We start from the raw sequence: 143,657 nt of genomic DNA, 5'->3' as shown, positions 1-143,657 counted from the left end.
GATGATGACAATTTCCCTTTATTTTTCTTTTTTAAATTTATTTTGGAAACTTGGATGGTCCCCTTTGCAATACATGAAGAATTTAAGATATATATGTTATAATTTTTTTTTAAACACTCATTATTTTTAAGGATTCAGGATAAAGAAGAAAAGAAAGACTTATAATGACCCTTATTTTGGCAATGTGCCTGCTAATAAAATTTATTATTAATTTCAATAAAATTTTAAAGAAAGTAATCAAGTCCTACACTGGATATAGGGCAATGTTATAACCCTGCTCTCCAGGTTCTTATCATCTCTTTGTGGAGACCAAACGGCGGTACAGTGAACAGTTACACGGTCTATGATTAACTGCTCAAATGAGAGCGACACACATACAATAATTGACCCAGTGTCATGAAAGATCTAGGCTGTTACAGAGTTTGCTCCAGAACTTTATCCTGTAATCTATTTAGATGAAAAATAAAATTTACTAAGCTGTAAGTTTTTAAGATATACAATTGAAAAATTCATGCTAAAATGCAGACAGATTACCTTAATATATATATTCAACTTCTGAGCCCAAACCTACTCATTTCTACCCCAAGCTCTGAATAGAAACAAACATTATGAGACAAAAGTGAATTTTTACCCTAAGGCTAACATGGAAATGGAATCTGAAAAAAAGAAGTACATGTGTTTCTTTCACCCTGAGCTTTACTCAATAGCTTTCGGTGATTTGAACAGTTAGACTTGCATTTTAACTTCCTCTGGAAACAATAGAGCCATACTCCCACCCTGTTTTGCCTTAACACTCAGCTCCTATGGAGAAATCCTTTCCACTACTGAAAACAGTTCAACGGCAAGGTGAAAATCCAAGATTCTACCAATCCATGAAATTGAGCAGGTCGCAGTTAATAGATGTTACCTACTTAAAGGAATTAGATAAACTCTTACATGCCCTCGAGCTAATTAATAACTCAAGTTAATTAAATTATTAATTTACTTAAATGCAGAATTTACACTTAAACTTCTTTTCACACGGCAAACATAGATGGCTTAAAAAGCCACCAATCAGTAGAAACAATACAAAGTGCAGATATTTTAGTATATAAATCAGAATGGGAAAAAAAATCAGTATCTTGTGCATATTGCTCTGAAAACTCCAGTTCAGATTTCCCTTTCCAGTTGGCATTGGCTGAAATTCTGGATTCCACCAATTGTCTTCAAATTCTAAACAGTGAAAAAGTACTTCCTCAGAAGTAGTTAAAACACACACACACACACACAACTAAGTCACTTTTAAAAGCAATCAAAACGAACCACCAGTCAGCATTACTGGGGAACTAAGTAGCCAGGGTTTGAATGAGGCCTTGAAGACATAAATAGAAACTTCCACATACCACGCCTTGGCCGTACTTTCCAGCTGAAGACTCCCAAAATTACCTGGTTTCTAACAAGTGAATTACATTCATATTTTCCCCATAATGAAAGGATATAGATGGAAGTTTGCCTTCCCGATGTTGCTGCTCCCCCGGGAGGCATTCTCACAGGAAAATGAGGCCATTCCCTGGGTAAACGGAGACACCAGCTCAGAAAGGGATCAAAGTCATGAAAAAATCATTTTGCGAATTATTTAGGGACACACAGGTGCGTCATGCACATTTTATTGAGAGCCCCAAGGTCACTGCAGAAAGGAAAGTATTGATATATATGTTTGCCCTGTGCTCTGCCATCTTTTTTTCATTAAAATGGCTTCGCGTGCAGATCCGTAAAGAAAAAAGCAAGGCCGTACCGAAGGAAGGAACAGAGGTTGTCGATTGTACCTTCGATGGAATAGCTTCAGTCACTTAAAACTCCTTTTGTCTTTAATTTATTCACATGCCAAGACCGGATGGGATATTTTGGAACTGAATCTCTACCCAGAAGAAATCAATTCTCCTTTTTGAGAAGGGGGATTTTGTTAGATACTGTACCACCACACCCAAGTGGGATACAGAATTACAAAAATGCTATTTTTGGAAAGAAAAAGAGGCTGGGTTAGAGTTGAAAGACTCCCGGGATGGGGTGGCAAGGGCAGGATAAAAGCAAATTAATTACAGGATGTTTTCCATTCAGAGCAGGTTCATCTGACAATAAAAGTGGAAAAAGTTCTCTTGGTTATGGACTGTCTAGAGCTTTCAAACAACCAAAACACCATTATAGGGTCATATGCACCCTGAGAATTATCCTCTCAACTAAATATTTAACTCAATGAGGGGAAAATGTAAGTTCTGCCCATTAGGCCTACTAAGTTCTTAACCTTATGATAACAGAAGTTGCCTCTTTCAGTAATTCAGTAAGAAGATGACTTTTATTCCCATAAATGGGTCAAAGGTACATTCATTACCTGATAGTGTTCTATAAAGTCCGTGTTCTGGGCACAGCGGAATCTTTATACTGTTCTCACGGAGTGAGCAAACAGAGGAAACCTGTCAATCCATGAACTTTTACTGGCCATTAATGGATCAATAAGCTGAGGGTTTTTAAAAAATCACATGGCACTTAAAAGACTTCAAATAATTTCCCAAGAGATGGTCAACGGTGGTTTCCTGCCCCCCATCTGCAGGCCAGATGCGTCATTCCCTGATAAGGATGAGTCGGCCAGATAACTCAATATTCTACCCAAAACCTAAATATACATACAACTGTAAACCTACTTTGCCCCACCCTGTATTTAGGCGTAACCTAAACATAAGTCACCTTGGTCAATTACCTCAATGAATGGGAAAGGTCTACCACAATATTTAAATACGCTTCCTATAAAAGGATCCTATTTAACATAAAGCTATCGGTGGGAAAGCGCCCACGTTTTCATACGTATTTCAAATCTTTTATCTCATTCCCACATTTCCTTTAGGCACGGACACACCCACCTGGAGTGGAGCAGATGCCACCTTCCCTGATGGGAGCGAGGAGGGGGAAAGTCTTGCTTGAACTCGATCCTGTTTCCCGACCACAGGAGCCCTGAGGCCCAGCCCCACCCTCCTGACAAGTCACTGAGTCATAGACGAACACGTGACACAGCTGAAGCAATTGGGAGTCTTGGCTAGAAACTCAGAGGAAAGAAACGTTAACAATGTGGCCACAGGGCTGCCAGAGGCCGGTCCCTCACCCCATGGAAAAGCCTGAGGATAAAGGTGACATCCAGAGACTGCAGGTAAAGTGAGAGGGTCCAGATAGCACGGGAATCCTGGCTGGGGCTCCTGAGTCCCACCCACCAAACCTTCGTTTTACAACCTATGATTTGGGAAACCAAAAGCATCCCCCCTTTGAAGATGGAATGAACTACCTACCTTCTGTTCTCTACCTACCCCCTCCCCTCAAGGTTAGACCAGGTCTCACTGAGCCCACTAGCTTTCCTTGACACTCATCTCACTTAAATTGCTTTCACAATCCTGCACTTACTGGGAGGAGCTCTGTGCTTACTTTCTGAGTGAAGGAATTGATGAATGAAATCGGTACCGACGCACTTGGATAACCTGCTTCTAGTCCCATGAAATCCTATTAAGCAATGAGCCATGCTTTTTTAAATGTCACAATCCAAACATTTTTTATTACAGTGTTAATTTAATGAGTCTTTGTTTAAATGTTCTGCAGATTCTCTCCAGCCTCCAAGCAGAAGGCTTCAGGATATTAGCAACACTGGCTGATTCCTAATTTGATGCCTCCCATGAACAGCACTATCTCACTGCCCTTTTTACTAAACTTTGCTGGTCCCTGCCCCCCAGTCTCAGCCCAGTTTATGGGACATCCAGAAATCACCCTACCTAACCCTCTATGAATTAAAATCTGCACCTGGGTATTAAATACACTACAAGGCAGATCTTGGGAACAAAATTTTTATTTACACACTGTATCTAGAAGCAGATACATAAATTCTTATACAATTAATTTCCGAAAATGTGCAAGAAATTACTATAATTTGTGTACAAACCAAAACACGTATTAAAATCAATGGACTTTGGATAGTTCATTGTGTGGTGTTCTCAGTACAAATGGTCCACACCTGATTGGAAACATACAGAAAAGTGTAAACTACAGCAATCTGGATTGCAAGGATTAATTTCATGGCACTCCGACTACAAAATTCCTTTAACCCGACGTGTGTACTCATTATAAAATTCTGTAAGAATTTTTCATCACCTCTGGGTGGACTGTTTGGATCACGTTTCAGACACAGCGACTACACATCCGCCGGCTGTGTTGTGACTTGATTAATACAAAGGACGTTTATTAAAAAAAACCTTCTCTGCAGGATTAAAAAAGCATTTGAAGAAACCGAATTGGCGATGACTAGCGTACCCATATACTTAGTTTTAGGATTTTTAAGTTATGGAACTGGAGCTCGCTCCTTATTGGGTTTTGACAAAACTGTCTATTGCTGGTAGCGATGTCAATTTGAAATTCAGACTTCACATTCGATGAAAACCCACTAAGATGGACAACATGTTACTGGAATCGCAAAGCAAATCCCTGTCGTATAGTGTGAAATGTGCACTGACTGAGACGGGCATTTCTAAAAGCATTGTTAAGAAAGGTATTTAGGCTTCAGCACTGGCAGGGACATGGCATATAACCTCTATTTAAGGTGCTGGTAACTTGTATCCTGTTTCAGTAATACTGGCTCAGAGGTGATCGTGGATACTTGGCTGTATTTCCTGTGTGCCAATGACCTAGCCTTTGGCACATGGTTTGTCTTCAATAGCAAGATGGTTGCCCTGTGTAGCTGGTTTCCTTAAAAACTATTTTTAGCTCTGCGATCATTTCCTGTGATATAATACTTCTGCCGTCTAAATCTTCAGGTTATTGCACCAAGTAGAAAGAGGACATTTTTCTTTAGAAAGAGAGGGAGATATTTTTCAAGTACTTTCTACGCTTTCTTTTTATAAAAATGCATAATAGTGTTCTAGTAAGCCGGAAAATAGCTCTGGCCTCCATCATGGGTTTTTTGATGAAATACTGGATAAAAACAGCTCTGATTCATTTGTTACAGCAAAAGGACACAGCTTTTGGTGGTTTTTTTTTTGTTTTTTTTTATGCCTTGAGCTTCAGACTTTTAGAATCACGTTTAAAAATCGCTCCCTGCTTGTACCTGTCCTCATCATCTAAGCCGATGTTCGATATAATTCAGAAATTTATCCAAATTGTATCTAGGCCAAACTACAGGATGAAGGTTTCTCTCTCTCTTCTTCCCCCTTTCCGTTTCTAACCAGACTGCCTTAGGGTCCTATGAAGCCAATCTTTCATATTACATTGTCTCGCTTACTTCACATGGTTCTCTAGGCAAAAGCAGAAGACACTGCAATATTTCTCTGTTTGTAAATAATTTCTTGGCAAATACTTTTATTTTTATTGACACAGCATCAGACCCTAGGAATTTCAAACAGAATCAGAATGGGGCATTTTACTTTAAAGAATCTGGTATTATGGATACACAAAAGCACGTGCTAACAGCTGGCTTTCTAAATCAGAACAGTATCAAGGCGTGCCCTCCATAAAAACACAAAATAGAGCTTTAAAAAACATTCAGATGGAAATCAGAACAATCATAACTTGAAACTAAATGGCTAGATCTTTAAACACATTCCCGCGAGGAGACGGTAAGGAGCCGGCTAAGCCCACACGAGGGTATGGTTCCGGGCGGTCCACAGACCTCTGCGCACCGTGACCTCACGAGGGGACGTGGAAATGCTCCCAGCACACACGGAGAAGCCATCTCAACGTCTACTATTAATACACAGTGACTCTGTGACAAGACCTGCCATCTAATATAGACGCACAGGGACTTTTAACTCACCCTAGCTAGTCTTTAAATTGTTTAAAAATAAATAGTTTTGCAAAAAAATAGTTTAAATGTCTTGCATTAATTTGCTAAGTTTACAACTCTGTAATAGTTCTTAATCCAAATAGCTTATAGCGAACACTTAAATTATATTATTACAGTATACTCAATATTCCATCTTCTTAGGTGAAAACATCAGAAAATGACTCTTTGTAACAAGGTACAATCAACATTCCACCAAAATTAAGTACCTTTTCAAACCCTTTTTAAGTCAAAATGCCCGTAACAGGATGTTATGGCATTTATGCCTTTTCTTGTTAATTCTCAGTTCTGACCCTCAGAAACAAAGAGAGGAAAAAATGGGGACACGGGTATGTCTGGGTGACAAAGCCATTCAGTTTGACCTAAGACCTTTACTCTTGTTTTTAAATGGGGGTAAGAGCTGGAAACTGAGTGACAAAGGAAAATGTCATCAATCACATGTTTCATCTGAGATGGAAACATTTTCTGGATGAGGCACTCGATCCCAAAATACTAAAGAATCGTGCAGTGAGCAAACACTGCATTTCAAAATAACTACAAAGTACTGGGGATACCACACTCCTTCCCCCACCCCGCCCCGCCCCACCAAAAATCTAAAAGATAAAATAAGAGATGCCAATTCACCTAAGGCTTAAGAAGAAACAACAGAAAACCTGTTTTTAAATGGCAGTACACAGGGTATCCAAAAAAAATGTATACACGCTTTACCAGCTGGCAGCTCAGTTTTGAAAACGAAACGTATTTTAATAAACACTGCCTTTGTAATTACTCAGAGTGTGTGTGTACACATTTTTTAGGGCACCCTATATACGGCAGGCAGCAAGACTTCCATATCTGATACGGTTTTAATGCTTTTCTTACGTGGTGTTCCACAATTCCCACAACGTCTCGACTGAAGTCACTGGGTTTGTTGACTGTTTTCTCTTGGTGGGATGAATGAAGGGTCACACCTAGCACATCTTTATAGTGTCTACGTAGAAGGAAATATAAATCCGACTTTAAAACAATGTTTTCTTTCTACTGAAATCAATTTAAAACTTCATATGGACTTGAATGTTCCAACAAAATCCAGCCCATTTATGAAAATCCGATCTACATCAGGTTCACCCAAGAAAATGTTGACTAAGCCAAAGAAATCACAGGCAGAACATTCTAGCAAAGGCAGGCAGAGATAACACAGAGAGAGCTGCTATCACCGGAGACTATGACCATCTAAGCACTTCTTCAATATTCTTTATATTCCCAGTTCCACGGGTCTCTGTATGTGATGCCAATTTGTACCAGAGCTTAAGGACGGGAAAAGGCAACAATTTCTAAACGGGTGGTACGCATTTCTTTGCGATTTCTTCATGTAAGGCCATTTATTAAAACAGACAAACCACAAGATGAAAACGGAGGCAACAGAAAAAGTTAAATTTTCACAACCACAACCACAACAAAACAAAAAAAAAAACCCAGCACAGCCTTAAAAATAATTTAGAAATGAGTGTTGTAAAAGATAACGTCGCAGGTTCGAGTTCCAGTACCCAAGATTACGTCAATTCATAATTCTAAATGAATCTTTCTCAAGTATGAGATTAAAAAACAAAAACACAGAATCGCTTTCAGTGTAGGCGTAAACTCTTGTGTTTCACCACACGGGGGTGTGTGTTCTGCTCCACGCAATCTTTGAAAACGGGCCCTTTTAAAAGAGACATGACAATTTCCACTCTCTACGTGTCATTCGGCTTTACTCAGGGTGGAACACACATGAAATGTGCTTTTAATGCATAAAAATCACAGTGGATAGCAGCAAAGGACGGGGCCACGTGGTGGGGGGGGTGGGGGGGAAGGAGAATCTGATCATTCACATTGTGATTATTCTGCACGTCGATGAGAGAGAACTCACACTTCTAACACCGCAAGACTTCCCTTTTTATAGAAAGAACCAGAGTAAACCCAGGACGCCTCGCCGACGCTCCCCCAACCCAGAGACACACCGATGGCTCTCCTGCTGGAAAACTGCCACAGCAGGGCCGCAGGGAGCCCGACGGCCGCGGGCGGGCCGGCGTCTGTCCGTCTGCCCGCCTGCCCGCCTGTAAACTGGATCCCAACCTCTCTCCCTTCCTCCCGAAGCGCGGGGCGCGCGGGGCGCACGGGACGGGCGCGCGCAGGGCGCACGGGGCGCGCACGGGGCGCACGGGGCGCGCGCACGCGGGGGGCTCCCCACGCCCCCCCCCAACTTCAGTAGTGCTTCTCCTGCAAATAGTCCTTCATCTTGTTGGGCAGAGGCAGCTTCTGGATCAGGTCTATCCTGGTGTACTGGCGGATGACGAAGCGGCACAGGTACTGCAGCGAGCGCACCTGCATGAACCGCGACACCGGGTTGGTGAGCCGCACCGGGTAGGTGGCGGAGCCCGGCAGCCGCGAGCGCGAGTAGCAGAAGGCGCCGTTCTCCGAGTCGCGGATGGAGTGCTCGATGAGGTCCACGATGGACGTGTGGCCCTCCACGTCGGGCTGCTCGTAGAAGCTGAACCTGCCGTTGGAGTGCTCGATCCGCGTGTGCAGCGTCTTGCCGTGCGAGCGGAAGCTCAGGCTCAGCAGGTAGCGGTCGTCCGAGCTGTCGCGCACCAGGAACGAGCCGTCGGGCACGCTGGCCAGCTTGCCCTCCGCCTCCCAGCGCGTGATGGGGCCCCAGTACCACCCCTGCTTCGCCAGCTTCTTCAGCTCCTCCGTGAGGCTCGTCACCACCATGGGCCCGCTGCTCTGCACCGAGTCGTACACCCGGGCCACCCCGGGCGCCGAGCTGGGATCGAAGTTCAAGTGGCAGCGCACGCCCTCGGGCCCCGCCGCGCGCGCCGGGGCGCCCGCCAGCCCGCCCAAGTTCCTTTGGATCTGACTCGCCTGCAGGGGAGGTAGCAACGGTGAGAGCGGAGGGGGGGCCTCGTCGTCCTCGGGGTCCTGGTCCTGGTCCTGGTCGTCGTGGTCGTGGTGGTGGTGGTGGTGGTGGCGGCGGCCCGCCCCGGGGCTCTGCAGCAGGACCCCCGTGGTGCCCATCAGCAGGCCGTTCACCGCCGGGTCCACGAAGATCTCCGGGGCCACCCCGAGCTCCGGGTCCCCCTGACTCCCGTCCTCGGGGAAGGCGCCGCCGCCCGGGGGGGGCCCCGCGGACACCTCCATGGGAGAAGAGCCCTCGGGGCAGCAGGCGCGCGGCCCTTCCAGCGGGTACATCCCCTCCTCCAAAGGCACAGTGTACTGAATGTAGTCCTGAGGCAGGAGCCCGATGACCACGGGCACCACGGGCTCATCCAGGGGAAGGTGCAGGTCTCCGGGGCGCGACCCCGAGCTCCGCAGGGAGCCGGCCTGTTCCTGGCACCCGGCGTCCGCCTGGAGGTCGTGGAAGTCCTTGCGCACCCCGTTCAGGGCCGGGCTGGGGCTGGAGGAGTGGACCAAGGCCTTGACCCTCACCTCCATCTTGATGCAGGTCTCCTCGGAGTTGGTGGGCCGCAGGGGCCAGGGCGTGGGGCTGTAGTGGTGGGTGCGCAGGGAGGTGGAGCGCATGGGCCTCTGGGCCCTCACGTCCTTAAAGACCATGGGTGCCGAGGAGCAGAAGGCCTCGCCGTCCCCAGAGCCCCCCGGGGGGCCGCCCTTGCCCTTCTTCTGCTTGGCCGACAGCCGCCTTTTCAACGTGCCCATGAGGCTCTCGCTTTTGGATCGGTTTTTGGCCCCTCTGTCGTCCTCGCCGTTGATGTCGCAGCTGGCCACGTCCTTCCCATAGCAGCCGCCGAACAAGGAATCTTCCTTTCCAAACTCGCCGGCCAGCGAAGGCTGCTGGACCACCATGAAATCCGCTTCTTCTTTACTTTTGGTCAAGTTGAACGATTTCCGGAAGGTCTTGAGACTGATCTTCTTCATTATGACGGGCGACGGAATCCAAGGGGGTCACTTTCTCTCTGGTGTGTCGCCCTTGAACATCAGGACAGGCCGTGGGCAGCGCCGCGTCGGTGCATTTTCCCGGCTTCATTGACCCTTCGGGGCCATTTTCTAAAATAAATAAATAAATGCATTTTTTTAAAAAAAGGTTGCATTAAAGAAATTTTCACAAAACTTTTATTTTACTCAGTCTCAATCCTTTAGCTTTTGAACAAGGCGTCCGAGTATGTTCATAAGGTCAGGTCCATCAGAACGGTGGTTTTTTCCATTTCACCTAGCACAGTAGACCCGGGCCGACCATACAACCAGCATTTGATGAGTATTTCGTAACACTTACCGAGCAAACCCTAATCTACCTATGTCCTTTTGTTCCTTGCTTCTGGTCGTCTCCTGCACGTGACATGGTCAGAGTTCTTTCTGGTCTTTCCTAAATGCTCAGCCTCAGCACTAATTCCCGCAGGGCCCGGCCACCAGTCTGTGTCCAAGAACAGCACACACTTGGAGGTGGCAGAACTCGGCTGAACCAGGAGAAGAGCAAACCTAGTGGATTCCTCAACAACTTATACATATATTTAAAATTTAAATATCTGTACAAATGAAAAATAAAAATTTTTAAAAAGGCATCCCACAATCTGTGATAGACTATCTGGGAAGAGCCAGCAGTGTGGCTCTCTCCCGACGAGTCCACTCGCCTGCACCCCCGAGCCTCACCTTGGGCACGGCGTACAGCTGGGCACGGCTAGCGGACATCTATCTGGAAGATGGTCGCAGTACTTAGGTCCAGAATTAGCATGTCTTGCTCCTCTTTTTTTTTTTTTCCGCAATTTCCAATGGCAAATTTTTATTTCTGTATCCAGAAACATAATTTCTAAACTTTTCTGTACACTGTTCCATCATTGACATGATAGAATTTCAGTTCTGTAAAGACCTTCTGAGAGTCACTTCAGAGGAAAACATGTTGGCCTCCTAAGTTATGTTAACCGATCACAGAAATCATTTTGTTTAAACTACGCATGTTTTACTCCCTCTGTGGCCATGTCCTGCAGTTGGTGCAACCATCAAAGTACAATGTCACAAGAGCAATGCCTGAAGTAGAGCAAAATGCTAACTAAGAGCAAGATTCTGACTCCCCACCCACCAGTCTTCTATGGTGAGACTTCAGTTCTAATCTTGATGACATTTGTTAATTCCCTGTGCGTCTACTAAGCCCTACACACCCAGTACTGTGTGGTGAAATGCAGATAACAGAGGGTTTATGACCTCATGGTCCAGTAGAGGGAGATCGATCAATGGATAAGTTATACTACAAACCCATTAGTAATATAGAAGATAACATGTTAGGAGTTGAAATGAGAGGTGTCTTACAAATGTTTACTTTAGTTATAGATGGAATTTGCTTACTGTGTAGACAGAATCTACGTGAACTCATTTATAGAAAAAACCACTCAGATCGGACAACCTACCAGGGGATCAGCAATGTCACCTCTAAAAAGGAAGATGCAATTTCAAAAAGTCTGTCATGTCCTATGTTTTTGAGCAAGTGGTAAAAAATAAAATACATATAAACCTTGGAACACCAGTTATGTTTTAACATTACTGTATATTAGACTGACTAGCTATTCAAGTACCTCTATCTTCTTCCCAAGCATAAAGATGTAACATTTATTAACATATATTATTTGTTTGACAAAAATAAGGCCATTCATAAAAATTAAGTAATATAATGACAATGTACTTTAGCTGGCAAGTCACTCCTTTCAAATAGACAGTATAGGTTTTATATTCAAAATAAGAAGCTGTCTTTATATTAAAGAACATGAGCTTTACAAAAGCTGGGATTGTAACTCTGCTTTGGCCACTGATGTCTCCCAAGAGTACAGGACCTGACCAAGGGGGTAAGAGGAGCCCTGTAATTATGAGTTAACGAATTTCAAACGTGCACTTCTAATCAGGTATGGTAATGAGACACCCTGACCACTTTCCCCCCTCACTCCCTGCCTGAAGGGATAAGTTACCATTATTTAGGATAAAGTTAATTTAACATTATTTAGGATCAAGTTATAAAACTCCATAGTATGACTCCTCCACGGTCTGTCCAATTCTTGGCTTGATTTCTGCTCCATTTACACTGAAAGCTTCAGAGTCACCAGTCTCTCTCAATACAGAACTTTTAAGCTACTGGCCCTTTGACCTGAAATGTTTTTTCACTCTCCTCTTTGATGAATTTGTTCAAGCTTCAGCTCATCTCTTCCTGACTACGTGAAATCCCCCGATCGAAGGCTCTCAGAAGACCGCGTATCTCTCCTGCCTAGAATTTCCATCTGGTGTGTATGCTCAGACCTATTTGTATAATTACTTGACTAGTATTTATCATGCCAGCAGAGACTACGTCAATTATTTTTCTCAACACTTTATACCCAGCACCTAGCTCACACCTGGCCCAAAGAAGGTGCATGCTAAATAAATGTGTGTTAAAGGAACAGCGGAGTGAACTGAATGAGAACACTGCTCTACAATGACAGGCACCTTGGCACTGATGTGTTTGTTATGTGACTGCTCCCAAGTGACACACATTCACATGTAAATCACCCTCACTAAATCTGGGGTCTTGTGGTTCTGTTTCCCACTACTGCATCCAGTTCATAGAAAGCGAGAGGCTGATCACCCGAGTAAAAGTGGCTGGTAATTACCTACCTGACTGATTATTCCTTTTCAACGACCAACCCATATGCAACTCAATAAGACCATTAAATAAGCAAGACTCAGTTCCAGACATGAGGAACGGCAAGACGTTCTATTAGGCCATATGACCATATTTATCTCTTCCCTTCATTTTCCGGGCAAAGATTACGCGGGGATTTTTAAGAGTATCTGTTTTTCTGTTTGCACGTCTAAAAATATATGCCTTCTCTATAGGATCACCATCTGTCTCAGCATGCCTGGGTACACGTTCAGAATTAGTTTCACCGCTTTTCTGATGGTAAAAACTTACGTTTACACATATGCTTGAAAATGTGTACAACGTTGCACGGGAAAAGGTTCTAGACACGAATATTTTACACCTGTGGGCAGAAGATAACTTCTTTAAGTAACTTCACAATCTCTTTTTAAAAAATTGATTGGATGTAGTCATGCAGCCATTGTAACAACCTAATAAATTAAAAAACAGCATCAAACTACTTAACCTCCAGTGACCAGAACAGCATCTTCACTGCCCTTTTACAATCGAGGAGACTGGGTCTGAAAGATTAAAATTTGCCCAATGGAGTTAAATAAGTTGCCACTAGGAAATCGCGGATCCTGCTGCTGACGCCAAAACTCACCTTCCCCTACAACAGGCTGCCCTGCTGGTCATTCTACTGCTCAATTAGTGGCTCCCAAACTTTCTGGACTTGATACCCCTTTATCTTCTTAAAACTGAGGAAGACCACAAGCAGCTTTGTCTGTGTGGGTTACACCTACTGAAATTTACCCTCTTAGACATTAAAACTGAGAAGATTTAGAAATGAATTATCAGTTCATTTTAAAATGACATGTGCATTAATGTTAACATAAATAATATTTTCATGAAAAATAAATACAAATTCCAAACAATAAAAACTCAGCGAGCAGAGTGGCACTGTTTTTTTTTTTGCATTACTGTCTGACTGAAGACAGCCGACTCTCACGTCTGCGTCTGCATCCAATACGCTGTAGGTTCCAATAGTTTCCAATACGTTGTGCCAGTTAAAGTGTAAAAAGAGCTGGAAGAGGGAGGAGCGTTGCATAAAATAACCTTTTCACAACAACTGTGGATATCCTTCCGTGATACTACACCAAAAATCAACAAGTGATAGTTTCTTAAGTTAGCTGCGCTGAGAAATCTGAAGCCACGTCAAGAATTTCGCTCAGAGGATAATTCCTGTTCTATAGATACACAGAAAGATGCACCCTGCTCTCAGATAAAACAACTCGCTCCTGTCAAAATACTAACTCAAGAGTCAAGAAATCACCAACAATGAATTTGCAAGAAACCTGGCAAAATGATAGTGAAGCAAACTTTGACATGTAAACGATGAAAACAGTGAGAAAAACTCTAAGGGGCACCTGAGCGGGGATGAGCTGCCCAAGGCTTTAAAACACATGGTAACAGCTTAAAGCTGGAGGGAAAGAAACAGACCAAGACACATGAAAAGAGCATGTGACGACGGACCTGCTGCACCACTGAGGGAGGGTGGATTACTCAAAAACTGATGAGCAGGCTGGACCACCGTTTGGGAGCGGAGGGGGCAGCAAGGCTTTTTACTTTATTTCTTACATAAAAACAAATTCCAGGGGAATCAAAGATGCAGACATTAAAATAAAAGTTTGGGGGAAATAGTACAATAAAAATCTCGCGCTGCAGAAAGCCCTTCCATGCATTATTACATAAAACCTTCAATCCGTAAAGAAAAAGATCGACAAGTCTAATCAAGCAAAATTTATAAATTTCTAGATTGCCAAAAACTGTCATAAAGCGAAGAGACAGACTGGAGGAAAACTGCACCACACAGGACAAAAGATTTGTTTCTGTAGCAGGCTGTGCGCTTAGAAAGCAGGGAGAGCAAGGCACGCCATCCTGTCCGCACGCGGGCGGGATGTCCAAGTGGACAGGTCACACAGAAAGGGAGAGAAGCAAAGGAGGCGAGGCCACAGGCAAGAGGACGGCGCAAGCGGGCGGGGAAAGCTAAGTCAAGCGGCCGGTCGCCACCCAGGAGATTCTCGGTCGTTACCCACAAGGACGTCAGAGGAGTCCAGGCGGGCGAGGGGACTGTCCTGACTCCTGGGTGTGGCGGGGGTCCCATGACTGAGGGACGCGAACAGAGAGCAGAGTGCACCGCACGGGGCGAGTCGCCCCGCAGCAACCTCTAAGCTCACTGCATCTCAACTCTAAAAACTCACCGCAAAGGAAATTCAAAACAAAACGAGATAATATCTTTCACCTGCGAGCCTGAAACGCTGCACCGCTAACAATGCTGGCAAGGGTACGGGAAACTGGGCACCCATAACCAACTGCTGGAGCGTAAACGGTACAAGCTGCGGAGGGTTATTTGAAATACTTATTAAAACTTTAAATGCACATGTGCTTTAGCCAAGTGATTATGCTATTAGGAATCTGTCCTCTGGATACAGGCTAATGCCAAAACAAGGACCTATGGAAAACAATGCTCCTCCAGCACTGATTGTTTTTTTTTTAAAGGCTAATACTGCTTGATCACTTACCTAGTGCTGGCCTGTTGCTGGTAAAAATAGGCCATGTATTGACCCGATAGGTGCTGGGCCTTGGCTGAAGTCATCTGAATATGCTGTGTCCCATTTAATCCTCATGACGCTACAATTAAGTACTACGCACGCAGACGTGTAACGCAGCGGGAGCGTTCGGTTGAACCGGAAGGCCTGAGTTCACGTATATCCATCCCAGCTCCACCATTTAACAGCTGTGCGATCTTAGGAATAACAGTACTGATCACTCAAGTTAGTTGTGCAGTTTGAATGTGTTCATGTATGTGGTGCCCTTTAAAAAATGTCTCGTCCACATGAGGCTAATATACATATACACATATACATGCATAAAAATAGGCGCTTGCGGCAAACAGTAACAGTAACAATAGTAATGCTCCCATTGCACAGATGGGGAAGATGAGGCAGAGATTAAGGCTCTAGCCTAAAATCACACAACTGATTCTACAGAACGAGCCCACTTAATCACGACACAGACTTTTACTGCTTAATTCATTTTAGGAAAAATGTGGACTTAACCTAAATATCTTCCAAGAAACAGCAACAATAATACACATCAAAAAGCAGTGGACTTGTATAGTAAGTTTATAATCCACCAATACAATGAAATACTTTGCATATAAAGAAATAGGTCCAAGATACACTGTTAGAAAAAGGCAAGCTACAGAACAAAATGCAAGAATGACCCCATCTGTGTGCATACTCATATGCCTAAATAAGCACAGTAAATGTCCAGAAGAATATCCAAGGATCCGTGATTACCTCCAGAGAACAGGATCTGGGGGCCCAGGAGCCACGTATTTTCTACATCAGATGGTTCTGTAACCATTGGGCAGGTTTTATTTTTCTACAGAACCACCACCCCATCCATACTCACAGAAGAAAGGAGGCAGTGCAAGTAAAAGGATGTGTGTGTGTTTCAGCCACCTGCAGTCAGGAGAAGCAGGACTCCGATGCCCTCGGGGTCAAAGGTCCCTTCTCCCTAAAGCTCCCCAAACCGGCCTCGGTTCTTCCTATCTTCTAATCCATGACTCGGTCTTCCCTCCACGCCCCGCCTCCCCCCATGGGCTTCACACTCACAGTTCAGTCTCTGGCCTCCCTCACCACACTCAGACTCTCCGGTGGCTCTGCGCCTACGGGCGCCAGGCATGCACACCTTACCCAGCCAAACACCTGACTCACAAGCTTGGCACCGAGTCACCAAGTGGCACTCACCGTCCACTACGATTCTGTAAACTTCCGTGACATGAGCCCACCTCTGTGCCTCCCTCGCCTGCCTTATTTCATTACTCCAGGTCGCATGCTGGTCTCGGTACTGATAAAACGCCGCACTCCCTTGAAAAGTATAAGGAGATAGCTGCCGCCACAGCAAAACCACAGGATGAAAAATCACGTCCTAATACTTGCAGGCCCTGAGGCTCCAGTACAGAATGTGAAAGCCCGCAGGCATTTGCAGAGAACCACAGGAGGGGCTGGAAGAGGAACATTAGGGTGCTACCGTCGCTGAGAGATGCCCGACTCACACCAGGAGGGGGGAGGCTCCTGCCCCTGCTACGACTTGTTACTAACACCACCACACCCTCCCTCCCCATCAAAGGGTCGAAGTTACCACGTGCGTACTAAGGAATGCACATGGATCTTCTTGAACCCTCCCCAGGAACTCTCTTTGGAAGGTACTACCTTTCTCTCCATTTTAAAGAGCAAACTGCGCCTTAGGAACTTCACAGACACAGTGCTGACCACTGGAGCATGCTCAGAGACACCACTTGGACCGTGTGAACGTGACACGGGCCACGGGGGACAGAGCCCGGTGATCCAGAGCACGGCTCTGCAGCCACCCGACCTGAGCTCAGACCAGCCACCACTGCCTAAGGACCTGGGGCGTCCGTCCCTCCGTTTTCTCATCTGAACCTGGGCATAAGGAAAGTACACACCCAGGGGATCCACGTCTAGCATGATGGAACCAAGAGGCTGATAAACCCTCCCAGTAAGTGGAGCTCTGAAGACGGGCCACCAGCCCAAGGTAACCACGTCAGCACTTCAGAAACAAACAGCACCCACCAAGAAACTTACTCCTGAAAATCACTCAACTTTGGACTTCATTAAAATCCCAAATTAATGCCCAGCTGGCATGGCTCAGTGACTGAGTGTTGACCTAGGGTCCATGAGACCACGGTTCGACTCCTAGTCAGGGCACATGCCAGGGTTGTGGACTCGATCCCCAGCAGGGGGTGTGTAGGAGGCAGCCGATCAATGTTACTCTCTCAATGATGTTTCTATCTCTCTCTCTCCCTTCCTCTCTCTGAAATTAGTAAAAACATATTAAAAAAAAAAAAAAAAATTCCAAACTCCAGTGCTCCAAAATACATCACTGAGAGAAAGACCAGTCATAGACTGGGAGGAAATATCTGCATATCATACATCTGATAAAGGATTTGTACCCATAATATATGTGTGTGTATGTATATATATAAGACAACCCAATTTCTAAAATAGGCAAGCGACTGGAATAGAACTTTTACCAAAGAAGACATATATAAATGACTAATGACCACAGGAAAAGGTGCTTAATAGTGCTGCTCACTGGGAAACTGTAACTACAGGCCACAAGGAGATGCCCCTGCCCACCCAGGAGGAGGGCGAGGCCTAGCGTCTGCATGCATGTGGAAAACCGTAGCCCTCACACACTGCTGGTGGGGACGTACAGTTGGTTGGCTTTTAAATGATGTTTTTATTTATTTATTTTTTATTACTGTGGGAAAGATCATTTAAACGCATGGCTAAATATATAGAACAAAAAGATTTATGACCCAGCAGGTACATTCCAGGCCCCCAGAAGCCTCTCCGCATCAGTTCCCACAGCTCATCTTCTTTCTTTTCTGTGCAGCTGTACAGGACTTGTGCCCTGACTTTTTTTTTTTTTTTTTTTTGTGGTACCTTGAAGAACAGAAGTTTCTAATTTTATGTTAGTCGAATGTGCTAGTCTTGGTTTATTGTTTGCCCTTCTATTATCTTAAGAAATCCTCTGGCACTCGAAAGCATTAGATTCTCCTGCATTTCCTTTTGTTTTTTTCAGTCCTCACCTGAGGATATTTTTCCCCATTGCTTTTCAGAGAGAGTGGAAGGGGGGTGGGACAGAAAGAGAGAAACATCAATGTGGGAGAGACACATCGACTGGACGCCTCCTGCACGCTCCCTGGGCAGGGCGGGAATCGAGCCTGCAATCGAGGTACGTGCCCTTGGCCGGAATAGACCCTGGGACCCTTCAGCCCAAGGCCTGACGCTCTAACCACTGAGCCAGACTGGCTAGGGCTGTTATTTCCCAGGAAAGTACCCAAGTTGTACTTTTCAAATGCAAGTCCTTGATTAATCTAGTGCCCAGTTATGTGTAAGGCAGGGAATAATTTGCATTTTCCACAGAAGTAACCAACTGGCTCAACACATTCCCAGAAAAATACTGACCCCCATAAGAATCAAAGCTGTGCAAATTAAAATGGTAATGATTTTTCACAAGTCAAATCAGCAAAGATTTATCTAAATAATGATGCTCCTTACATGAAGATGTCTTCATATAGTTGTAAAGATATAATCTGGATATATGCAACTCTTAAAAATATTCACACACTGCCACCCAATAATGCTGTTTTTATAAATCTTAAAAAAATAATATGAAACCAAAGCATAATGTCCCCTGCACTCGTATATATAATAATTTAAAAAAAAAATTTAAATCTCAAATATCAGAAGCATTCTAAGTTCCAATAGTATGTGAACTGGAAACAAAATCCGCACATCTACACAATGGGACTGGAGCGAGCCACTAAAATTGGTATTTATACAGAGTTATAAATAACATGGGGAAAAGTTCATATTGTTCGTTTGTTAAGCACAGAAACACAGGAAACACAATCGTATGTAAAGTGTGGTCTCGATTATGTAGAAAGAATACAGAGGAAAATGGACCAGTAAGAACTACAGCAGAACCGACAGTTGGGCCGTTGAGAGAAGCCTTTGTAAACATTACTTCCATTACTTTATTTTCCAAATATTCTCTAACAAGCACGAGGAGTTTTTGTACGAATGAAGTATGTGGGCCTGTTTGTTCCTTTTTAAAGGGAATGGCTGAGCAAATCCATCAGATCGAAGCAAAACGCGAGGCCTTTTCTTGGCCTCCAGTTACACCGTGAGGGCCAAACAAAAATATAAGTCAGTAGAGGAGAGCACAGGATTATTTTTGTTTTACTAGAACCTAGGTCGTCGCCTCCTTCTTCCCATCCCACCCAAAATAACGTTTTCAAATCTAACATTTTGTTGGTGTATTTCAGTGGCCTGAAATATTCAGAGTCTAAAAGACAAGAGTAACAGCCCCAACTTTTCAGTGTCCCTTCCCCCTCCTTCCTCAGCTTGTTTCCACGATCAATCAGGATCGTTCCCCAGCACAGACCTAACCCCAACCCTAACCTTTCCCCCACTCTCACTCCGGAAAACTCTCAGCAAACCACAGCGATGGGTAAACCCCACTCCACCTGGGCCACGCCTGGGCCCTTCCAGGGGAATGTGGCTGCAGGAACCTACAACCACTCGGATGGGTCTCACTGCTCACGACCATGAACTTCAGGTGGAGCCTCCACGCCGCCTGGAAGTCAGACTATGTTCCCCTGGTCCGTTCACTCTCTCTGTTCTTGTGGACCATTTCCCAGCTTTCCTCCCACCTAGGACACCTGCTCCCCCATCTTCAATCCCAGCTGACGGCCCGGCTTCCTGTTTCGTCAAACTCTGACACCACTGCTACCACCTGGCGACACGGGTTTCCATCCCGTCACCGTGAACGTGCACACACCTTTCTAAAGGCACCCTCCACCTGCACAGGTGACCAACTTCGCCACCCAACCATTTCTCCACTCTACAGGGTCGCTCCTAAAAATGTCCTTTCTCACATGTATAAACAAACTTGTCTTGACCCCCATTCCCCACCAGCTGTGGGTGGAAAAGAGGTTCCACTTTTCAATCCCCTCTGCAGCAAAGCACCTTGGGAAATCATGCATACCTGAGGTCTACCATTCCCTGTCTCCCAATTTTCTCTTGAGCCACACCAGAGACCAACCACACTGCCACTACATGGACACTGCCCTTGTCAGGGTCACTAATGACGTCCACACGGCAAATCCAGCATCAAGTCTCAGTCCTTACCTCGGGTGCTCTACCAGCAGCATCTGACACAGCTCATCACCCCTCGGGCGGCCTCCAGTCTCTTAATTTTGGAGCTTCCAGCACTCAACCTCGGTCATTTCTTCCCCATCTACACTGCTGCCCTAAGCAACTTCACTCCTCATGCTTTAAACACTGATGTGTCATCCACTCCCGAGTTTCTATCTATTTACTCAGCCCACTGACTGTCACTCCCTTCTCGACAGGGCCACTTGGCTGTCTGAGAGATACCTGAGACTTATGCGTGCAGAACCAAGCTCTGGATCGATCCCTAGCCCTGTGCGGGAGGCAACCAATAGATGTGTCTCTCTCACATCGATGTTCCTCTCTCCCTGTCTCTCCCCCTCCCCCCCGAAAAAGCAATGGAAAAATATCCTCAGGTAAGGGTTTAAAAAAAAAAAAAAATTAATAAAAATATTTAAAACAAAACAAACAAACAAAAAACTACACAGACACTTAGCCATTAAACCTGCAGAGAACTCTTCCACTGGCATCTCTAAGCATCTTTTCCTATAACTGTGTTCAACGCACTCCTACTAAACTGAGTATGAAACAAGTGTTCATCAATTCAACCCTTTAAGATATTAATGGAAAAATAAAATATTAATGGAGCCAGCTTATAATAGCTAATGAAATAAACTCACTCCTCCTTAATTTTCTAATTTGGATCTGAACATGTTGGATTTAAAAAGCAGTACAGTTACGTAACAAGTCATCACTGTCTTTATATATGTGCATATTAAATTTTAATGTACCTATTTTCACACCTTTCTAGGCACTTGCCAATGGTTTAGCAAATTCCCTACACAACCTCACCATGCTGACCCCCTGAGAGAAAGATGACCTCACTGTTCAAACCACCGAGCAGGTGAAAACCCTCTTAGAATTTCGGACAAATACTGACGATTAAGCAGGGCCCAAAGATCTGTCTGCTGTTCTTGTTTTCACTCTGTGGCAGGGGTGCTGTACCAAACAGGACAACGATGAAGTTCTGTCGTTACTTTTCATTCTTCAAAATTTAAAGTTATTCCTTTATACACAAAATCTCTTAAATATGTTGAACTACTAAAGCAAAAACTTTTAAATCCTAAAGGCAACCTGCCCATAAAAATAACTGAAAAGTGCCCTGGCCCATGTGGCTCAGGTGGTTGGGAGTCGTCCTGTGCGCCGAAAGGTTGCCGGTTCAATTCCTGGTCAGATCACATGCGCAGGTCGTGGGCTCGACACCTGGTAGGGAGCATACAGGTGGCAGTTGATCGATGCTTCACTCTCACATCGATGTTTCTCCTCCCTCTCTCTCTCAAAAAAAAAAAAAAAAAAAGCAATAAAAAAATCTTTAAAAAAACAAAACTGAAAAGTGACACAGCTGTTTTGAATGCTCTCAGCCTTTAGACCTTAACACAAAAGCTCCAATTTAAAAAGCAATTTGTCACCTACTCAAATGATTCTGCATAGAATGTAAGAGTTTTTCGTTCAGCCTGCATTAGAGAATATGAGCTTTCAGTTAAAATCATCTTTTTTCATTTTCTGTAAGTACACTGAAATTGAGAAGAGCAGATTTGGGATACAAAAAGCAATCCACGTAAGATTTACTAAATGTATATGAAGAGCAAACGTGAACCTCACTCACTGATCTTTAGAGATAAAGGGGATCCTGGGGAGCGAGAACTATTCAAATTAATAATACGGCCCTATTAAGCAAATGATATAAAAATCTTACAAGAGGGAAAACATTATATCCATTGTAAAACAATAATTGTCAAATATAATCATTTATTATAAGTTGCCACACATGGAATCTCTTGACTTTAAAATGATCCAACCTAAAATAATTAACATTGCCCACTGCAGGTCAGCAGACATTTCGTGTTAAGTCACACAGAGCTCAGTGACAGAGATGTGTCTCCATGACAGCACTAGCCGAGACACACTGAAAACCCTTATTTAAAGAAAAGTTAGCCCTGGCCAGTTTTGCTCAGTGTTTAGAGCATCAGACCGAGGACTGAAGGGTCTCAGGTTCCACTCTGGCTGAGGGCACATACCTGGGTTGCAGGCCCAATCCCCAGCCCCCTCTGGGGTACATGTGGGAGGCAACCAACGGATGTGTCTCTCTCACATTGATGTCTCTCTCTCTCCACCTTCCACTCTTTGAAAACCAACGGGGAAAAAAATTAGATGTGAGTGTTCCCCAAGGTAAAAGGCTTTTATATCCACCAATGCAAGGAAAACACACCCAAACTATTAAAAGAACAAAAAACTTTGCACGACCTTATGAAATACATACGTCTTCATCTCCACTGTCCCACTTCCCCCCAAAACCACAAAGACAATGAGAAATGGAAAGCGGGCAACAAGTGTGAACTGGCTTAGAGACGCTGGAGGACGCTGAGATCGAAGCCTGCTGGAAGGGGGCAACAAACCCTGCTGAGAAGAGGACCACAAATCTGAAACAAGAGTCATATGCTATTTATTGTAAAAGGTGGGGAGAGAACAGTTAGAAAACAAAAACTCCTAAAGCCAAAATTAAAATTCAAAAGAAGGAAAACTGAGAAAATCACAAACACCCCCAAAAAGGATTTTTTAAAAAGCTGATTGTAAAAAATTGAGGGGGGAAAAAAAAAAAGCTAAAAACATTAAGATATCAATTCAGGAGGTCCAACATCCAACAGAGTTTCAGTCAGAGGAGAAAATTTTAAAAATCAAGGGGAAGAAGTTATAAACGAAATTTTAAACATTTTCCCAGAAAGTAAGAATACAAGTGTACAGAGCCTAAGGATCCATGGAACAAATGCTCAGTCCATACAAAAAGAAAAAATAACTATCAGGCAAGGCACATCACGGAATCATTTTAGAGTTCAGGAGATAACATAAAGGTACTATAAAGCATCCAGACAGAGAAAGAAATTACATGCAAATGATTGGGACATGGATGGCAACCGACCAAGAGGTAGCCCGGAAAGCTGGCGGAGCAAAGCCTTCAAAGTCCCAGAGTAATTGACTTTCAACGTTCCACCAGCGACTCCGGCGTGCTTCCACATCTCTCGGCACCCAGGGGGTCGTGACTGGCTCTGGACAAAGGACTGTGAGCAGGTGTGACATGTGTCACATCTGCACCAAGTATTTCAGTGCCGGCCCGTGACCTGTCAGCTCTCTCTGCATCTGCTGAGACAGCCCGAGCTGTGGGTGATGGGAAGGGAACACAGGTGAGAGCAGGCTGGGTTCCAGGGAAGATGCCAGACGAGCCCCTGGCACACGGCAGATGTGGTGAAAGAGAGAAACGCACCTTTATTGTTGCTGAGATTTCAGAGTTAGGCTGCCACCAACTCAAACAGCAACCTAGAAATCTATACCCAGCCGGACTATACATCCAAGATTGAGCGCATAAATATTTTCTAACGTCAAGGTGTGAAACACGCACACGACCGCCCCATCACCTATCTGGGAAGTCACCAGGAGGATGGGCTGTATCAAATCAAGGAAGCAAACGAAGAAACAGAAAGCAGGCAACCCCACTTGGCAAAGAGAAAACAATCTCTACACGGACGACACAGCTCCGGTTTACTCATGTGAGATAACGTCCCTGTCATCTACAGCTCTTCTCAATCAAACGAAGGTCGCCCTCCAAGAGCCAGCTCAACCGGCACATCCCCCATGAAGACACGAATCCAAACTCCCTTGCTCCCAGGAGGAAATAAAACATCTTGCATCAATGGCAAGAAGGGGCGCCTACACCAGACTCCACTACGAAATCTGTAACGTGGTTTGTGACGCCGGGCAGATTATGTAACCAGTCCTCATCATCTGGGTAAGAATGAAAGCAGTCAGTGATCAGGAGGTTCCTTCTAACTCTACAATGCAAATGTGCCAAACCATCAGAATCCTAATGCGATTCTACGTCTGACCCGTAATCTCAAGTCTGTGATACCTGGTAATAATGGTATTCTGTGCGTGTGCGTGTGCGTGTGTGTGTGCGCGCACGCACTTGAAAATCAATGTCTATTGTCAAAAGGATGGTATTTCCTTTAAAGCCAAAATTAAGCTTGAATAACAAACACCTTCATTATTAGAAACATCAAAACCAACTTCACAAAAGGAGAATCATACAAAGTAACAAGCCTCCGGGTAGGACTTCAGCATCGTACTTTAAAAGCGTGTTACTGCCACTTCAACCACCCAGCGTGTTTCTGGTGTGGCCAGATCAACGGCTGTCACTACAAGTTCGACCGTGACCAGCGCCAAACAGAGCGTGTGGTGAACACACCTTAGTGTCTACGTAGTTCTAAAGAATATCCTTAAACTCTTAAAACTGTTTTTGATGAAAAATCTTATAGGAACCATATATTCCTCTGCCTTCTGAAAAAAACTTTAAACACAAGTGTGTGTATTAAATATAATCTCATACTGGCAGTAAACTGCTGCAGACAGATGCCTCTTCAGACAACCACACTTACCTGCTGGGAAATGTCAGGATGGCATAGTGACAGCTTCAGGGACGAGTGATGCTCAGCTGACTGCTGGTCTCCGGGGCCGTCAGAGATCCGGTCCTGTCTTCTTTCTTCTCCCCTTTCTTTCTTCTCTACTCAACGGTCTGCTCCCAGGGACAAGGGGACAGCCACCGCTCCCCAAACATAGTCTCTGCGTGTGATGCCCTTTTAATAATTTTAAGAAACAACTTCAGTGTGATGGCTGTTAAGAGTGATAAAACAATGTTAAAACAGCACCACGCGCGCATGGGGCCTTGCAGAGGGACCCGTGCAGGACCTTTTTTGTTCTCAATCACGTCACCAACTGGCCACCACGACCCAGGGCCAAGGAACCCAATGGCGGTTCCCACTGTAAGCATCTGACACCCTCGCTCTTCTAGCAGCTGGCACCATTCGGACTTCTGTGGACTCCCACTCACTCCTCTTTTATTTCCATTTTTCCTGTCCCCTTGGCCTCTCACCCTTTTCCCACACAGGGCTTCCTTAACAAGAAAAACCAAGTCTTATACATACGTTGCGAATAAATGGGAATACGCCTTTTAACAGATCACAGAGTAATTTAGTCTAACTATTACTATTAGTACTTGTTATATGCACTGAACTCACACATATATGTGCATTACCTCATTTAATTCTCACACCAATGGTGAGAAAGGCACGGTTTTACAAAGAAAGCAAGCAAGACTTACAGTTTACTTTAAAAACCTACCCGTATAAAGAACTTATAAAACTCAACACCAAAAAAAAATCCAATTAAAAAATGGGCAAAGAACCTGAATAGACGTTTCTCTACAGAGGACATACAGACGCCAATAGACATATGAAAAGATGCTCAACGTCACTAATCATCAGAGAGACGCAAATGAAAACCACAATGAGATGCGACCTCACGCCTGTCAGAATGGCTGCCATCAACAAATCAACAAACAAAAAAAGTGCTGGGCAAGGATGTGGAAAAATGAGAACCTCTGTGGCACTGTTGGTGGGAATGCAGACGGGTGCTGACACTGTGGAAAGCAGTGTGCAGTTACCTCAAAAAATTAAAAATGGAGCTGCCTTATGACCCAGCAATTCCAATTCTGGGAACATAACTGAAGAAACCTGAAACACTGATTGAAAAGAACCTATGCGCCCCTATGTTCACTGCAGTGGTATTGACAACAGCCAAGATCTGGAAACACCCCAGGTGCCCATCAGCAGACGAGAGGATAAAAAGCTGTGGGACATTCACACCATGGAGTACTACGCAGCTGTAAAGAAGAAGGAAATCTTACCCTTTGGGACAGCATGGAGGGACCTGGAGAGTATTATGCTAAGCGAAACAAGCCAGGCAGGGAAAGGCAAGTATCATGTGATCTCATTTATATATGGAATCTAATGAACAAAATAAACTAGCAAACAAAACAGAAAGACTCATAGATAGAGAACAGACTGGCAGCTGCCAGAGGGGAGGGGAGATTGTGGAGCTGGGTGAAAAAGGTGAAGGGATTAAACCAAAAAAAACCCAAAACCCTCACAGACACAGATATCACTATAGTGATTACTAGAGGGAAAGTGGGGGTGGGAGATAGGAGAGAATCAAGGGGTGACAAATGGTGATGGAAGGACCTTGACTTTGGGTGCTGAACACATAATAGAATATACAGATGATGTTTTATAGAATTGTACACTTGACACCTATGTAATTTTATTAATCAATGTCACCCCAATAAACTCAGTAAAACAAGAAATATAAATAAATAAATACCCTATGAATTCTGCAGAACCAGACAGAAATCTTATAGCCCACGGTAGAACTTGGCTTTTACTTTAAACAAAACAACCTCACAATAACTGTCAAATGGATGGTTATCCCCACTTTAGCCCCATATGAGGGAGACTCAGAGAGGGGATATAAGATGTGTTCAAGGTCACCTGGCTGGTGTGGCTCAGTGGTTGAGCTTCGACCCATGAACCAAGAGGTCACCAGTTCGATGGCCGGTCAGGGCACATGCCTGGGTTTCTGGCTCGATCCCCAGTAGGGGGCGTGCAGGAGGCAGCCGATCCAGTCGATGTTTCTATGTCTCTATCCGGCTTCCTTTCTCTCTGTAAAAATCAGTAAAAACATATTTAGGGGAAAGGGAAAAAAAAGGCCACAAAGCTAGTAATGTGTGCTCTTTCCTAGAGATCTAACACCTCCACAGTGCCCTCTGGGTGCCATGCGAGAACTAAAACCTCAAATGACTTTACCTGGTACGACTATCCTTGAAACATCAACAATGCCAACAGCCACCTAAAAACAACTGCTCCAAGCAAGTAAAATTTGATGTTTGTGTGACTCATCAAAGAAGACCCCCAACTTTAAAGTAAAATGTGCCCTCAGTCCTAAAGCTTTCACTGCTAATAAGCATAAAAATTTAACCACAGAACATTAATGCCAAGTTCACTGTCGGTCCAACGTCGCGCATGTCCCGCTGCTGTTCCCAGTTTACCACCTGGACAACTCTTTTGACCAATCTAGTCACACACAAGTTCCCCCTTTCTGCGACATTCGCTGGTGTTACAGATCCCTCCCTTGTGAAAGGAATACCTTTCCAAGAGTACACAGGCTACACCGATACACCCCTTGCCAAACCTGGAGGAGGTGAGGGAGAGAGACAGAGGACTGGAGCAGGCAGCCTTCACTTCCCACCACAGATGCAACCGACAGGAAGGAGCAGAAGGTGATCTTAGCTCTGGGTCATCTGCCTGTCCCCGTCTACCCTGACAAAGTATTAAAACAGACGCATACACACCCACTGGTCATACCGGACTGTACATAAATAAGGACCATACTTCAACATAGTTGTGCACCAACCCATTTCACATGGCTGCATGTTTCTGAGAGAAAACAGTAACTGCCACAAAATCGGAGACACAACATTTCCTTTTCTTCAGAGTATATTACGACTTTTAAGTCAGATTGCGCAACAAACTTCCATGAGCAAAATAAAAGACATGCACTATTAGTAACGCAAGAGTTTCCTAACTGACCACAATGGAGGGAACAACCAGAGTTATCTGTGAGGGGTGAAGTTACATAACAAGGCAGTCTCAAGATACTTGCATGTTCCCTAAAAAGAGGGCCATTAAAAGGAACCCCGGGGACCGAGAAATGAGTAGGAATCCAGTCGTCGGTACAGCCAGCTTTTCCTCCCAGGTCATGGCACAGCCCAGAGTCAGCTGCAGCTCAGGTCAATGGGGCCAAACCCTTTCTCCGCCACTCCCAGCAAGCTGCTGCCCTGGGCGGGCGCAAGGTGACGCCTGGGGGTGTGTCCCTGGATCGTGGGGCAGTCAAGTTTAGGGACTACCAGCCTTCCCATTAAAAGAAGGGGAAAGGGCCTGACCGGCGTGGCTCAGTGGTTGAGCACCATCCCACGCACCAAGAGGTCACCAGTTGATTCCCAGACAGGGCACACGCCCAGTTTCGGGCTTGATCCCCAGTGGAGGGCGTGGAGGAGGCAGCCAATCGACGTTGATGTTTCTCATCGATGTTCCTCTCTCTCTCCCTTCATTTCTAAAAAATCAATTAAAACACATATTAAAAAGGGGGGGTCAGGGACAGTGTACTTCCACCAACTCAGAAGATGTTTAAGAATCATAATAATAAAGAGGAAAAGTGTTTCAAAGAGGTGCTGAAGGGAGCCCTAAAACGGACAAAGGTTCTGGTGAACAGCCTGGCTGGTCCTCACCGGACGGGAACAGGGGCCAGTGCTCGCCAAACCCGAGAATAAGCTCTTCTAGGAACCCTCATCAAGTCCCCCCATCAGAGAGCCAGCTGCCCCCAAGACAAGGGAAGAACAGCGGGGCCTGTGCTGGAACCTAAGGGCTGAGGCCACCCCCCCAACCCGGCCCCAGAGAGAGACTGCGGACCTTCCTTGGCACCTGGGCAGGTGGCACAGGTGAGGCAGCACTGAGAAGCCAGGGGTGTGGGGCAACGGGGTGCCGCGGCCTGCCTTTGGGGCTGTCCCTGTGAAACTGGTCAAGCATGCCACTCATGCTTTTAAACAACCCTGACTCTCCACAGCACTGAACGCGCCACCTAAAATTCACTTGCTCGAGTAAGTGAAGGGTGTTTCATGCCGTGGTACCTGCTGGGTTAAGGAAAAAGAGGGACGCAAGCCCCAGGGGCCTCACCTAGGAGGAGGTGGCAGTTTACTTTTGTGTGATTAAAATAGGTTTCGATTCCAGGGACCAGGTTCCGCCCGCAACGTGCCTGGGAACCGCTCGGCGTCCGTGGCGTGGCCGCCGCGACGCCCGCGCCTGGTCCGGGGACGGCGCTCGGGGACCCTCGGGCACCGGGCCCGACCCTGTGGGTCCCCCCGCGTGTTCCCCCCGCGCCTGACCCCAGAAGCGGGGCCGGGCCCACTTCCCCGACCCGCCGGCACGTGACGCCGCGCACGGTCCCGGCCCGCTCCGGCTCCGGCTCCGGCTCCGGCGGGGCCCGCGGGACATGTCAACAGCCCCGCCCACGGGGCGCCAGCGCCGGGCCCCCAAGTTGCCAACTCCTGGAGCGAGCTGGGGGCCGCCGGAGCCCGCCCCCCGCCCCGCAGCCCCCCGCGCGCCGCCCGCCGCCCCGGCCCCGAGCCCAGGGGTGCGGGGCCCGGGGGTGCGGAGCGCGCAGGCCCCGCGCCCCGCCCCAGGCCTCGCCGGGCCCGGCCTCTCCCCGGCCGCGGGCCCACAAAGGCGGAGGCCGGCCCGGCGCGCGGGGCCCGGAGGCCGAGGGTCGGGCGGCGGCGGAAGCAGGCCTCGGCCTCCCGGCTCGGGCGCCCGCCCCCGGCCCGCGGGAGGCGCAGGGCCTCGCGCCACGGACCCCGGCCCCGGCCCCCGGGCCCGCCAGCCGCCTCGGGGGAAGCGCCCCGGGCCGGGCACCGAGGCGGCGGCCGCCCGCCCCGACCCGCCCCGACCCGACCCGCAGACGCTCACCCGCGGGGCCGCTCCGCTTCCTCGCCCGGCGCCGGCGCCACTGCCTCGCGGCCGCCTCCCGCCTCCTCCAGCGGCCGCCCCGCGCCCACTACTCGGCCCCGGGCGCTGGGGGCGGGCGCGCGGGGGCGGGGGCGCGCGGGGGGCGGGGGCGCGCGGGGGGCGGGGGCGCGCGGGGGGCGGGGGCGCGCGGGGGGCGGGGGCGCGCGGGGGGCGGGGTGGTGAGCGGGGCGGGGTGGTGAGCGGGGCGGGGCGGGGGCGGGGCGCGCAGATGCGCGAAGGGGCGGGGCGCGCGGGGGCGCGCGGGGGCGGGCGGGGCGCACGGGGGCGCGCGGGGTCCGGGGCGCACGGGCCCGGGGGGCGGCGGGGCCACGGGGCGGCCTGGAGCTGCCGTGAGCTCAGAGCCGCGGGCGCCCCGCGCTCCCCGGAGGCGGCCCCTCGGGTCTCAGTCCCCTGCTGCGCGCCTCGGGGCGGGGGGGCCCGGGCCGTGGCGGTCGGGACCGTCCCCTCCGGCCTCCGGCGTGGGCCCGGCGCTGGCCCCGGGACCCAGGCGGGCCGCCCGGGGAGGGGAGACCCGGGCCCGCAGGGCCGCCCTGGGGGAGCCCTCCCCACACCCCCCGCGGTGTAATCGGGACTCGGGCTCGCTCGGAGAAAACTTGGTCCCTACTTGACGCCACCCACGTTCCCATTCAGCGCTTTTCGGCGGCGTTTCGAGCGGGGGGAGTCCGCTCGGGCTGCGCCGCGGAGCCCCACGCGCGCCACGGTGGCGCCCGAACCCGCCCGGTTTCTCGGGGTGGCCGGGGCGCTGCTGGGCGGCGTGTCCTCTGGGTCAGGCTGCGCGTTACGCGCGTTACACAGTCTCGCCTCTGGTTTGAACAACGGCTGTGAGGTCCCAGCCGCCGTCCCGCGTCCCGCAGGAAGCGGGCTCCTGGGGTGCAGCGTGAACAGCGAGGAACTTTGGGGCGCTGCCGGCCGCCGGAGCCCAGGCCGAGGCCCCCGCCCGCAGAGGCGAGCTCGGCGCTCCGTTCACGCAGTAGCGGCCACGGTCTGACCGGGCAGCTGCAACTTGGGAGACCCGCGGCTAAATAAGCCACTGAGCCCTCCCTCCTCGGCTGAACCCCAGGCCCTTCCCGGCTGCCCACCGCCAGCTCTTCCTGTTATCCGCAGCCCGGCTCCCTGGGGGCATCGTGCCTCTTCTCAGCCCACACCCAGCCCAGCTGGAAGGCATGCCCAGGACCGAGCCCCTTGCCAGGACCGCCACCCTTGAGCAAGAGATGCAGACACGGGGGCTCACCGGCGAGGGGGGGACCAGATTCGACCCAGCGGGGTACATGGGCCAGGTGCTTCTTGGGGCCAGCCCCCATCAGCCTTCGAGTAAGTCCCCGTTGTGCTCACTTTCTGTTGTTGGCAGCCACAAATGCTGTCCGATAGATGGACTTGGGGGAAAAGATGGGGATGGCAAAAGGTCCTGTGGAAGGTGTCCTAACGGGCAGTGGAGCATGGTTCCTCTTCTCCAGCCTAGTCACAGCTTCCAGAGCCAGAAGGCTCCTTCTCCAACGCCCTCCCATCCTCACTTTATAGCGGAGGAAACAGACTCGGGTGTCACAGGACTTGCCCAAGGTGACCAGGTTAAAGTAGCCGAGTCATGACTTGAACTGCCATCACCCAGCCTCACCTCCGGTTTGGTTTCTAGTAGCAGACGTCTCCCCTTGTTCCAGAGGAGGGAGAGAGGAGCCCAGACTTGAGAAGATGGGGGGTGCGCACAGGATGGGAGCCAGTGGGCAGCCTGCCAGCCTTGTCCTGGCATTTCAAGGGCACCCTGGCTAAATGCACCCAGTGGGCCCCTGGGGGACGCTGCCCAAGTAAGCGCAGTCCCACACTCTGGACTCCGCTGTGGCCCTCCGGATGCCCCCCTGCCCGACAGGAGCATCCTCACCTAGTCAGACTTCCCTGTTTGGTGCTCGTACTGGGTTGAGGAATGTACCCCAGGATTCATATCTTCCCCAGAACCTCCAAATGTGACCTCACTGGGAATTGGGGTTCTGACATGTAGTTCAGTTAGTAGAGGGCATTCTAGAGTGGGGGGGGGCGCCTGAGACGGGCTTGCAGCAGGAAGACAATGCTAAGACACACGGAAAACGCAACGAAGGCAGACCTTGTGATTCATCCACAAGCCACGGACTGCGACCAGCACCAGGAGCTCGGGAGAGGCCAGGAAGGATCCTGTCCGAGAGCCTGGAGAGCGAGGGTGGCCCGGCCGACGCCTGGGCCTGGTACTGCTACCTCCAGACCCCTGAGAGAATAGGTTCCTATTATGTTAAGCACCCCGTTTGTGGTACTTTGTGGTGGCAGCCAGGGAACTGATACACTACTCCTAGGCCTGCCCCCAGCCCTCCCCACCCCGTACTCTATAATGAAGTCTCCCAGTCAAAGCTGCTCCTGCAGTTTCCCAATTGCTAGTGTCACCTGAGGTCCCAGTTTGTCCAGGACAGAACCAGGTTATAATAAAGTCTCTGCTCACCCAGCCTTCCACCTGAAGCGTAAAACAGTGACTCAGTTACCTGGCATTCGAAGCTCCCGCCGTGCTCTGCTTCCTTGTATGACACCTTGCCAGGCCAGCTGGGGAACTCCGCCTCCAGCTCACGCTTTCCTCCCTGCCTAGAATGTCCTTCCATCTCACCCCACCCTCCACGTTGCTTCTACAAATTGAAAATCTTGCCCGTCACCTGTCCAGGTTCAGATCCGCCCCATGGGAAGGGAGGGCCTAGTGAGAAACCCCGCCTGGGTCTATCTGTAGGGCACACTTCATGCTTTGCCCAGAATGGCAACAAGAGTTCTCCCTCCTTTGAATGCAGGCGTTTTGTTCATTCATCTTTCTATTATGCGTAGCAGAGCCGTAAAGGAAGGCTTTTCACACAATAGGGACTCAAGGGGTGTTTGGTGAATAAATACGAATATTCCACTCCTCTCTCCATCTATTGGAGACCAGCCTGGAGATCGATGGGCTTTCAAAACACTTTCAGAGATTCGCTTTAAGGGGTGGCTGGTTTGTCCTTCAGCCAGAGCATAATTATTAAGGGATAATGTCTGTGCTCTTTCCATCAGCGGCTAGGTTCTCCTGGCCGGGAACGTGCTGACGCCAAAGGCATGATGCCTCCGTCCCAGAACAGAGGGCCCCGAGGACTCTTAAGACCTGCAGGTATGCGGGTACCCATGTGTTGACTCAGAAAGGCAGCACTTTGGCCAAATATTGTTCCTATGTCACAAGAGCCTCTGGTACATCAGGCCCAGATTAACATCATTTTCTGTTTCAGATCGAAGATTTTTACTTGTAGACAGTTAAAAGAAATATCTCACTCCTGCCTGCCCTCTCTACTTCCAGGACCCAGGCCCGCCTGACGGCTGAGGGGTCTTTCACGACATCGGGTAACACTGCGGATTTAGAGCAGCCCAGCAAATACCCGTTATTCTTATGAGGAGGTAATGGCGTGTGTTGGCCTCTTCTGGAAACAGGAGGAGGTGTGTCCTGCAGTAGAAAACAACACCCCATAAAATCCCCCCATTCACCCAACAATGGAAGAAAGTACTGGAATTGTCCCTCCAGCGGGCAGAGAGCCAGCCCGCCTGTGGCCGGCTCAGGGTGGCCTCGAACCACCATCTCTTCCCAGCGAGACCGCTGCCTGGGTGAATCCCATTTCTTCAAGCTCCCTTCTTTATGGCAGGACGGGGTGAGTTGTTCGTATACTGAATCTGGAAGCTGGGAGTCCATCGCAGGGTCAGCATTTACAGATAGAGCCAGTTTCTACCCATGTTTGACTCTGAAGCAACGGGCAGGCCTGGCGGTCCAGAAAAAAGGAGGAACGTGGAGCCTCCCACGGCACTGAGTAGAGCTCGGCATCAGAGCGGTGCCCTTGAGGTTTGGAGTTACTAATGTACAAATACCTGTCTGGAAGCAATAGCATTTGTAAGTGTTGTCAGTTTATTCCCCTGGGATTGTATGTTGCTGTCGAATTGTTATTTGATTCTTGCCTCATCTTTAACTTTTTTATACCTAATATAACCCCAATTTATTTGTAATTTAGATTATAAAGTCAGTGTACAATTCAGTGTTTCTAAGGACAAATGCAGTGTTATAAATGGTCGTTAGGTTCCCAGATTAGACCCTCTATCCCATAAAAACAAAAATAAAAACAAAAAGCCTACAGTTATACAACCAGAGTGAATATTAAGTCTCCCTCGCAGCCAGTGTGGTACATGCCAGGTGAAAGCTGTTCTGGTGCATTCGTGGTCGGCTCCTGCGGGAAGAAGAGCAATTGGCAACCAGGGGATTCAATGAGAGCTACTGACATACCAGGCCTCGGCCTGCAGGAGGCTGAGCTTGGGAGGGCTTAACGGGCATCGTCCTCAGGTAGGTGAACTGCCTCGGGCTGGCATCCAACCCAAGCAGGAACCTCAGGTAGGGGTCACGGAAAAGTCTGTTGAAAGGAATTTTTTTCCCCGGAGCCCCTAGTCTCAGTACTGTGTTGGGTTCTGCTGTGGGTTGAGTGTATGGCCCAAAAGATAGGTTGAAGTCCTAACCCCCGTGCCTATGAACGGAACTTTATTCAGATATAGGGTCTTTGCAGGTGTAATCCACTGAACATGAGGTCAGGCTGGGCTGGAGTGGGGCACATTCACCCTCACCGACTGGCTCCTTATGAGAGAAGCACTCACCGGGGACCCACGGGGAGAAAGCCCCGCGGGGATTGCGGGCAGGGATTGGAGTGCGGCCGCTACAGGCAAAGACACGCCAAGAATCACTTGGCAACCAGCAGCAGCTGGAAGAGGCAGGCAGGATTCTCCCCGGGGCCTTTGGGGCGGGCTTCTGGCCTCCAGAACCGTGGGAGAATAGCGTCTACGGTGTTAAGCCACCCCGTTGGTGGTACCTGGTTCGGGCAGCCCTAGGAAACTAATAACTCAGGCAGCGTACAACTCTGTGCCATCGGAGCAGGCAGAGACGCAGTCCTGTGCCCTGCCGAGCCCCGGAGCGGGGCTGTGGCTTTCTTTCACCCACACGGCACTCAGCAGGCATTTATTGAGCATCGCCTGTGTTCCCGGCATCGTTCTAGGCGCAGGGGATGAGGGAAGGGACAGGCAGACCGGGTGTCGGACCCTAAAGAGGTTAACTTAGTGGGAATGGGGGAAGAGAGGGGAGGGAAGCGTCAGCCTCCAGTTATTAAGCAGCTGGACAAGAAACCGCAGCTACACCCGGGGAAGTAAGGAGGGCCGTGGGGTTCACAGACGCTGGGGAGGGGCCGCGGCGCTGCGGGAGGTGGTCCAGGAAGGCGCTCTGAGGATGGTGAGACATCGCCAAGGAGCCTTCCAGGAAAATCTCGGAGCTGTGGCGGAACTTGGCACATCTGAGGGACGAGGGAGGTGGGACTGGCAGGGACGCGGTGAGAAGATGGGGCAGGTAGGAGGCCCTCACCAGCCTCAGCGGCAGGGCTTCCGGTTTCAGTCCAGGGGTAACGGGAAGCAGCGAGCGTTTCAGTCGGGGGACGGTGCAGGCTAGTTCCCGTGGTTCACAGGTCTCCCCGTTGCCTGCGTGGAGAATGGGTTTTCGGGGGACGGAGCTGGGAGCCCTGGCGAGAGGCGATGGCAGCTTGGACTTAGGGTAGAGGTGGAGGTAAAGCGAACGGCTTTGGTTGGAGTTAAGAGTTTAACTGGTGAACCTGGCCGGGCCTGGCTCAGCGGTTGAGCATCGACCTAGAGTCCAGGGGATTGCGGTTCGATCCCCGGTCAGGGCACAGGCCCGGGTTGCGGGCTCTGTCCCCAGTCTGGGGGCGAGCAGGAGGCAGCCGATCAATGACTCGCTCATCATTGACGTTTCTCTCTCTTAATACTTCTTTAAAAAAAAAATTAACAGGTGAGAAAGTTTAAGAGCAAGATGAAGTTGTGGTTGCAAAACTTACCTGAAAGTCCTTTGACGCTCCTTCCACGTGGCCCCTGCCCTTGAATCCTGGCTATTACGATCCACTTTAAACACCCCTCCCCATGCGTACAAATTTATTTAATATAATTTAAATCTGAGTGTTTTCATCGAGGTTTGATGAGGACTGGAAAGTTGTAGAAAGATATGCTAGGACAAAGGCTTTGAGTTAAGTGTGTAAACTGAGGAAGCTTAGCGAGGGGCTGGTTCAGGTTCCTCTCCGCGTCCCTCGGTCTTTGGAGATTAGGACGCTCCTTTTCTCCAGGTGTGAAGGGCGTGTGTGACCTGCGGCAGAGGTGGGTCAGAAAGTCTTTCCTTAGTTTCATGACCTGCTTCAGGGGAAGGTCAGACACTACACATGCCATTCATCAAGTAATCAGCCTGAAATACTCAGTATATTGGGGTGCCATAGTTTGGTTAACATGTTCTGAACCCCATCAATAAAAACCTAATTCATTACCAAATCTTTTAGCTTTTCCCTGTGATTTTTTCAGAGCAATAGTAACCCAAAGTGTAAATGGAAAAACTTCTCATCTCTTAAGTCCTGTCCCCGGGGCATGCAAATTAAACTGACAAAAGACCAATGAACAGATGAAAGGACAATATTTTTAACTGATGTTAATATTTTCATGTGCCCAGGGGCTTCCCAGAAAAGAAATGAAAACCAAAAGAGGCAGTTAGACTTAAGGGCTTATGTAGAATTTTCAGAGGAGGTAAATTATGGAGAGGTGCCCAGACAAAGGGAAGGGTGTTCAGGTTCCAGGGGCGGAAACTTATGGAAAAGTGACTAAGAAATGTACGGTAATTAAGGGCTGGTTAGTAAGATTTGTCATGCAGACTCATCTTTTATCTCATCTCAATTTTCCTGGAGAGGGAAACACCTTTATAAATGGAAATTTATGTCACCTTTATGCCCAGTTTTTAAGGAAAAGGGCAGAGAACTCTTCCCGTGTCTGCCATTGTTTCTCAATTGCCTTCAGCTCAAAATAATCAATGTGCCAACGTGACATATGTGGGGCTGGCATATACTGATCCCCTTCAAAAGTTAAAAACTGCTGGATTGGCAACAATTACTCTAGGGTAGTTAGTTGTCTTTGATTTTACCGCTCAGGTATATTCTTGAGAGTGAAACCAGTCACAGGTTTCAAAACACCTTCATTGTGCTGAAAGTCAGGTTTATCTCGTTAATTAGAGGGACCGACATTGGAGCTGCCGGGGTGCAGTGTTAGATCACTTAGTGAGCAACCCAAGATGAGTGTATAGAATGTAAGTCGTGGTGTGATACACAAGGCCACCAGTAAATGATGAGGGAAGCATTTAGGTTGACTGTAATTTATATAGAACTAATTTTACGTGTTTCAGTTAACAGCAGATATATTTGGAAAGTGTGAGATTTGTGCTGGGGCAAGAAAAAAAACTACTGGTCGTTCAAACATCTGGCTGCGTCTAAGGAGCATACCTTTGGCCTTGGTGTGCACAGACTTCCTCTCCCGAGTCACGTGTCGGCTGGGGCTGGCCAAGGGCTGGAGATCAAAGGCACTCTCCGTGAAAGCAGCTCTGTGAGGCGCTTCCAGGGAATGGCTCCTCCAGGACCCATGTTAACGTCGCCCTGGCTCAGAGTTTTGGCTGGAGGTTGGGGAACAGTAGGTGCTGAGCATCCTACACTGAGGGCTAAACTAGGCCAGCTTTGCAAAAGGAGTGGCTCCAAACCTGTTTCCCCAGAACTGGCCAACTGACCTAGCTTCAGGGAACAAAAGAGAAGAGGCTGTTCGTTCTCTCTTCCAACGAGGGAGGAAAGGGGTTGTCGCCTCCCCGTTTTAAGCCAAAAGATGAGAAACTTCAAGAAAAACAGAGAGAGCCCTGGCCGGTGTGGCTCAGTTGGTTGGGCATCATCTGGTGCACCAAAGGGTGGCTGGTTCCATTCCCAGTCAAGGGCACATGCCTGTGTCGTGGGCTCGATTCCTGGTCAGGGTGTTCGGGAGGCAGCCCACTGATGTTTCACTCTCACATTGATGTTTCTCTCTCTCCCTCTCTAAAAATCAATAATAATAATAATCTTAAAAAAGAAAAGAAAACCAAAGAGAGCTTGCCCCATGCCCTTGGTTTGTGGAGGGCCTGGTGTCAGACTCGCACGGAGAATACCCAAGAGCGTAGACTGACTGGAGCTGCCCTCACCCAGCAGCAGAGCAAAGGGACAGGCCTGCGCCTGGGAGCGAGGCTGGCCAAGGTAGGGAGCCACCTGCGGGCTCTGTGGGCCTGCAGACCTGAGCTGGACCGTCTGCCCTAGAGGGTGTCAGAGAAAAAATTATTCTCAAGCCCAAGTGGGCAGGATCTGAGACCTCCCGCCGAGAACGAGCCCCACATGAGGGTGCCGCCTGGGATCCCAAGCCCCAGACGAGCCTGGGAATGACGGCAGCCCAGCCCACGCCTTGACGTAACTTCACAGGAGACCCCAGACCAAGACCAGAACCACCCAGCTGAGCTGTTTCTGAATTTTTGCCCCAGAGATTCCGTGAGATACTATATGTTGTTTCAACTCCCATATGGTTTGGGGTGATCTGTTTGCTGTAGTAGATAGCTAACACCCCCATTTTACAAATGAGAATAACTCGGCGAGAGGTTAAATAATTTGTCCGGGGCCCTGCAGCTAAAGTGGGAGAATCAGGATGTGAACTCACGCGGTTGGCTTAGCGCCCCACCCCTCCCTCACCATCCCATGCTGCCCTTTCCCCCTTAGAGAAAGCGAGGGGTGATTTCCCAGTGCCCAGCTGGTACATGACTACACCCAATTTTGGTAATTTTTTTTCTCCAGGATTTTAAATACACTTTATCTAGGCTCACAGCAACATTGAGCAGAAATGACTATTATTTTATAACCATCTAGCCTTTGCATGTATTTGGACTTATTCAGAAGCCAATAATAATTGAATATTTCCTAATACAGATTTTTCTGTGTTCTTTCAAAATTTTGTATGTGTGCAGAGGGAAATATATTTCTTTTACCCTGAATTACCTTCCTTCTCCGTTAATAGGAACCTGGATTGTTGATATTTAATTTGTCACAGATGAGATGTTTCAGTGACTTAATGAAGTAACATCTTAAGAAGATGAGATTCAGCATCCACTGGTGAGGGTCTCAAATATACAAACTGCTTAATTTTAACCCCGTGTCCACATATAAAGAATCCTGAGCACGTCCTTACCTGTTTTCTCTTGCTGTTGACACTGGAACAATCCCTCACCGTGTCCTTGGAAACCGTATTTTGTAGGGTAGAAATAATGGGACAATGACATGACTGAGGAGCGGAGCAAACCAGCTCTCAACTCCGTCTCGTTCCTGAACTTTTGATCAAGAGAAGTTGAGAACAGCTGAACCGTAGAGTTCACGGTTAGCCGTGATCATGAATAATTATCACAAGAAGATGAACGCTAGGTCGGCCACCTATGTGCCCCTTCCTCTCTCCCTTTATTGCCCCTAGGTCGTCATCCTGGGAAAGTCTGACTTCAGGGAGACGCAGAAGTGTAAGAGGCTGTGCACCAACCCAGGAAAACCACTTGGCAAAGACAAGGCTTCATTAGGCAGGAAATTAATGAAAGCCTGTCAATAAACACCTGTTTCAGTATTACGTTTTCACTGGCATACAGTGTGCACTTCAAGCTAATAGCAAACTGTTAAAAATAGTCAGTGAGTAATTTTGACTCAGATCTCCTAGAATAGTTTTCTAACAGAGTCTCCCTGTAAAGTAGTGCCGAGTGGGCATGGAAACGCAGGGAAGACGTGGCATCTCCAGGACTCAACCCGGAGGGAGACGGCAGCAGGAGACCCAGGCCGCCCGCGAGGAAGCACCCCGACTCACGGTTCCTCCTCCCAGTGACTGTTGCAGGTTCAGGTTTGTTTGGAAACAACCCTGGGGAGGTGGTGACACAAACAATAGCAGTGCGAGCACTCGGCTCTCCTTTGCTGGGGACCCGCTGGATCCCCCAGTCACTGCTGAAATCGAGTGGCCGTGGGATTGAACATTTATTCCTGAAACTTGGCTGGAGTGTATGTAAGCCTTTATCTCCAGCTGATGCAGAGAATTGGCCGTAAGTTTTAGGTAGTCGAGGGTAGGACTGTCCTGTTTGTACGTAAAAGCCGGAGCCCCCCTGGCCGGTGTTGCTCGGTGGAGGACCATCAGCCTGAGCGCACGGAGGGGCCTCGGGTTCGATTCTGGCCAAGGGCACATACCAGAGTTGTAGGTTCTTCCCTTGCCCTGGGTGGGGCATGTGGGGAGGCAGCCAATCTATGGGTCTCTCTCACATCAGTCTCTGTCTCTCTCTCCCCCCCCCCTCCACTCTTTCTAAAAATCAATGGAAAAATATCCTCTGATGACGATTAACCAAAATAAATAAATAAACAAATAAAATAAAAAGCTGGAGGCCAGACTAGGATCAATCCCTCTAAATGGAAGACTCTTCCCATGTCGCCCAGGGGCTGTCCCAGGGCCCTCCCGAGGGCAAAGCAAACACCTCCCAGCAGGTTCCCTTCTGCTCTGTCACCCTGACAAGGAACAAAAGCCCCCGTTTCAAAACCACGCTCTCCCCACGGCAAAAACTTTTACCCTAAAACAGGCGTGAGGCCATTGGAAAGCAACCCGGAACTCAGACGTTTTCTGAGAGATGAAATGAATTCTCTTTCTATTTTCTAGGACCTTATTTACTATTTTGTGTCTATTATACACTTTGATGGGAAAAGGTGAAGATCTATATGGTAAAAATTAAGAACTACAACTGCAGGTTTAAATAACAGCTGATTTTCGGAAACACTATGATTAAATACTTTAACATTAATATTGCTCAGTGAGAAGGAACCATTGCCTCAAACATGTGGGTTGGATTTTTATTTTTATCTTAAATTGGAGAATAGAAGTATCTGAAAGTTATTTTCCTCCATCTTATCTATACCTTTTAGTCTCTACATCAGAGGCTTTTAAATCAATTACTTGATACATATTTTTAAAAATTGCATCTTATAATTCAGGACTGTTGCAAGAATGAAGTATTTCCTACGTAATTACTCCAAGGGAGGAAAGAAACAGTACAAATTACTTTACACTTATAAATAATTCATACTTATAAGGCAAGATCAGGGCTTTCCTGTTAATTTTTTTAACCAAATAAAAATAAAAATAAAATAGTGGGAAAATTTTAGATAATTCCTTTTAGTTTATCAAATCAGTAGAAATAGACACACTGAAATTGACATTCAGTTTTAATTAAATTAATTGATACCAATAGCTCTGCTATGAGGAACTCAAGTGGACTGTGGAAATGCTTACATGGGATATTCCATTTTTATTTTATTTTTTAATATTTTTTATTGATTTTTAGAGAGGAAGAGAGAGAGAGAGAAACATTGATGTGAGAGAAACATCAATTGGTTGCCTCTGTACCCCGCCCCCCCCCCCCAGGGACCAAGCCTGCAACCCGGGCACATGCCCTGACCGGGAACTGAACTGGCGACTTTCCTGTGCACAGGATGACACCCAACCAACTGAGCCACACCAGCCAGAGTGGGATTTTCTATTCTTAGTGTTTCTTTCAAAAAGAGTCAAATATTTGTCCAAGAGTTCACATTATCAGTGTCAGAAGTAAACCTCAAAACCTTAACATCTGGAAAGAAGTAAAATAGCTGCTTTTCTAGAATCAGAACCAAGACTGTGGCCCTGTCAAATCTCTTCCGGCTGCATATCGAAGCCACCCCGAGGTCACAGTGGTCCCAAGGGTCTTTCAAAATAAAACCCTTCTCGTTCTATGTCAGTATTAAACATTTCTCGTTATTGGAAATATAGCCAGATTATAAGAAAACATCACTTAATAAATAGAAAACCCCATCACTAAATTAGAAAAAACAAAAACAAAAAAATCTTTATATCAAGGTCCAAACATTTAATAATTCAACAATTCAGTCTCATTTCATGGATATTTGCAAGATGTTCCAGACACAGGAAATGGGCTGCATTTTAACCGTGGTTAAAATCCCTGAGAGAATTTCTAGAAAAAAAAGAAATTACTCCAAAGCCCTATCCAGGGCTGGCTCCATGGGCTGGGGACCAGCACAGTCCCCCAGGGTCCCACGATCAGAGGGTCTCACAGTTGTGGGTCAATGCTCTGCCCTGCAATTGTGAACAACTTTCTCTTTGAATTGAATTCCGTAAATGAAACCCCGTGGGTCCATAAAACACACCATAGGGGCTTGGAAGCTCAGCTCATACGTGGTCCAGCTTCCACCTTTTGGGTTCTAAGTCACCTGCTCCTGGCCCCTGGCCCGGGACCCACCTGCTCAACCCCTCCTGGCTGCCTAGGGTCCACCTGGGTGCTGACGAGGGCAAGGGACCGCAGCATCTTGGCCTGGGGCATGGTAGAAGCTGTCTCCCCCTTGGGCTGGCAGCACCGTGGCTCATCCGGGCGACCGACCGACAGGGCCAGGCTCTTGCGCTCCCTCCTTCGGGTACTTGGGGCATCCCTGGGCGGAAGCTGCAGTGCCCTGGGCAAGGCAGCAGGCCCATGGGCGGGGGGGGGGGGGGGGGGGGGGGGGGGGGTGCTGCCTCCACTTCCTTGCCCCCGGCTCAGGCGAAGGAATGCCGATTTGATGCTGGGATGCGGTGGGTGGAGAGCAGGGAGGAAGCGGACCGGCAGGTGAACCGCAGGGGCACCGGGTAGGGCAGGAGGCACCTGGCAGGGTCTGCCCTTGCTCCGCGAGTGTCCCGGTCCCCGAGGCCGCATGACATCAAACAGCAAAGAAAAGCCAGCGTTATGGGTATACACAGACCCTTAGGAAGCTTTTGAGTAATTTAGCGTTTCCCAGAAATGTGTTACCTTCAGTAATCGACACGGTTCTGTTACCCACTGAGAACTCCAGTAGGGTCAGCAAATGCCATCTGTAAAACAGCTCCGCTTATGAAGGGGCCCCTGGCTTTAGGGGACCCCCTGTGCTTTCCACTCACATCCGCCCCCCCGCCCTTCTCTGCGGGCGCCTTGTCGGGGAGGCTGCCCTCTATGGCCTCACCGCCTGGGCCTCCTTGCCCGCCGGTGCCCGACTAGGCCCAGCTGTTAGGAGATGGTCTGTGAGTGGAGACCCGGAGCAGAGAGAATCGGGGTGCTTGCCCCCCCACGCCCTTCTTGCTGGGCTGCAGTTTGGACAGAGGCTGCCTTCCTTGGCTCCAGGTCCAGTAGGGATGCCTCTCAGCCACCCTCCTCTCTCGCTGAGGTGTCCCCTCCTCTGGCCAGATCAGGCTGCTCTGGGGGCTTCCCACTGTCGCTAGTTCCTGGGTGTCATTGTCCCTCGTTATCCGGACTCTGCTCCCCACTCTGTGCACTGTCCCTGCTCATGCCGTCTGGGGTTCACCCCTTCGGGCCCGCTTCCGTTTCTGCCCGCACTTGATCGACAGAAAACCGCTTCCTCGCGGCTGGCAGAGGGGTGCGAGTCAGGTGTGCGGCGTGGTGGGGTTTCGCTGGAGCGCACACTGCACTGTGGAACCCCGCCGTCCCGTCGGCTTCCCGGGTGATCCCTAAGCACGCTCGGTGGCCTGGCACGCGTTAACCTGGCCAGGCTGGACGACAGTCCTGGGGATTCCTGTCCCTGTGGATCTCTAGTTAGGACAGGCCACAGGGACGTCTGGGGGAAGCCAAGGCACAGTCCTGTTCCTCTTCAGCTCCAGAGACCCAAGGAGAGGCACAGGTATGTGGTGGCTCAGGCCTGTGGTCATTTTCCTGCTGGACCCTCCCCGGTGTGGGTAGGTGGGCAGTGCCCGGGTGGGCAGCCGCTTCGCCTCCCCACATCCCCCATCCCCTCTCTGATGCCCGGGCAGGTGCGTTTAGCTCTAAGATGAAGATGCCACCTTCCCCTGCAGGACGCCGCGTCACCAGCGTTGGCAGTGATGAGAGGCTCGCAGGGCTCGTGTGCCTTTGGGGACAGCGGCTCATGCTCATGGGCCCCTGGTCCCTTACTCTCCTCCACGCCTGCCTTGGCCCTGCAGACAGAAGGTCAGACGCCAGGCAGAAAGACGACTGCCCGCCTGCCTGCCCCAGGCTGTCCGACCAGTTCCCGTGGCCGTGTGAGGTCAGCCCTCGTGCCAACGCTTGTCTGATGGGGCATGTGCACAGTGGGCTATGTCTCTAATGCAGCCGCCGTAGTCCAGCCACCACCCCCGTTCCCTCCCACAAGCCTGATAAAACACAGCACCTTTCTCCATTTATGCCATTTCAGCTCCAGCGGCAGGGCCTCGTTAGCTTCTAGGATACTTAGAGACGACCCAGAGTCGAGGCCCCTGTGAGCACGTAACGATCCGGTTAACAGCCTGGGAGCCTGCCGAGGCCGTGGGCATCCTCACGGAGGCTAAGGTTTGGGCGTCAGCTGAAATCCAAACGAGCTGTTTCTGTTATTTCTCAAACGATTGTCTGATAGCTATTAGGTGTCGTAAAAATATTACAAAAGTTACGAACTCGTACATTTGAATGAACTGTGCGTTTCATGGACCCGAGTCGCCCCAGTCGTTTCAGCCCTTCTCTCGTTAGTTTATGGGCGTCTGAACTGGTCGGAAATTTTCTTTATTCTTTCGTTAAACTGCCCCGAGTGAGCCACCCGCTTCATTCCAGTGTTGAATCAATGGGAGGTGAAGACCTGCTGTCACGGGGCCAATAAAAGTCCCTCCGTGCGAGCTCGTTTCTGATCGCGGTATTTGTTGCAAACAGACAAACATTCCCTAGTCTTCTCACAGGACTTTTTCACGTGTTTGATGAGCCCATCACGTCACCCATGTCCCCTGTCTGTGTGAAACAAAGGGTCCTCACTAGTCTCTCTCTTTTCTTTTTTGTCGTCTGGAGGTGGCTACACTCCTGTTGTCTTTCTTGGAACTTTTTCTTCAGAGTTAAGACTCTACAGCCTGGAGTATACTGATTGCCTGGTATCCGAATCTGATGAAAATGTGGCGTGACCTTAGGTAGTAACTGTCAGAACGAATCAGGCCAGGGCTTTCTTTTCTGCGAATGCTTTCACTTTTACAGGTTGTGTAATATTGTGGATCATGCCTGAATATTTTTACACTAGCAAAGGGAAAAAGTTTATTCTAGTAAAGGTAAGGATCATAAACATGACCGGCATCTCCAAGAATCACAAGGCCTTTTATTTCAGGAAGAGTAGGAGGGAGAAAAAATAGCATCTTAGTTTGTCGGTTTGGGAAACGAACACAATTTTGAGTTATCGAGTCTAACACAGTATCTGTTTAGCAAACAACTGCACTGTAAAGTCCTTTTATATTCGCCAGCCTGAAAAAACATTATTTAATATAATTAGTAAAATGAAGCTTTGTTATGGGAACTGCCTCTTATGGGAGACATAAGCACATTCACATTAATAAGAGCATGCCTTATCTTATTTAGCTAAATGCTGTCCGCCAGGGAGCGTGTCAGTCTGCGGAGAATGGGCTTGGGGAATGTCACACCAATACAGAAACTAAGCCGAGACTTTCTTCTGATTTTAAAAACTGTTTTCTAAATCAAATGCATATATGGGTACGGTGTTCATTTTAGTTTAAAAATGTCTGTTTTAAAAGTAATTGGCACAGAGCCTGGACCATGTTCTATTCCACTAATTTTATAGTCCTGGGAGCTCACTACAAACAGATGAAAGCAGGGTCAGTCACTTCCTGAGCCAGAGCTTAATTTCTAATTAACATTAACGTTTGTTTAGATGGGGCCACGGAAGGAAAGAGAAACAAATTCATAGGAAGGTCAATGGAATAACATTAAACTTTCCACAGTAAAACATACTGTGTGTAATTTACTGCTAGCAAACTGATTTCATTTGTATGGTATGTACTCCATAATTTTCTAAAATATAGGCTATCATGATAAACAATAATATTAAAACCATAGTAATTTCCTAGATTTTAAAAAATTACTGAAAAAGCAGCAATTTCTGCTCTCTTTTCAGTGTGGAGAGAAAGGAAGAGAGCATATGCCTTGTAAATTTTATTCCTTGCTTACTGTGACAATTATTGGACATTTTGGGGGGGGGCATTGTTATTTCAACAGCAGATGAAAATTACCAAGTAATATTTAGAGCCAGAATTCCTAATGGAATCCCCATCAATAAAGGTAAAGCGCGAATTTCCTTTTCAGGAAAAGAAAGTAATGAAATTATCCTCTTTTAAGTAGGATTTTTAAAAATTTCCTTTTTTAAAAAAATGCAAGTAGCCTTTTTTATTAAATTAATTTTTAGAGAGAGGAAGGGGGGAGAGAGAGAAGCATCAAAGTGGGAGAGACATGGATCTGCTGCCTCCCACACACACTCCCAAATCCACCACCTGAGTATGTGCCCCAACTGGGAATCGAACCCGTCACCTTTTATTGTATGGATGATGCTCTATCTAACTGAGCCACACCGCCCAGGACAAACAATTACTTTTGAATTGATACTATTTGACTTCAATATTTTCTATTTTGTAACAATGAAATGATCGTTTCTCATATTGTGACAATAGAGTCCAAATCAAGTTATTTATGTATCCACTGCCAATCCCCTAAAGCTTAAGCAGGGATGGTAGCTCTTTAACGATCTTAATACCTTAAGCGAGGCAGAACAAACATTTACGCGCCTCAGTCTGAGTATATTTATACGTCTTTACAGTGTCTACTAAGCACCTCGCCCTGCTGGTTTTCAGCATCACTCACTCACAAGGGAAATTTGGGATGTTTCACTACTGACTGATCTCCTGCATGAATTCAAAGACAAAGACTGTGCTGTTTCAGATCTGGGAAACTTCATTGCCAGAAACACGTCTTCAGTGCTCTACGCTGTGCAAAAATAGTCACTGGACTTTTCCTCACTCATATTTTTTATTTTATGAAGTAACGTGATGTCGACTCCACAGCATGAATTTTCCCTCTGGAATATAACTTCGACACTAAGGCTTTAACACAGACCAGTCTATTTTTTCGGATTGCCTGCCGTGAAATTACCATGATCATCCCTTTGGTTGGACTCTGCTCACGGATCCCTCCTCACTCGGTTTAGACAGATTTATAGACCTTCAGACACATAAAGCTGGTGGTGTAGAAACGGTATTTAACAGGGTTGCACAGCAGTGTTGCAAACTAATCACAATAAACTTTTCCAAGCAGGTTTGGAGACTAGGACTGACTTCAACATGGTTTTCCTTTGGGAAACCGCAACCCCTTGAAGGTAATGAGAGTGATAAAAATACGTAACAATAAAATGTAACTGCATCAAAAACACAAACGAAAGGCTTTCTTTTGAAATTATCATTTTTATTGCCATTTATTATATTTTCATTCTTCTACAATATCCGTCTGTTGCCAGGGCACAGTAGAAATTTAGAAAATTTTAAAAAAGCAAGCATTGCAACTTACTGTTTTGTCTGAATTTTAAGATGCTCCCTGCATGAATTTCACGTCTACTTTTTAAAAAGGCCTCTTGTTATAATGGTGAATGAGTTGCTTGATACTTAGTGGTTTGTGAGCTCCTTGGAAAGGAAGCCAGGATCATGAGACTATGGATGGTTTCACTGAAAACAAGGGATGTCACACTAACCTTATTTCTTTTTTAGACAGTGTGACCAAAGGGGTAATTAGGGTACATGCTGTGGACCCAGGGTATTTAGACTTAAGACCTCTCATATGATACCTTTGAGGATTCAATGGAGAAATGTTAGCTTCAGGCAAGAATGGTTTGATAGACTGAACTCAGGATGAGTGATCATAATAAAAAATGCCAAATGATCAGAATCATGGGCAAGCTTTGCCCTTGGCCCTTTGCTGATCACATTAATTAATGACTTGGATAAAAATATAGAGCCCCTTAGTTTTCTGGGTAATATACAAAAGCTGAATAAAAGAGCTGGACAATTGGGCTGAATCTTCTAAGATTGAATTTAAGCCCAGCCAGCGTGGCTCAGCGGTTGAGCATTGACCTAGGATCCAGGAGACTGACGTTTGATTCCCGGTCAGGGCACATGCCTGGGTTGTGGGCTCCATCCCCAGTCAGGGGGCCTGCAGGAGGCAGCTGATCAACGACTAGCTCATCATTGATGTTTCTATCACTCTCTCCCTCTCCCTTCCTCTCTCTGAAATCAATAAGGACATATTAAAAAAAAAAAGATTGAATTTAACACAGTAAGTTCTTGCTACTTGGTCCTAAAAAAATTGAGCCATAGGGTTGAAGGGAATTTAGCTCAGCAATTTCAGTGGAAATCTGCATCAACAGTAAGATATGACCTTAGCAAAGCTCTGCTGACCTTGGGCTGCTTTACTAGAACTATAATGTCCAGAGAGAGGAAGGCAACTGTCTCAATCTGCTCCATCGCCCGTGAGAACGAGTCCATTTCACCGACCTGACAAATGGGAACATCTTGGAGATGGTTCTTCTGCACAAGGTTGATAGTCAAGATGTACCTATTATTTTTCAGTTACAAATGATGTATTTCTTGCTCCCGAAAATCTATACCTCCTGGCACGCTGGCATCGGTTATAAATGATAGCCGACAATATTTTATAGTTTCCTGACTGTCGGCATCAGTCCTTTGTCTCTGAGGGGCCCGGTGTTGGAGACGCACAGGGGAAAATAAAGATTGATTCCATTTCCCCCACCTCCTCTCCCCGTTGGTTACTGCAAAGCTGATCAGTACACACACTCACTCCCCCCACCCCCCCATTTCTGAAGCACAGAAAGAAACAAACCCTCTGCCTTCTTGTGGCCTTTCTTTTCCCTCAGGGGAGCCTTTGAGGTTTATTTAACTGGATTCCAGTTGGACAAAAGTGGACGGTTAGGAAGAGAAATACGCCCATGATGAGATTATGTGCGCCCCAATACTTCCTAGAAGTCGCCCTGCGGGCCACATTCCCCTAAGGAGATGCCTTGCTGCCGAATCATCCGCAGAGCATCTTACAATTACACAGCCATTTGTTCCCTTTCCTGCCCCCGACTTCACTGATCCACTTAGCTAACGGGGCCGTTTTCCACCATTAATCAGCTATTCATGAGTCTTATCCATCTCTGAAGTCTGTTCCTCAGGAAAGGCAGCCTCCATCTGCATGTTAATTGACCAGCGCACAGTGGTATCTGGTGATACAAATGGTGATCTCCGGTTAAGGAGAAGCGTCTGCTCGGTAAGATTAAAATCATCTTCATCTTGCGGTTCTCTGATGCGATTTTCATAAAGGCACTCGAGTAAAGAGTAGGGGTCGCACGTGTGTTAAGCTGGTTTTACCAACAGCCACACGTCTCGGGTTGCCAGACAAAAAACATAGGAGGCCCCACTCAATTTGAATTTCAGGAAAACAAACAAACAATTTTATACATGAGTGTGCATACGGTATTTGGGACATATTTATCCTTGAAATATTCATTATTTATCAGCCCCGTTATAGTTCTGATGCCCAGGTAGACCTGGAATCACTGGCCGCCCTCTACTTTCTGTGCTCTCCTCTCACTGGAATATTGGAAGATTGACTCCGTTTGTGGGAATGACAGCAAAGGCTTCGTGGCCAAACGGGAATCCTGCAGAAGTCTTCCCGTAGGGCATGTGGGAAGGTGGGTGTCACAAAAGGAAACGTAAGCTTGGAATTCATGTTTGTTTGTTTTTTCACTTAGTGCATTTTTGGCATAAATGTTCTGAGTACATTTTTATATGTGGACATGAATAGATATTGATGATTTTATCAACAATTTACCTGTGATCCTAAGCATGCAATACAGCTGATGATACAATACAGCTTTTAAAAATTTTTTTTATTTATTGATTTGAGAGAGAGAGAATCAGTTTGTGGCTCCAGTTATTTATGCGTTCATGGGTTGATTCGTGTATGTGCCCTGACCCGGGATCGAACCCGCAGACTTGGCCTATCAGGACGACACTCTAACCAACAGAGCGACCCGGCCAGGGACTACAATACAGCTTTTAAAGTTAAATAAATGATTCTGCTTTACATGTGTTCCCGTACTTAGAATATACATATGGAAAACCACTGATGTAAACTGGTTTTTCATGTCCGTCTGCCTACCTATCGTTTATCTACCTATTTATCTCTATGTATTTATATCATAACGTTTGTAAAGACAAGAAAAGCACAAATGACCAGACCATATTAACACAATCGCTGTGTTGAAAATGCTGCTTTACATGAGTTTTTAATCCAGTCTGTGTAACTAAAGTCTTAAGTCTTTGTCTGATTTCCATGATTCTGAAAAGGAGCAATACATTTCCCTTTCCTGTACATTGACTTTTCTATGGATAAACTGCAGTATGTTTGAAAAGTATTTTCCATTAAATGAAAAAAGTATTATGTTTCTGAGTGTGTGTTGTTGCTGTTTCCACCCACTAAAACAACATTCCATTGCTACTCAAAAAATGTCACACTTTTTTCCTCCAAAACATTGGCAGAAACCCCTGACACTTTTTCTTTTTAAAAATCCTTTGCTAGGGTCAAAGGGAGTGAAGAGCATGCTGGAGCCCTTTGTCTTAGGTACCACTTGCAATTACGTTTTGAGAAAAATAATTTTGAGTCAACACAGAGATAAAGCACCAGGTATTTTATTCGTAACCACGGTTAAAACATTTGTTTCTGGGGCCGGGAAAGGTAAATGGGGCAGTTCTCTCGCAGCCTGAGCCAGACTCCGCTGTTTTCCTGCACGGCCGAGTGAGTGAGCAATGTCACTTATTGCTACTCACTCTGTGCTACTGGTTTTCACACCAATTCAAGCTATTGTATTATTTGGACTTCCTTCAAGCTTGGCTAGTATTTTGCTTTGCATCGTAATGCCCTACAAATTTGTGTAAAGAAATGTATCACGGTTAAATAGAATTAAAAAAAAAAAGACTTTAAAAATTAGTTCAAAGTTTTCAATAAGACAGTTTTTTGTTTGTTTCTGGCCCCAGTCTGAACCTCCCAGTAAGCAGGGCACTGGCCTGGGAATGGGGTGTCCTCTAACCCTTGGGTTGGGATAGGCCTGAAGCTTCCCACTGTGGCCTCTCCCACACCCTGCTTTGTTTTCCTAACACCGACACACCTTTGAAAAGTATGCAGGACGGACTTTCCCCTCGGTATAAAATCTCCCTGTGGCCGGGTTGCTAGAGCCATTAAGTAAATCTGCGGCGAACAAAGGCCTGCTTCTTTATGAAAGAGCAGTTGTTGGGAAAGGTGGGGAATGTTCAGATGGGAACTGGACTCCCCCCCACCCCATGCTTTCATTCATTTACCTAACACGCCCTTCAAAGAGATTTTTATCTCACCGTCAACTTTATTTCCTGACGAGCTGGAGTTAAGGCGGCCAAGAGGAATGGTTTACAAACTGAATTTCCAGAGTCGTGCTCTGTCTTTACAGGAGGAACTACCCAATGGTGCCTCCGACCGAGAGGGCAGGATGCCCCCTGGGCCACGGTGGGGGAGGTACCCCCAGGATTCCGATGGTTCCCCAGCCCAGCCCAGCCCCCTTCACCCTCTGACTTGGGCAGGGGGGCCCACTCCCCACCCCTCCACCGTGTTACTAATTCCTCCCAACACGTGCAGGTATCGGAGAAGAGAGACAGAAAAAAAATAACCGGCATTGACAGTCACTGAAATATTACCGGGATAGTTACTGGCCGGGCGCTTTGGCTCTCAGGTCCCAGGGCAGAGAAAATATGGACAGGCCACTGAAGTAGCCAGCGATGACATCTCATCAGACATCCCACTGTGGGGGCTCGAACCGGCCACCCCAAGACTTGCCTCGGTGGTGTGCAGGTTGGTCGGAGCTGGAGAAACCCCTGCCCCTCCCCTGACTGCCCAGAGGAGCGTGAGTCAGGAGCCTTGCCCGTGAAAAGCGATGACGGGAGATGGCCTCTTTTGACCTGTCCGTCTGTGCGGCCGGTCGGACTCCTGGTCACTAGGCATCTGCTCGTCTCACGGCCCTGCAGTGACCCTGAGAAGCCCCCAGGGCACCTCAGCTCATCCCCAGCTCAGCATGTCTTATAGGCCGCGTACCCTGTCGGTCTCTGAACCCCTCACGCGGGGTCCCTGACTCATGTATGTGCGGTTCCCACACGTATGTAGGCGTGTATTAAATTTGGTTATTTGCTAATCCGCCTCAGGGCTGTTTGATTACTAACCGGCCAGAAGAACCTGCGGGGTACAGGGAAGCATGTTCCTCCCCCACAGTGCACCCCTGGCAGCTCCACGATATGAACCTGTTTTATTTTCCCAACGTGTTACCGGGTTTAGCTTGCTTGGGAAAAAGGCCAACAGTTTCCAAGAGAAATGTGTCCCCCCTTTTTTTTTTTTTTTGCAGTAAAATAACTCCCCCCGCCCCAGCACAAGCAGGATTCCCCGCCTGAAGCGAGCAATAACTCCAAGCTTGATAAAATAAACGGGATCGCCCCTTACAGCCTGTGAAGAAGGGTGAGCCCTGCACAGGTTACCTGCCAAGAGCCACAGGACTTCAGTGACCGCCACTGGGAAGGAGGGTTTCGGTTCTTTCATGGAAGGTGACGCTGAGTAAGGCGGAGATGTGGCCACAGAGGAACTTACACATTACTCAGTGCACTTAAAAAAAGTTTTTATTGATTTTAGTGAGAGAAGAAGGGAGAGAGAGAGAGAGAGGAAAAAAAACCCCACAAACCACCCACCAGCTGCCTCCTGCATGCCCCCTGCTGGGCATCAAGCCTGCAGCAGGGCACCGACCTGAGGCTTCTCCGCCTGTGGGACGGTGCCGGCCCAGCTGAGCCACACCGGCCGGGGCGCATGTTTATTCCTATGACGCTAAAAATGAAATTGCTGCATCTGCTGTCAAATCCACACCAGTTAATCACGAGATATTTCTTGAGACTTCTAATGCTAAGCAGCAGGAGTAACATTCACTTACAGGATGTCTAGATACAAACTGTACCTACATACTACATGTTGGATTTTTTTTTGCCCTATGGATGTTTAGTTTCTTTTTTATTCCCCATTAAAATTTATTCATGTTACATATTATTATAGAATATCCTTACATAGCTTAGTAGTCAGTATATGATTTGTAAAAAAATTGTATCAACAGAAATCTGTCCATTGCAGGACATGGCAGGAAAATAATTTTTTCGCGGAGTAAATAATTCGGATTCTGGCTGCAGCCTAGAGGGTGGTTGTCAGGACAGCCTCGCTAATGCCCCCCAGGGCTCCTCACTGTCCGTCTCCCGGATACAAGAAACAAACCCGCGTGCCCTGTTTGCTGCCCACGTCGGCTGAAAGAGGCAGGTTCACAGTCACGGACAGGAAAGTGAGTTGTTGCTGGGATCTTCCAAATCCCTGACCATGTCTCTCACCATCACCGAGGGAGTCCCCTGAGTGGACGCTGGAGAATCTGTTGCACAAACAGCAAAGTGGAGGTCACCCCACTGGGTCCCAGCAACGACGCTGCTCCCAGCTCACTGGAATTGGCTCTTGCTGATTACTGCTTCCTGCTGGAGAGACTATGCCCACGATATTAGATGATCATTCCAATCTACTAATTTAATTAACACTTTTTATTTTTAATTTTTAGTCTTTATTGATTTCAGACAGAGGAAGGGAGAGGAAGAGATAGAAACATCAATGATAAGAGAATCACTGATCGGATGCCTCCTGCAGGCCCCCACCGGGATTGAGCCCACAACCCGGGCCTGTGCCCTGACCGGGAATCTCCTGGACCCTAAGTCGATGCTCAACCATTGAGCCATGATGGCCAGGCGAATTAACACGTCTTTTGAGCATTGTGTCACTTGGCACATTTTTGAGATTTATTGGAAGAGGGCTCCGGGCATCGTGCATTCATTTCCTGGACCATTCTGGCCCCTGCGTTACTGCATCGAACTATCCTGCTCTTCGGTGCTGCGAGGTTTTCAGCCAAACCTACCCGTGTGCTCATGAAGGCGAATGGTCTACAGAGCACCTGCCTTCCTGGGAAAGGGTCTTATTACTAGAGCAGCTACTTCTCGCCAAGAAGAGGGCTTACATTTCTCTGGCCAGCTCGAGGCTTTATCAGGCGGCCTGTTTGGTCTTCGCGGTCCTTGTGCCGAGGCCAAGTTTCTTCCTTCCCCTTTGGTTCTGGGAAGGAGAGCTGCAGAGAGCTCTCCGTTCTCTCCCCTGCACGCCCGACCCCGCTGTGCGCGGTGCTGCTTCTAGACTGTGCTCCGATACCAGGACCATTGTTCCAGTTCCTGCCTGTCTCAGGGGAGTCGTTCAGGCCAAAGGACATCCAAGGAGTTGCAGTGGGCACCTCCCCCTCTGTCGCTGTCAGCAAACACTGTGCCCTTTCTCAGCTTCTATTCTGGTCGCCCTCCTTCCCCCCTCGTTAGAGGACTCCCACTGCCCGCCGTGAAGGCAGCACCCGCGGAGTCAGGGGTTGTGCCACAATCCGCTCCTTTGTTCCAGGGACAGCTAGTTCCAGCAGTGCCCTTAAAAACGGAAACGCTCCCACAGGGAACGTCACCTGAAACTCGGAGCACCTTGGTGGGAAAGAGGAGTGGAATCTACTCGAGTTAACCCTGTGACCTTGGCCTTGAAGCCAAGTTTCTTCAAATCTCAGTTTCCACGTCTGACAAAGGCGAGAGCGGGACAGATCCGCTTCTTTCTTTCCCTGCAGGTGGAGAGAATGCTTGGGGAGACGGAGGAAAGCCAGGACGTAGGGCGCTTGTGCAGATAAAAAAAATGATAAACAGGCCAGGCATTGACTGGCTCTCTGGAGGTCCGTGGCCACTGGGTTAAAACAAACAAGCAAAGAAAAAAACCCACGAAAATGATCTCTAAGTTCATCTGGAAGCCTTACACTCTGCGACTCTACCCTCCTCACTCATGTCTCGACCTGACTTGAATGTCCTCAAATACTATACGTGGGATCAGAGAGTATTTGTCTTTCCGTGTCCGGCTTGGCTTATCATAATGTCTTCAAGGCTCATCCACGTTGTAGCATGTATTACAATTTTTAAAAATTTATTGATTTTAGAGAGAGGGAGAGGGGAGAGAGAGAGGGAAGAAGGAAGGGAGGTGGGGAGAGAGAGAAACATCCATTTGCTGTCCCCTTGTTTATGCATCGTTGGTTGATCCCTGAATGTGCCCTGACCGGGGACTGAACCTGAAACCACGGCATATGGGGATGACGCTCTGACCAACTGAGCTACTCGACCAGGGCCTATAATTTCATTCTTTACAAAGGCTAAATAATATGTCCTTGTGTATATGAGCCACATTTTCTCTCTTCACCCACTGATGGACGCTTGGGCTGTCGCTACACATTGGCTCTTACGAGTAATGCTGCTATAAACGTCCGTGTACACGTTTCTGCGAGCACATCTGCCTTTCATTTTGGGGCGTATATTCCCAGATGTGGCACTGCTGCGTCATACAGTAACTCGATGCTGAACTTTTTGAGAGACTGGTGACTCTTTTCCAAAATTGTTACAGCCTTTTACATTTCATTACACAAGGGTTCTAATTTCTCCACATCACTGCCAAAACTTGTTATTCCCTGACTTTTTCAAAAAGTGTCACTTATTATTATTTTTTTTAATTGAGGGGAAATCCACATTACACAAAATTGAAAATTGTAACTGTACAATTCACTGAAAACTGAACAAAGACATCTGTACATCCCGTAAGAATATACCTTTTACAGGACCTGGCTTCAGCAGCTTTCCAATTGGCTATGGATTTTCTTTGCTAATAAAACTGTCTTTTATTTAAAAAAGCAAAGTGTACAACTCAGCAGCATTTAGTAAATTCACACTGCTGTACAGCCACCATAAGTAGGTCTAAAACATTTCTATCACCCCTAACAGGCTTTGCACCCATTTATCAGTCACTCCTGTGCCAGCTGGCCCCTAACAACCAACAGTCTGCCTTCTGGCTCTATGAATTTACCTGTTTGGCCACTTCGTATTGTTATAGACCGAACTGTCCCCTTCCCCGCCAATTCATCTGTTGAAGCCCTAACTTCCGATGTGACTGTATTTGGAGACAGTGTTTCTTTATGGAAGTAATTAAGGATAAATGGGGTCAAAAAGCTGGGGCCCTAATCCAACAGGATCGGTGCCCCCATAAGAGGAAGAGCCACCAGAGCGCCTCTCTCTCCCTTTCTGCAGACAGAGAGGAGAGGCCACGGGGGGTCACGGCTGGGAGGCCGCTCTCTACAAGCCAGGAAGAGGGCTCTCCCCAGGAACCAAATTTTCCGGCACCTTCATCTTGGACTTCTTGCCTCCAGATCTGTGCAAAAATAAATTTCTGTTGTTTAACCCACCCGGCCTGTGGCATTTTATGGCAGCCTGAGCAGACTGACAGACAGATACACGGACTCACACAGTATGTGGCCGTCTGTGACTCGCTTCTTTTACTTGATGTAATGTTTTCAAAGTTCATGCATGTTGTGGCGTGTACCCATACTTCATTCTTTCTTAAGGCTGAATGTTAGTCGGGTATGGATATACTACATTTTACTTACCCACGCCTCCACTGGGGGACATTTGGGTTGCTTCTACCGCTGGCTGTTGTAAATAGTGCTGTGATGTGTGAGGTTTCCAGTTTCCTCCACAGAGTTATTTCCCCTGTTTTTGATTACAGCCATCCTAGTGGTAGGTCATTCTGGCTTTTTGATTTGTCGGGGAATGAAGTCTCAGGCCCCAACCATTGTTCCTTGTTAGAGATCAGAATTATTAATAAATTATCTTTATTTTTAAATAAGGCAGGTTGGTGTCCAGGCGACTTTCCTGGAAGACGCACAGAATGTTTGCCTGCCCTAGGGGACTGTGAATACCTTCTACACATCAATGTGAGAAAGAAACATCAATTGGTTGCCTCCGGCGTGCCTGTCACCCGGGATTGAACCTGTAACCTGGGTATTTGCCCTGACAGGGAACTGAACCTGCCACCTTCGGGTACATGGGGCGACGCTCCAACCAACTGAGCCCCACTGGCCAGGGCCCCAGTTTCTTATCATCGAAAATTGTTCATCTTAGAAATATCACTGGAAACGTCCTTCCCTTATTGCTCTGTGCTGTCATGTGTATTTAGACCTCGACACTTCAGGTCCACAACTAAAACCGGCCTGCCCGGATAACCACTGAAACTTCTCGGCTGGTGGAACTACCTCTGCGGTTTCTACGTTTCGGTCCATTTGGCTCCCTGTCCCTCAGGCGCTGTGTCACCCTAGGGTGGAGGAAGGTAGCCACTGTTACCATCTCGGCCAGGCAGGCTTAGGTGCGGGCCAGTGGAGTCTTGATTAAACATCCAGGCCTTTCTCTCCTCCCACTCTCTGATCTCCACAGCGACTGGAAGCCAAGGGCCTGGGAGGCGGGAAGGTGCAGGTCATGCACTGTGGAGGCTGGCTGGGCCAGAAAGGGGCAGGGGGAGCAACTCGAGAAGAACCAGCCCCTGGCAGCCCCCTTCCCCTCCCTCTCTTCCTCCCTGAGCTCATTTGGCCCCCTAAAAGGTCTCGTTTCCCTTACTTTGACAGGCTCCCTCTGAACCCCTGCCTTTGCATGGAGTCTGTTCTCTGGCAGGAATCCTTTACTCCATTCCTTTGCCTGGCAAAGAAACTCCTAGTCGTCCTACAACGCCCACTCTCTACACGTGCAGAGGCAGCAAGGTCCTAGGAATATTTAGTACAAAGAAAACCTTGGGTGAGACACTGCTTTGATTTTAAGCCACCCCCTCCTTCTTTTTTTTTTTTTTTTGCAAAATAAGAATGGGAATATAGCCGCCTTGCCGTCCCTGTCCCAGGGACCTGGAAAAGGTCAGTAGATAAACGCTCTCCCAAATGCAAAGCATTGCACAAACTGTTCTGTCGCTGCTCTCCCGCTGCGTAGAATGCCCGCCTATTTGTTCGCCCCTGTCGGTGCCAAGCTCAGCTTCGGTGCATTCAAACACTAACTCACTTACCCCCCCCCCCCTCCGTCTTCAGCCCCCGCCGCCTGCCCCCTCGGGCTCCCTCCCCAGCCCTTTCCCCCGGGTCCTGTTTGCACTGAACTCACCGGGACGCTGCGGGGCTCCGCAGGTGCATCGCCCGTTAAAGAGGGCGAGTCACTCAGCGACGCGGAGCGGGGGAGTCCACGCAGAGCAGAACAGAACAGAACCGAACAGAACCGAACGCTAGATTCTAAGCTGTAAAGTCCTGGCCCCGAGGAGCCAGGTGACCGCGTCGGGTGAGCGAGCCCCGCAGGGCGAACGGAGCCCGCGCTCGGACGCGGGAACCCAGGCCGCGGGCGCGGGGGCGGGCCCGGAGTTCCCGGAAGGGGGCACGTCGGCGCCTGGACTACAACTCCCGGCGTGCACGGCGGCCAGAGCCGGTCCGCCTCTACGTGCCTCCTCACTCTTTCGGGTCCTACCTGCGGGACGGCTGTCTGGGGACGGGGGTTGCGTGGCGGTCGTGACAGAAAAACCGCAGGCTTCTCTTGGGGCGCAGAGGCCGGGGGCAGCGCGCGGGATGGCTCCCGCCGGTCGGGAGGTCCGCCGCGGCGTGGCGGAACCCGCTGTCACGCCGCCCGCGTTTCCGGAGGGACGTCCATCGCGGCCGGACGCTGTGGCGCGGCGGTTTAATTCTCCGGCGGCGGCTGAGGGAGCGGGACGCGATGGCCCTGACGGGGCTCATCAGGAAACTCGGTAACTGTCGGGGCCTCCCCCGCCGCCGCTGGATTCGCGCTCCGGCCGTGGACGCCTGCGGAGCCGGGCGGTGTCACATGTCCGTGCTCGTCCCGGCTTGGGCAGGGCGGCCCGCGGGGACCCGTGTCCCCCTCGGTGTCACGGCCGCAGGGCGCGGCCCAAGCGCCCCCGGACCGGGCGGGTGAAAACCCGGTTTCTTTCGGTCCCTCTGAGCCCCGCCCCGGGTCGCCGCGGTGTCTGGCTGTCTCCGGGGGGCGGGGTCGGGGTCCGGGTCGGGGTCGGGTCGGGGTCGGGTCGGGTTCCGGGTCGGGGTCGGGTCGGGGTCCGGGTCGGGTCGGGGTCGGGTCGGGGTCCGGGTCGGGTCGGGGTCGGGTCCGGGTCGGGGTCCGGGTTGGGTCGAGGTCGGTCGGGAGCGGCGGCGAGCGGCCTGTCCCCGCAGGGCACCCGCTGGCGGAGATCCGCGAGCGCGCGCTGAGGACCCTGCTGTGCAAGGAGGAGCTGCGCCTGGTCTGCGGCGCCGAGCTGGCCCAGGACCGCCTGCTGCTGGCGCTCCTGCTGCGCTGGTTCAGCTTCCCGGCGGCGCCCCTGCGAGCGGAGGCGCTGGGCCTGCTGAGCCGGCTGGTGAAGGTACGCGGGTCGGGCCCGGGCCTCGCTGGGGCGCCCGGGCTCAGCGAGTGCGAACAGTGCTGAGAAACCGCCGGGGGGCGTTGCATCGAAACTGCTGCGGGTGCGCGGCCCCGCCTCCCGTTCCTCTGATGTGCGGGGCGACCCCTCGCGCCGCCTGCCCTGTGCCCAGTGGTGACTCGGGCCTCCCGGGGGTTCTGGGCCCTGGGGGAGGTTCACACTCGTCTTCCTGCTTTTCCTTGTGTCCTGTTTAGAATCGGACTTGGTCTGTTATGAAAAAGGGCACGTTTAAAGGTCATGTTACAGTCCACGACTCCTAAGCCACGCAGGGGTTTTCGTTTTTCATATTTGTGATCCTCAGTGCGTCTTGCAAAAGAGTTGGTTGCCAGGGTCAGATGTCAAAGTGCAAGTGTCACCTTTCAGAACTGTAAATCGTTGTGCAGGCGTGGGTGATGTTCACTACTTTGAGATCCTTGGCTGGTTGGAGGTAGGGGAGAGGGGTGAATGTCAATGGACAGAAGTAAACCTTTTTTTTTTTTAAATATCTTTATTGATTTGAGAGAGAGAGGTAGAAACAGCAATGATGAGAGAGTGATCACTGATGGGCTGCCTCCTGCACACCCTGCACTGGGGATGGAGCCCACAACCTGGGCCTGTGCCCTGACTGAGAATCCAGCCTTGATCTCCTGGATCCCACGATGATGCCCAACTGCTGAGCCACGCCGGCTGGGCAGAAGTAAACCTTTGATAAATAAAAGTAGGAATTGATAGTGTGCATTCCTGTTGTTCAGTCTCTGGGGTTTTCTCCCTTAGCTGTTATTAAATGTTTTACGTCTCTATAAATCTATGTCCTATTTATGAAGTTCTTTACTTTTGGTTATATCAGTGCAAGGTTTAGTTTTTTAAAAAGGAGCATCTGGTATCCCAAGGTGCTGAAGAGAAAGTCTAGAGATGTTGATATTTACCCTTGCTCAAGCCACCCCTCCTCTCCTTTCAGTACCCCCCAGCAGTCCAGCACTTGGTTGATCTCGGTGCTGTCGAATTCTTATCTAAACTTCGAGCTAATGTGGAGCCCGATCTGCAGGCTGAGATTGACGGCATCCTGGACGGACTTTTCACTCTTCCTTCAGAGGCCCCTGCACTGTGCTCTGCATCTTACCAGACCAATCAGATCGGTAGGTAACTCTTTGGAATCATCCTGATGCATTTGGTTAAAATACAAATATATTGGTTCTAGTGGTTAATTCTAAGGAAAGGGACCTTTGATTAAAAACAAACAAAAAAATCATCCCCCCAACATATTTTTCTTGTTTTGACTTATGTGAACCTTCCCTTCCCCCTCCTTTACTGTCATTCAGACAAGGATACATTTGTATTTATTGCTTTTTTTGGTGAAGGGGCCTAAAAGATGTAGTGATTTTCTTTTGTTGAGACCAGTTTGATAGATTATTTCTTTTACAATCACCACAAATTTTCCGTGAGCACTCGTTACCATGTGCCAGACATTGTTCTCAGAGTTTTGCACGTTAATTTGTGGGCTGTTCTTCACATAGGGGTATGTTGGTATCTGCCCTAGTTCACCATTTTTGTGTGGGGTCCGATCAAAGTGAGCTGTACATGGTGTAGTGGATAAAGTCAGAGTCAAAGAGACATGGATTTAAGTCCCAGTTTTGCCACTAGTTGTGTGACTTAGGCTAAGGTACTTAATCCCTGCAGCTTTAGTTTTCTCATCCCAAAACTGAGACAGCGAGAAAGAACATTTATAAAATTGTTTCAAGAATTAAACGAGACAGTGCCTGAAAAGAGCTCAGCATGAGGCCTAGCATCTATTAGGCACGGAGGTGTTGGTGCCTCTAGTTGTGTTCTTGTTATTTTATGCTCAGGAGAGTGCCTTGCATATGAAAGGCATTTGAATTGATTTGAAGAAAAGTAAAAGGCCCATGAAATCTGTGTGGTGGAGTGGTAAAAGTATAAGAAGCGTTTTTCTTGCTTAGTCTGTTGGCCACATTTTTCTCTGTAGCAGTGCAGCTCTGCTGCACTGTGACTATTCCTGCCGTTAAGAGGAACAGTGGTCTATGCCATTTATTGGCTTCTTGCGTGATCCTGATTTTTAACAACGTACTTTATAGTTTCTGTCTAAGCCATAACAAATAACATAGAATCGTAAATGGTGAATTTCCAAGCTAGCTCCTTACAGGTGAGGTTGGAGGTGTGGTCTAGGGCTGATATCCAGTTGTCTGTGTTAATATTGAGAACCACTGGCAAGAAAACTTCAAACAGAATTGGAAATTTAGCCTTAGCCTTTTTCTCATTCTGACTGTCATTGCATCTGCCCTGCTGAATGTTAATCGTGATAGGATCTTGGAAGATAGTGCTTGACAACCCTTTAAAATTTTTTTTTAAAACATACCTTTATTGATTTCAGAGAGAGGAAGAAAGAGGGAGAGAGAGATAGAAACATCAATGATGACAGTGTCATTGATAAGCTGCCCCCTGCACGGCCCCAACTGGGGATTGAACCCGCAACCCGGGCATGTGCCCTGACCGGGAATCGAACTGTGATCTCCTGGATTCTAGGCTGATGCTCAACCACTGAGCCATGCTGGCGGGGCAGTGCTTGACCCCTTTGACTTGGACAACTTTTTAAAAAAGATATTAATGAAAATCGCAAGTACCAGAAACTATGTGATCGGAGTGAAAGAGGAGGTTGTGGATATTTTCATTCTAACAAATAATTATATTAAAAGTGAAAGAGAAAGGAAGAAAACCCCTCAATTTCAGGTTGGCTCAGCATTCACACTTTTTCCTCTTTAGGAAGACAGACTATTCAGGGGGAAAAACTGGATTATTTTTCTAGTTTTTAAAATGATTAAAATACTCAAAACATTAATTTTGAAAAGAGTAACTTTCACTTTTAGCAAATAATGAATCAGTAATACATACAATAATATATTTTTTTTCAGAATTGCCACAACCCCCTGAAATCTTAATGGGGTATTTTCCTCAGGACAGCAGTCATTTGCAGCGGATGGAAGTGCCTGCGGCCCCCGTGGGTATGTGTCTGGAAGCAGGTCCCCCTGACCTGCTGCCTCAGAAACTGATGTATTCTTCCTCCTTGTTGTGGTCAGACTCTAATGTTGCAGCACCAAGCTGAGTGTTTCTGTTTCCTCAAGTTAGTTTAAGGTGTAGAGCCTAAGTGGGAACATCTTACGTCATCCTGCCTGCATTTGAGCAGCTGTACAGGGGGGTGGTAGTGGAGGCAGTCGTGCTCCCTGCTTGTCGGACACACATCCTTCGCCAGGGACAGTGCTGTGGGCTCTGCGTTCCTCGTCTCATTCTCCAGCTCACTCAGTGTACTGTCCGACCAGCCACTCAGGCCAAAATCTCAGCACCATCTTCATTTCTTTATATTTATCCCAACATGTACTGGTTCTAGAGTTCCATTGAGAGATCTCAGCTGGGTCTTTTCATGTCTGGCTGTGTCTGGATCTGCTCCCATGCCACCTCCCTAAAGAGACCTAAGGACTCTCGCCAGTGGTCACTTTCTGTTTAGTTTTCTCTCTAACACATACGTGATCTAAAGTTATATACGTATTTCGTTCTTGTTTCCGTCACGATACGCTTAGTGATAGCTGCAGGCACTGCTCTATCCCCAGGTGCAGAACGATGCCAACTGTGTGTTAGGCACTCAGTGTATATTCTTCAGGTGAGTGAGTGGATCCTTGCAGAGTCCCAGTGAGACTGAGGTGATCATATTCTCCATTTTACTGAGGAGGACACCCGGGCTTGTCCTCGGTGCCCTGGGCAGTGGGGAATGGTTAGGTAAGCATGTGCTTCACACTTTATTGCCAGTGTGGTTGGAAAAATGTGTGTCCAAGGGTGTATCTGCTGATGTCGGGGATTCAGTTTAACCCAGTTTGGATGTTATTCAAGTTTCCTTAGAAACTCTCAGGTTGAATAACAGCATGAGAACAGAAAGCTTGTTCAGCTGTTAAAATACTTTTTCATCTATCTCCCCTTTCTGGAAAATGGTGTTTGGCTTATAGGGGCTTTGTATTGAGATGGTAGGTAGTCCTTTGTGTTTGTGGCTGAGCGGCTTAGTTGAGTGGCAGTGAGAGGCATCTGCAGGGAGGGGATTGGGGTGTGGTGCTTGAATGAAGCTGCCGAAAGCAATGAGGCATTCGAGGTGGTGATGCTTTGCAGGTGAGTTGCAGCTTGCGGATTCGTGGTCTGGCTTGTTTTGGACACATTTTTATGTGCAGTATAAGCGTATCCTTCTCTCCACCCACCACTTTTCCTGAGAAAGCAAACCCTGCTTTTATGTTAGCACTTTTGAAAGAGGCACCTGTGCTCTATAGGGGAAATTAATAATAATTACCTGAGTTTAACGACTCCATGCTCTTTTCAGAGCACTTGGTAGAAGGACTGTGTGCCACTTGGAAGGGCTTTTATAGATACTATTTCTCAATGTTGCCACCTTAACTTGTACAATAGGAGGTCTGTTAAAATGTTGAGAGAGTAGACCTTTAATGATCTCACCACAGGAGAAAGTTGGTAATTACGTGAGAGGTTAACTAACTCTGTTGTGATAATCATTTTTCAGTATATGTATATCAAATTGTCATGTTGTACACCTTAAACTTATACAGTGTTAAATATCAGTTACATCTCAATAAACCTGGGGTAATAAACCTGTTAAAAAATAATTTGAACAGCGGTCGTTTAAAAATGTGTTGATTTCTCTTAATCTTCCTTGAAGTTAAAGATATGTCATCTTCAACTTTTTTGTCTTCAAGTCATCTTCAAAGAGGTTTAAACATCTAACACCATTTAGTATATTTAAACGTGACTAATTAAATATAGTATGTGATTAGATTTATCATTTTAAATTTCTGTAATTAAAGATCTCCAAATGCTAGTTCTTTTGATGTTAAATTTAAGCTCTTCTCTGTGTTCTGGTCAGCCAGTAATAGAAGAGATGTAATTGAAACTGAATGCCATTCAGTAGGGGTTTGTGTTTAATGCTCTTCCTTCTGATAATAATCTGTGTGTTCTGTTGAAATCGTGAAATGATCTTTCTGTTATTTATCCCGAGAGGGTACATTTGCAGCTGGCCTTGCGGTGTGTTTTAGGTTCCTGGATATGTAACCTCATCTGGGGACTTTGTTTAAAGATGAGTCTGTCGACATTGTCTTCTTGATGGCTTAAGTTTTGCTCTTCCATTAACAGCGACTCAGAGGGCAAGGTGTTGGAAGTTTTCTACGTTTCCGTGGCTACCCCTGACCACAACTGACAGACACGTTCTCTCATCCAATGAAAGGTACGGTGCCTGATGTGCTTCAGGTAGTTTTGGTTCATTTCAGCCATTATACCTGGCAGTTATTACTATACATTTTCACCAGGAAAAAAAGATACCAAGTGGCTGTGAATGGAGTAATGGGAATATATGAATGATTTCCAGTATTTCAGAAAGCAAGCCAGGGAGTTTGCCTCTAATCAGGCTTCAGGAGGCTGAAGCCTCGTGAGCTCCTTGGTCATCTCCAGAGTCTCCAGTTGGCCATTGCTGTGCCTTTGCTTAATACAGATGGAGAAATTAAACATAAATGCAGTCCATTTAGTAGACAGTATATATTCCAAAACTTGGGCTCCGTGATAGGTTGGGACCACTGATCTTATGTAATGGATGTTAATTGGTTGTTGAGTGTCTTAATGTCATTTCATTTTTTTTGCTGAAATTTTTGTTTCTCTGATATTACAACAAATGAGTAGTCTGTGTGTGTGTGTGCGTGTGTGTTTGTGTGTGTGAATCTTGAAAATAAAGACCAACTTGCTAGCGTTAGGGCCAGAGACAGGGGGCTGCTATTAAATGATCTTTGATGTTCGCCCTTCTGAGGCCTCAATAGACTCTTGGCTTGTAACAGCGTATTGAAGAGGTAGCTTATGGGAAAGGAGCAGGATGGACACGATCTGGCAGTTCTGAGTTAGTCCCTAAGGAGAGAGATGCTCCCAGTGCATACCTGTGGATGGTAGGCTGGAGCTGGGCTGAGAGAGGGGGTTTGCCTTCTTGGGGTGAGGGCTGGACCACTGCTACATCCCTAGGAGGGTGAATATTGTCTGAGAAGTTGAGGGATGTCCCCACTTGATTCATCTAGAATAGGGAAGAGCAGTAAGGAGCCTAATTCCTAGAATTTAACTCTATAGTTACTGTTATTTTTTGTCTTCTTCTTAATTTACATTACAGATGTCATTGAGTTCTGTGCCCTTTGACCTCTGAATCTAATTTTGTAGCATTGTGGTAGTCTGTGGGCTGCTGCTGTCTGGAGAAGGGTCTAGTGGGGATACAAAGTCAGCACGCAGTTGCCATAGCAGCAGATGCAGCATAGGGCTCCAGAAGAAGCCCCTGCCCGGAGTTGATTATTGTTTAGGGATGAGATCCCGGAAGGCTTCCCAGGGGAAGCGATGTCTCAGTTGAGACACAGAGGATGTGAGTCGAGTCATTCATTCACCACTTGGTTACTTAGAATCTGGGACAGGTAAACTCTTGTTAAAGATACTCATGCTCTGTTTTGTAGCTCTTTAAGAAGTAGTGACCACACTTTGATCTGGAGCACCTGTGAACTGCTGAAGGACGTTATCATGCAGGACTTTCCTGCTGAGATTTTCCTTCAGAGGCCGAAAATTGTTCAGGTGCGTTTCCTCTTTAATTGTTTTAGGTTTTTAAATAGAGAACTTTTGGCAATGAAATGAATTTTGCAATGTAGGAGTCCATAGGAAGAAAGCATGCGCTGCCATACTTAATGAACAAAGTATTTGGTTACTGAAGCCACTTACTCTCCAACTTACTTGGATAGTGTGGTTCTGAGAGGTAGTCTCATTAGACACGTGCAGTCCAGTTTGACCGCCCCGAATTTACCACTCCTGGGCCACTAAAGGGATGAATAGGATTCACAAGTTGAGTTGGGCAGCAGGAGCCCTCCTAACATTAAGAATAGCATGTCTCTTCAATAATTGGTATGTGTGAGGCACAGTGCTGGACGCTGTGGAAATGAGTGAGCAGTAGAGGTGGGTTCTTTGCAGTCTGGTCTGTTGCTTGTACAGTAGGGGCATTGGGACCCACGTTCGTACAGGAGGGGCTCTGGGACCTGGGCTTGTACAGGAGGGGCATTAGGACCCAGGGCTGGGATTGGGGCATATCCGCAGTCTCTAAAGCCTCGCACCCTTGCTCTGCAGCCACAGGGCTGAAAATCACTCCAGTGAACGGCAGCTATTAATACATACTGTGGCCGCTGTCACATGACAGAAGAGGAAAAGCTATTAATTACCAAAACGTGGCAAAATGATTTAGCTATTTGAGATGCAGAAACCTTGATGAGATTTTTAAAAAGTACCGTGAAAATGCATGTCCAGAATGGGGAGTAATTGGTTCCTGTGCTCCTTTTCCGGCTCTCTTCATTCCAGAGCCTCCTCTCTCTGCTGAAGCTGGCCTGCGGAGAGGAGGGGACACCCCGCCTGGCGCTGCAGTCGGCATCCTGCTTGCAGCAGCTGTGCACGTGTTTGCGAAGCCGACTTCATTTCCATCGAGATCCAGGCTTTTTCTCTAGCAGACAAGGTATTTATGTTTATTTGTCCTCTAGTCACTGGCAGTCTTTTGCAGATTCTTCTGAGAAAGAACCCATTATACGTACTGCTAGGGGTTACTATATATAAATATAAATCGTCACAGGTAAGCTCCCATTCCTCAGCGTAATCCGTCATCACCTTTGAAAACAATCTGTGAATGACAGAGCCACTCATGAGCCAACCATCTTTTTTTTCTTTTTTTAATAAGAGATATTTGTGAGCTGTTTACTTACTTGTTCATGCATAGTGTTGTTGGAAATCTGGGACTAGGATTCTGATTCCAGCTGTTCTTTGGGTAATTTAGCAGATTATATGTTGTGTTAAATTGTTTGGATTGGAAAATACCGATTTTTACTTTATGACAACTATTTTTATGCAACTTGAGATGTTGTCAAAGTATTATATGATCATAGTGCTTGATTTTTCATGGAAAAAGCACCGTCTAAGGGACAAATAGAGTACTAGGCTCCCTTCTCAAAACTGCTTACAGTTTAGGATTTCTGTGCACGTAGGCAGTGTGCATTGAAAGTCAAATACTAAATCAGATTGATTGGTGAACATGCTTCACAGTTAATCCCCCTGCAGCACCAGTAACCTCCAGTCCAGTGATTTTCAACCTTCTTAATCTCATGGCACATCACCTAATTACTAAAATTCTACGGCACCCAAAAAATACGTTATGTTTTTTGCCTATCTGACAAAAAAAAAAAAAAAAAGATATAATTTTGATTCATTTCACATCGGGTGGCTGCTGTTGTGCTGGCTGTTGTCATTTTTTTTTTTTTTGACAATCTAAGGGAAAAGAGGTTAGTGCCCTTTACTAAATAGTCTGGTATTGCATGTTTTAAAAATTCTTGTGGCACACTGGCTGAAAACCGCTGCTGTAGTTCACTGAATTTGTCTATTCTAGGTACCTTGTACAGGTGGAATCCATACAAGTGGAACCTGGCTTGTTTCACTTAGCATAGTGTTTTCAAGGTTCATCCCTGTTGTAGCATATTCCGGAACTTCCCTTTTACGTCTGAATAATATTCCACTGTATGCATGTACCACATTTTGTTTATTCACTCCTGTGTTGATGGACACTTATGGTGTCACCTTTCATTATTGTAAATAATGCTTTAATGAACGTGGCCTATCTGTTCAAGCCCTGTCCTCAGTTCATTTGGGTATAAACCTGAGAGCGGAATTGTTGGGTCATTTGTTAATTCTATGTTTCACTTTCTTAGGAATCTCCACTTTCCCCACAGTGGCTGTGCCATTTTACATCCCAGTTGCAGTGTGTGAGGTTCCCGTTTCTCCATAGCTTGCCAACATCTGTCATTTTCTTTTTCTATATCGTAGTTGTCCTAGTAGGTGGGATATAGCACCTCATTGTGGTTTTGATTTGTGTTTCTCCTCATGACCACTGGTCAATGCTGGTCATTCTCTTGATGCTCTTCATGTGCTTACTGGCCGTTCATGTGTCATCTTCGGAGAAATTTTTATTAAAGTCCACTGTCCATTTTTAAATTAGTTTCTTTTTTTTTAAACTATTTTTAGGAGTTTTTTATATATCTTGGATATTAAATCCTTATCAGATATTTGATTTGCAAATACTTTCTCCCATTCTGTAGGTTGTCACTTTCTTCATAATGTCTTTTGACATGTGGGACTTGTTAATTGTGATGAAGTTCAGTTTATGTTTCCTGAGTTTGTGCTTCTGGTATTTAAGAATCCATTGCCAAATGCAAGGTCATGAAGATTTGTCCCTGTATTTCCCTCTCAGATTTATGATTTTAACTCTCATATTTAGGGGGTTGATCCATTTTGATTTAGTTTTTGCCTATGGTTCGAGGTGGGTTTCTTGGAGAGTTTGTGGGGGGTGGGAGGTGGTGTGAGTATGTGTGCGTGTGTGCATGCATGATCTGGTGTTCTGCCCTGGTTGTCCAGTGTTGTAAGTGAATAATGTGGGCTAGAAGCCTCTGTAGAGTCAGGTTAGATAGAAACCTAGATGTGCTAAGCAAACGCTTGCAGAAATGGTTGACCTTTATTTTTATTTTTACCCCTATAGAAGCATTCCTACTACCTTCAGTTTGTTAGAAATACTACTGTAATCAGTAATCTGCCTCTACTAAGAGATAACTTCCTTCTTCCTTTTTCCCCCCAGACACAGTTTCCCAGAATTCTTCCTTGTCTTACTGTCATGAAGTAAGGGTTACTCATCATTCTCAGAATGCGTCTCCAGGAAGCAGCAGCCCCAGGCCTTCTGTGGTTGGACGCACAGGCCAGCGCCCCAGGGGAGATGGCCAGGATTGGGATGCGGTGTCTTCCAGGTGACTGGGAAAGTCTGGTTAGCTTGTGTGTGGGTTTAATTTCACAGGGATATCATTATTTTTCTCTGTCTTCTCCTTTGAAACATTACCACAGGTTTTGGCCTTATGTTAGACCAATGGCTTTCATACTTTTATCACCATAACCCACAGCAAGACATAAACATTACACTGCAACTCTGACCTCAGCATATAGACATATACCCTGTGTATGTACCTGTGTGTGTGCCTGTGTGTGCCTCAGTGTGTGTATCCACTGAAACAAAATGTTCACAAAATAGCTCTCTGGTTCCACATAGCGAACAATGCTACATAGTGAACTATATTGTATTTCATTAAAAAGCGATGATTTTGACCCGCTAAGTTATTTTTACCAGCCCCAAATGGAATGTGATCTAGTTTAAAATTTAGATTTAAATGATAGATACATTTTGATAGTATCATAAACCCATTTTTATAGGTTAAATTATAATTTAATTTAAATGCACCAGTGTTCACCAAGTTCAAGGGACTGGTTGGAGAATCTAAAAAACAAAGACTGTACAATGTATGGTGTTTTACTTGTTTGTGTTAATACTGATTTTTATTTTCAAGTTTTCTTAAAGGGATTACCATGGTATTTTCTTGTTACCTCATCCTTAGGCTGAAAGCATCTTAAAAACATGAATCTCTTCTCTGGTGTCATTCTAATAAATGCATAATAAATGCATAATAAATGTGAACACTTGTCAGTTGGCCTGTGTTCTTGTGACGCTGCAGCTATGGCTGACACTGAGTCGTGTTTGTAGTACACTTGGCACTATGCCAGGTGCCACCATGGTTTTTATCTCCTCCAGTCGTCCTCGTAACAGTCCTGTGAGAGGGTTGGTAGAGTTGTCATTACCATTTTACAGAAAAACCAGAGGTTTCCAGGGGCTACGCACCTTTCAGAGTTTGAGAAGCTTGGCTCATTTCCGTATTTTGGATGCTTGGGATAGTGAAATTGAAGAAGTGACAGAACATGTATTAAATTTTGGGAGTTCTATATGTCCAGTAACATTACTGTACCTCTGTGACTCAGCTTCACTTGTGGATGACATCAAAACCCACAATTTTAGGGTCTTTGCAAATGTAGGTTCAAGCCTTTCTGTGCACGTTTGTCCCCACCCTACCACTCTACACCCAAGATGAGAAGTTTTTATGAAGAAAGCAACAAAGATGGGATGTTCCATCTTTTGGTGTATTTTCAAAATCACTAGGTGATGTTGAATGTACTAAATAAAGGAATCAATTTCTCAGGTTTTCCTGGCATTTTCTAGCATTCTTTAGTTGTTAACATTAGCTTACTTAGAACATTTGGTGGAAATTACAGAAAATCTAGGCAACTGTGTGAACTACTTAGTTTTGCCTTTGTGAGTTGATTTCAGAACTTTGCAATGGATCTGCTTGCTTTCCTTAGCAAGTGACCGGCTCTCGGTGCTAATGCTGACAGCTACCATGAGACTGTTGACACATTTCTAGAACATCAGTTTGAGAAGCAAAATAGAAAGGTATTTTAGTTTCTTGTACAAGTTTAAGCCATGTAGATGGAATTTAATCTCATGAATTTGTCATTTTCTACAAATCCGTACAAAACTGTTACGTGAAGCACTAGAGTTATGTCTAGTCTGAGGCTCCTGACGCACCAGGCGCAGACTTGGTCAGTCTGTGTGTGGGCCTCTCATTATACAGGGTTTGTCCTGTTTGTTTCACAGCGGGAGTAGTGGCCACGCGCATGTGAACTCCAGGATCTCCGTGCACTCGCCTCTGGATGTGGCGCACATCGAGCTGTCTGAGCTGGAGGCTGAGGATGCCCTGCAGCTGCAGTTCCAGCAGCTCAGCCTCCCGCAGTTCTGCGTCTGCCTCCTGGAGTCCGCGGTGCCCCTCCTGAGGACAGGTCTGCTTTTGTGAAGTCATAGTTTTTTATATAACTTGTGGCTGTCTTGTCTGTTTCTATCTATGCTAGGACCTTTAGGATCTGCATTTATGTATGCTTTGGGGAAATTCCTAAGAACTTACTGTGGCCTTCACCATCTCTCAATTAAGCGTGGGGGCCAGGGAACACTCTCCACATGCAGTGTCCCTTCTGCCTGTGGTCATTTGTGCGCAGGCCTCACCCCCCAGCTGCTTTGAATGTAACCACCGGGGCCTCGCAGCTCAGTCAGGGGGTGGAATGGCACAAATAGACCAGAATTAAAAATCTCTGGCTTCTGCCCCTTAGGAACTTTTTGACTTGCTTTCAATTCATTCCTTTCACTTGTTACTTAAGCTATGAAACATGTCAGAAACAAACTGCAACTGCTTTCTTACCTTTGCAGTGATTTTTCCTAAAAAACAACCCAAACTAATAACAAAACTAAGAAAAAATCCTGAACATTGTGCATTTTCTTTCCACGGTGCTAGGTAAAGTTGCAAAGGTGTATTGCAGCATGTGCCAGGTTGCAGTTGTGATGTTAAGAATGAGGGATCGGAATGGTACCAGGGTGGCAGGCGGCGGACAGTCTGGTCATCACAGCACGGCGTCCACACACTGAGTTGCCCTGTGCTTGGTCTCCTGCCTGGTTTTGGGCATTGATTCATACTATCCTCACACCAGCCCACTTCACCCTCCCACTGTGGTCACTGCTTCTGCCCCCATGTCACAGATCAAGAAAGGTTTAGAAACTTACCCAAAGTCAGCTAAGAACAGACCTGATCCAAGGTTCTTCAGTAGTTGATAAACTTGCTGAGATGTGAATGCAAGACAAACGAGTTTTGCCTTTTTCGTTTGCACTGGCTGAGTGAAAACATATTGCTTGCTGATGGCTCTTCAGGTCCCATGGCTGTTTTCTTCCTGCCCGAGGGTGATGGGAGGAAAGCGGGGGGGGGGGTGGGTATTTGTTTGGAAGGCATTAAAATTTTTATTTTATCCTGAAGGAACTACACCTAACTTCTGACAGAGTGCCTCTGCTCCTGGGAGTTAGGATACGTAGGAGTTCACATGCCGATAATGTGGGGAAGGGAAACCAGAGCTTGGCGTTATAGAGCATGTATGTTTGTCTGCATGGGGTGCTGAGAAGAAGTTTCAGATGGAATGAGTTTGCATTTAACCTTTTCTTAATTTGCTGTAGAAAGTCAGATTGATAATTATAAAGCTGTATCTTGGTAAATAAAATTTCTAAATGTTCTCTTGCTCTTTTGTGGAAATTATGGCATCATTTATAATTGTTCAGTATCATTAGAGATGTCTAAAAGAACTTTCTCCATCTGTTCTAAAGAAACTGTTCATCTAGACCCTATTACCAGGTAGTTGTTTTACTTTCATTCATTAGAACTTGACCGCTGGTGTGCGGACAGGAAGGTCTGATGGAGTGTCCCCCTCACTGAGAATTGTGGAGCGAGGTGGTGTTCCTTTGTCCCTCTGTCTCTGTGGAGAAGGACCTTATGCTGGGGGTATGGCTCCCATAGCACACTTCCTTTGGGAATTTTTTTAGAGGTTAAGGTGAGCACAGGCTTGAGAGCCTGTTTCAGATGGAACTTCTCCAAGTGTCTTCAGCCACCACCAGCAAAACATTTATACTTCAGTTGCTGCAGTCTCAGCTCAGCTTCCCAGGCAGCTCCTGTGTAGGAAGTACAGTTTATGACGAGGCTTAAGCCTCCTGGTACTAAATAGGAAATTCTTAGAATGAATGTGTTTTCTAAGCTGACGTGATGCTTCGTCACATGTTACGTGTGACATGGATGGTCTCTGAATTTGAAACATAGTTCAGTCTGTCTCACAGCACTTGTAGTTACATTCCTGCTACTGTCTTCCTGAGCTTCATTCCGCTTCAAGCACATTTGTTGTTGTTTCAGAACACAGATCTTCCCTGGTGGTTGTAGATTGTGACTTTTCTATTTATCTCTTTCAACAGTTCTAAAAAGACAAGAAATATTAAAAGAGAAACAGGAGTTTGTGGGCGTGACTCACTCAAGGCGTGAGCAGCGTTGATCTGAAAGTTAACTATTTCTTCTCTCTCTCCCGGTTGTTTCCCTAGGTAGCACACAGGTGATAATGAGAGTTCTGGAATTGCTTGCTGAGGATTTGATACTTATTGGTGAAGCAATTTCAGCAGATATCTGGGATGACAGCAGCCTCTTTGCTATAGATATGGTGAGAATCAATGCTTTCCTTGGGATAGGGTAGGAGCATTTTTTTATTTTTTTTTATTTTTTTATTTTATTTTATTTTATTTTATTTATTTTATTTTATATTTTATTTTATTTTATATTTTATTTTATTATTTTATTTTATTTTATTTTAATTTAATTTTATTTTAAGCTGGTATCATTGTTGCATTAGTATCTGAAAGCTTTCTTCCTTTTAGACACAATATGCCCCAGGCCTATTTTGTGCATGGTCTGGAACAGGCCACCTCTCCAGAGATTCTGGTTTCTTTTAATGGGGTTTTGTTAAGACCAGAACAGGCCATTAGAACTGCTTTTAGTTACTGTGATAGCATTCTTTCCTTTTAGTAATAGAACTAGGAAATGTGCATTTTAAAAAACATCATGAGTTCAGATTGCTAGTGCTGTGATTTTAGCCTCTGTGTTTTTGCTTGTACTGTTGCTCATAGAAAGTCTTAGTTTTTATAGTATCAGCATAATTTCTTATTAGCTTTATCTTCAGCATATGAAAATAATTTCATAATAGCAAAGTTACTATCACTGTGGCCCATAACTAATAACGTTCAGGATTTCCCTGCAGTTCATTTTTGCTTAGACTAACTCTCACTAAGAATATAGTCAGAATACTGTGCCTTAAAGTCATTCGAAAGAATTCTTTTCTCTGTTCCCAGCACGAAATGCATTTAGATTTGTTCCTGCTTGTTTTGTCTTCATAAAACAAACTCAGAGATGTCTCCCTGCCATTGTGTTCTCTGGTTTATTTTTTCCATTTTTATTTTAGTTTTTGCAAATGTAAGCAAGTAAGTATGTAGATTGTTATTTCCTCTCCCACATCTTACATAAAAAGTAGTATATACAGTTTTACATCTGTTTTTACAACTTAAAAATGCCTCCTGTGTGCCTGGAATAACAGGTGTGGAGAATATTCCGTTCGCACGTGGAGATCACAGCCACTCTTTTCTGTAAGCTTCAGGTGCTCTGTGGTATGTCTGTTCACTCAGTCTCCTGGTGATGGACATAACTGCTGCTGCAAATTATGTGAAATGGATACTGTGCATGTGTCATTTCATACTTGTACAAAGGTTCTCTAGGGTAGATTTTTTCAAGTGGGATTGCTGCATCAAAATGTAAATATTCTTAATTTTAGATACTGTCACATTATCCCACGTAGCAATGCCATTTTAGTCACTCACCAGCAGTTCCTTGGAATGTGGTTGAACCTACAGGCTCAGCAGTAGGGTTTATAGTCACCTCAGATTTTTGCCATTCTGATAGTAAAGTTGAATATCTTTTTGTAATTAAAAAAAATATATCTTTATTGATTTCAGAGAGAGGAAGGGAGAGGGAGAGAGAGAGAGAGAGAAACATCAATGATGAGAGAGTCATTGACTGGCTGCCTCCTGCATGCCCCGCCCCCCACCCACCGAGGATGGAGCCCGAAACCCGGGCATGTGCCCTGACTGGAATTGAACCACGATCTCCTGGATTATAGGTTGATGCTCAACCACTGGGCCATGCTGGCCTGGCTCTTGTAATTTTAAGAGCCATTTTCATTTCTTTTTCTGTAAACTTTCCAAACCTTGATTCATTTTTTGGGGCTCATTGATTGGTCTTTTGTTCTTTTATTGATTTCTAAGAGCTCTTTACACATTAAAGAAATTGGCTTTCTGAAACAAGTTGCAATTTTCCTCCCATTAGTTTTTTGTTTTGTTTTTTTAAACTCTCCTAATGATACTTTTGGGCATGCAAAAGCTTTTGTTCATTTATTTATTTTATTTTTATGTAGCTGGACTTATCAGTTTCTTTCCTTTAAAAAAACCAAAAACTTGGTTCTGGATTTTGGATCAAAGTTAGAAAGATTCTCTTTACACCTTGGGAAATGTGCAGTATCTTTTTCCATTTCTTCACGTCTACATTTTTGTCTTTTAGGAGTGTTTTCCTTATGTAGATTTTGCACGTTTCTTACCGTTTTTTCATGTATGTGTGTGAACATACTGATGTGAGTTTTAACGATTTTATTGAAGTGTAATTGACATATAATAAGTTGCACATATTTCTTAAAGTTTGTCGGTACATTTCGGCCTATGGATACACCATGATATAGATTAGCTTGCATTTTTTAGAATTTTATATGAATGTACTTGTTGTTTGTATGCGTTTTTGGTCTCATTTTTCCTTTAGTTTGATTACTTTGAGGTATAGCTACATTGTTGCATTTATTAGTTCATTTTATTGTTGGGTGCCTGTTCTTTGCTATTTGTATTTCAGTAGGGAAGCTATTTTTGGAAAATAAGACATTACTGTTTTTTTGAAAAAAGATTTTGATTAAGTGATATCTTGCATGAATAATGAACACATGCACTAGGGCCTCAGGGATGCTGTATTGTAACATAATATTTAAGACGCCTGTGAACTACCAGAGTATGTCTCCATGTGATTATAAATCATATCCCTTTTACATTCCAATATATCAAAACCATTTGTTTTTTTTATCTTTTATTTTTCAGTTATCAAGTAAGCTTGCTTTTCTTGAAGAATTGGTGTTCGATTTTTTCTTATAATGTAAATTGGCAACTTAGCCCTTTCTTTTTTTCCTTGCATTGTCAGAGAAGTGGAAGCAAAATTTGTTAGTCATAAAAATATATATTGACTTTCATGGTTACCAAAGTTTTTTTCTCTTTATGTTGTTCTGATCTAGGTCTGTCTGTTTTATTAAACGTCTTTCTATGCCACCTAAAGTCCTTGTGAATAGAGGTTAGGACACAAAAAACAAACAAAATCCTGAGTTTGCTTAGTACCAATACTCATGTGTAAAAAACCCAAACTTATGTTTAAGAACAAAAATTTCTTGAAAAGAGAAACAAATGTAATATTTTACAGTTGGTATGTTCAGGACCTTCAATTTCTATGAAATAGGGATGATAGTTCTTAATCTTAGTTTTTCTTTCATCCTGAAGGTTACCGTACTATTCTGTAGTACTTTTAGAAGATTTTCACATACTGAAGGTTTTCAACAGTGAGTTTTTCCTTAGAAGTGTGAAAACTGTTTTATCAGTTGCTTCTTAAATTAAATTCTCTTGGCCAGAACATTCATCTGTAAAAGTTATTCGTTCACTCTTAACTTTTGGCTGCTAATCTTTTATGATTCAATGAATTATTTTTACTTTAAAGGTTAAATCTGTTTATAAGTGCCAGTTGGTATGTTATAAATGTTAAATAAAACAGTACTGTTTGAAATTATATTTGGTTTACTCTTACTTGTTTAAAAGAGTAAATGCCTCAGGAAAAATCTTAGTACTTTGGCTATATATTAATAAAAAGGAACAATGAAGTAGAATTCCGTAATGTTTCTACTTTTGCCAAGTTTAAAAAGAAAGGAGCAGCATTCTTGTTGAGTGATTAAAGGAACAGAATAATAAATGTGTTGTTACCAATTCAGAAATTAAATATCTGAGGATATGGAATCAGATCTCTAGATCTTTCCAAATTCAGAAATTAAATACCTGAGGGTATCGAATCAGATCTCTAGATCTTTCCAAATAGTGCTAATAGCAGTCACATCTGGGACTCCATACCTCAGTTTGTGTTACGCATAGTCAAAAAGAAACCTCCCTAATTGAATATTTTTTATTTCACTTGAAGTAAATAAAGAAAAAAATATTTTTACTGAAATTGTTATATTTTGTTAAAAAATGCATTGGTGAGCAGTATAAACGTTGGGCTGACCTGCCCTGCGCGTCCCGGATTCACTTCCCTGTGGAACCAAGTCCGTTTTCTAATTCACGTGGTCAGTTAGGTTCAGGGAGAAGGCATCCTCACCTCCTGCCATCTAACTCCGACTGTGGGGCTGGGCTCTGTTCACGTTTGCCTTCCCTGTCACTCCTGCCATGTCAGTGCCACAGAAAGCAGTCTTTTCTCTCCTCTACGACTCACTGCTTCTAAATTCCCACCTGACCTTCGGTGAGCTGGTGACTTAGATGCCCAGGCCTGTGGGAAGACTTGCTGGTCGGAGATCTTGTGGCTGAGAGGGCGGAGAGCGGGCTTCCTACCCAGTGAGGGCTCACAGGAGGATGGACAGGCTGGATTTGTAACCAGGTGGGTGGGATCTCACTCCATTGGCCTTCCCTGCTGTTGCCACAGTCGGAGACAGTTATCTTAGTTCACGGGACATTTCTAATTGCTTCGTACTAGGCACCGCAGGACAGGATGAATGAGTGGCAGCCTTCGTTCCTGGGGGACGTGGGTACATATATTGTGACTCTAGCAAAACGGAGGGAAGTGTAGAGGAGTAATAGCTAAAGACAGATAGGTTAGGTATCCTGCTTTCTGTGTGACGGATACTATTTAAACACATTGTTTATGAGGCCATTTAACCCTCACGCCCTATAGGGTAGATGCCCACTTGTCGATGAGGAGACGGAGGCAGGTTCTTTCTTGAGGTCAGTTCTGTTTTAATCATGTTTTATCGCCACGGATGCCTTGAAAACACTCCCAACCTGGGATCTTAGGAACGGTTTCTTGTAAATCATGATTGAACCGAGTCTTAGAGTGTGATTGTGACTTGGCTAAGCAAATGGAGGGCGGCTCTTTTCCCTGGCAAGGGAGGAGAATGACCAGGACAAGGAGTGGATAGTGGTGGCAAAGGGTAGGGCCAATGGGCGAGTGCGAGCTACTGGAGCCTAAAACGGGAGGTAGGTGGCCCATGCGAGAGGCTGGGGCTTGCTGAGGCTCTGCCTTCCCCATGGTGCCGAGTGTGTGGCGTCATTCTGAAGGCAGGTAAGCCGCCCTGCAGTGGGGCAGAGCCTGGGGGAGGGGGTCTGCACTTGCTACCATGATCGGCTGCAGCATGGGAGGGAGAAGGGTGTGAGGCTAGAAGCATGTGGAGGACATCCCCTGCCAGTCGCTATTTCAGATGCTCTACGGAACCCACAGTCTTTTACCTTCTTTTGTAAAAGCTGTGAATATCCTCTGAAAACTGCCCCCCCATCAACGACTTCACAGGCGTTTAAACATTTTTTAGCCAAACGAATTAAAACTGTGGACCAGTTACTGTTTTTCAATCCTTTCTTTTCTTAAAACAGTTTAAAAAAACCCCACAATTTTGTTTAGCTTAGAAGAAATGCTGGAAATAGTGGAATTCACAAGACCAATTCACATAGTACTTCCTTTTCATACTATTTTGAGAAGCACTCAATTTGTCATTAGAATAAGCATAGTTATTTGAAACAGTTTCACAAGTAGATAAACTTCTAGTAAAAGCCCTACAATCCTGAAGTCGTAAATATGTTCACTGATTTAAATTGTAAATTGTCAAAGTTAATCTTGACAAACAGAGGTAGGTTGTAGGAATATAAAGTATTATTTTAATGGAGCAGTACTGCGGGGAAGAATCGCCAGCCAATATGGTAAGACTGCCACTGTCTTTCCCTGTTGTCTTCTCTAGACCACTAGTTATTAATATTAGTATAACGGCTATTCAGTGTTTCTGTTTCAGTTTTGTAAGCATTGCCCTCCTTTTGGTTTAAATTTTTGTTTTTACTTTTATTACCTTGGGATCAGAGAATATAGCCTTAAATATATGTTGAAGTTTTCTTTGCGATGAAGTAAATGGTTAGTCTTTGTCAGTGTCCTTGGAAACTTGAGGAGTTGTATTTGCAATGTTCAAAGTTTATATCTATTTTATTAATTAGGTTCAGAAAGACCAAGTGAAGGCCTATAAAACCCATCTTCATTTCAATAACTGGTTTTGCCTGATACTGTGTGTTGTTCAGACCACAAAGACCCATTCATGTTGGGTCTTGACTCTCAGTCACTCATTTTATTAACAGAAAACGACCTCCTTTACCCAATTTTTTCTCTGAATTATTAAATTATTTATATACTTTTGTTAATTTTTCACATTTAATTCTTAATATTTTGTGCACAAAATTATTTTCCATTATTTTTGACAGTTGCCATCCTAACAGGTGTGAGGTGGTTCGTCACTGTGGCTCCGATCCTGATGTAATTTTTGTAGTGCTCATACCTTTTAGTTGTATTTCCATGTATTCACCTTTGAATAAAGCAGTGTCTGGCATGCAGGAGGTTTTTCCCCGTAGTTTACAGGTTCTGTCCCATTGTTATTTTCAGATATTCTCAGTGGAAGGTAGGACTGAGAAGCTAGTCCCCTGTGTCTGCATCTGATCGATGCTGTCCCTTCATACCTGCTTATGGGGGTGTGTCCCATGTCGAGGCCGCGATTGGTCTATATTGTCATGATTTGCAAATTAATCTTCTGCATTTCTTTTTGTATTTTATGTATGCCTTTCCATTAAAAAGATATAACCTCTTTTTAAGTGGTGTGTTATCTAGAAATAGATGATGGCAGAACATTTTCCCTTAAACAACCTTATTACTTGAAGAGAGCTCATACAGTTGGATATTTAATTGCTTTTTAATTATTTGACTTCCCGTTTCATTTCTGTAGTAATTTTGGGATCATTTGGAGGGCAAGGATCATGTCTTGTACTAATGTGTTTTTCCCATTATTCCAACCACTGTGTGTAGCATACACTAAGCCTAATAACCACTCGATCAGGCATGTACCTGCGGATGTTCAGAGTTGGAACAATGAGCACAGGAAACTAGGAGACATCTATGGTTCATTAAGCTTCTGTATATCATTTATTTTTATTCATTATAGAAGTCATCAGATTAAATGCTTAAAGACTGTTAGTTTTTTAAAAATTTAGGTGTGCTTACCCTTTTATTTTCAGCAGGTACGTGCCTCTTCTTGTAGAGAGGAATGGTTTGTTTTTGTTATTTAATGATAGTATTTTAAGTTGTTCTCCATGACATTTGCCTACTGGCCCCCACATTGGCGGTGTTCCTGTTTCTGTTTAAATGTTTGTAGAAGGAGAGGCTGCTGGTGGTGCTGGGGTCCCTGGGAGAGACACTGTGCTTCCATCAGAGCCACGTGGGGGCAGAGCACGCTGAGGCCACGCGCGGGCTCCGCAGAATGGCCTTCGTCAGCCTCTCGCTGTTTGCGGCCCGGCTGCTGCAGACGCTGCTCCCGGTGGAAAAGGTGAGGTGGTGGGAAAGGTGAGGTGGGAAAGGTGAGGCGGTGGGAAAGGAGAGGCAGGCGGGTTGCTCCCTCGCGGCTCTCTGCGTTCCAGATGTGCGTCGTCAGGCCCTTCTGATCAGCCCGCAGACTGCAGCGATTGTACTGGAAATGTGGAACTGGCCGAATGGCTGACATTGTTGACAAATCATTTGATAGGGAAAAATATTAATTCTGTAAAGTTTTTTTTAAGGAACTTTAAAAAATTATGGTATGACCTATGTTTAAATAGGTACATAGTTCAGGGTATTTTTACTAAGTGAATGTATAGTGTTTAAAAAGTGACACCCCCTAGAACATGAACTAGAACATGAACTAGCATTTCAAAGGCCCCTTCCCATCCAACCCCCCACCCTCCTCCCCAGGCCAAGCTCCTCCTTTCTGATCTCTGTTGCCATAGATGAGCTTGTCTGTTTTTAAACCTTATACTAATGGAACTAGAAAGTTTGTATTCAGTATTTTTTTTTAAGATGCATCACTATGACTGCTTATAGCAGTTGCTTGTTAATTTTTATTGCAAAATACTGTTCCACTATATGCTTTGGGGAAAATAACACCATTTCTGTTGGTTTAAATTTTTTTTTTTTTTTTTTTGGTTTTAATTTTTAACTTTTAGCCATTAGTTATGTTTCTGAAGAATTTTTTGCCTTTAAGGAGTGCTAATTTTTCACAGCATAAGTATTATAAATTGAGTTCTAGTCATAAGACTGCAGTTGCATTTAAAATGTGTCTCACTTTATATAATGCTATAACTGAAAACTTAGTAGTGCTGCAATAACTTGTTAAGTGTTACAAATGATCTATCCAGAGGTTGAAGTTTTGATGGAAAACTTAATTATCAGTTGTATCCTATAGCTTATTTATTGCTGTTTTGATTGTAGATTTTTTTTTCATCTATGTGCTTATTTTTGCAGGAATCAGTTAATATAGAAATCAGTAATTTGTTTTATTTTGACTTGCTTTAGTGTTAGAAAACTGTAAAACCAATTCTCCAGTTTTCTGCAGGTAGTTATTTTTTATTTATTTGTTTTTGAAGCCAAATCAATGCCTGTAATTTTTGGTAGCTCTTTTAAATCTATAACTTGGAAGTTCATTGAAACAGTTAATAAGGTCACTGAGGAGATTGTATTTACTCTAAGTATTGATTTACAGATAGTTATAATTGCTTTGATTAAGAATTTTAAAACGAGGTCTAGACAAAAATGCAGTTGCATTGTTGTTAGATTTCTCCTCTAGTTTATGTAAACACGAGGCTGTGCTGCCCTCTGCCTGTTGCTAGCCCACCAGAAATCGAAGTAGAATTTGGACTCTGAAACTTTCTGCCGTGAAACTGGTTTTTAAATATTTGATTTCGTACTCCTTAGATTTGTAATTTGGATGTTGGAAAATGGTAATAGGAATCTATGGAGAGATTTCTCAAATTTGAAAGTTTTACAAGGTGATGTGGAAGGTCTTTTTAACATTGGTAATTGTGGATTTTAAGTGAATTTGGAGAATACCTGTGTACATGTTACAGTGCTACATTGGTGATACTAAAAATGTTCTGATTAGTTAAATCAGGTTGGTAAAACAAATGAAAGTAACTTTATTTGGGGAAAACATCTGGGAAATCAGGTGAATTACTGGCTCTGTGCTGGTGGCAGGATGCAGAGCATCCCAGGAACCCTGAGACTCAGCTAACAAGCCGGCGGAGGGCCAGGAAGAGTGTATGCCGACCTCAGGGCCGTGACTTCCAGAGAGGTCTGTACAAGTGAACGATCTGGTAAAGCTGATGGATCAGAGCCCTGCTTCTCACAGTGGACATGCGGCCAGGTCACCTGGAGCTCTTATTAATCAGACCTCCCACATTCTGATCCCTAGGTCAGGAGTAGGGCCCGAGGGTCAGCATTTCTCAGGAGCCTTCAGCTAATCCATGGCTGCTCTGAGCAGCAGGTTCAGAGACAACAATACTACACCCCTTTCCCCAACACGTGTGACATGAAGCTTACCTCACTGGCCACCCCTGCCTGCACTGACCCCCTCAGCTCTAGGCCCGCTGGCCTCCTTGCTGCCACATCCTGTCTCTGAGCCTTGGTGCTTGTGGTTCCCTCCGACATCCCTGTGGCTCCTGACTCCTCCAGGTCTCTGCTTCAGTGTCACCATATCAGAGAGGACTCCCTGATCCTGTCCCTCGTCACCTCTGTTCCTCTCACCTTTCCCATCCCGTTTTTAAATTTCTCAGCATTCCCAACCACACTGGATGTCCTAGGAAGTTGCCGGTTCGCTCTCTGCTTCCTTCTCTTTGCTCCCTCGTGAGCGTTAGCTTCATGAGGTCAGAGGCTCCGTTCTGCTTCCTGCCATGTCCGCAGACCTGCAGTGCTGTCTGCCATGCAGCAGGGCCCAGTGAGTCTTTTCTGAGCAAGCTAATAATAGGCGATCAGGTAATTTAGTTGCTGTCTTTCCCACTAGGAGAGTTAGTTCGTCACAGAATAATGAAATTTCGCTTGACTTTCTAATAGCTGCTGTCTTAATAGTTGCGTTTCATTTTCATCCTTAGTAACCTAAACATTTGATTCCTATAGTTTCTGATATTTACTTGGCAACTTTGATTTAAAAGCATTGCTTAGCTTATTCAGCTCTTAGACTTTCACGCAGTTAATGATTACCTTTAAGTAGTTATCTGTGGAATAAGTCACAGTCAAGCCTTTCTTAATAAAGACAGCGAGCAGCCAGAGCGGCAAGCTCTGCCCGGTGATGTTCTCTGAGTGTCAAATTTTAATCCGTTTTATTTTCTTAGTTGATGCAGAGAATCCTGTCACGAAGATGGAATTGTTGAAAGACACAGTTCTTTCAGTTTAAGTCACTTGATTTAAGGTTATAAAACACATAATACTTCATTTGTGCCTGCTGACTTTATGCTAATTAAGGATCAGTCTTCTGTGAGAGTCCTAGAACTATTTTAAATATGTTGAAGTTCCCTTTTAAAATACAAATAAAACCAAATCAAAACCAATTTCTGTTCAAATCAGTCTTTAGTTGTACTTGACTTAGTGTTACTGAGAGCAGCATGTGCTTCCTGGGCCCTGGGGTGTGTGCTCAGCTGTGATGGGGAAGTGTCCTCAGGAGTTCATTGTGTTTGGTGATTGTGTGCACCTGTGCAGAATACGTAGCGAAAGAGGCCTCATGCCTTCAGTTCGGTGGCAGAGGTAGAAACAAGGCGCAGGCTGGGGGGAGTGGTTCTTGGCGTCGGGATACGGAAGAAGGAGGCACCCTGTCACCCAGGCTTGAAGGGAGAGGTAAGGTTTGGACTTAAGATACTCTGGGCAGAGAAAGGTGGTATTGATTGAAGCCACACACATAGATGGGTGTTTTAGGGAATAGTTTTCTTTAGAAAAGCATAGGCTTTGAGATAGAGAATTATTGAAAAGGAAAGTTGAACTCTATTTATAGTTTACCATGTTTATCTAACATGTTTTTTTAATTAATTTTTTTTCCAATTTATCCAGGCAAGCCACTTTCTACCAGAGTCCATGTCAGCAGCATTATTTCTAGTTTGCCTGGACCTGCCTCTTTCTTTGGAATATCCGAACATTCATGAAACTGCTGTGGCCTACTTGGAACAGCTGAGCTCTGAAAACTACAGTCTTTATAAACAAGCTGCAGAGGCCGTCTATTCCATTGAGTGCACCTGTAACTTCCTGTCTGACGTTGCGAAGGAGGTAGACAGCTTTATTAATATCCCTTTTAAATTTCTTTGATGAAATATTTAGAAAGTGTAACCTATACTTTTCAAATTGAGGGACATATAATTTGAATTGTTATAAATAGGATATACTATTACTTAGTGGGTCAGTTAGAGTAAAGTTAGGATATGACTTGTATAAAAGTAAAAGTTTAGATTACTATGAATGGTGTATATTCATGAAACCAGTGGTATTAAAAAATCAGTAATTATTCTTAGTGTCTTTGTATTTAACAGTGAGTTATCTTTGAAGCAGTGTTCTGTGTATGAAGAGTAACATGACGTAAGCAGGATTCTCAGGGCCATTTTAGTGCTTGCTTGTAGACACTTTTCTTTAATATTTTAGACTCTTATTTCCACACAGAGAGCCTGATATGGCTGTTAAATAAAATCATGAACTAGATTGGAAGGCATAGGATGCCCTTAGGCACATTGTTATAGCAATAATTATTTATTGTTCCTATACCTTTTAGAGATACTAGTAGGATGTTCTTTAGTGTGTTATCAGTGAAAGAGTTAATGCATCTTAAAGTAGACGTTGACTACAATAATAGCTTATTGTCTGAAAATACTAAATCAGATCCTAAAGATCTTGAAAAAATTGGGACAAATTTTTGTTGTTGTTGTTCCTAGCAGTGGAGTCTGTCAGAAGCTTGTATTTCTAATTTTTCTTTGTTTATCCACTATTGTTTTTTTCCTCTCTTTTCTTTTTGCCATATCTTGATGCCATTGGCTTCTTGTTTCCTCTAGGCAGAATTTTGAATTGTCTTTAAGTTGAATTATTTGTGTGGCTTTCCGCATTGTCAGTCAACCACACATGTATTGGTTGTCCTCATGTTCTCAGAACCTGTCAGGATGTTAGAAGCGGGAGGTGGATCCTAAGGATACAAGTCCTGCCTTGAGCCACAGTTAGTAGGGTGATAGGGCTACAAACAAGTAGTCAGTGGACCTGGCCACGCGCTTGTAAGTTTAAGCCTGCCCGGAGGTAAATAATAGACGGCCTCGTGTGGCATTCGATAGGGATTCTCCCACGTTTCCTCCTGGAATGACATTTTTAGGTGCTTGTTGAAAAAATGGACTTAAGAAAATGTGAGCAATCTCAGGGCCTCTGAATACTCTTAATTTTATTAAAGCTGCTTAGTTAGCTGTGGAGACTTTTGTTGTACATGAACTTGACATTTGCTGTTTTGTTCTGATTTTTCTTTTTAGGAAGAGAAGAATCTTTTAGAACTAGTGGAGCTGGCAGACCACGCCTTGCGTAGCTTTTCCTATCATCAGCATTCCCCCCTCATCAAGGAAATCATCTGCCTCTGTTCAAAGATGTAATATTTTCTTTCTTAATATAATTATGTTATAGGATGTGTGTGTATGTGTGAGAGAGAAATTAGAAGCAATGAAGATGAAATTGGTCTTAAATCTTGTTATTTCTATTTTTTAAGTTTAAATTGCTTTTATGTGTGTCTGACCTTTAAACATATATGTACAGCTGCATTAGGACAGTTGACTGTTTTATCCAAGAGTAAACTTTTAAAATGTCATGATGCAAAGTGAATTATCCTTGCATTTTATACATTTGTTTTGGTACCTATTCAAACCAGGTAGTCAGCCATATTTGTTTACTTACTTATTTATCTTTAAAATTTTAATAACTTAAATTGAGTGGTTTTTCCCCCCATAAGTTTTATTACTTTCTACCTTTTGCTCATGGATTTTTGGAAGGCATCACACATTGGTTAATTTATTTGAGGGACATCGGAGCAGATTCTTATTAGAATTTAGCATTTTCATTATTGTTGGAAAGAGCAAATTCCATGGTGTGAAATATCAATTAAATGTGGGTTTTTATCATTTATTTGTCACCTCACAAAATTACCATTTTGTTCTGGTGCCATTTAAGATCCTCTCTATTAACAAACATCAAGTCTACAGCAGGATCATTAACTGCAGTCACCATGCTGTCCATTAGATCCGAGAACTTGCTCCTCCTGCGTAGCTGAGACTTTGCAGTTTCGGCCACCATCTCCCCGTTCCCTTCCCCAGGAAGTTACATCCTGCTTTCTGCCTCTCTGGATTGGTCATTTTAGACCCCCATGCCAGTGAGGTCACCTATCTTTATCTTTCTGGGTCTGGCTTATTTCACTTGTTGCAGTGTAACAAATGGGAGGAGTTCCTTCTTTTTTTTTTTTAACATGTTTATTGGTTTTTAGAGAGAGGAAGGGAGAAGGGTTTATAGAGAGAAACATCAGTGATGAGGGAGGAGCATCATCAACCACTGCCTCCTGCACGCCCCCCGCCGGGGAGCGAGCCCACAGCCGAGGCATGGGCCCCGACTGGGAATCCAACTGTGACCACTTGGTTCCTGAGTCGACACTCAACTGCTGAGCCCCGCCCCCAGGCTTCCTTCTTTTTTTAAAAGCTGAATAATATTTTATTGTGTATATATATATATATATATTTACACACACCATATTTTCTTTATTCATTCATCGACTAGTGGACACTTGGGTTGTTCCCATATATTGACTATTGTGAGTAATGCTGGAATGAACATGTGTGTACAGATCTCTCTTCAAGACATTCATTTAATTTTCTTTGGATCTGTATCCAAAGGTGGGATTGCTAGATCCATGGCAGTTCTGTTTTTAATTTTTTGAGTGACCTCCATATGTTTTCCATGATGGTTGTACCAATTGACATTCCAAGTATAGGTTTTTAAAGCCATTTTGGGTGTTAGTATTCTTTGAGAGAACATTCCCTGCCTTGAGTCACGTGTGTCCTTGGGCAAATGCTAGTATTGGATTAGTTAAATATGATCCCCGTTAGAGGAATTGGAATAGGAAGAAATTCCTTCCATAGTGCTTTTGTTTGGTAGTTTTCTTGCCTTAGATGTTGTGCATGTTTTATCTTTTTACTAGCTGGAAATCAGCACAGGCTAGTCCATTACTGCAAGGGGAAAGTCAGAAGGTGTTTCTGCGGATGTTGTCTCACCCATTACTACAAGTGAAAGTTGAAACTTACCACTGCTGCCTGGAAATTGTTAAGGTGGGTTTTCTGTTTTATGAACTAACAGTGGATTTTCCTCTTATAACTCTAAGATTAAATAACTTGACATTTTGGATGAGATGGAAGAACTATTGCCATAAAAATAGTGGCAATTATTAGTCAAACCTAAGAAATTTGTACTGTTAAATTACTTTAACTGAGTAAGTCTAGCAATTGAATTGCTTTATTAGAGGTTTTAGTAAGAATTACATTTATATTGTGTTATTTAGTGATGGAAAATTTTAAGGAAAAGTACCAAGTATTTAAACGTGATCTTTATGCTCAGGAAAAGTTTTAGGTTATGGCTTAAATTGTGTAGTTTCAGGTCTGTTTTCTTAGTAATATTTTTCTTTTAAAACATACTTGTTTTCTGTGTTTTTAAATTATAAAATAATTCAGCATAGAATAGTGCATAGAGTATTAACTATTCAATGTTGAAAAATATATGTTTCTCTGTACTCTTGAAAATGTCCTCCTTTATTTAACACTTGTGTGTACTATCTATATATAATAGATGTTTACATTTTGCTGTTTTTACTTCTGATTCTTTTTTATTCAGAGAAATAAAACTGTTGCAGTTACAACAGAAGCTTCTTTCCTTTCTCTTCCCCCTTCCTTCTTGAACCAGGATAACCACATTTATAAAGTTGGTGTTTTTCCTTCCCATCCATTGTTTTATATATTTTTACTATATATGTATGTCTTTAAAAATACTGTCTATTGCCTGGCCGGCATGGCTCCAGAGGTTGAGCATCAGTCTCTGATCCAGGCGATTGTAGTTTGATTCCCAGTCAGGGCACATGCCCGGATTGAGGGCTCCATTCCCAGTAGGGGGCATGCAGGAGGCAGCAGATCAATGACTCTCTCATCATTGATGTGTCTGTCTCTCCCTCTTCCTTCCTCTCTCTCAAATCAATAATTAAAAGAGTATTAAAAAAAATACTATATATTATTGTTTTATATTGTACATATGTTTTTGTTGCCTATTTCTTTCATGTAATAGGATTTGAGATCTACCTGGTTCATTCATTTTAACTGCTCTTTAGTTTGAATATTCTTTATTTTATTGATAAATATTTAGGTTCAGTCTACTTTTTACTGAAATAAGTTTTTCAGTATCTTCAATGACAGTCTATGACTAGTGGTACATATGTTTGAAAACATCTTGGCTTTACCTTACGTTTGACTGATAGTTTATTAACCTTATCTTGAATGATGTTTAGCAAGGTATAGAATTACGGGTTGACTGCTGTTTTTCTTTTGCTCTTTGTGATACTGCTTTGTCCTTGTTGTCATTGTTGAGAAGTCTGCTATCAGTTAGTATAATTGCTTTGTATTTTTTTCTCTAGTTGGTTTCACGATTTTTTTCTTATCTCATTACAATGTGTCTTTGTATACATTTTTTAAACTTACCTCGTTGAGCACTCTTGGATCAGAAAACTCATGTCTGCCCTCATTTCTTGGCAATTCTCAGTCATTATTATTTCTCTTAGCCTTGCTATTCTCTCCAAGTGGAATGCTCATGTTATGTTATGGTCTATGTTAGACCTTCTTATTTTACCCTTTGTGTCTTTTAAACCCTGTTTTATGTTTTTCCATATCTCTTTTTGTTTTATTTGGATGGAATTCTTCAGTGCTGTCATTCAGTACATTATTTCTTTAGCTATGTCTGATTTGCTTCCTAAAAATTGTGGTAAAATGTACATAACATAAAATTTACCATATTAATTTAAGTGTACAGTTAAGTGGCAGTAAGTACACCCACATTGTTGTGCAACCATCAGCATTCTTCATCTCCTGAACATAACTCCTTTTCCCAAATTGGAACTCTGTCCCCATTAAACAGTAAGTCCTCATTTCTCCTCTCCTCATGTCCTCACAACCACCATTCTACTTTCTATCGGAATTTGACTATTCTAGGTGCCTTATATTAGTGGAATCATGTATTTTGTGTGTATCTGGTTTATTTCAGTTAGCATAGTATCTTCAAGGTTCATTCATGTTATAACATAGATCAGAACTGCATTCCTTTTTAAGGCTGCATAATATTCTGTTGTTTGTATGTACCACATTTTGTGTATCCGTTCCTCTGTTGATGGACGTTTGGGTGAGTTCCCTCTTTAGCTGTTGCAACCAGTGCTTCTGTGAACATCAGTGTACAAATATCTGTTTCAGTTTCTGCTTTAATTCTTTTGGATATATAGTTTATTATTTATTTTCTTTATGTCTATCATTATGAACAATGTAAGAGATTTGGTTGCCTCAGCAGTTTGTTAATTTATCAAGGCTGCTTGTTGGCAGAAGGTATGTAATTTTTCATGCAGACTCCGACACTTGGGCGAGAGTGTCTTCCATCCTCCTGAGGCAGAAGTTTCAGGGAAGTGTGAAGATGAGTTTTGGAATTGAATCTTAAACAGAAGAAAGAGGGATCCTTTTGAAAAGTCAGTGTCACTAACTTTTAAAAACCCTTTGTTGTATTTTACAGGAATGTCTAGGTGTCCATAATGTCACTAAGCCGGTGTCCTCACTCTGCAGTGGAATTCATTTTCTACTCCACCCAAAAGTCCTGTATGAAATCTCTGCGTTTGGCATTCAGGAGCCCAGAAATGAGGTATGGCATGTTACAGGTAAGTGCAAGAAACTGTAATTCTTTAAGCACTCAGCTAACTCAAGGTAATACCCTAAGATGACCGGGGAGTATGACGAGAAACGAAAGAAACTTGTCTTTGATGTATGAGTCCAGTCAAGTTGTTTGTTTAAATAAAAACAAATGCTGAAGAAAATGTGAGAATCAAAATACAGAACAGATGAAACTGTTGACTTATGCTTTTCATGTAAGACATAGAGAACGATACAGTAGTTCTAGTTAGCAGGTTGTTTGATCGAGGGACACTTACTCAGTGGAGGAATATACCCTAAGGGTAAAGTAAAGCCTGAGGGGAAAGACTGGCTGAGAGCACAGTGTAAGGTGATGCTGCAGAAGTGGGGACACTTGAGGGATGAGATGTTACTCAGAGCATCTTTCAGATTTTATCAGTGTTCCAAGGGTGTCCGGCGCCTCAGGCCTCCTAATTTTTGAGTATCCTGTCTGTGTTGTTGGGCAGGTGAGCGCTGCTGCCAAGGCCATCCTGCTGTACCTGCTGCAGGGACGGTTGATGATGACCGCTCTGACCTGGAGCAGGTTTATCGAGTCCCTGTGTCCCGTCATCCCAGTGCTGCAGGTACATGTGCGTCCGTTTCCAATCCCGTTTATCTTTGAGTATGACAGACTGAAACTCGTGCACCAGGTGGGACTGTCATGTGAGATAAATGAAGACAGGCCGCGCAGGCCGTGGACGCGTGCACAGGAAGTGGCGGCTGTTTTGTTTCTGGTAGAGGAGCCAGGACAGCTCACTGATGTTCACCTGTGTAGCTGGGCAGGATGTTTAGAGTGGGGTGCTGGCACTTAGCAGTGACGGGAGAAATAGAATCAGCCTATGTGAAGGCTTTTGGGCAAAGCTAACTGCCTTTAAGCAGACTTTCCTTAACTAAACTTGTTGCATGAATGATTTCCACGCACATATGTAACTAGAGTTTTCCTTTGGTTAACGAACTCTGGAAACAGTGTTTTTAGCAGTCCTTGAGGGCGGTAAAGGAGTGAGGGAAGTTCAGGCCCCTGCTCTCCTTGGAGGAGAAGGTACAGGTGGGCAACACCCTCATGGGAATAGTCTTGTAGAACAGGCGCCGGGGCCCTGGGCTGTGAGGCTCACTCGGTTGGGTTCCACGCAGGTGTGCGTGCCACACTGCATCTGTGTCCAGTGGGGACAGGTCTGCAGACCTGGGGGGCCCCATCTACTAGAACCCGGGACACAACAAAGCTAGCAGGCGTCCAGTGGGCTGGTGTGTTTTCTTACAGGTCTCCAGTATTGTCAAATCCAATTGCAGGCAGGCTTCTTACCTCCTGTAGGTCATTTGAAAAGTGACTTTTCAGCTGCATTGAAAGAAATTTATGAGTTGCCTGACAGGTCAATGCAGTTCTTATTTTCAAGTTAGAAAATTAAGCAGTGCATATAAAATCAGGATACTTTCCTTTTTGATGGAATTGCTAGGGCTACGCGGACCCTGAAGACCCCCTGGGGAACTGCATTCTCCTCCTGAGCAAGGCGAGCCCTGAGGGTGGCGCGGGCGGCCTCCCCGGCACCATGCGCCTCAAGTCCCTGCTGCGGCTGCTGCTTGTGAAGAAGCCATCGTGAGTACCACTGACTGGAAGGTTAAGGGGACAGTCTAAGAAAGTATAGTGTAGTCATTACCTCAGCCTGAGACAGAATAGGACTGAGGAAGGTACAGAAAAGCGGTTCTTTTATTAGACAGAGAGGGAACCAGTGGGTGAAGCTACAAGCAGATGGGTGCTTTCCAGAAACATCCATCCATCCCAGGCGCAGTGATCAGATCTGTGTCTGGTGTAGTTGCCCCTCCTGGTGCTGTTGGTAGTACTGTGGGCAGGTGGGGAGACACAGAGATCAGTGGACGTAGGAGTTACAGAGCATCTCCTTGCCTGCTCTCCTTAGACATGATTAGTCTGGAGCTATTCTTTCTAAATGTCTGTCCTGAAAACTGAGTGTTTCATGAAGGTGCAGTGGACCAGTTGCTACGTACACCAGTGTGCAGGTGGTTAGTGTTGCCCGGCTTGTCTTTGTACGTGGGAATCCGTGTCCTTTCCTGCACCATTACTGTTGGTGTTACTTTACTAGAAAAGCAGGAGAAAGGTGGGCTCCTCCACCTCCGTCGGTGATATGATGTTGATTATTAGTTACTAGTTATCCATGTGATGGCCCCTGGAGGCCTGACCTCACAATGACTCTGCTCCAGGGCCTGGGGCCATTGTTATGTTTGAGGACCATCACTGGACTTGGCGCTGGAGTTTAGATTTAACCAGCAGATTGACTTTCTGAAGTCAAATGGGATGGTGACTGAAGTTCACAGTGATACTCACTGAAGTTCACCGTCTCCATGAGACTGTTTCTCCATTTGTAATTATTATTCTTTATTTCGATGTTTATTAATAAAAACATGGAAAGAATGTAGTTTTACACTAAATATTTTAACAGAAAAAGTAGGAGGGTATCCATAATGTCAGCGTAAGCATGGCTGATTGCTGTGTTGATACGTAGAGATTTGTCATGTTACAGAAGGTTTGCATGTTCCAGAGGTTGCCATCTGTGTGTCCACAGGGTCCGCTCTCTGGCACTGAAGCTGTTAGCCTGTCACCTCACCAGGGAGGAGGGGGCTGAGAGGAAGCGCCCCACAGTGGATGCCAGGGTTCTTGCCAGAGCGACTAACCTGTTCATCGTGAAAAAACCCATTGAACTCAAGCTGGATGACAGGAGAGAGCTGATTATTAAGGTGACTGTGACTTTCTTTGGTACACGTGTAGACCACGTCTTACGTTTCATTCTCCGGTTTGCATTGTGCACCAGAGGGGGAGATGTGTGGTCATTCAGGGCTGCTTTGAAATTGTGTTCTGGCTTTATTTTGCTCCCGGATACATTTATTTACTGAACAGATGCATTTCTTGAGCACCTACCAAATGCCAGGCACTGTGTCCCTTTTCATTTAGCACATACACTGGAAACAGTTAATTTGAACAGTATCTTAAGGATGACGTAAGGCTAACCTTGTGGAAAGGAATTCTGAGGTGACTCTTAGAACAATATGTCACTGACATAAAGCCATTTAGAATTCCTGTTCTCATGTTGGAAATTGTCTCTAAGGGCAAAAAAGAAAAAGTTCCTGTGATTAACAGTTTCAGCCTCTTCATCATAAGAGGGAAAAATGGGGGGGGCAAAGGCAGTTTCTCCTTTACATGTAGAAGCAGCCGCCAAGCCTGTGGTGGAGCATAGACCACATGGAGTACAGTTGAGGCAGGGTGCTAAGAAGCTAGGGAAGTTCTTGGCAGGTGGAGACTGAGACATGCAGCTGATTCGTACTGGCCCGGTCCAGCACCTTGACTCACCCGCCGCCTCCTCCCTTGAAGGACAACTCCCTTGATTATTAAGCCCTCAGAACAGTGAGGTTCTGATCAGCATCAGAGAATCTTAGGTACAAAGCCTCAGGTCTGTTGACCACAGAAGAGTTTTAAAATGGAAACACTTTAGTAAGGGATGTTTTCGGTGAAATTCTTTAGGTGGCTAGTGGGACACAGTGACTTCCTAGCAAAAATCTCCGTTAAGAGGCTTGTTTGACACCATGGCTCTGTGTTTGAGATCCTAAGTTCCTCTCTGTCCTCGCACGTTAGTTTTGAAAATTTAAATGTAAATATGTCATTTACATAAGTTGACTTTTCGAGCTTTTGTTCTTAGGGTGTGAGCTGTAAAGTGTTCTGGTAGAATTGGAAGTAGATGAAAAATTTTTCTTTTGGCTTGCAGTTGGAGACTGTTGAAAAGGTGTACGAAATCTTCGTCTCAGATGATGTCGACCTTGTTTTGAGGAAGTCAGCTGCGGAACAGCTCGCTGTGATCATGCAAGGTAATGTCTGGTTGCTGTGTGGGGCTGGCAGACTACGGCCGCCAGACTGGCCTGTCTTTTTTACAGCCCTTGAGTTGAGAATGGTTTTTACATTATTAAAGGGTTGTTAGCAAAAAACAAAAATGGAAACAAAGAATGTGGGACAGACAGCATATGTGGCCAGCAAAGCTTAACCTATTACCATCTAGTTCTTCACAAAAAAAGTTTGTTGACACCATCACATTGGGGGTTAGGTTTCTACATATGAATTTTGGGGGGACAAATATTGAGCCCATACCAGTGTACACACACACACACACACACACACACACACTCACACTCTTATTAAAAAGGATTTCATATTCTTCAGAAATGTATAGAGGATGCTATAATCCCTTTTATTTGCTATTAACAATTTGAGGTTAGAGATCTTATTAGGAAAATGATCATGTTGCAAACCATATTTATGCATTAACTTGTGAAGAATTCTGAACATTTTGAGGTAATGGATTTAGAAAAGAGAATTGTTGATGAAACAGTATAAAGACAGTCATTTGCCACATATACATGAAAGGATTCATTTGTATGCACAAAATTCTAGTTCCGTTCAGAGTCTGAGCTAGTTCATTTAATTACTCTGTTTTAACTGTCTTGTTTTTATGGTTCACCCATAAGATCTGCCTGTTGTTAAACAACGTTTCAGGTTGCTCAGAGACGTAGTAAGTAAAGGTTAAAGCTTTACCCTCTAATTTCAACTACTTTTAATGGTTTGAAAGGTACGTGCATATCTGTTATGTGTTATTAAAACTACAGAAAACATTCTTTAACTTTTAGTAACTTCTTTTGTCTACAGACATTAAAATGCATGCTGTGGTGAAAAAGCTACGCTTAATAGACAAGATAATTGAGTATTTAAATGAATGTGTGGGTCAGGATGGTGAGGTAAGACTACTGCATATCTAGATGTATATTTTTATTTTTGTATTTTTAATATATCTTTATTGATTTCAGAGAGAGGAAGAGAGAGGGAGAGAGAGAAACATCAATAATGAGAGAGAGTCATTGACCGGTTGCCTCCTGCATGCCCCCTACTAGGGATCGAGCCCACAACCCGAGCATGTGTCCTGACTGAGAATCGAACCTTAATCTCTTGGATCAAAGGTTAATGCTCAACTGCTGAGCCAAGCCAGCCAGGCTCTAGACGTATTTTTATGTATTGGTGATTAATCAGATCTGAAAGTGAATTCAGCTGGATCTGCATAAGACCTTGGAGTTTAAGTTCTACTACCCACTACCTTGCTCATTTGTTTGTTTGTTTATTTCTAAGAGTGGGGTCTCTATAAAGAAAAGCTGATCTTAAAATTTCTATGTGATGTGTGAGCACCAGTATGTCCAGATCTTATTTTCAGGGGAAAATAATTCTTAATATATATTTGCAGTTTTGTTTCACACAATTTTGTTAAAGCTTAAAATTTAGAATGAGATCATAGTAAGAATACAATGAGGTACTGTTGAAGTCTATTTTATGTCACCTTAAAATTGACAAACGTAGAGTAACTGTGTTTCCCTCCTGGGCAGCTGATAGAATGTCTGATCCAGCCGAGCCTCACGCTTCTGAGGAAGGTTCTCTGTGGGGACCCAGGGGCCCGTGTCTCCCTTGCCCAGCAGGCTTCTCTCCTGACCCTGCTGTTCAGAGGTGAGTAAAACACATTCTGCTAATGTCCAGATCAGTCTTAAGCTTTAAGTGTTGCTGTTTAGCTGTAGGAAACATTTACTTTTCATTTTACTTACAGAATAGAAAACTTTTAATCACTAAAACCCATCACAATAGAAAGTGTTTAGTACTTTTGTGGAAGCCTCCTGGTAACCTTGTTACTGAGCAGACCTTGGGGCTGAGCAGAGCTGAAGAGCCTCTCGTGTCTGCCCGGGGGTGGAGCCGCCCTTTGGTGCTCTGACAGTGGCCACTGCACTGCAGCCTCCTTCCCAGCATCTGGTTCCTCAGCCTTGCTGTTTATGCCGTTACAGCCACACCTTTGGTGTGATATCTGCTTATGTCATTCAACGGGCTTTGGGAGTGGTTTGTAGTGGACAAGACACACAAAGCAAAGCAACACCAGCACAAGTACAGCCTTGTGTTTGAAAGTCAAGGCCAAGTTCTGTGATTGTCTGTTTCTAGGAAAGGGCAGATATTAAAGAGATTTTTCGCTGAGCAAACTTTAGCCAGATAGATGCTGGATCTGTTTGCTTCTGTTGCACTGAAGGTGGACGGTGTCCAGCGAGTGGGTGGCGGGTGGTTCCTGTGCAGCTGCGTCCGCATCCTCCGGGAGCCACAGGCTCCTCCCACGCCCACCAAGCGGACACCGTTCTCGCGCATACATTGTAGGTTTAAGGGCCACCGTGGTTGTGATGTCAGTTTATCTGGTCAGCATTGTGTTTCTCTGAGAATGACATTGCGTCCCTTCAAGTTAAGATATTTTAAATTTGAAGTTCATTGTTTCTAACATTTCCTCATGTTCTGCTGCTTCCCTTTATTTCTCAGTTTCCTTGATATTTCACGAAGATTGTACCGTCGTGACGGAAGTCGGAGCGCTGTTTTGTCTCCTGTTATTTGATGAAGTGTCGAGAATGGATGTGTGGTGAGCTCAGGATCCTAAAGTGTTTACTCACAGTTACTTACCTGAGGTTTCTGATGCTGTCTTACAGCAGCCCATGGAAACTTGTACTTGCGAGGCTTAGGCTGTCCATGGTCGATTCACCACGGGTGACTTGGGGTTTGAGTAACCACTATTAAATTTCAGCCCGTTTGCTCATAAAGTCACCCTGAACTTTTTTTGTGAACATTATGAAGTACAAAATTTAAAATCACTGCAGTAATTTTTGTCAGTAATGCTTTTTTCAGTCTATACTCTCAACTTTGCATGTTTCCTTTAATATTTTATTTAAAAAAGAAACTTGTAGGAAGATGTTTAGGATGCTAGTATCTGTTTACCACTGACTTTGGGCAGGGTCAGCAGGAGGGGGCACAGACCCGCACGATAGGAATCATTTGTCATACTGACTTCCTGCAGAAAAGCAGGATTTATGCTTTATGAGCAAACCCAGCGGCTTGTGGGTTTGTTAGAGCCACACTGACAGACCCTGTTGAGCCCGCTCTCCAGTTGGCCGGGAAGCGAGCTGGACTGCTGGACTGTTGGACTGTTGGACTGCTGGACGAGGCGAGGTCCACTCAACCCTCTTTTCTCTTGTGTTTCCTTCACGATCCAGGTCTGTTAATCCTCCCAGTCAACTTGCCTCGCCGTCAGTCTTCAGTTTGCCGGTGTCCGTGTTCAGGAGGTAAAGCATTGCTTTCTTTGTTGTTGTTGGAGGAAAACTGTCATCACAGAAACGGACACCAGAGTCTATAGTCTGTCACAGTGTTCGTCTAATGTTTAAACCACACGACTCGCAGTGTTTCAGTGTTCTCTCCAGTGTGGTGCTTGGAGAGGCCAGCAGGTGTGCCCGTCCACAGAGAAGGCGGAAGAACTGGGCAGTGCACGCTAGCATCCCTCCAGCCAAGATATGGCATTTGTTAGCCCATGGGCCTCTTCCTTTCTCTTCCCCTCTCTCTCTCTCACATATTTATTTATATGTAATTTTTCCCTTCTAACCCATTTGAAAATAAGCTTCAGCCATACTTCTACTTCCTTCCTGATTATTTTAGTATATGCCTCCTTAAATCTTAAAAATTAAGGACATTTTCCTACATGACCACTGAACATACAACATAAACAAAATATACAAATCATAAGAGTATTGTTGATAAATTCTTCCAAATACGCCCCTATAAGTACCATGTGAATTAAGATATGAAATACTGGCACATGCCAGGAAACCCTTTCATGGGTCTTCATTACTTTCTGCCACCCACAGAGGTAAGTCTTTCTTAATTTCTGTTACTATATGTTATTTTTGCTGGTTTTACACTTTGTAAATAGAGTATATTCTTACGTTCAGCTTCTGTTTCCCCACATGGAGAAATCTGCCTGCCAGGCATGTCTTTTGCTCTGTGCGATCCAGTGTAAGCGTGTACAGCAGTGTATTTACCGTTCTGTCGTCAGTGGGCACGTGCTTTGAACACGTGGGTCAGAGGGTATTTATATGTTTAGTAGATGCTTCCAGATGGTATCCCCTGTGGCTGTGGTAGTTTCCGTTCCCAGCAGCAGCATGATGACCAGCTGCTCCGCACCCTCACCAGCCCTGGTATTTGCAGCACCCACTCTTTATTTCTTTTCTTTTTTTAAAATTTATCTTTATTGTTGAAAATATATGAGAATGTTCATAGCAGCTTTACTTGTAGTAGCCAAGTGTCTAACAATAGGAAGGACTGACGGGGAACACTAGACACCTTCCGAGACTACTCTTCACAGGACAGCAGGAGTCTCGTAGACGTACTGCTGAGTGAAAGCAACCACACCAGGGCATGTGCTGTAGATTCTGTTTCCTTAAAGTGCTTCAGCACATCAACTTGGTCTGTGGTGAGAGAAGTCAGAACAGTAGTTAACCTCTTGGAAGAGGGTAAGGAGAGTAAATAATTGACAAGAAAAGGTGAAAAAGAAACTTTCTGAGGATGGAAGCGTTCTCTATGTTATTCTGGGTGGTGGTTACACATGAACACGTACATAAAATTCATCAGCAATACACTTAAAATCTGTATTTTAAAGATAAGTATAGCTTAACAAAATTGATTAATTTAAAAATAACATTTCATAGCTTGGTAGATACATGTAGCCTAATCGTTGTCACTGTTGTATAATATTCTCTTGTTAGATTATAGCACAGTATGTTCATTTTCCTGTCAGAGAGTATTTGGGCTGATCCTGTGTTTTTGCTGGTATATAGACTCCTGTGAACATGATTGTATATGTCTCCTGATATATGTGTACAAGAGTTCCTCTTGGATGCATTCTTAGGACTGGAATTTCTTGATTGTAGACATCACCCACTCTTCATGATTTCGGGTTTGGCTAAATAATAAAACTCACACAACTATAGTAGTTCATGCTTGGGATGAGATGATGTGTGGGTGCTGGGCACTATCTTGGCATAGAAGCACCGTGTCCCACTAGAAAAGACAATCTAGTTAGTGTGCCCAGGCCTTGTCTCCAGGTCCCGGATCCTGTCAGCTTAGTCCTATGAGTCTTTTACTACTTTCTTGTTTTCTGGCACAAGGAGGATTCCAAGGTTCACCTTTGATTTCCTGGTCTCAGACCTAGCATTAGCCACTTCTCTGAGGAGCCCTGGTTACTTCTGTGGAAAATTCCAATTTTTAAAAAGCATTATTTCTACTTAAATTATCAGCCTGATTTCTGTATAGAACTCTACCTTAGCCTCTTTTATTGAGGTGCATGAAGTGAAAAAGTACAAAAATTCCCTTTGGAAATCCTACCAATTGTATTCATCTCACATTAGTCACAGATACATGAATTCGGGGTTTGGGATATGTTTTATTAGCAAAATTACTCTTTTACATATGAACATCTAGACATTGCTGTCCTGCTAAACATTGTTAAGTGGACTTTGATTGGTTTAAGAGATAAGGCTATGAATGTGTTCTTAGATCTAAAAATATTTCTGGGTTCTCTTGGTGACACACAGTGATTAAGTTTATTGTTGATGCAACTATGTTCTCAAGTGAGAATACGCTGTGATTCTGTCGCTTAGTGGCCGTGGTGAAGACTCACTTTGCTTATCTGTAAAGAGTGTATCACATCGCCATGCATATCACTGAATAAATGGTAGACAACATACAGTGTTTGGCATAAAGTAGGCAGTCACAGCTGCGGATCTATTATGTGGTTCACGGGAGCCCAGGGCTGGTTTCAAGGGGCATTAGTCATCTCTGCAAACAGCGTGGATGCAACACGGACTGTGGTGAGTCCTCGGGGAAGAGCTTGATACAGTGGTTTGGGGAGGTTGAAGGAGGTAAAAGAATAACTGGAAGCTGAGCCCTGGATCGCTGTGGAGTGGGAGGGAGTCTCAGAACTAGCCCTCGTTTGCGGCTTGTCCTTTTGAGTAGCATTTTAACAATCTGATCCTTGGTCTGCATTTTCTTCAGGTATCACCTGCCGGTACACGTAGTTGGCCACCATGCTGTGAGCCCTTACTCCATGGTGCTGCCATTATCTGCTGATTGTTTGGCCTTGAAGCCAGTCTCAGATATGCTGAGAATAGCTTGGAACCTGTCGTGGTATCGAGGGACTGACAATCTGTTGCAGCAAGTGAAATCCGAGATGAAAGTCCAAGAGTAAGCCGTTAAGTTTATCTAATCAGTTAGTTTTTTTACTTATTGTCATTTGCTCCTGCTTTTGCACTGAAGATTATAAGTTTTACTTTGTTTTAAAGATTACATGTGCTCATTACTTTTTAAAAACTATCACACAACGGAATTAAATTAGAAAATAAAAAGCACCTATGCTATTTTAGAGGTCATACTGGATGTGGTTAGTGAACTGATGGAACTCACTAGGAAAAGTGCTTTGGTGAGAGTGAAAGGTGAGTAAGTGCAAGTCAGAGTTACCACGGCTGTGGTGATGGGATTGCTTCTGAGTAGTATCTCAGTGTTCTCATGCCTCAGAACTCTTATTTGAGTGAAAGTTACTTTGGTTGGGTAAGCAGGAAAGTGTCGATGTAAATGCTTAGGGTTAGGATGTGATTGTAAAAGCCCAGTGTTGGCAGATACAAACCAGGCTTTCTTTGGGCTGTGAGTCACCTTTAATTAAAAGAAAATGAAGATAAAACAAATTTTGGGGTAAAAGTTTATAATAAAAGTGATCTTTTATTAAATAGCTTTGTGTCACTCTTTTTTTCAATTTGTTTAGATTTTTAGACACACTGAAGTTATCCTCAGAGGACACCCTCACTCTGAAGGTGACACACACAGCCAGTGGCCTGCAGCACTGTCTCCAGGCCATTGTGCAGGCTGCTGCCCACCGGGAAGTGAGGGCCGCTGTCACCAGCATGAACTTTTACTTTCTGAATGACAGATTGTCCTTCAAGGGGGGCACAGGCCCATGCAGGGCTGCCTTGAAGTCCTTGGCCTGGCACACCGCGCTGAACAGGTCAGTGTGCTCAGGTCTGCCCTTTCAGAGGCCTGGGCTGAGTGTGTTTGGTTCATTGCCACACCTTTGTGTTCTTACTGCTGCTGTTATGAGAGAAATGCTTTCACAGAAAGAAAAACCTCAGGATTTCTATCACATGCAATAAATATAACAGCAAAAGAGAAAAATTTAATCACTGCATTTTAGAAGGAATTATTAATAAACGTAACAGTTTTTAAAATATTCTTATTATGGGCAGTTTTGTTACCTTATAAAAGTAAATGACTAGGTTGAGACGTGAATGAACAAACTGCATGTTTATTCCTGTTTATATCATAAATGACTCAGGACATCAGTGGGTTGATTGACAGGTTTGGTTCCCTTGTAGCAGGCTGTTTTATTGTGTTTTGCTCTTGTTTTTTCTATAAGTATATGATCCATTTTTCTTTTTACTGTGGGTTTCATGAAGCTTACTGCCCAATGCGGAGGCCCATCAGCAGCTATTGGGAAGGCTCTGGCTCTCAGCGTAATGGTTTAACTGGCAGCAGGTGGTTGCTGCACTTGAGACCAGCAAGACTGACGAGCAGGGCTTGGCAGCAGTTTTACATTTGAGCCCTCATGTGGCTCTAGTAGAAAGTGGATAACTTTCTCGTTAAGCATGAATCTTGCTAACTCCTTTACTTGGGTCAGCTCTCACAATTCAGACATCTGATCATGCTTTTCTGGGCTCTGCTGGAGCCCCAGTGCTGCCTTGTAAGAGTTGATGCGTATATTGTCATGAGTTTTGCAAGTTGATTTAAACAGAGCCACTCTTTAATATTAAATTATGTAAACTTAGTTAAATAAATTATATGAAAATAAACGTAATGATTATGCAAAAGTTACTACTTCCTAATTATTTTACAACACTTTACTATTATCTGTGCTCAAGTTTATTTGTACCTGTTACATCTGTGTTTTAGAAATGCTACTGTGCATCTCCACAGCTGTGTCACTGGTGGCTTGCAGCTGGCCATGGGGGTATTTACACTATGGAAATGGGCAAACACAACAAATCAGTGGGCTACTTTTCAGCTGGTTGTTAAATATTTATCCACACACCACTTTAACAGCTAGAAACCATAGTTATTGTCTTCTTTATCATAGGTTTTTACAAGTGCTTCCTGCTTGCACTGAAGATGAGAAACTGCTAATAGATATCATACATTTTTTAAATAAGTTATTGAAGGAACAAAGAAAAAATTCATCAGTGGAACTTCTAAACTGGCTTCTAGAATTACTTCTTAGACCTGTAAGTGTTGTTAAGGAATTCGGGTTTTAGGTTCGACAAGTGATTTATTTGAAAATCATTAATACTACATCATGGAAAAGTAAAATACTTATACAGCCTGTGTGTGCTAAGTAAAGTGCTCCTCGTTGTAATAGAGGATGCATAGCAATGTGGCCATCTCCGTGTGGTTGTGACCAGGTGAATGAAATCAAAAATCTACGGAGGAATGGGACCTTGCTATTTACAAAACCTGTTCTCTGTGAGCTTTCTGCTGCAGCTGTATTTTAAAGTGGGGATCTTGGCGGTGGGGGGGGGGAGTGGTGGGTGGTGGGGTGGTGGTGCAGATAGGAACGTGGAGAGGCAAGGAGCCAAACCAGGTGAAGGCAGTGAGGGTATCGTGATGGGAGGTTGGAAAGAATGAGTCCAGAGGTGCTCACTTGAATGTAAGTTTATCATAGATTCACCCTTCCAGCCCCCTCTACTCAACTTTTTAGCTGACTGTATTCTAAAGAAAATTTGCCAAGAATCTAGCTCACTATGTATCATTGGTTTATCTATGATTTTTTCAAACATATGAATTTACTTAGCCTAGCAAGGATAAACCTTTGTACAAGTAATCATGAACCAAAACACATAAAAATTAGAAAAGAGGGCCTAAGTTGATAAAGACAATAGTAGACCTTATAAGGCAAATATATTTCATCATATGTTAATACATGTACCAAGCTTATTTAAAAACATGATTCTCTGTAAAAATACAAAGTGCCAATATGGTGTAAGTTAGAAATTCTAATTGAGAACACTTTTTTGGTTTAAGTTAGAAATTCTAATTGAGAGTATATATAGATTTAAGAAATCTACATATTATGTGTATGAGTGTTTGTGTGTATATAACACTTGTTTAGATGTTTCTTTTCTTTTACCTTTTTGTGGATTGGTGAAAATGGGGACTGTTTTATTCACAGGTGCATCATCTACCATAGTATCTTGCTCTCAATAGACATGTATTAGCTCAGTAGTAAACTTAAGACAGTAAGGAATCTATGTACTTAAATTACAAGAGAACACATAACCTTAATTTCATAACTTGCTAAAATTTAACAAAAACGGGAAACTGTGGGCCACATTACATGTGCAAGTACATACTTACAGACTCAATTCCTAGCAACTGCTGAGTCAGTTACAAATTGCAAAGATACGTGTGTATATGTGTTTGTCTGGAGATTCCCAATGACCTCAGTGCCTTTGCATTTCCTTTTTTCTCTGGCTGGCACACTCTTTCCCTAGATGGCTATATGGCTGACCACCACACTTAATTCAGTGCTCTGTTCAAACACTAACCTTCTGACCATTATCACTGTGACGTCCCTCCATGCTTGTCTCTGTCTCTGTCTTACCTCTTATTTTATATTTCTTTATTGCACTTATCACTTCTACCTGCAGAATATCTTTGTTGATTTTATGTGTGCCCCACCCCACTAGAAAGTAGATGCCATAGGACAGGTTATTTTATTCACTGCCGTATTATTTTTACGCAGTCGGTTCTAAATTATGTATCTTATTGGAAAGGTCTCTTCTACTCCAAAGTTTGAGTAAACATTCCCATGTTTTCTTTTATAATTTTTAGAGTTTTGTTTATATCTTTATTCATCTTGTATTTCCTTTGGTGTAGATTATTTTTTAAAATGGTTAGCAGTTTTTCTATATGATGTATCTTCCTCAGATTTTAACTGCAACCATTTAAAAAATCAAACTAATTTCCTGTATGTGCGTGACTCTTTAGTTAGACTTTGTATTATGTTCCTTCGATATGCTCATATTTTCTAGAGAACTACATTTTAGAATTATTTTAACAATTTTTTCTTTAATAAGCTTTATTTTCTATATTTTTCTGGCCATTTTTACTTCTTTCAGATTAACTTTATTTCCATTTTGTGAAATGTCGGACAGAACAGTTGTCCACTGGATGGACATTCTATGTCAGTATTATTGGCTTCTGTATGCATGGCAAAAAACACCTTAACATAGTTAAAAAATATGATAAACTCATAAAAATATTTATAATACAAATGAGAGGCAAAAGATTAATGTCCTTAAAGTACACATTTTAACCCAATAAGATGATTCAACTTCCCAATAAGATGATTCAATTTCCAGAACACATAGATTCACTGTTTGGTAAAGTTTGCTCTTTTCCTCTCTCAAGAAGGATTTCAAAAACCTATTTATTTTGAATTTTCTCTCTTCTTGTAATTTTTTGAAAAATTAAGTGTTCAGAGGCAATTATTTTCTGAACATTTTTAATAAAGCAAAACAGTAAAGCCTAATGTTGGCATAATGCTTTTAACTTTTAAGCATGCTTAACTATCTTAGAAATTGGATATTAAAATATTATTAAAAGAATCTTTATGAAGCTTTCCCTCTGAATGAGTTTTTCAGTAACTCTAATTTTTGATCTAGTTTTATAACTTTAATCTTTTTACCCCTTTTTTAAAAAAAAGAATAAGCTTTAAAGCAACCTCCTCAGGTTAGAGTTTCTGTGTTCTGGGGAATTTGATTGTTGGGTTGTGAAATGGCAGGTATAGTGGACTTTAGTTGTAGAACATTTTCTTGAAAATCTGTGCAAAAATTAAAAATTAGCATAAAAGACTCTGTACATGGTATATAACAATTGAAAAATCACTACATAATAAAATGTATTTGCCTAAATTATGTAACTGCAACTAGATAGTTGAAACTTTACATTTAAATGATTGTGAATTTTGTAGTGTGTGAGTGCAGATATATATTGTATAATTTATTCATAGTTTTGAAATTAAAATGAAATTTCTACAAGATTTTATTTAATTCAGGTTTACAAAGGATTTTTGTTATAATTGAATTTATTTATTTGACTTTGTATAGTGTTAAGGCTGTGTCTGGAAAGCTTTTACTTTATTTCCTCATATGTTGCCATCACTAATGTTATAAATAATACTTTTGAGGGGGAGCAGCATGGACGTAAGCATCCCCTTTCTGAAGGGTTTCCTCTCTAAATATGGCACAACGGAAATTGAGTTATTAAGTGTTTGCAGTGACCAGTGTTCAGACTAAAGGAAGCCTGAAAATAGGAAGTCGAGTGTCTTTAAAGTTTGTTATTTGAAGTGGGTAAAAATAAGTGAGAAATGATTTAAGAGGGTCAAAACAAGGGATTGTTTTGAATGTATGGACAGGATATGAAAATATATGCAAAAGTAATGGTGGCAAAAACTAACAAAAATAGGCTAATATGAACACCTGATTAGACAGAAGAATACTAGGAAGCATAAAGAAAAGTCAGGTAACTTACCCAGGGAAAGCGGAGGAGCTTTCTGTTGTGAAAATTTTATGTGATTTATGAAAACTCTCATTTATTACAAACATTTTAATTCTCAGGCACTACAGGAATTTGTTGCACCGCTAATCTACATTTTCATGTATTGATATTTTGTTAATATATAAAATAACCGAGAAGTGATGAGTTTGAAGACCTTTCTTGACAGAATGAATTTTTTGATGGACGTTTATAGAAGTGGGACCCTAATTGTTTTTGGGGGGTAGCTATTCAGAACTACACTGTGTGCGTCTCTCTCTCGGCTGCTTTAACAGGAACACGTGCACTCAGAGTTCATGGGGACGTTGCACATCCTGCTACTGTCGGTTGCTGGTGGTGGAAAATTGGATGTGATGGGTGGAAACAGCGGTTAAGGAAAATGAGCCATCGTTACAGAAATTGTTGCCTTTCGAAGGAGGTCAGCAGTGACACAATGATGGCCCCAGTGGTTGGTTTAGAATTAGGATGGATGCTAATATCCAAAAACAAACCTTCAAGTATGATTAAGCATTGAGATCACCTGGCATTAGTGGAGACATCTGCTCTGCTCTGCTGTGCTTGAGGAATGGTAATTCATCCCATAGTTTAGAGGTGATGCCGCTGAGGTTCCCCAAATCTCAGTGTTAACATGTGACTCCGTGCCAGACTATAAAGGGAAAGTCTCAGCAACTACAGCCAAAAGCAAGTTATCAGTAGATGAGATTCTTTAGAGGAATCTTAACTTCAGGTTATACATACTGTGTCAATGTAGTCATATATGAATCAGTAGCTTCTACTAAATTTTTACCTGTATATTAGAATTAGTAATTCCTGACAGTAAAGTTATATTTTACCACGATGTGGTTTGCCTTATCAAGAGCTTGTTCATTTTTGTCAGTGTGTGGAGGAGTTGGCTGCACTGTGGGTCTGCCTAAGTCTGCCTTTGGGTATGTGGGGCTAAGAGTACTGTAAATTATGCATTTATTTTTATGATTTTATTAAATGTGTATCTCGATTGTTTTATTTATGTGTGAGACATGGAAGTTGTAGCTGTGTTTCATGTAATTTTACTGGATCCAAATGAGGCAGTTCTTGCTCAAGATGAAGGAAAAGCTGGGGACAGAACTGCTTAGGTGAAGCATAGTGAAGTAAGTTACAGGCAAAACCTCTCCCCAGTACTTTCCAGGGCTCTCGGGTATATTGTTTTCAGTTGTGTGTATGCTCTGAGTATACCTGACTGAAGTGTGCTCTACACCCTGCATAAGTAAACAGCCTGGGATTTTCCTCCCAGATTTTTTATTTCTTTTTGCTAAAGAGAATGTGGTTATTTTTGAGTTGAGTTCTTTAGGTGAAGGATTTTATAACAGTAATTACATTTTGACTTTATCTCTCTTTGATTGACATAATGCTGGGGACAGAATATTAACTGGCTTTGCATTAAAATGGTCCTGAGGTTAAATCCTTGCTCTGCCCATTTTTCTGACTTCGGGCAAATTAACCTTATAAACCTCCTTTACCATGTGTAAAATAAGAAAATGCTAGTTTTCTATTTTAATCAAAAAGTTAAATGAAATCTTGTTTTCTTCCTCTTTTTAGCACACTGCCTGTGACATTATAGATGGTTGATAAAGATTCCGTGTATCAGTGAATGCTGGGGGTTAATGTAATATTTTCTATTCTCTCAGCATCGTTAGAAACAATCCTATTATATTTCTTTAGTTATATATACATATATATATATACATATTTAAATATATCTTTATTGATTTCAGAGAGAGCAAAGGAGAGGGAGAGAGAGAGAGAAACATCAATAATGAGAGAGTCATTGATCGGCTGCCTCCTGCACGCCCCCGACTGGGGATCGAGCCCACAACCCGGGCATGTGCCCTGACCGGGAACCAAACCCTGATTGCTTGGATCCTAGGTCGACGCTCAACCGCTGAGCCACGCCTGGCCTGGCTTTAGTTATATTTTTAAAATGGAAAACAGGAAAAATTTTAAACAGCATTAGTTTTATTTGTTGGAGAGAGGCCAACAGTGGTGATACTACTGTTGGCTGGGATGGTGGCTTCTTACTCCCTGAGGAGCGGTGTGGGTTGTATGCTTACTGCAAGGACAGCTTGGCAGTGCTCCTCAAAAGCATCAAACGGTTCTAATCTTCTGACTTAGTTGTTCCATTGCTTAGAATTCGTATGTGGTACATGCTCAGAGCGGAGCCCATGATGCTGCCCAGTAAAATGAGAGGTCACTGACTGTTCAGTGGTCAGTGTGGTAAATCCTCGTGGTTGAAAACAATCAGATATTTATAAGTTTTTGAAGAAGTATTGATAATAACTTTAAGTAAGAAAAATGGTTATAATAGTGGGTTTTTTCACTTGACCTCAGTTTTGTTAAAAATACAGAATTATAATTACATTTATACTCACACACGCAGAAAAAGAAGTGTGTACCAGCATGCTGAAAGCCACTGTTTCTGCGAGGTGTGATTACGGGTGGTGGTTATTTTTCTCGTTGCACTTCTCTGTGTTTTCCTCGGTTTTCTAGAATAGATGTGCTTTCTTTTGGTTGAGGTGATGTATGAAGCACCCTTTGGATGTAGACCGTCCCCAGGAATGCAGTAGAGACCCATACCTGCCAGTTAGGTGTACAGCTCTCAGTTAACACAGAACATGATGAGCCACAAATACCGCTGCAGGAAGCAACACACAGCTCAGGTAGAGAGTAGACATACTCTTTACTGATTTCATTTTCAGAGTCCAAACCCATTGCTGGACCTGCTGGTTCTGACAGAGTCACAGGCACGAGAGGAGGCAGACGACGTCCGGACCGCCGTCAGGCAACAGCTCCAGAAGGAACTGCTGGCGCTCTTCAATACTCTGCTGCTCAGCTTCTCGGCCGTCACCGACAGGTACCGGCCTGTCCCTGCAGGTTTGGGGACAGGGATAGAGAACCGGATTCTCTTGATTTCCAGAGAGTTTACTTTTCACTCGCTTCAGTGAAGAGGTGGGAGGACTTCAGTAGTAATGGGGGGCGGCCGTTTTTGTTTCAGCTGAGTCTGTAGCCTGGTTCAGTCTCACACGCAGTGTTCGCTGTTCTCTCAGTTTCAGGTCTTGGTCTTCTTAATTCTGAACATATCGGCCTGAGCAGCCATGTCCGTTTCTATGACTTTATGAATATTTCTGCATTCATGATTTTCAAATGTCTGTTGTTCTGACTTCCTTTTTTTAATTTTTAAAATTAGGTAAATTTTACTATCTGTTTTGACCATTTCAAAGCGAACAATTGGTGGCTTTGTGTATGTTCACAGTGTTGTGCAACCAGCACTGTGCAAAACATTTTCATTTCCCCCCAAAGAAACCCTGTGCCCTTCAGCAGCCCCTTCCCAGTCACCCCTCACCCAAGACCATGGAAGTGACTAATGTTCTTTCTGTATGTGGATTTCATTGCTCTGGACATTTTATGTAAATGGAATCAAACAACATGTGGCCTTTTGTGTCTGGCTGCTTTCACCCAACACCACGTTTTCAAGGGCATTTGTCTTATAGCCCATGTCAGTGCTTACTTCTCCCTGCGACTAATAGTCATGTGTGGATCTGCCACATTCTGTTTATCCATTTACCTGTTGGTTAAACAGACACATGAGTTGTTTCCACTTTGAGGATTTTGGATAGTGCTTCTGTGAACATCCATATACAGGCTTCCGCTCTCAAGATTATCCTAAGATTGGAATTGCTAATTCACGTGGTGAATCTATCTTCAACTTTTTGAGGAGGAGCCCAGCTGTTTCCCACAGCAGTCACATCTTCCACATCCCCCAGCCACACCGAGTGCTGTCATTTCCCCACATCCTCCCCAACACCTGTCATTACTGTGCCCTTGGGGAAGAGTCATTCAGGTCCTTGTTCTGCTTTTGAATTGGGCTGTTTGTTTGTTTTGTTCTTCTTGAGCTGTCTTTGTATATTCTGGACATAAACCCCTAATCAAATATATGATTTGCAGATCTTTCTCCAATTCTGTGGGTTGTCTTTTACTCACTTGATATTGGGATGGAATAGGTAATAATACAGTCAGTCGTTGTCAGTTTTAGAATTTAAAGGTCTGTAAAACTGAAGAAATTTTAGATTTTATTCTGTATTTTCTTATACAGTGATATTACTTCTTTCAGGAATTACATTTTTGGATCCATGCCTGGCTACTTAATTTCAGAGGTTTTGTTTTCTAATAGAAAATGCCTCTTGACTGTTCTGATGGTTTTGTATAAATTATGTGTCAAATGCATTGAAACTTTTTCTTTTAGCTTTCTGGGGAAAAATACATTTTGGTTAATTAAAAATTCTATTTTTAATGATAGTGAATGATTAAAAGTACAGGTTTAGTGTGGCAATAAACTCACTTACTATATGCATTTAATTTTCCATTGCAGTTTTTCTGTCGTTTTGGGTGGCAAGATCGATGCTCACGGTGTGTTCTCAGCGCGGTGATGGCCAGTGTTTTGTATTCGGCACCTGAGCTGGTGCTTTCACTGAGCTCCTCTTTTTTGAGCCCTCCTTTGACCTCTTCTTTTGAGACGGAATGTTTCCTGCCTTTTCTCTGAGTTCAGACTTTTCTGATACAGTGTTTGTCAGGGACCCTCTACCACCAGGAAGACACCACCTGCTAAGCCTGTCACGTTTGTTCTGTGGTTGATGTTTTCCTCCTCTGCGCTCACAGGAAATGCTTGGGACTTTTCCGCGTGTTCCAGACGCAGCTGGCTCTGCAGCTGCTCCAGTGCCTGCGGGTCACGGACGCCCCTCACTTCTACGGCCTGCCTTCCCTTGAGAGGACCCTGCGAGGGATGGCTCACCTCACAGCCTTGCCGGGGTGGAGCTCGCATTCCCCCCTCGCGCAGCCACTCGAAATTTGTGGGAAGTACTTGGCAGGTCTCCTGGAAGTAAGTAAAAATAGCCAGTGGCCGTAACGGCCATAAGCGCAACCCTCACATAACAGTGGGTACTGTATTCATCGCCTCCTGTGTGCCAGGCACAGTTACGTTTTAATGATTTTTATTGACAAACATGTAAGAGAGTATATGTTTTAATTGTGGTGAAGTAACATAACATAAAATTCACCATCTTAACCCTTTTAAATGTATAAACTGAATGTATTACGTACACTTTATGTGGTTAGGATTTGATTTAGACGAATCAGTAGCAAGTGATAGGTTTGGCCTTACTGCTCAGAGTAGCGTTGCTGTGAACCTGCCTACGTTTGCTTTTCAGGTCATTACTTCGTTTTACGTGGAGCGTGGAGGAAATGCCATGTCCTTCATGGGGAAGGGTGTCACAAAGAGCACAATTCTCTGCTTGCTTCACTTGTCTCATGAGATGATGGCCGAGGACCCGAGCTCGGTGAGAGTGCTAGAGCTGCCCGTCTTCCAGCAGTTGCTAGGAAAGGAGTGTGGGGCGTCTAACACACTTGCAGCCTGTAGTTTACTCTCTAAAAACGTCTCGTCACTTTTCTTCTTGGAGACAAAAATGTTTGACTAAGATGTTTCTTAGAAGTTGCATGTACACAAATCTGAATTTTATTCAGAATTTATTTTGATTGAAATCTGCATTGTAGACATGTTATTTCTAAATCATGGGGAAAATAGCTGTTCTGAAGAAAAAATGGTATATTTAACTTTTAAGGAGAAGCTTATATTTTTGTTTGCCTTGTTTTGGCTAAACAATGAATTAAAACCAAGTCTTAAGTATGTTTTTACTTTGTTTTGATTTTTTAAAATTCAGAGTTATTTAAAACACCTTGTATTTTATTCTTAGATACTCCCCTAATGTGTTTCTGTTTCCTTTTTTGTGTGTGTGTGATTTTAGGAGTGGGTGTCACTTTGGTTCTTGCCTCTGGGTGCTCACGGTGAGGAGCAGACAGCTACGCAGCAAGGATTGGCCTGGCTGATCCCACTGTGGGTGGACCGAGACCCAGAGGTCCGTGTGAAGAAAAGTTGAGTGTATTATGGTAGATACAGAGCAAATGAAACAAAACATATGCATTTGCATAGTTGTAGGTTCCAAAAGGAGACAATTTTAAACTTCCTTAAACTGTCCTTAAACTTGACTTAATCCCATCTCCGCTTGGGCTGCTGTAACAAAATACCATAGACGGGCGGGAGGGCCTCAAGGGACAAAACTTTATTTTCTCACAGCCTGGAGGCTGGAGGCCCCAGGTGAAGATGCTAATAAGATGGTTGGTTCTGCCCGGCCAGGCGTGGCTCAGTGGTTGAGCATCTACCTAGGATCCAGGCGTTCAGGGTTCGATTCCCGGTCAGGGCACATGCCCGGGTTGTGGGCTCGATCAATGACTCATCATTGATGTTTCTCTCTCTCTCCCTCTCCTTTCCTCTCTCTGAAATCAATAAAGATATATTAAAAAAAAAAGATGGTTGGCTTTGTTGAAGGCTCTCTTTCTTGCCTTCAGATGGCCACCTTCTCATCAGATTGGGACCCTGCCCTATGACCTCACTGACCTTTCATGACCTCCCAAAAGCCCTGACCTCAGACACAGTCACTTCGGGAGTTACGGCTTCACCATATGAATGCTGGGGGATGGATTTCATTTTATACCACCCCCTCTTCAGTCAGACTCATTAGAGTATAGATTAAAAATAGACAAAAAGAATTACAGAATCTATCACTTTTAGAAAGAACAGTGAAAGTTGTTAGAAAAACCCAGCCATTTTCAACCAACTTAGAGGGCCAGCGGCCAGTTGACATTTGAGTGTCACTTGGTCGATAGTCCCGCCACCCTGCAGCTTCATAGTAGTGATGAATTTTCCACTCAATGGTCGTGCAGGAAGCTGTACACATTTAACATGCACAGCTTCCTGCTCTTGGAGAGACCCCCCCACAGTCAGTGCTAATAACACCTCCTCCACCTCCAGCAGCTGCTGCTTCCTGCTGTCTTACTTTTGATCCGCTTGCTTGTTGAATTTTATGATCTGCTCTTAGCAAATGTTTAAGTTTGTAATACAGTACTATTGGCTGTACACACTGTCCATTAATTTCAAGCAAGAAGCAGTTATATCCTATTATATGGAAACCTTGATTTACAGAGCTAGTATTTGATCTGAACCTAGAGGTTACACTTTTTAACACATTGAACTTGGACTTTTTTGGATACCATATAGTTATCTTTGAAACCCAGTATTTGGGATCAGAAGTCAGAAGTTCACCAAAATGCGTAACTTGAGCAGCAGTGATTCTAGGGCAAACCTGTCACACCGCATCAATCTTGAAACATTTAAAAAAAAATTGAGGGAAAGTACTAAATGTCTTACAAAAAAAATAACTCCATTATTTTCTAAAACAAGTTTCAAAAAAGTTAAAACCATTAATATTTGGAAGAAACACTAAGGAAGGTGGAACAAAATAATAGGTAATCTGTTTAAAAATGAGGAATAAACAGGAATTGGTTCTGTAAAGATAGGTAAGTCCCCTATGCTTTCTCTAGAAAAAGTTGTATTTTTTCTAATTTATACCTGGTTTTGACTTTTGTGACATTTGCTTCTATTTAACTTTTTCCCCCCTTGGTTATTGCTTTCTTGAATTGTGGAGTAGAATTTTACTCATTTGTAAACTTACAGGGCACTGTCTTCTAATCAGTGTCTTTTATAATTTAGGATCATCAAATTATCATAAAAGTATGATAACTTTATGTGCCAGAGAAATTAAGAATTTATGTTGTTAGGGCATCAGATTCTTTGCTTTGACAACCTTTTCTTTAACTTGCACAGGTGAGGTTCACTTCCCTGGGATTGGGATCCGCACTGACCACCCTGGAAACCGGCTGTGTGGCCCTGGCCAGCAGCTGCCAGAACATTTCTGGTGGGCTCTGGGGGACTGTGGTGAACACCCTCCTGGACCCGTTGGAATGCAGCATGGTGCGCCGGGAGGTAGGCCTGCCTCTCTGCACTTCTTCCCCTTTCCCTTGGAAACCCATTGATGTGACCACACCAACTCCCCGTTGAACATGGTGGACGACCCCTGACCATCGTCTCTTGTGCCTGCAAAACACCCAAATAAAATGGTAGTAGAGAAAGAAAAAGGTATTAATTAACAGTAAATATTGGAGTCCTTTATTCTGATATGGTCAAAGCAGAATTTGGTATTTTTAATAAACTCTTTTATTACACATTGAAAAGGTTGACAGAAAAAAGTACTTTTGTATCACCACGATGTTTATTGGTCTCTGATGTTTATAAGCTTTAGTTAAGGGGCCGTCCAGATACTTGGTAGTATTTATCATATACCATATGAGAATAATTCTTCCAAATAGTTTGTGGGTGTTTTTAGTTTCTGCTTTTATCAAAGTGATGATTGATGCCATTAGTTTTAAAAACAGTAATCAAGTCGTGCTTGGGGTCAAATAAAGGAAACAGCAGCTCCTGCGCTCACCATTGCCTTAGTTCCCAATCCAAGGGCTGTGTTTGTTTTTAATGTAATGCTTAAAACAGTAGCATCCTTCGCTGACCACTTTAAATATCATCTACTGACTTCCAGTTACGATGGTTGAGAATTTTATTCTTTGGATCCCCTCTGTTACCCTTTTTAAGGTAGCAAATTTTTATTGAGAGGACCTTGTATGAGAGAGGGAGGGAGACCGGGAGAGGGGTGTGTGTGTACGTACTTGCACATTTAGTCTGTAGGGGACGATAGAAGTATGAAAATGTATTTCCTAAGTGCTACAGAACAGTTTATATTTTACAAATCATTTTTTTTTGAAAAATAAAATTTCTGCAATAGGAGGAAATATACATCCCAATGAAATAATGTCATCCACTGTTAGGTCATCACCCCGCAGGAAACGCAGTTGGCATTTCTCATGGTGACGGTCAGCATGTGTGGTGGACCAGTGATACGTTTTCTGCTATTGTTGCGACATGCCGGTTATTTCAGCGGCGACCACAGGGTGGCAGTATTGACTTCTTTTTTTAAATTTCAGGCTGCATTTATTCTTCAGAATCTCCTTGTGATCCCAATGCCATCAGCAATTGTAAAGGATTATACTTGGCAGGTGGGTGACTTTAAACAGCGGTCAGCCTGGTAGTACTGAAATTAATTGGTGATAAAGTTTCATCAGGTATGTATTTCGTTACTGATGAAAGTTCTTACAAGGCAGCAGGATCTCTTAAAAGAAAATGGAAATTTTCTTATGCTTGATCAGATTTATAAGTTCTGCTCTGTAGTGCTTATTTTATTATTGCTTTTTTATTTTCCACCTTAGGATATGTTTTTACTGATTTTAGAGGAGGGGAGAGAGAGAGAGACATCAATATGGGAGAAACATCAATCAGTTGCCGAGCGCCCTGACCAGGAATCGAACCCCCAACCTTTTGGTGTATTGGATGGTGCTCCAAGCACCTGAGCCACTCGACAGGGCTGTAGTATAAAGTAATTTTAAACAGAAACAGTAGCTCACCCGGTGTTTACTATGCATGTATTGCAGAAGTCGTCGAGGCTGTGGTTTCATGGAAGTGTGTGCTCTAGTCAGGGTGGCAGGACACAAGCTATCTCTGGCCTGGTGCAGGGATGCTCGCTCTGCTCACCTGGTGGAGGTCAAGTCCACCCATATGTTCATTGTGCAGTGCGTTTTTCCTTCACAGGGCGGTGCTCTGAGACGGCATAAATACCTATTTCTTATCAGCTTTCTTTCACTGGTTTTAACTTCTACTTGAGGTTCTTGTCTGAAGCAGTTATTACAGAATAATTGCCAAGTGGTGATCATCTCATTCCATCGTTTCTACCCCATTTGTTACATTTACTGTAAGGAAGAGCTCTCCTTCCCCAATTATTTTTCACGTTTTAAAATTTACACCAAGGTGGACTCCAGAAAACTTAGTTTGTTTCATGGGTTATAATCTGTTTCTGTCATTATTTATTTAGATGTTTAAATTGTTCCAGATTTGGCCAAAAGGACCCCTTCATGAAGAGTCTGGGGTCCTTTTCACACGTCTTCACCCGTCCTTGAGCACTTCCTCACTCTGTACAGCAGGATGTTCTAAACTCTTCCAGCCCAGCCTGGATCACACATCTGCTCAGAGAGCCCTGACTTCTGTCGGTGGAGATCTGGGCTCTAGATGTGCTCATTGTTCCGGGGTGGGGTGGTGGGGGCATTGCTTCCATGCCCTCAGCCTCCTGGTGAGCGGTGTGTGCGCCGTGCCTGCCCGTGTGTGTGTGTGTGTGTGTGTGTGTGTGTGTGTGTGTGTGTGTGTTTTCCCCTTGTCAGGGTTAGTGCAGCGGGAAGGAAAGTGGCCAACAGCTCTCACTGTGAATGTTGATAGGCCCATGCGTTTATCTAGCCTGTTCATAGGTATGAAGTCTAATTGCAAATGTGATTGCTCAGACCACGTTATTTCTGATATTTTAATACTGTCCTGTGTAGGTTGTAAAATAGCTTTTTGTGTTTATGGCTCAAGTACACAATTACTTGGTTAAAGTTTTACTATTTTATAGAAGAATTTTAAACTAAATGGCCCCACAGGAGGTGGAGGGTAGCCTCTGCCTTCACTGGATTCTTAGGCAGCAGAGACCTGGAGTGCTGGGAAGTAAGGCCCTAGGTCCCTGGCTGTGAGCGCAGGACCCTCAGGGGCGGGGCCACGTCGCTCCTGGGGAGTGTGGGGAGACCATGGTCTTGGTGAAGAATTCATGTGATAAGCAGTGACCTTTCTCTTTCTCTCCCTCTTTTCCTCCAGGGCCCGTGTGTCCATGACGAGGACTCGGGGCTGTCGCTCATAGGGAAGCCCGCCCTGCAGGCTCTCTTGTGTCACTGCCATTTCTATGAGCATTTGCATCAGATGGTGAAACAGTGTTACCTGGGGCGGGTTATGTTTGATTTGAATTGTCCTGCTCCTGGTGGAACTTTAGAAGGCAGTGATTTAAATGGTAAGTGCACCGTTTTCTATTTTTATATAATGTAACACTTTGTAAACTGTTAAAGACCAGTGTGTTTAGTACAGAATATTTGAAAACAATGACAAATACACAGGGAAACTGGTTTCTTTGTTGGTCCACTACCCAGACGTTACCTGTGTTGCGTTAGGTGTGTTTCCTTTCAGTCTTCTTCCTCTGGGCAGCTCTTGTTTGTTTTACATAATTGTATTCATAGTTTATGTACATTTTTGTATCCCCTCCTGTCACTAAACATCGCCGGAGCATTTTCCTATGTTATAAATTCTTCATGGAAATCATTTTTGAAATCATATAAATGTTTCATAAGTTACTTCATGCCCTTCAGCAAAGTTTTATACTTTCTTCTGGTGTCACCTTGAACTTTAAGAGGCTCTTCCCAGGCAACCATGAATAAGACCTTCTCCTACTAAGTTTTCTCATTTGTTTTGCTAATGTATTGAAAAGTTACTCATATTTGGCATGTTACTCATTTATCAAACTATCTTGCTGAAACCTTTTCTATTTGTAGATTCTCTTGCATTTCCTGAGTATAAAATCTTAGCATATGTAAATAATAATTATGTCTTACATTAATTTTTAGTGACTTAGTCATAAAAATGGATGAGATTTTAACATTAATTTTAAAGTAATTTTTAAAAATTTTGACATAATTTCATACTTACGGAAAAGGTACAATTCCCAAATGTTACCATTTTATTATACTTGGCTCCCCATGCTGTGTGTGTGTATACGTGTGTGCGAATGAATAAAATTTATTAATTTAGATGCACGTATGTATGTCTATGCTTTTCTGAGACATTTAAGGGTAAATTGCAGACATGAAGTTTCTTTATCTTGAAATATTTAAGCATAAGTTTCTAAATCACTTTTCTGCTCACTTCTTGGAGGAATTGGGAAAACGACATTTGAAGGCATTTTGAACGTTCTAAATAAATGTCCCTGTTAGGAAAGTGACCCATTTGTTTGGATGTCTTTGGGTCTTTGTCACTCAGAGCAGGGCCCTTGAGCCACCAACACTGACATGTGCTGTGAGTTTGTTAGAAGTACAAACTTACGCCCGCCCTGATTTGGGGAAAGGGAGGGAGAGGACCCAGAGCTGCTTCTGCGGGCTCCCTGTGGTTCTCACACACATTACAGTTTGGTGGCTGGTGTTCTTGATAAATTGCATTAGATTAAGCTAATGCACAGTCAGCTAATTGCATTAAGTTTTCTGTGAAACAAGCTTTATCTATAAATTAATTAGGGTAATAAAAATTAGGCGGACCTCTTTCCTTAGGTCTTGACTGGTTTCACAGGATGACTGTTTTCCATTAATGGTTACAGTACCCTGGAGACTTCCGTTGACCGTTGTTTACCTGTTGTCACAGGTTTGGACGACTCACTAGAGTTTTGGAGGGCTCCATCCAGAATGCCCAATCAAGACCGAGACCCAAGCTCTCTCTCCACCTCGGAAACCATGGTACTTCCAAAGAATTCATAAGTGCTTCTTTTAGAGTCTCCTGAACAGTATGAATTTACACAGTGGAGAGAGGAGCCTGGTAGGAAGTGTGAAGTTTTGTTTGATCGTAAAGCTGTGATTTACCTGAAGTGCTGTCTGCGCAGAAGGAGGGGCTGCCTTCCTCTTGTCACCACACTGATTATCCTTTTAGATGAGTTTTCACCCTCTTTCCTATCTTTTCTGATAGAACCAAACTTTAACATGTTTATAATAGTTGTAGAAGAAAACAGATCTCAGCTAATTAAGAATGCTGATTACCCTGACATTTTGCTTGAGGCCAAGGCAATTTGGAGACAGGTGACTCACTGGAATGATTCCTGCTGGTGCTGGTGAGCATGCCTCTACACACGTGCCTCAGACAAGCTCGTCTTGATCCTGTGAAACACCTGAAGTTTATATTCGCCCGCCTGCCTTTTTTTCCTGTTTCTTCTCATTCATAAGCTGCTGTTCTAAAAAGTTTGACACACTAAGTATTTCTAAGTAGTGACTGACACTAGGTTTCATTTGTTTTACAAGCATTGGGATCAGCCATTCTCAATTAGGAATAGTGCGTTCGTTCGTTCGATTGTAAAGTGTTTTTGGAACAGTTACTGCGTTTGTAGAACCTGGGACTGCAGAGTCTTGTCTCCTGTGCTTCCAGGAGCAGAATAGTATAAGAATAACAGCTATTATACAGGCAGCTATAGGAGCCACACAGTGTCTCAAGGGACTGGGACTTTTTGCTGCAGTTTTAAGAGTCTTTTATTTTTTTAGACTCAGAAGAGTTGAATTTTAGTCCTAAATTGAACCTGTACTTGGAAAATTAGAATAATTACCCTGGCTCCACTAGATGTCATGCTTTCCCTTCCGAGCTAGAAATAGTATGTGCACCCAGGTGGTGGACCTGTCCGGTGTGGGAAGTTCATCTGTCACAGAGAAAATAACTGGTGGGAAGGAAAAGAGTGACCATCCCTAGAGAAGGCACATTTCCCACAGGAGCTGCCAGACTCAGCAGCGCAGGCTGCTTCAGAGCAGGAGGCCACTCTGCCTTCCCACCTGTAACCTGTGGTGACACTGTGTTCGCCTTCTACAGAACTTAAGTTTAATGTTTTAAAAAATGTAGTATTCTGAAACCCAATGTCAGCATATTGCCTGAGTTTTTAAACAGTTCTTTTACAGTATGGGGAGAAGTAGAGAACAATTTTTTAATAGTTCTAATTTTTTCATAGGCACTATTAAAGTGTGTGGGTCCCATTTCAAACTTTGAAAAACTCTTTTATTGTGAGTTAAGAGATCAAGAAATTAATCCAAAGAAAATGAAAACACTAACTCAGAGATACAGGCACCCCATGTTCATTGCAGCATCGTTTACAAAATAAGCAAGACATGGTGACAACCTGACTGTCCATGGGTGCCTAGGTGGATAAAGAAATTAGGATGTATACACACGGTGGAATATTATTCAGTCCTAAGAAAGAAGGGAACCTTGCCATTTGCGAGGACAAGGGGGGCCCTCGAGGGCATTATTGCTGAGTGAACGAAGTCAGACAGAGAAACACAACTATCATGTGATTTCTCTTACGTGTGGAGTCTAAAAGTAAATAGCTAGATAAATGAAGCTCATAAAAAGCAGAAAATGCAAAGTATCTGAAGGACACAGTGAATTGTAGGTGAAGTTGTATATTTCAGCCTTTCAGCATTCAGGTAATAAGAAAAAACAGGCCTTATTGGGACCTTAATGTCCTCATGGCTTCAGATCAGAACCTCACTCCTGCGGGTTACTGATGTACATAAACTGTAACAGGTTCTATAAGAAGCAGACAATGCTGTTCAAAAACTGATAACTCAAAATACAGAACGTTTCCAGTTAGACTAGCGAGTGTAGTTTTGTTATGAACCTTCTGTTTAAGGGTGTCTGTCTTCTGTATCTACTGTGTGTGCTTCATTTTCCAGGTACAACATTAACGAGTGACTGTTGTGAGTAAAACAGTTTTCTTGCTGGCCCACAGGTGGCACCTTCATCAGGGTGTGCGGGACTTTCACCACCGGTGCCCTCGGCTGCGTCTCTCCCCGAGGCCTCGTGTGACCAATTTGTGGCTCCAGGTACCTTATAGGAAGACATCCCACTTTCAGAAAGAAAAGGGACAAGTCGGTCCAGACAGATATTTTGAAAGTAAATGTCTGGATAAGACTAAAATTAAATAAGTCCCAGAACAAAATGTCTGGATAAGAACAGAATGAAATGCCGCAGAACCTGATGGGTAAATTAGAATGAGGATGTCAGGAAGTAACAACACATACACTCTTAGCTAAGACACGGGAGCTCACCGTCCAAAACGTAGTCTGACTGCCGTCCGGTTCCTTAGTGAAGCACCGATCATCGGGCTGGCCGGGTGTTAGTAACCATTCCTTCCCTCCTCGGAAAGCACCTCTGTCCGCACAGACGTCCCCTGGAAAGGAGGAGAACCTGGTCCCGAGTGTTTTCAAAGACTGTGCTTCCATTTTGAAGTTCACAAAATGCATCAAGTCTGTTATTACACGTGCGTGATGAGTAGCCCTGGGCTTATTCTTATTAATGGCTATGTATTAACTTTACACTTTGCATTAGGGACTGCTTCTGACTCTGTTATGCTTCCAAATATATATGCACGCACATGAACACATATGTCTGTACTTGAAGGTTACAGCGTAGCATTAAATCCCTGGCCTGTCGGGAGTATGCTGTCTAAAGAGAAGGTGACTTCAAGCGCTGAGGCATAAGCATCTGCTCAGGAAATGCTGTCTGAAACTCAGAAATGCTTGCTTAATCAAGACAGTGCTCTGAAATTTATTTCAGTATTTGTTCCATAACTTCCTAAACAATTTCCGATGTTGGCTTTTAGCAGTTTTTTATGTTGACAGTACATAAAAGTATTTAATTGCGGGAAATACTTGATTCTCTTGAGAACTAAAGGAGCAGACTGAGATTGTTTGAGTAGCTAAGGACACAGAATGAAACAGATTTGATAACAGGTTTCATAAATATTTATCTCTGAGTGTGTTGTGTCACCTTTTTGAACAGCTTTATTGAGATGTTACTGACGTGCGGTGCAGTTCACCCATTTTAGGGTGCAGTGCATTGGTTCTCAGTACGTCACAGAGTTGTGCAGCTGTCACCACAGGCAGTTTCAGAACATTTCCATCACTTCCAGGGAAGCCTGGTATCCATTAGCAGTCACTGCCCCTCCCCGGCCCTCCCCAGCCCCACACAGTTGCTAATATACTTTCCCTCTCTATAGACTGGCCTGTTTTGGACATTCATGTACATGGAATCATACAGCACTTGGCCTTTGTGTCTAAGGTCTCTCACATAGCATATTTTCCAGGCTCAGCCATGTTGAAGAGCGTGTCAGGCCTCCACTCCTCTTTGTTTCCACACGGCGTCCTGCTGTCTGGCTGTACCACGTTGCTTACCCCTTCATCAGCTGGTGGCTATTTGCCTTTGCTTCCCTTGGCCACCATGCATGATAACGCGGCGAATGTCTGCGTGGACACATGCACACATGTGGGGCGGTTTCATCACTCGATTTGGAAGGACTGTGCTTTGAATGTGTATGCATACAGCTCACTGATTGCTGATCCCTTCGGTGACAGAAAAAGTGTTTGAGCCTTTTTGTTGCGTCCGCACAGTCCTCGAATGGCACGGGAGAGCATCACATTCGTGCTGGCTGAGCCGCAAGACCAGAGCAGCGCTTGGTGCAAGGTGAACACAATAGTGACGCTTCCTGTGCTTGTTTTCCTTCCCAGGTCAGCCTGAAACTGCGTTTCCACGGCTCCCTCAGGACTCTTCCCTTTATGCTCCTGTGCCCAGACCGTGCGTCCTGGTCACCCCGCCCCTGCTCTCAGCCCTGTGCAGCCTCTCCGACAGCCTCCTCGTGATCGTTCCACGGGACACGGCAGCTGCCTTCCGACGGGCTCGGCTGCTTGAGCTGCTCTGTGGGTAAGAGAGAAGTACTCCAGAGAGACGTGGGGGGTGGATCCTGCGCGCTGTCCTCATGGCTCTGTGTACGGCTTCATGTCCTGGGATGAGTCTTCATCCTTTGCAGCTCGTTAGACTGCAGGTTTTTGCTTTCGCCAGAGATGTCCTGACCACTTTTATTTTAGATCCATTAAACCGCCTGTGTATTGGTCTTTCATATTGACTTTTAAGGCCCCTCTCAAAACAATCCTGATCTTGTAGAGGTCAGAGGCTCTAAACCCTCTTTGTCCAGGAATAGTTCATCCCTTGGTCATTCTGCCTGGAAGTGAAGGAGTTTGGGGATTTAGCGCTGAGTGGTCCTATCAGAATAACATCCAAGGGTTAAAATTCATTTTAACACGCATTTGGGTTTCTTTTTTTTTCTTTTCTTTTTTTAATATCTTTATTGATTTCAGAGAGAGGAAAGGAGAGGGAGAGAGATTGAAATTGGCTGCCTCCTGCACGCCCTTGACTGGGGATCAAGCCGGCAACCCGGGCATGTGCCCTGACCGGGAATCAAACCCTGATCGCCTGGATCCTAGGTCGACGCTCAACCGCTGAGCCACGCCCGGCCGGGCCATTTGGGGTTCTTTAGTTATGGGGGACTGAACTTTTTAGGAGAAAGTATTCCCATAACATTTAGGGAACATGATTTGGTTCTTTCATTTATCTGATGTGAATAAGCCTCTGACATAGCTTTTTCTGACTTTCTTATTGGTTAAATGGCACAGTAAGAAAGGCCTTAGCTACTGAGATCAGTCCAATTTACGGGCTAACTGGAGGTCATTCGCCCACTCATGTTGCAGCCTCAGGAAAGCTCTGACCTCCAGAGTGTCGTTGGTGACACCTGTTCCGTGGTTACTGTGAAGGTTAGGAGGGATGCTTTGACAAGGTTTCGTTAGATATGTTTCTTTGGAGTTCTTTGCTTCCCGCATTCATCTGATGAGATCTTTTCCTGTGTTCTGAAATAGCTTTTTATAAACATTTACTGACTTTCTTTACAAAAACCCTTTCTACTCAAGGTTACATTCAGACTTGAAATTCTGACTAATCTGTAATGAGAAGCCTGCTAACCATCTGGAGGGCTTTCTTTTTTTTGTCCTGGACAGTATCGCGGATGCCACCCTTCTAGAGACATGTGTTCAGGAGCTCAGGGCCCCGCTGCCTTCGTCGCCCCCTGTGGAGCACACGCAGGCTCAGGTGGGTATCTCACATCTCCCTCTCGTCTTGTGTCTGTCTGTACGTCTGTTTGCTTCAAGTGCCAGAAACATAAACTCTGCTATGGATGCACTAACCATAGAAGAGGGTGACAATCCCTCAGGTTGTAGGTGGTGTGATGAGGTTCTTTGAAATAGGTTACTTAACGTTTTAATCTGAGATATCTGTGGATGATAGAAAAGAGCTGTGGGGTTTGAAGACCTAGATTCGACTCCTGATGCTGGGGAACACCATGCGCAGCGTCTTTAAGCACTTGCTCCGTGCAGGGTTTCCTCTGAGAGGGGCTGGTCTGCATAATGGCGTCGCCTCCATTCTGTCTAGCCAGCAAGTCCTTCTCAGGGGCCTGCTGTATACCAGCATCTTCCCTAAGAACATAAAAATCAAGAGCAAATCCAGTAGATCTGATGGTGTCACCAGTAGACATCTAAGAAAAACTAAAGCAGGGAGCAGGGAGTGGTGTCCTAGTTGGAGGGTAGCGTTTTCCACATATGGTGGTTAAGGGAGGCCTTTCAGACAGTGAGTTGTGACTTGAAGTATGTGAGGAAGCTAGTCCTGTGGGACAGAGCAGGGTCCCAGGAACGGGGTATGTGTGGCCTCCCCCAGAAGCACAAAGCCGGAATGGCTGGTGCAGAATGTGAATGCAGAGTGGCAGATGAGTCGGGGTATGGCGAGCCCCACGTGGGCAGGGCCTTGCCTGTTTGTGTGTTTCATTGGATCCTCAGTGTCGCCACAATGCCTGCCCCGTGGCAGGTGCTGGTCCAGTACTCGTGGGATGAGGGAGTAATTGCATTAAGAAACATATGTGGGGAACTTGTTTGTATAATATATGTAATCCTCACGACAGTCACACGAAGTATTGTGAGTGGCCTCAGAATGACGTGGGGGGAAGAAGTGTGTGTGTGCGTGTGTGTGTGTGTGTACACATGTGCGGACAGAGGGCTTCAGAACATCTCTCTCAAGTTGACTTGTTGGACCATCTCATTTCCTGGGGATGAATGAGATATCACAGCTTATTCTTTAATTTTTACATATCCAGGGAATTATTTTTTTGAAAAGTGTTTTTGTCAGTTAATACTTATAAAATTACAAGCAACATTCCAGAGATGGCCTTATTGGTAATATTGGGGAAGATTGAATTTTCCTTTTGTAATTAAGAGTAGTATTTTCACGTTGAAGGGTAGTTGGGGCAAATGTTGAACAATTTGCATTTTACTTATAGCAAGAATTAGGCTGTTCGTCCATTGTTGTTGTCCCCGGACCAGTTGTGCACTTTGAAGAGTATTTTGTAATTTTTCTCTTTCTTTACAAAATTACAGGCTTCGTGGCTTTGGAATGCCCTGTTCTGCTTCACCCAGAATATTGATTCCACAATTCAGCTGCTTAAAAAATTATATTTATAAGCCTTTCTAAGGGTTTCTTTTTGTAAATGGAATTTAGTAGTTGGCTTTATAAATATTGCTTTGTTGGGTGTTGTTATAGTTGGTGGGCAGTTAATGTGGCCATTAACGATATGCTTATGAGAAAAAAAATGCTCTGTCGGCTGTGTATTCATTTATAGTCTTTGAAAATTATGATTGATACTTCATTAGATGTTTATTAACTGTGTACAAAGAAGTGACTTACAATGCACAGAAAAGTAAAGTACTTTGTCCCCAAGATGGGCTTTTCACATGATACGTTTGTTTCACTGTATCTCCTTCTGCCAATAGGTGTCCTTTCTCCTCGAGTACCTGGCCTCTCTGTCCAGGCTTTTGCAGTCTTGTTTACTGGTAGATCCTGGCCTTGTGATTCAGGAGCAGCTTCTGACACCTCTCGTCACCAACATTTTCCGAGTTCTCACCATATGCACCAAAGATCTGTTTGGTAAGCTTTCCTGTTTCAGTGTAGGGAGGAAGTGCTCGGTTTGCGTGGTGATGGGTTAGACAGAAGCTGGCAGAGACTGCTGGTGGAGAGGGCAGAGAAGACAGGTGTGTGCAGAGAAGTCCTGAGATGGCAGCTGCCCTCCAGCTCCCCTGTGCCAAGTAGAGAGAAGGGACATGCTCTCCTTACCCCTTAAGGTTCATTGGGCCATTGTCATCTGTAGGCAAAGCTGCAGATCCTCTTCTCTGTCCAGCTTTCCTCATGGGGCAGTGCTCTTCTGGTCCCTCAAAAAATTCTCTTCTACTCTGCCCTGACCTTGGTGCATTGTTTCCCCTTTCATCCCTATGCAAAGCTGCTAGAGGGGGAAATAAAACAGAGATCCTTTGCTTCTGTAGAAGTAGCACAAACGACATGTTTTTACAGTGTGTCCAGTAAGTCCTTACTGGGTTTGCCATACCTCCTGCTTATTTTTGAGTGTGCTTTAGTAAGAGGGGATGTGTGAGTGTGTGTTTTTTTGCCTGTAGGAAGGTGGAGGAGAGAGAGATTTAGAAGCAGTGAGAAAGATAAATTAATTGAATTAAATTCATGCTTCATGCTGAGTTATGTTTGTCTCCGTTTGACAAGTACGCACCTTCTATTTTAAGTGTAATGAGTGGTGAATTTTGTATTTTAAAAGGTTTTTTTCCCTTTCTGTAAATAAGTTGACATGTTTTGATTAACTTGATAGATGCAGAGTTGATATCGGCGTTTTATCAGACGTGGACGCATTTATTTAACCTACTGGCCACACTGTTGAGAAAAGCGGGAGCTGCCTCCCTCCTGCCCATCGTGACGGGGCTGGCCAAGCACTGGGCGGCTGTGGTCGGTAAGGAGCTGCCATCACCGGCTTGGGGTCTTCTCATATACATGAAGATGATCATTGTTTACGATTTTATGTAATTATGTATTCTGTAAAATCAATAATTATAGTCACATTAACTTTTTTTAGATTAGCACTGAAATAACAAAAAGTTAAGAACTGGAGAAACTATGGGTCTCAGCAGATCCCAGAGAGGTCAGTCGTCATCTGCACATAATCCTCTTGGCTGGGGTGTTAGCAGAGACCGTGAATGGTATCTGTGCATCTGTACACGTACAAACTCATTCATTTAGAAAAGAACTCGTATAAAGAGAAGGGAAGGAAAAGTAAATAGATCCTTTTCTTGTGATGCTTGAGCTACTGATTGCTTTACTTTACTAAAAATTACTCAGGTCAGTGTGATTTACTTTTTTTATCTTGAGGGAATGTTCAAGCACCTGTGTGTGGAACTGTCTTCTCTTCCAGACATGGTCTGCGAATGTGCGGGCTGCTCGGCCACCCGCCCGGCCCTCTGCACGGCCGGCCTGCAGTTCCTTTCCGTCCTCTTGACTGAGGAGGCAAAGCGGCATCTACGGGATGAAGACAGAGCAGGCTCCCGTCCTGGTCCAGCGCTGGCTGCGCTCCTCGACAAAACTCTGGAAAACCAGAAGGCTCTGGGACGGCTTAGTGAAGTCGTCATTCAGGTACGTGATTTCTTGATTTCTTTAAAACTTGACTTTCAGCCCTGGCCGGAGGGCTCAGCTGGTTAGAGCACCGTTCTGTACACCAAGTTTGTGGGTTCAGTTCCTGCTCAGGGCACATACGTGGGTTGTGGGCTCGATCCCCAGGCGAGGCACTTAAGGGAGACAACAACTGATTGGTTTCTCTCTCATTGATGTTTCTCTCTCCCCTCTCTCTTCCCTCCTCTCTAAAATCAATAGATGTGTCCTCAGGTAAGGATTAGAAAACAACAAAAAACCCTTTACTTTTAGTTTTGGTCCTGTAAAAATATTTTCGATCATTTGATTTAAAAAATAATTAATATTCATGACCATTTAAATGATAGAAGAGTATGTAAAGTTAAATTAACAATTCCCTGTCCAGCTCCACCCTCTGATGTTGACCAGAATGATGTAAAAATTCAAAACGGAGTGTTGGTCACCTATGCCCCCCCCTTTGTCACAGCAGCGTCATGGCCACTGGGGGTGCTTCAGGAGGGAAGGTTTAAGCACAGTGTGTTGCCATTTTAAAGACAGTTTACATGTTTGATAACACGCTCACCTAAGTGACTTTTGATTGATATGCGCGAACCACCTATGTTTAAGGGGGTTATGTGTGTAGGGAGGCCGGCCTGGTTATCACACTTGTGAGAAGATGCCCTCTTCGAAGCTCTGATGCCTGTTCATCTTTTAACTTACTTCTTGCAACCCTAAAATATGAACTAAGATGTTTGTTTCATCAAAAGGATTCTAAAATCATGATAAAGTATTGTTACTTTGTAAGCAAGTTAACCGTGAAGACGACTGGAGTGTTTCCTAAGTGGCACAATGATTTTTACAACTAGGAGCTGTTATAATCTCCCAATACTGAGAGTCCCCCTTTGCAGTGACCGTGGGCCCTGCACACGCACACCAAGGACTTGCTCCCATTGCCCTTGCAGCGGGGACTTGCTTCTTGTCCGCCGATGGGTTGCCGTCCCTTTGCTGCTTAGGATTTGGGGGTTTTGCTCTTTTCAGCCTGTGAGCGTCCTGTGTTCAGATCCTCCGGCAGGACCTCATGTCCGTGCGCAGAGCAGCCTGAGTGTGCTGGAACGCAGACGGGCGGACAGAGGCAGGGCGGCCACCCTTCCAGCCCAGACCTGCTGTGAGGGGTCATGGGGCTCCTCATGGGACCTGCTCTCTTGCCCAGCAGACTCTGGTTGCCTCTGAGTGCTGATAGGGGTCCCCTGATGTTTCCTCCTCTGTCTCCAGTGGCTCCTTCAGAAAGGGCCTCTAGTGGGAAAAGTCCTCAAAGCTCTTCTGAGTGTCTCTCCTTCTCGAGAGGCCACAGCTTTCCTGCAGTGAGTCCCCAACTCATCACGCTCAGTGTTTCCTCCTTTAGAACCACCGCTGGACAGCGCTCCACTGCCCTCTTTCACCGTCACAGCGCCGGCATTCCCTTTTGGTCACTTGGCCCCTACTTTGCACTTTAAAGAATATAATGAGCAGGAAAACTCAGATTCACACCTTGACAAAAGTCCTCCCCGCCCCATCCAGAGCATTATTAAGTTCTGGACTTTGGCTCTAGGGGCTGTTTTCTATTGGGGTGGGGCCCTGGCAACACGCTGCCCATTCCAGGGAGCCTGAGTCACTCGCAGGCCCACCTGGATCTCCCCTCAGCGAGGGCCGTGAGCTGGGCCCTCCCCTGACCAGGCCAGAACACAGCAGCTCTGGGTGCCTTGACCACAGCTGGGACCGTGGCTCCTGCAGCCAGTCCTGCTGGGTGGATTCAGAGACCTGCTTGTGGGCTGTTCTACTTCCCAGCTACTTTCTCTTGCTTATTGGCGGGGCTTTGTTTCAAGAAACTGAGATTAGACTTGTGACAAACCTGGATCCACGTGGGCATGGCGAACCAAATTAAATAGCGTCTGTAGGAAAATGGCACAGGATTTGTTCCACTTACCATGCTGTCCTCTTCCTCTGATTTTCTATGATGTTATAAAAGGTATTGGTTTATAGTCTTTTGCTGTTACTTTCTTGGTCAAGGAAAATGAGCCGCAGGGCACCTCGGTGATGTTCCTAAGGCCTAGCTAATTTCCCCCGTTTCCTCCAAATTGCAGCATGTGTAAAGTACTCCGTGTGGTGTGCGTATAGTAACCCGTTACTTAGTGCTTCCTAATACGTCGTGCCCTTCCTGTTCACGTGAACAGCAGGGCCCGAGGACGTGATGCTGGTCAGAAGGCCCAGCACGGTTAGGACAGAGTAGAGGAGCATTGCGCCGTGGTCTGCAGTGAGCGATGAGGAGGATTTTTCGGCGAGGTTGGTTTGGGTTTCCTTGAATCACTGATACCTGCGGTTCCGGTGTGTGTGGAAGAGCAGCATCCTGGCATTGGGAAGGCTGACTTTATAAACAAGTCAGGGTGCTCTGGTTGGCTACAGCATTTACTGCAAACACTTTCATCACCTAGAGCACTTCCTGCCCTCCCCCTCTTCCCGGGCACACTCAGCGTGGCCTTTGTCAGGACCCCCGACCCTGGCATCCAACATCTAACCCCTGGCCAGGGAGGGACTTGCCTACGAGGCAACAGACTGAGATGCCTGCAGGGAATCGCTGCCCCTCCTGCAGGCACCTCCGTTCACACTGCCAAGTACAAGTCCCAGTTGTACATCAAGTTGTAGCTAGTAATAATGTTGTAGTATATTTTATGTAAAATTAACATTTAAGCTTAATTTTAATCATGATATTATAAAGCTGGATCATTCTGAAAATTACTTGTAGAAGGACAAGTTATGAAATTTGAATTACCTCATATTTAGAAATCAAATGAGGACCTTCTTGTTCTGACACGAATTGGTGAACCCCTTGAAATTGTAATAAAAATGTGTTCTTATATCCACATGAGGATCTTACCACAAAAGATTGCACCTGACTCAAGTCAAGTCTTAGAGCTAGAGCACCCAGTGAGTGGGGAGCACAGAGGACAGATGATAGGTGAAAACCTTCACAAGGGGACAGACAGACACGTCCAGCATGTGGGCATCTGTGGGGTGACTGGTCTGGGTTACTCGGCAACTCGACAGCATGGGGGTGACAACAATGATGAAAACCCTGGGGGGTGCCCAGGGGGCAGGGAGAAAGGGGGTGGCCTGGATTTAGGGGACATAACTGCGGGTGTGCTGTTATCTTTACAGTGCTACGAAATGAAGCCCCCCACCGATGTCCTGAGGAGAGTGGCTGCGAACACACTGCTGTCCCTGCTGGCTGTCAGCAGGAGGGCGCAGACGCTAGCTCTGAAAGGTGGGCCGCCCCACGCACCTTGTATTTTTGTGGCATATGTCAATTCAGGGTTACTGCTTGTCCATTTTAATTTTTTATGGCCTCAGTGTAAAAAACTTGTACTTTGAAAGTTGCTAAAAATAGTTAAATGTGCACTACTTTTAAAGTAAAAGTATTGTAGATTTTTTGTGTGCAATAATTCCTGCGGTAGAGAATATTTAAATAGTATAGAGGCTTGAACAGTAACATTGCTCAGCTTTATAATAATTAAATGTTAGTGACCACAAGCACGTGTTAATGTTACAGACCAGAAAGTAAAAACATAGTTTGGTGATGATAACAGCATTGTATCGTCCTGTATTTTAATATGAATCTCCCCCAGGCTGTTGCAGTCTCTCCTCTGGAATGAGAGAACACAGGCCTTAGAGTTGAAGGGCAGTAACAGCACCTCAAGCCCACGAATTTCAATTGAGATTTGCTGTGTAAACGAGTTATGCATTCCTCAGCATGTCCTGAGATTCGGGGGTGGGCTTTCACGGTTTGGTTCTTGTGGACTTTCCCTCTCATTCTTTATTCTCTCACTGAAGACACTACAGTGGAGTTGGCCAGAAGTGAAATGTTGGTTTTGAGAATTAGATTGATAGGTGTGGGGCGAACTTACTGGGAAATGGCTTTTCCTTCCGTTAGTTCTGGTCTTGTCTTGCAGCCGATCTGGTCAACAGCTGCATTGAGCAGATGAAGCACATTGGTGCCCAGCTGAGCCTTGATTCCCTGAGGCCGAGGAAAGCCGCGCTCAGGAAGAAGGTAGCGGGTCTGGAATTTGTGTGTAGGGACCCTCTCCTAGTGTCCTTGTGCTTCGGAACAACACCAACACTTGGTTGACATGAGTGATTTAGAAGGAAGGCACAGCCAGATAATAATGCGATTTCCACATTAGATGTAGATTTGGGGGTTTTGACTGCGTGTCTTGGTTTTCATTTGAGGATCTTTAAGTGAAATGCATATATTATATATTTATTGTTGTAAATGTTTTGGAACATGCATGATAATTTTATACACTGCTGAAAGAAAGTCTTGCACAGTAAGTTGGGCATGAACTCCAGCTCAGTATGCCAGGTGCTATTCTAAATGTTTTCCCTTTTACTATCCATGCGCACTCATGACAACTGCCCTGTGACTAGTGATTGATAAAGCCAGCACTTGCCCCAGCTCCAGGTGGTACAGAGCTGACCTTCCTGATGTTACTCTGATTAATGCCTGCCTTCTGAGACGTCTGAACGTCTGTAGCATTGTCTGCCGGACTCACGTTCAGATGGCATATTCATGTAAATGTGAAACAGCCATCGCTGTCACATAAAACTGTCGAATAATAACTGTCCTTGAAAGATTTGCCACACAGGCAAATGGACATGTGTATATTTATAAATATGTAGATATACATGTATGTATATAGCTGAGGCCAGGAGAGCGTGATTTATGTAATAACCAGTCTCTGCTGCATTTGATCAAAAACCGAGAGAACATATTTAATGGTGTCATTGGTGCAGGGAGTTAAGTGTTTCAGTTTCTGTTCCTGCCTTTCCTCTCTGGGCCGAGGCCTGTGCTTCACCGTGGAGAGCGTCGGCTGGTCCTGATATGACTGAGAACCAGGCAGGTCCTGCTCCCCTATATTGAGATGGAGCACGGAGCTTATTATATGTCTCGGCTCCTCTACGCTCGATAGAACAGAAATAGCTTTTTCATGGCGGGTGCACTTCTGGAGATGCGGCCACCTTTCAGAGACATTATCTGTCAGTCTGCAGAGTGATGGTCGCCAGGGCCGGAGCGCGGCTGCATTGTAACCTGCCGGAGGGGAGGAGGGAGGGAAAGCTGCACTGAGCTCACACCTCACCCGCTTCTGTCTGGACAGGAGGACGGCCCTGTTAAGGAGTTAGGCTTGGCCATGCAGCTCCTGAGGAACTGCCTCTATCAACACAAGGAAGGTAAAGTAAGTAGTGCGTCTTGGGTTTCCATGGTGGTGTAACCTCTCTAGGAGACAGCGTGGGCGGGAAAGGGGAAAAGTCTTGTTTTAGATGCACAGCTGAGTGTCCCTGGACTCTGTACTCTTGGCATCTTTGCACCTTGTGTGGTGGCGGCTCTTGCTCATGGCTGTATTTTCGCTTCATCACTGGGACTTGGAGTTCGGGCGGCTTGGACAGACAGACAACTTACTTCAAAGTAGTTTGATGGGATTTAAGTATTTGTACATTTCATTGAAATCCCCCTTGTATGAGCTTTTTACTCAGATTAGAGGTGTCATCTATTAAACTTCAGATCCCTTGTGCTGCATGGTGTCGTCATGACTGGATGCATTAATATTGCTCCTGACCAGGGGACGCTCCGGGGTGCTCCAGCCAGGCCTGCTTATGTGGATGTAGATGCTGCTGGTTTGGGCCCCAGTTATAAACACAGTGCTCACACTTGGACACACTAGCACCTGTAAGGATGTAAGCTGGAGCATCTCTACATTTCCAAGTTGTCGATACGGAGTAGACCCAAAGGGGAATATTAAGATTACCCTTGAGTATAAATACAGTCCCATGGGGCAAAGATTCCTAATTTCTTTTTCTGCTCCAACTTACCCGGGGTGTAGGACACACCCCATTGCTGTTGGTCACTCTTGTGGTAATTCACTGATTGACCCACCCTCCCCCATCCCATTTCTGTATACGTGTAACACTGAGGAGTTTCATTCTGGGACTCGGTCACAGTGACTGGGAGGTGGTAAATGGATTAAACAGTGGGCAAGGTTAGAGCAGGGATGGTAGTGGTCCAGGCAGGAGATGACGAGACCCCAGCGGGGCATGTGAAGGCTGAAGGAGGGGGAGGAGTCGATCCAAGATGAGGGTGGGAGAGGTAGAGGGGCTCCAAACTCTAGTTTGGTGCAAGAGTGCTGCGCAGAGCAAGCGAAAGTGAGAGAGCCTCACGTTCGGGTCTGACACGTTTGCCCAAAGTTATGGTGTTTGTAGCCGTGACTATTGTTGAAATTTCTCAAGAGTGTAGAGTGAAGTCCAGGTCATATCCTTGGAAAATACAATTAAGAGAAGGCAGAAAACAGTGGGAAGGGATTGCTGAGAGCTTGGAGGCGATCCAGGCTAGCACGGCTCCGAGGAAGGAAGGAAGAAGTCGTAGGTGAGGCCTTGGTAACTGCAGAGGTGGGCGTGGCCTTCCGGGCACCATCCGGACAGAAAATATATGGAAGGAACCTGAAAACTAAATAGGAGGTGCGCAGTGGCAGCAACGAGGGTGTTCTTCCTAGAGGCTTGGTCATGAGAACACTGTTACAGTTCAGGACACGTAGCTTTTCATTAAAGGAAGTCAGTATGTATGTTTGTTTCTCTGTAAACTGCTCGAGTGTAAACAGGAAATCAGATTGGGGCTAGTTATTAACGAGACAGGAAGAAAGGAGCCAATCGATGGGTCAAGGGCCCTGAGGGCCAGGCAGCTGTGATCCAGACAGACACACAGGTGGATGTGTCAGCCCCCAGCACAGGTACCACCGGTCCTCACTGCCGCAGGACGGGCGAGGGGACAGACACACAGATGAGCTGTGTGGACAAAATGCCGAGCGAAGAGGGAGCTGAGCTGCTCGTTGCTGCCCCGGCTGTGAAACTGAGCAAGGTCACCTGCTGCAGCCATAGGGCTGTGTCCTGTCCAAGCTCAAGGAAGAGGGGAGCACGGGGCATGGCTGGGAGCAGCATTGGGAACAACTCCCCGCTCTCCTGCCCTGACGCTGCATAGAGTTCTGTAGGGTGTGTGTACTGATAGGAACGCCCGCGTGTGTGCCCGCAGGTCCGCAAGTGCCTTCTGATTCCTGTTCATTTAAAATGGCTGCATTTACTGCAAATAGTTATATGTTACCTATAGTATTTTTCCCAATGGTAACTGATCTTCATAACAAAAACTAAACTCCAAGTTACTTAAGGATGTATTGATTTAACATGGTATTTTGACTGACTTTTACTATGCTCAGGTGATTTAAAACCGGTAATCTCACCCTGATTGATCTTTTTCTCTCTCTCTCCATGTATCAGATCTGTGCACACACATTCACACCCAGGGGGTGGGGGGAGGGCGGGAGGGAGAACTCGAGTAGATCAGAGTGTTTACTTAACCAGAAAATCCTGTTTCCTAACCACATCAGAGCACTTACAGCTTAGTGTTGTGAGATAGCACTGTCCTGCTTCCCTAGTGTGTGCAAAGCTGTTTTTCTGCACTTCTTACCGAAGGTGTAGATCCTGGCCATCCTGGTGTGGAAGGAAGGGACCTCCCAATGCTGGCCAGGCTCACAGGGCAGGCCTGGGGTGGGGACTTCAATGCCAGCTCCCCCTAATCAGAACAGAGATAAATTTGGTTTTTGTCCCCTTATGTTGGTGACGATTGTTTTGGATTTGATTTAATTTTACATTTCCTAATTCAGACTAATGCTGTCCTTACTTCCTTTCCTCAACAGGAGGCAGCTCTGGAGGCTCACCTTGTCCCAGTCCTGCACTCCCTCTGGCCTTGGCTTTTGATGGATGATTCATTGATGCAAATTGCCCTGCAGCTACTTTGTGTCTATACTGCAAATTTTCCAAACGGTAAGCGGAGCCAGTACTGCCTTTCAGTGACACGGTATACTAAAATGCTGATCTTATGTAATGTTGCTGGGGTGGACTGGAAAAACAGTACATAGTTTTGAAGTGTTTCCTACTTATTGGGGGTGTGTTGGTTATAGGCACACTTTCTTGTAGGTATCCTGATAGCAGACAGGTATGTTTGTATGTTTGTGAGATAAGAAGTCATTACACAGCTTAGAGAACAGAGAGGGAGAAACTGGCTTGATCATATCAGTGGGAAAGTGAATTTAATCAGAAAATTGAGAGAGTGAAAGCAACACCAGTAAAGGTTAAATCTTTTGTAGCTTCGAGAGCTGGACATTGGCATGATGAAAGGTAGTTCTAGGTACAGTTGGTTTGGTGATGGTACCACTGTGCCTCCTCTTTCGTTCATTCATTGGACAGGCGTTTTATTGAGGGCCTGCTATGGGCCATGTGTTTTTAGAAGCCAGCAGCTGAGGGTGAGCCTGGACAGGTAGCGGTGATTTGAGCAGAGATGAGCAGGTGTGAAGAGACTCAGTTTCCCGTTGGAAACTCAGGGTCACAGATGTGAGGTTTAGCTGTCAGCAAGTGCATGTGCTTTCTGCTCTCAGCATTCAGCAGCTCGGCAGCTGGGCTCTCCAAGTAGCAGAAGGTACACAGAGAAAGGACCGGAGCTCAGACAGGTCAGAGCCCATGCAGTCAGCACCCAGGGCCGAGAGGAGCTCCCTCCTTGATCGTCTGACCGGCCTCAGCCCCTCTCTGGAGCCTCCCTGTCCAGAGTCCACGCAGCCTGTCAGTGGCCAGCACAGACCGACCTAAGCAGACCTCAGGCTTCTGCACTCTCACTGTGACGTGTGGAGTGTTGCATCTCTGTCTCCTCTCCCTGGCCTGTCCTTCCTCACCTCAGTGCCCAGGGAAGTCAGGAGGAAAAGAGAATCAATTGCTAAATATTGAGCAAAAAGCATTCACTTTAATACCAATCATTTGAAACTATTATCTGCATTACCTTTATACTTAAAATTGATGTAACTAACTACCAGAATGTGATTAGTTCACTAAATTGAGGAAGAGACTCTTCTTCTGTCTGATTTGCTTCGCAGTGGAATTGCACCCTGGGTGAGATTTGAGTCGCAGTCACGGACACAGCGGTGCTCGGACGCTGCTGTGAAGTGCGAACCTGAAGGAGCCCTGTGTTTATTCCGTTTACCTGCAGAACGAGTTTGCCTCTGTTCTGCTTACACGTAGTTCAGCCTCCCCACGTTAACTAACCCTGGTTTATGTTGCGGGACAGTCAGAGGTGGTTCCAGTTCCTCTGATGACCTTTCTCCCTTGATAACTCCCACGTGGTTGTGTAACTTACTGAGAAGGCACGGGAGTAGAGAGCGAGCTGGTGCCACTGCTGGCTCTTGCTGCTTGTGCGCTGCGTGACCGTGAGCAAGTTGCCGACCCCCCCGAGCTGGTACCTTCACCCAGCATCCCTGGCTGCTGCATTTGTCCTGTTCTCCACTCCAGAATTATTGTGCTACTTTTTTTCTTTTCTTCCATAAAATAGACCAAGTTACCTCCCATTTCTACCATTCTGCTCCTGTTTACTTAGATGTCTTATTGAGGAGCTGTTTAAAAAGCCTGTTATGCTTTTTGTGTTCTCTAAAGTAAAACAAACCTAGTGTTTTAAGCACTGCAGTGCAGTCCCGAGGCCCCCAGTGAGGGCAGCAGCACACCGGGCTGGCCGTGGACCCCAACACCTGCCGCAGCGCCGATGGGCAGTCCGCAGGCGCAGGGCCGGTCACTCGGTAGACTGATGCACTTCGCCTCTGAGGCGGTCCTAACTGAGCAGCGAAACCAAGGAGACAGGGTGACAAGCTGTTATTTTTAAGGTTGCAGTTCTCTTTGCTGGTCAAGTTCTGGACAGTTTCCTGTTCCGGCTGTGTCCAGAGGAGCCCCCGGCAGCTCCCTGATTCTGTGCATCCTGAAGTTGGCCTCCCAGGTGCCTCTTGAGAACAACGCAGTCCAGCAGACCCTCTTCATGTTCCTGTCAAACCTGGCCTTGTCTCATGACTGCAAGGGAGTGATTCAGAAAGTGAGTACTTAACCCTTCCCATCACAGAAAAGGTGGGAAAACAACCCTGCCATCAAGGACATGCTGAGTTGAACACTCAGCTTCCAGGGTTAATTTATTCTGCTCTCAGACATTTTAATTTAAAGGGTTGTAAAAAGGTTTAAGAGTTCACTTTGCTTTTAAAGCGAGTTGATAGTCGATACATGGAAAAGTGACAGAAACTAGAATATGACCAAATTGTTTCCAGGCACACAGGCAGGAAACAAGGTAGGAAGGCCCAAGTGCAGTGTGAATGCCAGTCTCAGGTCTGAGGTGTGGCTTTGAGCTGGAGACTTACTCTTTAAGATCCACTTTCTTCATTTCAAAAATTATTAGGTTAAACAATATCTAAGGCATCTGCAGCTCTCAGTCTGTGATTAAGCATCTGTTGCTATCGGTGTAATGAGACTGTGTGAGGTGCAGTTGACCTCGTCATTTCTCTGCTGCCGTCAGTGGTAGGAACCCAGACACTCTCGTAGCCTCCCTCCCTGCCTCAGCTGCAGGCGTTAGGAAGTGTGGCTGGTGCTGTGCATAGGTGAGATTGTCAGGTGCCCCCTTTCTCTCTGCATGGCATGCTTCTGCACTTCCACCTGGTGTGGGAACCTGTTAAAAAGCATCGGTGGGCCCAGCAGAAAGGCGGAGCTCCCGCAGCCTATTTCCAGTCTGAAGCACTGCCATATACTTTACCACTGTCGTCAGCCCCGGTCGCCACTGTCACTGCAGAATCTAACTGGATGGGACTCGGGACGAATGTAAAAAGCACTGATTTGGGCTGACAGCTGAGACGTAGGTGGAGTGAGGGTGCGTGCAGTCAGCGTGCATGTGGTTCCCAGAGTTCTTGGAGCTGGGGCGATGCTAGTATCTCTGTAGCTCATCCCATCCTCACACTGAGTCCTTTTACGTAAAACTGTTAGATTTATTTTGTAGATTCGAGCCATTGTCAGTATTCAGGTGCAGGAGAACCAGGAAACAAGCCCGAGTAGCTTGTTAAACTGGGAGAGAGGTGAGACCTGGGCAGTTATGGTAGTTAAGTGACCACATTCCTGCTCCTTGGTCACCTGGGCACCTGGCCATGTCTCCACACTGCCCTGGGCTGCTTCATGTGTTACTTTCATTCACTCTCTCTCTCTCTCTCTCTGCATATAGATTATTCCAGACAGTAAGTTACTGCCTTTCACACAGTGAAGTGTGAGCTGGGGTTTTGTGGAAGGGGTTCTATTGGGGGGTTGGAATGACTTACACTTGGAGCAATCGCACGCTCTCGTCTGCAAGTTTACTAGAGTGACATTAGCCTGAGAAATCTGTGAAGAGAAGCAGCGGAGTGGACAGAACACGGTCTGTACCACAGAGTTTAGCTCACAGGTAGCTCTGAGGATCAGGTATCCCCAGTCCTCCCAGAACTGTTAGCTGGTATTCAGGACCGGTGTGGGTGGTGGTGTTTTTAATTTTAAGGTTTTTATTTATTTTTAGTTTATTTTTTATTAAGGTGTAGTTGACATGCAGCGTTGTGTTAGTTTCGGGGCTAGACACAGTGACTTGACGTTTAAGTAACCTAGGATGTGATCGCCAGAATCAGTGTGGGCCCGTCTGTCACGTACAGTTACTACGATGGTGCCAACTGTGCTCTCTGCGCTGTACCCTGCACCCCGGGGCCTTCTGGTTTTATAACTGGAAGCTGTGCCTCTTAGTCCCTCCCCCTCTCCACCCACCCCCGGCCCTCCCCTCTGGCAGCCGTCAGTGGGTTTTGATTCTTTCCCTCCCCATAGGATAGCTTTCAGTGAGTAGAAAAATTGCCAGAAGGCAGACAGAAAGAGTAAACGCAGGAGGCCTGAAGCAACCCCAAACCGAAATATCAGTCCTGAATCATGGAGTTGACCGTGACTGCTTTATCCATCAGGAAAGAATTACTAAGAATTCAAGTTTGAGCAGTTTTGCTCTCCTTAGCTTGTTCACTCATACCTGGAAACAGTGTAGGTGGAGTATTTGGAAGTGGTTGAGGAAGGAAACGTTAAAGCTGGGGAAAAATGCAGAATGCTAGCTAATGGGTCTCTGTGGGACTGGGAGAAGAATGCAGACTCAGGAAGAAAGTAATGTTCTCTGTTTCCCGCAGACTAACTTCTTGCAGAACTTCCTGTCTCTCACGTTGCCGAAAGGAGGGAGTCAGCGTCTCAGCGGCCTGACTGTTCTCTGGCTGAGGCTGCTCCTGAATGTGTCCTGTGCAGAGGATGGGCAGCAGATGATCCTGCGGCTCGACGGCGGCCTGGACTTGCTGGCGGAGATGGGCAGGTTCAAGCACAGGCGCGGCCCCTGCCTGCCTCTCCTCATTTTCCATAACATTTGCTTCAGCCCCACCAACAAGCCCAAGATCCTTGCCCATGGTGCGTAGTCCACTCTGTACATCACACGCATGCACACGCACAACACACAGACGTCCATTTACACGTGTGGTGGTTCATAGCATATTCCATTCAGATTGAAACACAAAATAGTTTTGCAAGTTATTTGCCAGGTGTTTATTCAGCCCCCGCTGTGTTCTCGGCACAGAGGGAAGCAGCAGCTGGGGGATGGAGGCCAGGAGGTGATTGTCTGATTTCTCCCTGCTCGTCTGTAGTACCTGGAGTTGGGTGTGTGCCGGCAGCTCTGGGTAAATATCGATGATTGAGATCCTGAGCGGGCAGGGGAGGCGAGTGCTGGGAGCAGTTGGAAAGATTTGAAACAGAAATGGAAAGGCCTGTTTTTGTAACCGTGTGCTCTTTCCATGAGGAGCATGAACTTAGTAGGGGGGGGGAGTTTTATTAGGAGATGTTGTGTCATCATGAAAAGAGGGAGAAAAGGGGGGCTCTAGACCCCGCACACCACGCACGTGCTCCCTCAGCGTAACGGGCGCTTCTTGGCCCCGCTTCCTCATCTCTGAAATGAGCCCCCTTTCCTGGTTTTGGTAAAAGTCAGTTTATAGACACGCAGAGGGCCTGGAACTGTGTGTGGTTCATGGCAGATGCTCTCGTTTCCCTTCACGTTTCCCACGTAATCTCTCCCTGGGGTGTTTCTCTATGAAACGGAGTTTCCCGAGCGGGTGGGAATGATGCTTGCACTCCGCGTGTGTGCAGCTGCTGTTGTTTCCTGGTGGTGATTCCTGAACCTGGAAACGCAGAGGAGGCTCTCAGAAGCTCAGTCTGTCAGCTTTGAACTGGTTTGCAGCACTTGTTGATTTTCATGGTGCAGATACTCTTACTGTAGGTGGTTTCAGGCTCCCAGCATGACACCCCTGTACTTAAAATCGTATCATTAAGAGGAAAAGTAATAAATATTCAGAACCCCTTACTTCTTAATTACTTAACTGTATCTTACTATGTAGTCTTGAAGTTATTTACATGTTAATGTGGGAATTCACTTCATACCTATTTGTTAGGCTTACAAATGTTTTATGTGCTTTTTTAAAAAACTGGTTGATATACAACATTAGTTTCAGGTTTACGTGCATTTTGTATGCATGTTATATTTCACAATAAAATGTGTTTTTAAAAATATCGATCCACTTGCATTATCAGAAGGGGCAGCACATTATTGACCTGTATGTGTACTTTATTAAAGCATTTTCCGAGCTAGTAACTGTGAAAGGAGTTAGGATAAGCCTGTCTGATCATGGGCGGTGCACCTGAGTGTTGGCACCACGTGTAACAACATCTCTTGATGATACTCAGGTGGATACACCGTTCGATGACATGCCCCAAGAGCATGAGCTGCTACCGGTCACTTCCCAGGACGGACGTGATCAGATACCTGTTGATACAGGCTAGTTATGGGGGTCATGATACAGGAGAAGCAGGGGACCACGGAGCGAGCTCACTTTATGGAGCAGCTGCTTTTTTTTTCTATAAGACTTTAAATTCTTTAAAATTTCTTTAAAACCCCTATATAGAATCACTGAAACAGCATTTTTGTTTGCTTTAAATTATGGAATCTTTCATCCAACTGGTATTTATTGAGCCCCTAGAATACAGGGGCCCCGTGGTTGGAATATCAGCAGTGAGCGGGCAGACTTCGCCCTCGGCCACACTGCTCTGTAATGAGATGTGTCCAGCAGGTGGGGTGTGGCCAGTGCATAGAGCCCCCAGGAACAGTGTCTCAGGACTTTAAAGTCACAAGCTGTAGAGGAAAAGTGATTCAGTGTAACATGTAGGAATAAGTAATAAAACGGCCTCATGCATTGTCTGAGACACCCTGACGCCAACTTCCCTGCATCTTCACCTAGAGCCAGTAGCTGCTGCAGATAATTCTGGGTCTTGACTCCATCTTCTGGCTGGCTGTGCAAAAAAGGGGCCTGTCTCGTGGGTCGATCTGCCTTTAAATCACTTTTCCTCTGACACACATCCACACAAGCAGTCCTCTAGGATGTCTAGTCTTTTTGTAAAAGGCTTAACTCATGGTTTTCCTTCATTATTTTATAGCAGCCCATGCTATTGATATGTTCCTACAACAGTCTTTATAATTTATCACTAGCAACCTGTTTCCCTGCCACCAAAATGTGCACTGTAATTGAAGAGCTCATTAATACGACTCACTGTGTAAGTGCTACTTCTCCACTGTTGTCCTTGAATGAATGTGCCATTGTTGAGTTAGGGCCAAAAATATGGGGCCTCTGCTGCTGCCCTGGCTGCTCTGTCTGTGTGTGGAAACTGTTACGTGGCGTGAAAGATCCTTTTCGCTATAGTCTAGCAATAGTAGCTCTGCACTCTGATGGGAGAGCAGGCTACCTGACTAGTCTAAGGTAAGAACAGTGCTGTGTCTGGGACTGAGCTTTTTTTATGTCTTTATTATTAGAGAAAGTCGTTGGCATGCTAGCCGCCTGTCTGGAAAGCGAGAGCCAAAGTGCCCAGAGGATCGGAGCAGCCGCGCTGTGGGCTCTGATTCACAACTACCAGAAGGTCAGTGTTCAGTCTCTGTCACACCCGGGGGCGGACACCAGCCTCTCTGGCAGCAGGCTGTCAGGAGGGTTGGCACGAGCAGAGCAAGCTCAGACCCCAGCGAGCATGTGGCCCGGGGGTGCCTCCACAGCTAGGAAACGTCACTGCAGGTCCTCCTCCCCTCCTCATCTCAGCAGCCGCCTCATCCCAGAAGTGTCTCCCTTTTGAGTGAATTTTTCCTGTTACTATAGGGTGATTTGCCCCTTGGTGCAATGTTGTTAGAGATTATTTCTGCTAAACGACGTGTCAAGGAAAAAGGCATCTTGAAACAAAACCAAGTAACGGAGTTTTATCCAGAGTGGGGTCTCCCTTTCTCAGGTGTGCATGGTCACTGAGTTTAGGAGTGAGCTCAGCTCCCAGGTTCCAGCACAGGCCTCCGGGGGGCAGGCGGTGGGGACTCGCGCCTGCTCGCTCTGGCCTCTGGCCTGTCTTTCAGCTCAGTCATCTCACTCCTGAGGGAAATGCCTGTGTGGCCAGTTAAATAGTGGCTGAGTGACAGTGTGAGCATAGACGCCCATCCCCACAGGCTCTCTCTGCGGTTGTCCCTTATCTGGGCATGATCTTCCAGCTGGCTGGTGTCCGTGCCCACGAGGACCGAGGCTGCTGCTCTGCCTCTCCCAGCGTGTCCCCAGGGCCCAGCACAGGATCTGACGCTGTCGTCTTAGTAGATATTTGCTATACTTGATCTGAAACTTCAGGTCTGAGGGAATGCGAAGGGAGAAGGGGTGGGAGGAGGGAGCAGGAACAGGAACAGGAGAGAAGGCACCGGTTGGCGGGGAGGGATGTGGCGCCACCACGATGGCCTGTGCTAGTATCTAATTCTCCAGCTCTGTTACTACTCTGTAATGTCCTGGTTACTGCTGTGGTCAGAACGGCAGTGAGGATCGGATCCTGATCCCAAACACGTGGAAACAAATCTAATTCACGGACTGTTCCATGTTATCTCCAGGCAAAAACAACTTTGAAAAATCCATCAATAAAAAGAAGAGTGGATGAAGCATATTCCTTAGCAAAGAAAAGTAAGTTTCATTGTGAGAGATTGCCCTTGAACTTGAAGCGATTAAGTTAATTCTGTGATGAATGAAATACTTGGACAGTTCGCAGCAAAATAACTGTTTCCTGCATCAGTGTTTCACAGTGATGTTTGAGGAGCTTTTGGTCAAAGTGTTGTACAGTTTGCTGGCATTTGGTCCGTGCTTTTCTTTGTGGCATTTTTAAAATGATGAAATAAGATGGTTTTTTAGGACATGTCTGTGATCGTTCTCCAAGTCATCTTTTTCTTATACAAAACTTTGCTGGTGGCCACGGCTGTGCTCAAGTGTGTTAAGTGATAAGAACAGGGCTCAGTTAGAATTGACTGTGAACAGAAAACTGATCTGACTTTGGGAGCTGAATCAGTCTCCAAAAATAGACCCCATTGCCTGGTGCCGGCCAGTCCTGCGACGAGATCAGGACACTGGGGGGTGGGGGGCCTTCCATTTAAAGTGCGTTTTCACTTTAATGATGCAGGTAACATGAGTGTTGTTCTGTGACCACGTGTCTTCCCCATGTTTTTATAGTCTGATGTTTTATAACTGGCTCGTGGGTGTTTTGTTTTTGTTTTGTTTCTAGCTGTGCCCATGAACTCCTGGAGGTCCTGGGTACTTCAGTTACTGTCAGTGTTTCGGTGTTAGGAGGGTGGTGCACGGAAAGGACAGGGCATTCCTGTGGGAGGCAGGAAATGGATCCCTTGTGGAGGTGCAGTGCTTTTGGTTTCACTCTTTGGCTAAACCGTTAATAAAAAGTAAATATAAATTCTGTAACTTCCTCATTCTTTTATAATGTGGAATATCCTAATGCGAGTATGCCAAAGAACTGAGTACAGCTCTGCCTCATGTACCCTGTGCCTGTGTGCCCGCTCTGGGTTGGTGCTCGGTTCCGGCAGCTGGCTCCTCCAGCCTCTCATGTCTCTCAGCTTTTCCAGACCCAGAAGAAAGCCCCCTGAATGCCTATTATTTGAAGTGTCTTGAGAACCTTGTGCAGCAGCTGACCTGCTCCTGAGGACCCGGACACTCCGCCCGCAGCTACGGTGGCTGGACAGGTGGGCAGGCGTGGAGCCAGCTGTGCACAGCTGTGGCCCGAGGACAAGGGAGCCCTCTGTGAGGGCTGATGCCTTTCTTCCTGACGGACACTGAGTGATGTCCAGCTCTGTCCCTTCATCTCCCAGCTGCTCTAGGTTAAGAGCAGCCGACTAGCAGAGGACTGAGAAAAGGCGTAGAACATGCTGGGGACACAAACATTTCCATCTTTCTATGCAACTTGCTTTGTAAAAATCCTATTTAACAGTTATTTAATAAAACAAATGTTTCTAGAAACTGAAAATTGACTGATAATTGCTGCCTGCAGGCTTAATCAGGGTCATGAATACACATTTTAGGAATGAGAAGGCATTGTATTCTGATTTCCTTTTTAAAAAACATTTTTTTACATGACATTTGATTCTTGTCAAAAGAAATCCTTATCTTTCAAACCTTTGTATTGTCCAGAATATATGCATTGGTGAAGGGATATGTGTGTGTAAATGTGTGTAATTTTGTGAGTAGCTTTTTTCTGCAGTCTTTAGTGATATTAACTCCTTTCCATGTGATTTGTAAATGTTATATTTTATTCTTTTTATCTTTCAACT

General features: G+C 45.0%; 2 protein-coding genes and 2 long non-coding RNA genes across 5 annotated transcripts; 2 read left to right on the top strand and 2 right to left on the bottom strand.

Annotated features, from left to right (window-relative positions):
- Window positions 1-3,846: 3,846 nt before the first annotated feature.
- On the bottom strand, window positions 3,847-29,761 carry SOCS6 (suppressor of cytokine signaling 6). 2 transcript variants are annotated; one of them, XM_081150225.1, is made up of 3 exons: window positions 29,653-29,761; window positions 24,676-24,873; window positions 3,847-9,868 (listed from the first exon to the last, which is right to left on the bottom strand). In XM_081150225.1, the coding sequence occupies exon 3, from the start codon at window positions 9,737-9,739 to the stop codon at window positions 8,069-8,071; it is 1,671 nt and encodes a 556-aa protein (XP_081006351.1). In that variant the 5' UTR covers window positions 9,740-9,868; window positions 24,676-24,873; window positions 29,653-29,761; the 3' UTR covers window positions 3,847-8,068. The 2 variants fall into 2 exon arrangements, with proteins under 2 accessions (XP_081006351.1, XP_081006350.1); XM_081150224.1 differs by lacking the exon at window positions 29,653-29,761 and adding an exon at window positions 26,623-26,713.
- Window positions 29,762-30,957: 1,196 nt separating this feature from the next.
- LOC308563293 lies at window positions 30,958-33,862 on the top strand. Its single transcript, XR_013999772.1, has 2 exons — window positions 30,958-31,023; window positions 33,032-33,862. It is a non-coding gene; the product is annotated as an uncharacterized lncRNA (long non-coding RNA).
- An 18,861-nt stretch (window positions 33,863-52,723) lies between these two features.
- LOC308562692 lies at window positions 52,724-57,875 on the bottom strand. Its single transcript, XR_013999649.1, has 2 exons — window positions 57,634-57,875; window positions 52,724-53,103 (listed from the first exon to the last, which is right to left on the bottom strand). It is a non-coding gene; the product is annotated as an uncharacterized lncRNA (long non-coding RNA).
- A 296-nt stretch (window positions 57,876-58,171) lies between these two features.
- On the top strand, window positions 58,172-143,349 carry RTTN (rotatin). Its single transcript, XM_081149028.1, has 49 exons — window positions 58,172-58,261; window positions 58,701-58,888; window positions 59,883-60,060; window positions 61,849-61,938; window positions 64,115-64,205; window positions 65,458-65,572; window positions 66,344-66,494; window positions 68,655-68,820; window positions 70,551-70,732; window positions 72,852-72,967; window positions 79,874-80,044; window positions 83,566-83,778; window positions 85,011-85,123; window positions 86,717-86,843; window positions 89,329-89,454; window positions 89,948-90,064; window positions 90,932-91,071; window positions 92,054-92,225; window positions 93,248-93,347; window positions 94,180-94,268; window positions 94,905-95,022; window positions 95,866-95,962; window positions 96,591-96,659; window positions 99,421-99,609; window positions 100,184-100,423; window positions 101,549-101,693; window positions 107,757-107,911; window positions 109,714-109,933; window positions 110,262-110,390; window positions 110,856-110,966; window positions 112,772-112,930; window positions 113,980-114,051; window positions 115,730-115,919; window positions 117,314-117,405; window positions 119,433-119,526; window positions 121,210-121,402; window positions 122,530-122,620; window positions 124,348-124,501; window positions 125,226-125,363; window positions 125,823-126,040; window positions 129,227-129,332; window positions 130,018-130,115; window positions 131,221-131,298; window positions 133,804-133,930; window positions 135,808-136,010; window positions 138,139-138,406; window positions 140,850-140,953; window positions 141,942-142,011; window positions 142,947-143,349. The coding sequence occupies exons 1-49, from the start codon at window positions 58,231-58,233 to the stop codon at window positions 143,030-143,032; spliced, it is 6,690 nt and encodes a 2,229-aa protein (XP_081005154.1). The 5' UTR covers window positions 58,172-58,230; the 3' UTR covers window positions 143,033-143,349.
- Window positions 143,350-143,657: the final 308 nt, after the last annotated feature.

Source organism: Miniopterus schreibersii, assembly GCF_964146895.1.
Source record: "Miniopterus schreibersii genome assembly, chromosome: 10".
NCBI lineage: Eukaryota > Metazoa > Chordata > Mammalia > Chiroptera > Miniopteridae > Miniopterus > Miniopterus schreibersii.
The sequence above is the reverse complement of the archived record's forward strand: the minus strand, read 5'-3'. Positions and strand labels throughout refer to the sequence as shown.

Coding starts and splice junctions, on each gene's coding strand:
- SOCS6 (XM_081150225.1), bottom strand. CDS start 9,739: ATGAAGAAGATCAGTCTCAAGACCTTCCGGAAATCGTTCAACTTGACC.
- RTTN (XM_081149028.1), top strand. CDS start 58,231: ATGGCCCTGACGGGGCTCATCAGGAAACTCG. Junction 64,206..65,457: donor GTTCTCTCATCCAATGAAAG/GTACGGTGCCTG, acceptor TCTGTTTTGTAG/CTCTTTAAGAAGTAGTGACC. Junction 142,012..142,946: donor ATATTCCTTAGCAAAGAAAA/GTAAGTTTCATT, acceptor CATGTCTCTCAG/CTTTTCCAGACCCAGAAGAA.